Source organism: Salvia miltiorrhiza, chromosome 8 (genome assembly GCF_028751815.1).
Source record: "Salvia miltiorrhiza cultivar Shanhuang (shh) chromosome 8, IMPLAD_Smil_shh, whole genome shotgun sequence".
Lineage (NCBI taxonomy): Eukaryota > Viridiplantae > Streptophyta > Magnoliopsida > Lamiales > Lamiaceae > Salvia > Salvia miltiorrhiza.
This window is the reverse complement of record NC_080394.1, coordinates 5,624,191-5,746,086: the sequence shown is the minus strand read 5'-3', so window position 1 is coordinate 5,746,086 and position 121,896 is coordinate 5,624,191. Positions and strand designations below refer to the sequence as shown.

The window sequence follows — 121,896 nt, the reverse complement described above, 5'->3', positions numbered from 1 at the left end:
TATATCATTTCAAATTTTCACCCTTTCCTATATTATAAATAGGCCTTTTCTTTTGTATTTTGGTTTTATTACTATTATTATTGGATATGTTATATTATTATATGTGATCTTTTATTATTGCACTCATTCGGAGAGGAGAAGAGAAGAGAAAATGCTCCCTAAGAAACTATTTCGCATAATCAATATATATAATACTTACATATATTTATTGAGTTGAGACGTAAAGAGAGAGAAAATGAATGTGAAAATATCATAACTAAAAATGTAGGATAAATGATATAGAAGTAGTATCTTTAAAGAAAGATGAAGCCGTTTATATATCATTCATTATATGCATGCAGCAATGCAACATACAGGTTATGCAGAACTTCAACTAGAAAAAGGCAAACACAAAAACTAAATACCAACACCACCAAAATGGCCTATTGAGACAGGGATCCTCTGTTCCACAAGTGTCAAGTAAAAACAGCCTCAAGAAGCACATGTTTCCTCTTAGGATACCCTAAACCAACAAGGTGGTTCAAATAAACCTTACCCTCCTTCACCGTGGCTGCTGTCACCAAACGATGACCAAGAGCCTTCGACTTCCCTACAATGCGCCCACTCTCCCAATCATCCGTGCTCTCCACCATCCTCACCGATTTCCCAGCAACCGCGAGCTTTGTGGGGGATACGAGCTCCAACCCGTCTCCAAACATCAACGAATCCCCAATGATGTTAACCTCCTTCACCACGTCTCCCTTGCCTATCTCGACCTTGAAGAGCTTGCCGGATAGAGTATGGACCACCAACAAATACCCGTTTGGATGGTACACGATTCCGTTGAGGCCAATCAAGTTGAGGTACCACTCTTTTTGGATAAAGAGTGGGCTCTCGATGGTGGAAAGGAGCTCACCATTCACACCAACCTTCCAAAGCTTGCTTCCCTTTGCATCGGTTACATAAGCATTTCCTTCTGCATCAACGGCTACATCATCTGCGAATGTTTTCTTGCCCTCTGCACCACAGCATAAACACCCATCCCTTTATCCATCTTCACAAAAAAAATCGAGTATAGCATAAAAGTGCAACCACTACAAAAGTTCCATATCCAAAAATATTGAAAAACCACATTGAGATATCCTATTTGAGAAAGGACTAAATTGAAGATACGTTTAATTATAATAAAAACATGCAGCCTATAATTCAACGCTTGCATCAACATCACATGCTTGTATTTAATTCTTGAATCTTGATGGGAAACCTACCTAAACCCATATCTTGGTAGAAGTTGATGAATGCTTGTAATTAATACAGGTACAACAATATATTTAATTCGTTGAAGACCGATAAGCTAGTTAGTTGTAACCACGATTGGGCCCACGAGTTTATGAGAAATAACTTCGTTTAGCTACATAGAAAAAAGAGTAAGGTTTTAAGCTCAACCTAAAAAGGAACTTTTTTGGCCACTAAATTAGCTATACACTCAAAGATCATCAATTTTTGAGCCATTCTTCCTAAAACTTCTAAATGGACCTTTTTCCCTTTTCATATAGTATTTGATAATTTGAAAATATACATTTTATCATTTTAATATTCCATTTTTTCATGAACTTGCCACATGTAAATCATCTAGGAATGCAATAAGAGATGTCACACTAGATGGTAATAGAGGATATATATGAATTACGTATATATTTTCCTAAATGGAAGTGGAAACGTTACTCGCGGTCAATAGAGAGAGAAATTTACTATATATTGGTATATATTATGCAGATGACAACAAACAATAATGGCTAATAATTAAAATATCGAGAATTATTGTCTAACTTGATATATATAAAATGGAAACTTTTCAAATTTACTGTGGTAAATGCAATTTCCCCTAAACCCAGAAAAAATCTCTATGTTGATCTCATTTTTTACACGAAATGCAATATGTAATTGTGTGTGGTTAACTGTCAGACGGTATTCAATTGAAATACAATGTAAATCATAATTAACCTAGCTTCCAAATTTGTTTTACGTATGTTAATTTGAACTTTACCGCCACAATATGAAAAATTCAGTGCTATCTACCGCATGATTACAAGCAAATGCAGGTAGAAAAAATCATTAGCAACACAAAATTACCATTTGCCACAACTTGCTTGGGCGTATATGGTGGATTTTTCGTCAGACTCTATATGTGTTTGCACCTCAGAAATCTATAATTAGTAACTATTCGCTGTGAAACGGTTAGAGAGAGAGAGAGAGAGAACGAATCACCTGGTCCAGCGAGCTGGGTGTGAAAGAGGCGGTTCCACGTGGTCAAATCGTAAGCGGCGAGAGCGCCGTACTTGTTCCCGAGCACATCGGCGATTGCCACCAGCAACCGATTCCTGGGCCGGTCGATCACGATTCCCAGCGACGAGTTCTTCCCGAAGCCGGCGCCTTCGACAACCGTAATCTCCTCCAAAACGGCGGCGTCCGCCTTCACCGGTACCACCCCGATGCCGCCCTCGAAGAAGGAGACGATGAAGCGACGGTTGAGATCGTCCCACTTGGCGCACTCGCGGATCCACGATTTGCTGCTGTAGGCGTAGACGTGAGCGGCGGGCTCGGACGTCTCGAGGCGGATGATGTAGGCGACGGGGACGGCGGAGAGGAGGATGAGGAGGAGCAGGAATCTGGTGGAGCAGAACGCCATGAGTGATTGGGTTAAGGTTTCTCTTTCGAGTTTTTAGCTTTATATAAATAGAAATTTTTCCCTCAAAAAGAGAAAAAGAAAAATAGAAACTCCAAATTTTGAGTAGTCAATATTTTTTCCATTTATTTTTATGGGGGGAGAGAGAAAAAAGTGGTTTGAGATTTGTATTTTTGTTGGTGTTGTAAGTGAGTAGGTGGAGGCAGGAGACCGGAGTGATAATTTCCATGAGAGAGAGAGAGATGGTCCTAATTGGTGGCTTATTATTTTGGACTTTAATACTGCGGAGAGACTTTTTTTCATCTCTTTCTTTAATACTGCGGAGAGACTTTTTTTCATCTCTTTCCTTCTTTCCTATTCAGTGGGTTTCACTTCGTAGTTTGTAGTAAGGTTATTTAGATAAAAAAAATACAAAATATTTAATTTTGATAATCTCATTCGTGAGTTGATTAAAAATTCATCAAAATCCTCGTTACCATTCAAGTTCAGTCGTCGGCCGCCAGGTGGCACTCATGATCGGACTCCCTATCCTCTTTTTTTCAATTAATTAATTTTTGTTAAATTGATACATTAGTTCACATTTGGATGACCATCTGGCATGGTATCTCTCCCTTATAATTGACAACATTAAGCGATCAATACGCACGATTGAACCTGCACTCAAGTCAACATGCATATTTCCCATACTTCAAAGTATAGGAAAAATTGCAAAAAATTAATTATATATTTAATGAGTGGAGAATGAATCTCACAAAAAGTGAAGATTGTAAGAATAATAGTGAGCAAAATTATTTTCAAAAATAGGATATAAATATATTTTAGGAACGAACCAAAATAAAAATAGAGAAAGATGTTTGAGAAACGAAGGGAGTATCTATTAGTATCACTACATCAGATCTACAATAGCGTATACGGTGTTCTCTAGTCATTAAATGTAATTTAGTTAGGCAAGTGGGCGTCTGATAGGCTACGGATAATTTTCTATTGTATATAGGAGTATGGGACAACACCATAAGTGTGTGGGTGAGTAATGTGTTAATTTTATTTTATTTCTAATCCATATGGCCAAACCCTTTCAAATAGCATGACAGGCTGCCCGAGTCTTTTTTTTTTAGAGCTGGCTAAGTTTATTTTACTTATCTTTTGGCACATTGCTATAAGCCTGAACAAATGAAACCATGTTACCAACACTTCAAGTCTTCTTCCACCTAAAAAGGCGGAGAACTAAATTGGGATGTGATATGAGACACTAATGCACTAACAAATTAAAGTATTACAATTACGGCAAATACCAAAAATTAATATGGCAAATCAAGAATAGCCCGCTTATATATATAGTTGTTTTGTTGAAATTTATTAAATTACCGTACTGGTCTGGAATACAATGCTATCGACAATAGACTATTAGAGAATTGCATAAGTTTACGAGCATATAAAACCAAAACGAAGAATTATGATCCATTATTCCATTCCAATAATTTGCTTCCAGTGCAATAATCATTTGTTTATGAAACCATGCACAGTAAATTGACTGCCAATTTTCGCCCAGAATACTTTGCAAGAGAAAATGAAGCATTTTGTAAACCGAGCTATAGCTTCACTGATGCTATCGATTGTTAAATTTGATACCAGTTTACCCGCTCGTAAACTTTAACCGAGCTCGAGTTCATCCGTTCCAAGTCATGATCGATATCTGCAAAATGTACGGCATATCAGGACAATTCATGTAATTCTGTTCGAGTTGCCTACTTGAAGGGGTGAATAATTACCACAATGAAGATTTGCAGATTATGTGAATTCTATCGGGTTCTTGATCTGGCTCTGGCTGCTCTGCGACTCCTCCAGCAGCTCCAACAGCTTTAATTTCTGCATCTGATGTGTCTTTGCTAGCCTTTTCTTCAGGTGCATCAGGTGCTTCGGTAGCATTAGCCACACAGTAGCTTTGCAGCCACCTGTCAGTTTCCCAGAGAACGTGCATCACACTCTCTCGTGCTGAATAACCGTGGCTCTCAAAGGGAAGAATAACGAGGCGACAAAGTGCACCGTGCCCTTTCAATGCATTGAAGAATCGATCTGACTGCAACATTAACCCAGAATTTGTTAGATAAAAGCACACAGATACAATGTCTTCTTCATGAAGAGAAAAGGGTAGTCCCCACCTGCATTGTCAGGGTTCCTGAATTGTTATCTTCTTCTCCATGGATGAGTAAAATAGGCTTCTTAATTTTATTAGCTGATATGAATGGGCTCATTTCGACGTAGGTGCTGACAGCCTCCCATAGTGTCCTATCCTCATTCTGCGAAAGAGAGAGATTCGATAATTGACAGCCAGTAAGAAAAATGCTGACTGATGAAGATTAAACAGCAACTTAGGAACCCATCATTATAATAACCTCCTAGCACTAGAGCAAATAAGCTAAAGAGGGATTCCGGAAAGAACAAAAGAATAGTGCATAAACTCAGCTGGAGCAACTATATCTGTACCAAACTAATCTAAAGGACTACCTGAAACCCAAAGGGAGTAAGTGTTCTGTTATATGCTCCAGAGCGAGCAATTCCACAACAGAACAGATGAGGTGCATGAGCAAGGAGATTTGCAGTCATGAAAGCCCCATATGAGTGACCACCGACAGCAATTTTGTTTGGATGAGCCACCTGGTGAGAACGATATTCATATAATTGTCATTTTTCTGTAAAACTAATTTTATGGAAACTAGAAGTGGAGAAACGTACTCCCCGGCGTATAACTTCCTCAACTGCGGCCTCCGCACTTGTAACAAGTTGTTCTACATAGCTGATGAACGAAACCAGTTATTAATACCATACTTAACACAGACCCTATGGATCTCTAGATCGACCAAAAGATCTCATCCATCTGGAAGTAAAACAGATCATTCAATCATAATACCTATCATTTGCCTCTTCATTACCCTCTCCAATAATAGGAATTGTCGGTCCTGATAAGATAGCAAACCTGCAGGATTTAAAGTGATCATGAGTACAGCAAAAACTGCATAACTACAGGTCCGGTGTTAGGTCAATGAGAAGCAAATGACTATAAATGATATAGAGATACAATCTTAAGCAAGTGATAGGAGTCTGCCTTCTTGCTAGCCAGAGTAGAGGAGATGTTGAACCAATGCCGGCAAACTCATTCGGAGAACCACGCACTTGACCAGCTGCATCTTTGCTTTTAAACTCGCCAGGATAAGACCACATTAAACATGGAAGTGGTCCATCTCTTGCAGGATCATAATCAGGAGGAAGATATAATGTTGCAGTGAGTTGAACACCATCCTTCCTTTCATACCTAATCATCTCTTTCTTTAGTGAAGACAACTGAGGGTAAGGATGTGGGAAATTTGTGATCTGGCATGCTTTCTTTTCTGGCCAGCTCAGCATGTAATACTGTGTGTTTTCAGTTTTGGATTCTTTAGAGGTTAATACTTTTAACCGATTAAGAGGTATCTCCCCTTCATCCTGATCGGACATCAGAGCAACAACAGTCTCGTAATATTTTTCCTTGTCACTCTCCCATATCCGTTCTTTATTGCCTGTATTTCTGAAACTTTCCAAGTCAGATACCAGATCATTATATTGTTAATCTATGATGAATAACTAGCAACAGAAATTTGAAACCCACATGTCAAATAAATCCACAAATGGTACATTCCCTTGTGGGGTGGCACCACTTCCATTCAATAGGACATATGTCCCTTCATCGCCTTCCTTTTTTATCTTTGCAATCACATAAGTGCCTGAATGTGTTCTCCGCAGCATAGGAGAACCAGGATCTGAATAAACATCTTCGGACGACCTATCAAAGAGTATGCGTGGAGTTGCATCCTCACGCCCAGGTGAAATAACCCAGGTTCTTATCTTCCGTGTTTTATACCAAGATTCATAAACTAGTGCAAGTGAATCGTCACACCAAGAGATCCCTCTAAAAACACAAGGAATTCATGAAAAGCAAGAGGTGGTGTCAGTATGTCAAGTGATTGACAAGAAAAATAGAATCAAAAACTACAATGTGACGAAAGTGGAGATGCTGAAATCAATCATCTAGGTAGTGAAAGCAAATGAAATAAAACATACTTGAGTGACAATTATTCAAATTAAGCCAAAATTCAAGTACTTACAAATAATCATCATTCAGTTATGGTATTTGTGGTTCATCTAGAATTTGAGGGGGGGGGGGGGGTAATTATGATTTGAGTGATTTTTATGAAGTAGTATGGGGACGCATGAGCAAGGAAGAAGTAGAAGTACAACCCAAGTAAATTATGACATTATGCCATGAAAACTGTGCATGAAGCATACTGCTGGCACAGTTTAACAAATCCAAGATATACTGGACTAAAGCCATGTCACAAATCATACCCATAGCGAAAATCAAGTTTATGCAAAACAACTGGCTCATCATTTTCAAGTGGCTCAGCAGGTTCTGTGTAAACTATATCACGTGGAGAGACGTCGAGTTTTGCATCACCACCATCCTGTGTCTCAACCCTTATTCGCCATAAAAAGTATTATATTAAAACAGAAGTTAGGCACGCGGAATATCCTCAAAAGAATTACCTAAAGACAACGACATGAACAACATACATAAAAACCGGTGCATAAATACTTTTTGAGGAAAGTGGAGGATCTCAAATTTGCAAATAGCAAAGCCTGGTTCGAAGTTCATGGATCATTAAACTCCTATAGCAAAAGCCATTAAAATCAGACAAAAGCTCGTGACTGTAAGAACAACCACTGTATCCTAATTCTTAAGCTATTCTCTAAGTCCAGATAATTAACTAAATGCAAAATACGTGCACACAACCTATATGCAGTTATACCACATTTCCATTTAACAATATTGTCACGTGATTTGGTACCAATATCACTCGTATCGAAAGAGCAATTTCTTTCAACGAACTTACAGATTTGTATTGACCATTGAGCTTTCAGAAGTTCAACAGAAAAAATCCTTACAAGTTGCAAACTTATTCTTCCAGTTCAGGTTATAATAAATGCAGCCATGCAGGACTCTTTAGATTGCATACCAGACAAGTGTTGATGGCTTATCTGCTCTCCATTGGATTGAGCGCTTTCCTCTTCGAGTACTATTATGTGTAATGGGAATATCCTCCGCAAGAGGTAAATCACAAATTTCCCTTATAAATTTTCCATCAGCTGTCCATAGATCAACCTTCCGAGGGAATCTCCCACAGGGTACAATAAAAGAATATGGCCTGTGCATCGAACAAATCATAATATATTTTTCATCTGGTGATGGGTCCAATGATGTATATATAGCCGGAGGTCCTACTGCCTTTGCTGTTCCATCAAGAGATACCAGAACAAGCTGTGAAGATGCATAGTAATCAAATAATAATTCATCATATTCATCTTTGAGAAGATCTTGATGAGTTCTTGCTTGTATTATATCCTTCTGTTCATTGGATTGGATCTTAGGACCAGGAGGAACCAAAGGTTTCTTTGGAGGATCTCCCCGAGACAAAGGAATTGTACAAACCAACAGGGTCAAGTTGTTTACCCACACAAAGCTGAGCAGGAAAAATGAGAGAGATTTAAAAAGTGAAGAAAATTTGTATAACAAAAGCTCAATTCTAAGGTATGGAGCATACTTATCAAAAACTGCATTTAGAAAAATATCTGGTGTCTGGAAAAGAGGTCTAGCTTTTCCAGTTTCAATTTCAGCTACCCATAATCTCAGCTTGCTACTGCTTCCATCCTCCTGTTAAGAGATTGATTTTAAGGGCCAATAACATTCTTATAGATAAAATATAAGCAGAATGGGGAGATAAATTCTTCTCTAGAATAAATAAATATCATGTGAACATCCAGTAAGTGTGTAGAAAAAATATATAGGTAGAAGGCAAATTCACAGAGCAAGATGGGCGATGCCCAATGTCATCACAGGCTATGATGGAAGACTAAAATGGAGACAAATACCTCATCGGTTCTAACACTGAAGGCAAGATGGCTACCATCATTTGACCTTGTTGGAAAAGGAAAAGAAGTGAGTTAGGGATGACCAAATATTCACAGTATTCCTCAAGTGAAGTAATAATGTGAAGAAGAATGAGGACTAAAAAAAGTATCAGACATCAGACAAGAAAAACTAATACTACAATATAGTGCGGCGTCAATTCATCTTGTATGCCGCATAAAATATAAACAAGAAGGTGCACAGAGCACATTTCTTAAAGAAATTTGGGCTTACCACGAGATAAAGTTAATTTTAGCACCACTTGGAAGTCCATTTACTTCTTTTTCAGGACCCAGGGTACCATCATTCAGTAATTGATAGATTCCAATACCGGTATAGTATGACCTGGAATGAAAGTCATTTCATTCTTCAGTAGTCCATTAGAACAATAAAACATTAAAACATAAAACCATCCATACTGTTGGTTTATGAAACATTAACAGTGACTAATTAAGCCCAACATACGAACTGTTACCCACATTCTACTCCGAGAATTGCATTTCCCATCAATGCGGACTCCAGCCAGTTTCTCCTCAGGTCTTGCCAATTCTGCCAAGGGAGGCAATGATCTTCTCTTGAGGAATAGTATTTTATCCCTATGAGGAGAGAATGATATTGTTGGAAGGGGTGGGGCATCAACAATATTTTGTATCTCTGGTGGAGGAAGGCGATATCCATTTCCCAATGATGAGTCTGAAAAAATGTCAAAAATGAGAAATCAAAGATATTGAGCTTGACTGCAGAAAACACAGGTAGCAATGTGGTCGTACATGTATGGTGCGACCGTGCGAGCAACTTTCAGGATTCATAATTCAATCAACACATATACATGGCACTGCCAAGCATTTTGAAAGGACTAAAGAGATCATATGGAAGATCGGAAAGGATATATAGACTAAAATCATCAGTGACTGATTCAGTTTGCTTCGAGAAATCTACTTATGATCAATCAATAGGGACTGTGAGCTTTGCGAAATATACTGCTTCCATACATCATAAACATATAGCAGTAATGCAAAATGAAACAAAACGCGCTGCACAACAAGAACGCAGCTACCCGCTACTAGCAAGGACATAGTTTTAGAGTTCCAAAATTTGCAAAACCAGACGCTAAAACAGTTAAACTCGTGATGATCCTAGCATCAGAAAAACAGAAAACAAAAAAAAGGAAAGGAAATCAATAGTAGCACCAGAGAGAACAATATGAGTAACTGTTATGCTTTGCGTTCCTAGTCAGTTCATTCAGAGCTACTATCAGCTGAAACCGTCATCCAGACTCCAGAGCACATTTCAGCTTAAATCACTTACAATTTGGTTGACTTAATCAGCACTCAACAAAAACGAAAGTAAGTCTAAATCAATTCAAAAACCGGCGAACGCGCAGTTCGTCTGTTACCTTGAGAGTCAGCCGCGGCGGATGCAGCAGGAGCGGCGCCGTTGGAGCCGACGTCGCCCTCGGCGGCGTGGAGAGGGGCGATGTTGCGGAGTCTCATCGCCGTCGCTCTACCCGCAGCTGGCGAAGTTGACGAAAAAGGCTTGATCAACTGTAATGGAGGACGGTCGGGGGATTTTAGAGAGAGAGAGTGGGGGGAGTGGGAGATGATGAGGGGCTGTTTGGGGGAATGGAAGAGAGAGAAGCGGTGGTAGACTTTGTGAAGGCGCATTTTAGCGCGGACAGCCAAAGAAAATGAAGTAATAATGGCGTTAGATAAAAGCGCAGTTGCGTATTCCTTTTACTACTTAGCTTTTTGAGGGGGAATCTCTTACTGCGGCGGGGCTGTGATTGGCTGCGGGCGGCCACTGGATTAGAATTTAGATGGAAGGGAACAATTGGACATGGTTGAACTAGAGGAGGAGCTCCTAGATATTTTTTTTTTCTTCTCCTTTTTGGTGTACTATTTTATTGGAATTGTTTTTTGTTTTGTTTTTTTTACCAAAATGTGGGAGTATAGTTAGGGATATAATGGGGTTATGGATTAAGTTGGAAATTCGAATTCAGTTATACTATATTTGTTCAATATTGTACCATTTCAATTCCCAAAAGTTTAAATGAATAAAATGTAAAATATACTAGTTAGGGATATAATGGAGTCCCTAATCATTACATAATTTTGAAATCGTTAAAATTGAGTTGAGCATCCAAAGTTTGTGGACGACCTACTTACTCAATCTATTAACATGGCATTTATTTTAGATGATTAGTTTTGATAGATAAATTTAATAAAATTAATTTTTAATTTATCTTGATTGATTTTGATTCATTGAAAATATGAAATTGAAGAAATCCTTCTCTTGAAAATAAAGATACTCTATCATACATTTTATCAATCATGTAAAATAAATATTTTCTAAAATTTGTAGTAATATATGAATCTGAATTTGTTGGCTTTAACAAAAAAAAATAACCATATACAGATACTATCATCATACCTATATAAACATTAATTCAAATTAAGATATATCTTTAATTCAAATTGTCCCAACAAACAGTTCACACCCACAAATATATCACTGAATATAATCTAAATTTAAATATTACTTCTTTCGTCCCATTATAAATGACACAAAATTTTTGGACACACAAATTAAGGATAAATTATACTCCCTCTGTCCCTGAAATAAATTCCTATTTTTCCTTTTTGGGACGTCCCCCAAATAAGTTCTTCTTTCTTTCTTTCCATTTTTGGACAATTACCCCACCACTAATAATACTTTATTTATTCTTATTTTTCACTTTTTCACCACTCTCAATACTAATTATAACACTTTTTCACCTTTTCACCACTCCCAATACTAATTATAACATATTTTTCTCCACTATCAATACACTTTACCACTTTTCCTTAAAACCCGTGCCGTCTCCAAAAAGGAACTTATTTCAAAAAGGAACTTATTTAGGGGACGGAGGGAGTAAATTAGTTAAAAGTGATAGGACCTACACTTTTGTAAGAGTTAAATTTTACTATATATTTATGGAAATATGTCACTTATAATGAAACAGTTCAAAATGAAATACAAACCACTTTCAATGGAACGAATGAAATAATATTTTTCTCACGAATTTTAACTCAATAAAAAAATAATTAAATAATTAAGACATCAATATGTATAACAACCAACCAACTCAACACAAATGAACATCATTACATATACATTCTACTAGACTCGAGTTCGTAAAAACAAAGTTACGGAACCTAGCTAGTTCCCCAACGGTTGGATTGGGATAAACTATGCTCAAATTATTAAAACTTACCTAATAATCGTTTTATTTTTTTTAAGAAAAAATAAAACTCATTCTAATCTACTTGAACACGATGATGTAAACAGTTTTGTCTGGTCAAGAAAGAATCAAAGCTGATATTTTAGAGCAAGCGTTGCAACTCCGAACACGTGTGTGGAAAAACACCAATCTTAATACGCTAAGTAGCTCTTCATTTCCCACAAATCTTTGCATTATATTTTCTTCAAAAATCCTAGCTTATTCTTTCATGCACACATAAATAACGAAATTACTACCAAAATAAAAGACCACAAAAAAGATACTTTTGTGTAGAAATATCTTGCATGGGATGGAGCCACGTGGAAGGCCACGGTTGGTCATGAAAATGATAAGAATTTCTATCCACAATTCACCACACTCGCCAACTATTTATCATCACATAAACCACCGCAAAACAGCATCATTTTTTCCATCTCCAAAGAAGCAAAAAAAAAAATGGCTGCAGCCGTAGCAGGAGTGAACATCGCCGCCGTGAAGGTCTTCGGTAGGGCGTCGGAGCCGTCGCCGAAATCCGCGAGCTTCTCGCAGCTGAACAGCCCGTGGAGGCGGGCATCGAGGAGGAGGATGTGCGTGGCGGCGGCGGCACCCGACAAGCTGACGGGCAAGGTGGAGGAGAGCATCAAGGCCGCGGAGGAGGCGTGCGCGGGGGACGCGGTGAGCGGGGAGTGCGCGGCGGCGTGGGACGAGGTGGAGGAGCTGAGCGCGGCGGCGAGCCACGCCAGGGACAAGCAGAAGGACGCCGACCCCTTGGAGACCTACTGCAAGGACAACCCCGAGACCGACGAGTGCCGCACTTACGATAATTGATCATTCTTCCATTATTATCATGTGGATTTTAATTAAATGTTTTCGGATTTTTTAAGGTTTTTCTCGATGTCGACATGATATGATGTGTTGTTAGAAGGTTTAAAGTGTTAGTTAATGACATTACACTTCGTTGTATGGTCAAGAAAAATGGTTGGTTGTTGATTGGGAATTATACGATACAATATTGAAACGTGTATAAGATGTTTATGAGCGTTTAGATACAATATTGAAACGTGTATAAGATGTTTATGAGCGTTTAGGCAGTGTTTGAGGTTCAAAAACAACGTGAAGGAAAGCCAAGACTATACTTAACACAACTTTTGAATGAAAAAAATCGATCATCTATTTGTGTTCTATCTCTTGTTTCAAGTGTTAAGTTAGACGGTGATAAGATAAATCGAAAAACCTAATTAATAATTTGCTAATTCGTCCATAGTTGTGAGATATTTTAAGCACACACTACTTGTTGTATATGCCAACCAGATAAATATAGGCCTCGAGTTTATTTATTATCATAATTTTTGTTAACTCAATTTGTGTTTACCACGCTATAAAGTGGAAAAGGGGAGGAGTCCACTGTCCATACATAAGGGGGTCCCATTCTCACTATTGGAAACACTTCTTTTCTCCTTTTCTTCTATTTGAAATAGTAAAGTGAAAAGTGGATAAAATATGTAGGGCTAGAAAAAGAACAGAAAATGAGTTCCTTGGTTGAGAAGAATTGAATTAAGATCATACAACCAACGTTCAAATTTACATCGAGATGAAAGAATACAGCATCACAAGCTAGAACAATAAATATGATCAATTTCCATAGCAATCAACAAACTGAGAAAGATCCAATGCATATAATCAAACATTTGTTTTAGATAAAAGGTCTTGGGTTAGAATCACAAGTAAATCAACACAACAATCGAAACCAAGTGGTACAAATGAGATATTTATTTATTGCCACAAAACCATCAATCAAGAACAACATCATAAAACTACTAGAGACTAATCCAAACACAACCAAGACCAAAAAGGAGAACACAAACTTATAAAACCTAAATATGGGACCTTAGTGTTAAGACAATACTGCAAAATCCTGGTTAATCAAACACCATAATTGCTATAAACAAGAAAATTACCAACTAACCAATGCAAACAACCATAAGGGAATCACCAGAATCCTCCCAATCTCGCACATCAGTACTGGAACATGTCAACAGAGGCAGGGATGGGATGAACAGGGCAGGGCAGCTGCCATGGCTCGAGCAGAGTATCTGGAATGTCCGGAATGTCAAAGGCGAAACCACTCACCTCTGATGCAATCTGAAGCACAGAATTCAGTGACCGGAGGCGGTCAGTCAGCTCGGACACCTGAGCCCTCAGCACGTTGTTCTCGGATGCAAAGTTGAGGTAGAGCTGGGAGGCGCCATCGATCATCTCCCTCAGCTTCTTGTTTTCCTCGAGCATCTTCTGCTCTTGCGCGATCAGTTCGTCGAGATGCTGCTGCTTCCTGATCCGCGACCGTCGTGCAGATTCACGGTTAGACAGCTTTCTCTTCCTCTTCCTCTCGTCCCCATCGGAACCAGGACTCGCTGGCTGCTGCTGCTTCAAAGCCATTCCTCGAAGGGGATGCACAAATAATAGGGTTTTTCGGTATGTGGGTTTTCCTAATTCGCTCGAAAATTTAAAACTTCTCTAATCGACGGTAATTTCGTCGGAATGCAATGAAATTAGGGTTTCGGATGAAGGCTAGTTCATGAAAACACGTAGAACCAGTAGAGAAAAACTACTGAGAAAGAGTGGAGAATTCGAATTCTTCGCATCAAGATGGGGCACGTCATAAAAACGGAGGGATCGGAAACATGGAAGCTAGGGTTTGGAATCCAATTTATTAATTTGGTAGTCCAAAATTCACAAATAAAAGAACGAAAATGACCTAGAACCGATTTCGGAGCGGAATTCAGACGCCAAAAACAATCTGCAAGTTCAAATAAACAAAAAATAAGCACCGGTCACACAATCACACCGCAACCAACTAAAAACAAACAATTAAAGGCAACTAAGTAACAAAAAAAAAAAAACAAATAAAGCAGGAAAAGAAAAAACTCAAACTGAAAAGGAAAAGAAAATGACTGAAATAAATGGAAATGAAAAAGAAAGGAAAAAGTAGAAAACTAACCTTGCGGGGGCCTGTAGAAATCGCTGAAAAGAAGGTTTTAAAGGGTGAGAGTGGGGGTATTTATAGGAGCGAGGAAGTGATTTCGGATTGTAGAAATTATTATTTTAATATAATTAAAGATTAATTAATAGAGAGTGCAGAGATGTAATTGGTGGAGGACAGCTAAGCAAACAGCGGCGCCCATTGGTTGGGATTCTGGGAATCTTCGTTGTAATATTCGGTGTTTAAAAGTTGCCTAATTTTTTCTTATTTAGTTAATTTTATTTTTCTGCCCAATACTTCGAACAATATTTAAAAGATGAAAAATGCTAGACTGCGTTATACCTATGTAATATGATTGGATTTTTTATTTATTTATCATTTGCATAATTTTATAAATTAAATTATTAATCTTATTTTTAAGTGAATTTGTAACTTACATAATTATTCATGGTAATAATAAGGAAGAGATTACCTATGATCTTTTTAATGACGAATATTTGATTTCCTTAATGATCCGAAATATTTCTTTGATACCAAAAGAAAAAATGTTACATGTAGCACGACATATGTAAATTATTACTATTATAAACAGTTAAAGTTGGCAAAATCAATTCGATCTAATGGTCGGTCTAATTCGATTGGATTTAAGGTTGGATTGAACTTGGTAAAATAGAGGCTCAAAAAATTGGACCTAAAAAGTCCGTCCATACGGCTCACTGAGCTGATTGGGCTCCGGAACTAAAAAATACTCATACTATTTGTTATTTATATATATTCTTTTAGTTTAAACATGTACAATAGTTGTGCAATGGTTAGCTCTTATTTTATTAGTAAGAGCTCTAGAGTTTCAAACCTCTTAATAACATTTTAAAGGTTTGTTTTATTACTTTTTGAAATTGAGTTTTATTTGTTTTATTATATTTTAGGTGAATTTGGTATGATAGCCCGATAGTATAAATACAGTTGGACTAAGTTTGTTTTTTTAGTCAAGTTGACTTTCAAGCATGGTGATTTGATCCTATAAAATTGCAAAAACTCGATAAATTGGATTGACTTGCCCGTTTTGTTAACTCTACAAACGATGTTAAAAGTTTTTTTTTTTTTTGAGGTGAACGATGTTAAAAGTTGTAAAAGCCATATTACCTCGATCAAACAAAAAAGTAACAATATGGTTTAAGTTTCTACTCATTTATCTTTCGCCTCTTGTTCGTATCCACAACCACTATTATCACACCAAGTATGCAAGAGCTAGAGAAGGCCAATCCCAACATAGATTCAATCTTTATACGAGGAGAAAACCCACTAAAGGGTAAATTAGAGAAATATGAATGTAATCTCGCCTTAAATAAATTATCAAAGGGGATAGATGATATTTGTTTTCAAAGATGAATAATAAAATAATGTCAGGCATTTCCTTTATCATGCCTTTCCTTTATCATGGGTTGCCTTCGTTAATAATACGGGATACCAAACGCTTATATAAGATAAAATTATTTTGCTATCCTACCTCATAATACCTACCAAACATTATCTTAACGATTAATATTGAATAATATTTTTTAGGAATAAGAATTTTTTATTATTCTTTATCTTATTTGTATAAAGTTAAATAAAAACAGTCTCAATGATTGTCACTTCACCATACGCCTAGAGGGAGGTGATTATGAACACACAACATTCTCCGCAAAATTATTAGTTAAAAGGACAAATTATTCGAATTTATTTACTTACATACTTTTCATATAAACTAATAAAATATATTATCTTACCCTATATAGCCCTAAATTAAATTCATAACAAATATAATTTCATCAGCGTAGCCCTAGAAAAATAGTCGAGTTCAACCCCAAAAATTGTACGAATAATGAAAGAATCTGATACATTTGTTAAAGGGGCGAATCATATTAATTAATTTGCTTCCATTATCTTCAAACATCGCACATATAAATTCAAAACCCCCAAAAACACAACTCTCAAATTACTAAATTATCAATTTTTTCTAAGTTTGTATATTTGCTCATTTTTCGATCAAATTTTGAATCTAAAACGATGTTGTTTCCATCTAACTATACAATATGACATTCGTTCTATTTTTTCATACATTCATATTTATGTTACACAAGCATATTCATGCCAAGTGAATATAATTATGCTATGTCACCATGATGAAAAATGAGCGATGTGCAAAATGAAAAAAAAAAAAAGATTTCATATTAAATAAAAATTTATTGAGAGTTCATTTATATGCATGATGAGGACGGTATTCGGCATTCCCGATACTTGTATAATTTCATCCCGAATACCCCTTGAATACCCTCTGATGACATCATTTTTCCCTCCTTGAGGGACCACTTCGGGCTCCAAGACGCGAGTCTATAGACAGAGAAGATGATCACACGCAGGTCTGACTCGCCAGATCTAAAGACCCACAGAGTATCATCGAGGCGGAAATAAGCCCTGCCTGCAGAAGAGGAGATGAAAGCCCAAGAATGTCGCGAAGCCTCCTTCACTCTGCACAAAGATTGTGCCAGAAGGGTTAAATGATACTTTATGCCCGAAAGAAAGCTGTGCACCTAGGAGATAGTTGTAACTGAACGACAGGTACTGTCACCCTTTTTGCAGGGACCGCCTTCCTTCAACCACTCCATTGTCGGTTGACGTGGAAGATGCTCTAAAAAAGATGAAAAGACTATTCTATCCACGATAATAGATGAAGTAAAAGAAGGATGGGCCAAGAGGCCCATCGAAAACCTAGCAGGAGAAATGCCTGATAAAGCCCAATCCTAGGGACGACTTATATATACATGTAAAAAATGTAACTTAACACACATACGAGAGAACAGTGAAAATATTACCGTTAGAAGAGAGAAAATTTGAAAATGAGTGATGAGAGAAAATACTAAGTGAGCTAAGAGTGTTCCACGCATAAATCGAGTGTTCGAAACGAGAGTGTTGGTAAGAACTGCCTTCACCAATGCAATTAATCCTTTTCGAAATGTCCTCTTCAATCAATAAAAAGGAAAACAGATACACACAACATAAAGTTTAATAGAGAAAAACAAAATAGAATTATGGATCATACGTATTATCAATTCAAAATATAATGAATGTGCATGGCACGTGACCCGTCTGCATCAATATAATGCTACTGCCACAAATAACAATTGTTCATGTACCATATTACCAGCTATTGAAAAACATTTACAAAAAATACCACACGAAGAAGTCTACAAATATTACTCCACTTATTTTGTTCCCATTAAATCCATAAACTGAGTTTAGTCTCGAATGCTCCCTTCCGATCTAAAGAATGATGTTAACGTGTGCGTGTCTTGATCTAGTGGTAGCTAGTTAATGTCTAAAACTTGAGATACTGAATTCAAATCTACCGTAATATAATCTTTACAATTCTTTATTTAATTGGATGATTTATCAAGAACAAAAAAAAAATGGCGGTAATGCACATCCCTTATCGACGATTGCTATTAACTTCATCAGTCATGATTAGCGTGCACAAATTTTCTACCTAATTTCAATTGATTTTACCACAATTTATTAGTTGAAGTCAAGGTAATCACTTGCCACGTAGTATCCTCACTTTTTCTTTACTCTATCTATCTCTCTCTCCCCGTTTACTTTGTTTTTTTCATACTAAATCTATATTTTCTTAATTTGGATACCCCATTTTTTTGACATTATTAGGACGAGGGGAGTACTACCCAGTACATCTCGAGTATCTATGGATAGGCGGGGAGTGATAATAGGTGGCGTCGTTTGAGCTTATGGAACAAAATTGAAGAGAACCTACGGACTTGTGGTGTTGCATGGGAGATTTTACACAAGATCTTGTGATATAATGAGAAGCAAAGGAGTAACGATGTGACTAAGGTGCAAAATCAACCTAGATAAAAGACAATAAAGATTGGGTGCCACCACCCCATGGCTGGCTTAAGCTCGATATGGACATCAACGTGGTTTTCATGTCAGCCGTTGGGATGATGCATATATTGGCTAAGGGCTCGAATGGTGTTTATATTGATGTAATCCTATTGCATATAAATTGATTTATGTAAAGATGTTTATCCCCATTAAATTAAATCATCTTTTGATTCGAATGGTGTGTGTGTGTTTTTTTTTGTAACTTTATTGTGAAAAAAAGGGATTAAAAAGGGTATTGACCTATAAAGACCCCAAATTTTTCTATTTCTAATTTTGTATTTGAACTTTAAAATTTGTCTGTAAATACATAAACTTTGTATTCTTTATGCTTTTGCACCCGGCGACAAAATACTCTCAAATCGTTGCTGATATGGCAGCCAGATAAATTAACGTGGCATGATCGGCGGTGCAGCAGAACAATGTAGTTTCACACAGTTCTAAAATGTCGTTGTTCTGTATTCCAACATTTTTATTTTTGAGTTAATGGCCTGTAAAACCACAAACTTTGAGTGTATTATGGTTTTATTGTTTTAACATCTAACAAAAGATTATGCATATAAATATTTGAACTTTTAATTGTTTTTTTATTTTAAATATGGGAACAATATCCAACCACATACGTAGATTTAATTAAGGTATATTTTGCGTGATTGTAATTAGGGTAGATTTAATTTATTAATTTTCTTAAGTATGAAAACGACGTCATTTAGCATTTATTAGCCACATCGACTAGTTACAAGCCATGTAAGATTAAAATGTCGCGTATGTGGTTGGATACTGTTTTTGTAATTAAAATAAGAAACAATTAAAAGTTCACATATTTATATGTATAATCTTTTATTAGAGGCTAAAACCAAAATATACCAAAAATTTGTGATTTTATAGGCATAATCTGTTGTTATAGGTTAAACGTGAACCATTTTATTTTTTGTACTTGGGGAATTCTAGCGTGAATTAGGCATTTTTTTACACAATAGAGGAGATTAAGAATCGAGCTAATAACTTTATGGAAGAAGAGCAACAAATCGCTCGCCATGGCCAATTCTTCGACATCGTCATGGAACTCACAGATTATAATGGCCCTAAAACTCAAATTTGCTCGCACAATATATATGCTGAATTGAAAACATCACACACTGAGAAGAATCTAAAGAGATGTTATCTTTATTGTCGTCACAAAAACATAAGATTAACTCAGTGTAAAACTTAGTTTTTTTGGTTTCATTGTATGACAAAATACATCTATGGTTTTAGTTTAGTGGAATGATTTTGGATTATGATTGGTGTGGGAGTAACTGCTGGGTTGGAGACGGTGTTGGGTACTTGCTAACTCGCTCAGATTCACTAACGGGTGATGTCGATGGACCGGGGATTGAGGAGAGGTGGTGGTGCGGCTCTTCGGAATTAGGAGTTATAATTACTTAGGAATTTACAAATTATTTAGATTTTAAATTATTAGTAAATATTAAATTAAATTAATAAATAATAGTATTTAAATATGAGTTATTTCTGCCACATTTACGTATTAAATTGAGTTAGATCCACGTCAAATTTTGCCTTGTCGAAAAAATTTGTTGGGTGCAAAATCAGAAAAAATACAAATTTCATGTATTTATAGGTAAATTTTTAAGTTCAAGTGCAAAATCATAAAATAGAAAAAATTTGGAGTATTTACAGGCCAATACTCCTAAAAAGAATTATCCCTTTAAATTTCATCTTTCTTTTCTCTAATTTTCTATAAATAAGAATTTCACCATTTCTTATTTTACATTTTCACAAAAAATGAGGGATAATGAAGAAAAAAGTGAAAAGATAAAGGGTAAAATTTTATTTTTTTTTAAATGAGAAAAAAGAAATGAAATATTTAATATATATATATTCTCATAATAAATTTATAATTAAAAAGAACACTCTATATAAAAAAAATGTAAATAACTCATTTCCAAATATAATATTTTACACTTTTTAGCTACGGACTGTTTGACGCATTTCAAATAACAACAGCATAAAATTTGTCACGATTTTGCCAATTCACACTAAAATATTGTCAAAATAAATTATGGAAAAAATAATACTAACACAGTAATATATTCGAAATCAGTTGCTTAAAATTCGCAAACTCCAGAAACAATCCTTTGATATATAAATTGCCACAAAAGACTACCATATCCCGCTCCAAAATATCATGTACTTTAAAAATAAAATAAAATTATCATGTACTTTATGTAGTAATTAATAGTATTCAAAACTTAAATATCTGAATTTCATCTTCAATAATAATAATACTAACATAAAAATGGAGTATATTTTCTCGTAAATTCCACATGTTCACTTTTGGTTCGATAAAATAAAGAAAAAAGGAAAAATAATTCGGCCTTAATTCGGACAAAGCCGCCCCCTCTAACCGGCACATACCCCTACCTTTGCTCAGCATCGCGCCGCCTCCGCCCACCGCTCTCCGGCAGCCGGATCGGCCCTGCCACCTCCGTACACGAGCAATTTCGTTAGTTTTTTTTGCTCACCATAACTCCAATCCAGTCAGCCAACCTTTTTTCATTTTTTTCTACCGCAGCTCCATTCTTCACGCAGCGGTTCTAATCGATCGTTGAATGAGGACGCTCGGAGCTAATTATCGGCGCTCGTCTTCTTTGGAGGAGCTAATTTCAACCCGTGAGGCTTCTTTGTTTTCCCTCCCACTCACCGTTTGATTCCTGAAATTGCTACGATTGGTATTCATCTGCTGCGGCGAAAATCACACTGTTTAATTAAATGATTAAGTTCCGATTAATAAGTACTTTTGGTTATCAGTATTACAAAGTTTTGGTGAAGCTGCCATGGATGCTGAACTCCGGCTTTTCACGCGTTTACGCTGACCTTGCCGGGAGATTCTGCATCCTGTGCTGTGGGGAAAGAAAATGTATTCTGTGATTAGGGCTTAGAATGAGCTAGCAATCATCTCCAATTTTCTGCTTTTCTGGTTCTTCACCCCCCTTCTGTTAATTGGTTCCGTGATTAGAACTCTTTGTTGACTAATGAGCTGGCGTAAATATATAAAAACATTGTTTGATTGTGAAATGGTGTCCTTCTGCGCGAGGCTTGGAGCTCGAATTCGACCATTTTAAATTGAGCTGGAGACCTCAGACTCGAATTTTAACTGAACTGAGTTCAGGCAGGTTTAAGATAGATTTACATGCATTGGGCTCCTGCTTGTGCCTTAGCTTTCAGAATTAGTTTTGCCAAGTACAGCTCCAGCTCTATTCTTACACTCGAGCTTGAGTTTGCAATGCCTCAAACTGTGCTTGTTTACACCGCTTTATTTGATCGGCTTACGCCTTCTATGTTCAATAATTTTGCTGACAACCTATTCCAACTACTTTTTGGCTACATACATATTGGAACTGTTTTATGTCAGTTAGATGGATGCATGCATAGAATTGGTTCATTTTCATATCTTTATGCCACATAGTTTTTTACTTTTTCATATGATCTTATGCATATCATATGACTCCTTTTTTTTAAATATATTTTTGAATAAATAAATACTTTTAAATACATGATGGTGCTTTTTGATTGAAAAAAGGCTAGGAGATGTTTTAGGGATGATTTTGATTATTCGATAAATCTCACGCGCTGTTCAACAGAATATACTACGGTACCAGGGTGATTGGTAACTTCGGTCAATGGTATCACAGATGCTTCCCGTTAGTGATACCCTGAATGCTGACTAATTAGATTACAATGAATCTTACAGTTTTTAGTTGTTTAGTTTTGGAATGGAAAACACATCGTTGAAGAACAATTACACGAGAGAACCAAATAATATTGTTACGAACTTTTATTAATTTGCATCCTGTATTCCACGTAAATAAATGTTTGACTTCAATGTGCTTCTCCTTTTGCCTTTATAAAGAATTTTAGTTGGTGTGAAATAACAAATGCTCTCATTACACCGTGATTCAGTGGTATTTATTAGTTTAATGATATCTAAGTATATTGCGCATTTAATTCAGCGATAGTATCATACTAATTAAATGACATCTGATCAGGTTTAGGGTAATGTTTTCAGACTTGTTATGTTAGCGATTGTTTGGGATATTCATCTTAGAAATTAGCCTTTAACTGTTTTCAATCCACTTGTTTTCCTTGTCATTTAGCTTCAAAAGAAGTCATGTTTCTATAAAATTTCGATTCAAGTTGTTTGTTCAGCAATCATCCTATTTTCTGAACCAAAAATACTGATGTAAATTTTCTATTTATGCTTCAGGTTGTATGTAAAGCATGGATTGTAGGAAATATACATGTGTTAGCAATGCACCTTCTATGAATGTGGGTACCATAAGTTTCCCAAGTAAGGCACATGCTAAACAACAAATGATAGATCATGAGGAAGCTGCAGATTGTGCTGCTTCCATGGATGTTGATGTTGACCTCCGTGAAATTTATTTTCTGATTATGCATTTTCTATCTTCTGGGCCATGCCAAAAAACATTTCGGCAACTTCATGAGGAACTTCTGGAGCATGGGCTCTTACCTAGAAGATATCATGCTTGGTATTCAAGAAGTAATGCAGTCTGCAGGGATGAAAATGATGATGGAAAATCCTTTCCTTTAAATTATGAGAATTTGATTGGAAGGTGAGTATAGTTTACAAGTTATCCCCAGCGTACCTTTGATCCGTTGAGCGAGAGCTTCCACAAATCATCTTTTCTCAACTTCTGTTTCAATAGGGCAATTATTTCAGACTTCCTCTTATAGATGGACAGTGCAAGTCAATCTCATATTTCGGAAGAAAACTGGCTGTAGTTATACTGTTCTTTTGGGTTTTATATTTGATTGATTACTACTAGAGATACTGAGTGGAGCGATATTAAATGATACTCCTCTTTACCAGCGTAAGCTATAACATGAGGTAGTTGTCCAACATATGAGAGATGGGCCAAATATAAGGTTTTGTGTTTGAATGTGGGGTCACCCATTTATAATACATTTCCAAGTTCAATGCTTCAATACAAAGTATTTATCCTATATGTAAGAGGCTGTAGTGAAGATATTAAATATTAACAAAGCTCCTCTTTCTGTATTCATCATCTAGGAAAAAAATTTATGTATTGGATATGTTTCCAGCCTTAAAATGGAAACTAGGGACTAATACAGTTCCTGCAAAATGCTCTAATTAATGTTAATTAGGCTGTAAAAGTTCACATGGTATAAAATTAATAGCCAGTAGCCAATGGGGGAGGCTGGAGGGTCTTCTTCAACACAAATAATTAGCAGTTATTCTGTCTGTCCTCAATATATTCTTTCCTGCATAATTATTTAAGTTGCTAAATTTGTAAAATCATACATTTCCTTAGCATGCAAGTGTTTTCATTTGATTTGGGTTACTGCATTTATACCAGGTACTCTCACATAGAAAGGGATCACTTGGTTAAGCTTCTCAAACAGCTGATGCTCATGATATCTCCTCCATTGCGGTGTATGATTGGAAAAGTTACTCCAAGGGCTGCAGATGTGCCAACCCTACTTGGAAGCGAGTCCTTCTCTTTGTTGTCATGTATATGATGCTTTGACCTTTTTTTCTCTTATTTACTTTTCCCTGCTATGGGAAACTGCGCTTGGAGCTCTTTTCCTTTCATGGTCAATAACAGATAGTGTGTGCAAACTTGAAGGCTTTCTGATCCTTTTTTTGCTAGCCATTTGGCTGTTGATAAGAAAAGTAATCTACTTGTGGAATCATTAGGTGCTTAGATAGAGATTATATGCGTTTGGAATTCCTTAAAAAAGTTACTTGGAAGCCATGCTACTCATGCTGTTATGTGTAACCCCAAAGGGATGCACTCCAGAATACTGTCTGTTGTATCTTTTTTATGTCTTTTCCTTTTGAGAAGTCATATTTCTTTTCCTAAAAAGAAATAATTTAGGAATATAGTGCCATTCAATTGGTTTTCCCCAATTCCCCTTCCTAAGCTGGTTAAGGTTTCAGTCGGTCATGTACAAAATCATTTTTGTTTTTCTGTTTTCTTACTTTACCACGGAGCATGTGAAGCTTGTGGTTGTATGAATTTTCTGAAATGCCTGCCACAATTTTTTGAAATTAAGAAAGTATAATATACTAATCGCTTAAAGAAATTCATTTCTAAAGTATTTGCATGTTATGTAGGCGAGAAAAACAAATTAAATAAGCCAGTGAAGAATTTACCATCTTTCCTGCGCTGGCCTCATATGCAAGCTGATCAGGTTCGAGGGCTTAGCTTAAGAGAAATTGGAGGTGGCTTTTCAAAACATCATCGTGCTCCGTCTATACGTGTTGCATGCTATGCCATTGCTAAACCATCATCTATGGTGCCGAAGATGCAAAATATAAAGAAGTTAAGAGGACACAGGGATGCTGTGTATTGTGGTATGTACTCACTATTGAACTTAGCATGCACATATGGCATTTGCAAGATGCATTTTTCAATGGCAAATAATCTCGTGGAAGCATATAAATTGAAATTGGCTTCATATCTCCATCCATGTCTGTCCCTTGGGACAAAGCTTTCTCTCTTTTCCTGAACAGAATTTAACCCCATTCCCTGACACTTGTGGTGTCTGCGGCCCCCCTCTAATGTCTAGTGCGAGAGGTCTTGCTTTGTTACTGAACTGCTCAGTATTCTGCAGCAATATTTGATCGCTCTGGTCGCTATGTGATTACTGGATCAGATGATCGCTTAGTAAAGGTTTGGTCAATGGAGACGGCATTGTGCCTAGCAAGTTGCCGTGGACATGAAGTAAGTTTAAGTCAAGAGGACTTGTGATACTTATATATATTGAGAAAGATGATTTTATTTTCTCTATTCAACTTTTTACTTTCCTAATTAATCCCCTTATGATTATTTCCAGGGAGACATTACGGATTTGTCTGTCTGTTCCAACAATACGTTAGTGGCATCGGCGTCAAATGATTTCACTATCCGAGTTGTAAGATTTGGTTCTTGAACTGCTGCAATCTAGTCTCTTACCTTTTAAAAAGCTGAAATTATCGTGTTATGCAGTGGCGTCTCCCAGATGGCTGCCCTATTTCAGTTCTTCGTGGACATACTGGAGCTGTTACTGCAATTGCGTTTAGTCCCAGGCCTAATGCCACTTATCATCTCTTATCGTGAGCATCATTTTAACATTGCTGTCAATTTTGTCACATATTTAAGTGCATTTCATGAACTGTTGCATTATTAATGAGTACACCTAGAGTCATCATCTATTCATGATTGTGTCATATGAATTTAATAGGATCTCTTATAAATATAATATAGATCATGAAAGGAAATTGCCATATATAATTGCATATCTTTTGTTTGATATAATGCACTAAGTTGTTTTTATAGTTGGATAGAACTTTCCTTATCTATGAAATATCATGTGTTAATAGTATAATCATAATTTAGTAAGTTTATGAAACTATGAATGTTACTTATACTCCCTCCGTTCCCAAGAGCATACTGATTTGAGAATGGCACGGGTTTTAAGAAATTGGTTGAGTGTGTGAGTGGAATAAGGGTCCCACTTTTGTTGTGAGTGGGTTGTGTGGGGTATACTTACCGAAAAAGGAAATTGGTATGCATTTTGGGGGACAGACCAAAAAGAAAATATGGGTATGCACTTGCGGGATGGAGGGAGTGTTTCTTTTGAAGCCAGAGTGGATGAAGAAAATATCTCTTTTCAAAACAAATGCTAATTATTGGCAAATTGAACTTGTACCTTAGAACATCAACTCAGCTTATCTTATTTACTAATCCACTAACTTGATAGGTCATCTGATGATGGATCATGCCGGGTTTGGGATGGTAGATACTCCAATACTCGTCCTCGTGTTTACATCCCAAAGCCTGCAGATGCTCTTACCGGTTAGATGATGTACCCTTTCTTTGTAGTTTATGCTAACATTTAGTTTTACTGGGTTTACAAAATTCTACTTGGTGCAGGAGGTAGCAGTTTGCCTCCACCTAGTGCGTTGTTGAGCACTGCTTTACCGTGCCATCAAATATTGTGTTGTGCATTCAATGCCAATGGGACGGTCTTTGTTACGGGGAGCTCTGATACTTATGCAAGGGTATAATCAAATTACTCCTGTTTATACTCTGTTTAGGGTACACTACATGTATGTGAATGTGAAGAATGCCATCCTGCCAACTTTTTCCCCTTATCTTCATTCACATTTATTTATTGGTAAACGTTATCCGTGAGCAACTCTTGACTTTTTATCTGCCTCATGTTGTGCTATTGGGTATAACATTCTTTGCATGTTCATGTTAGAGCGCAGTTTTGTAACAACATTTAGATGGTGGGAAAAAGTTTAGCACCTTGTACCCATCTAGTATGGAGATATTTCTTAAGAGATTGCCAGATTTCCATGCTGTAGTGTATAAATATTGTTTATTCCTCTTTGATTATTCTTAGACTTCTACAAATGTTGTCTGAATAATATACTAATATAGGCACAATATGACAAAAAAATTCTGAAGAGTTTCTTCTTAAGCAGGTTTGGAATGCTTGTAAAACCAGTACAGATGATCCTGATCAAGTTAGTCATGAAATTGACATACTAGCTGGCCATGAGAATGATGTCAACTATGTCCAGTTCAGGTTTGTAAGTTATCACTTTACAACCCTGTAAAGTTTCATGGTCTAATTGTTGCATTTTGTTCAGTGGCTGTGCTGTGGCTTCGAGATCTTCTCCATCTGATTCCTTCATCGAGGAAAACATCCCAAAGTTTAAAAATTCCTGGTCCGTCTCTTATTTACATATCTGCAAGAACTATACCTTCACCTCTTGTGCTGGTCTTAGACATTAACTTCGTATTTGTTACTATAGCATGTCAATGACTTGTGCTTTTCGAACCTTATGTCAGGTCTAATCATGATAACATTGTCACTTGTTCACGCGATGGCAGTGCAATCATATGGGTGCCTAGATCACGGAGATCTCATGTTAGTTCTTCTAGGCCAGTAACATTTTAAAGCTTAATGCATGAATGAATTAGGTTCACATCAATGATGTTGATACTGTATCCATACATTTTATGTTTGATTTATTTCCTCCTTCAAAACATCTTTGTTTCCTTTTAGGGAAAAGCTGGACGTTGGATCCGGGCATACCATCTTAAAGTTCCTCCTCCACCTACGCCTCCCCAACCACCTCGAGGAGGTCCACGCCAGAGATTGCTTCCAACTCCACGTGGTGTAAATATGATCATGTGGAGCCTAGACAATCGTTTTGTACTTGCTGCAATAATGGGTAATCAATCTCATACTGACTATCTTTTCTTCAATTCTCTCTCTCTCTCTATATATATATGTGTGTGTGTGTGTGAATGACTACCTTTTGTGAGAACTGTGAGAACACTGCACAAACCCATAAAATCCATGAACAAGGAATGACCAGAGTGAACAACTAGAATACTATATATAATACATGAACAGCCACATTAGTTGATTTTCAATCTTGTATATGTGTTATATGTAGTTGTTCACGACCTGGTAATCTCTTGTTCATGGTTTTTATGTGTATTTTATGTGTTTGTGCATAGTTCTTAGTTCTCACCAAAAGATATGATTCTCACTAGATCCCATCCCTATATATATATTATATATATGCCTAAGATTGTATCTTGCCAATTTTGTGGGTAGGAGAGTTAATGTTACCATTTCTGTTTTTATCTATATTTTTCATCTCCTTTCCATTTTCTACTCATTTACAAGTTTAAGAAAGAGATGTTGTAGTTTCTTGGTTGAAAGTCTGTATTTATATTCTAAATTTTTTTATGCAGATAACAGAATATGTGTCTGGAATGCTAGTGATGGCAGCTTGGTGCACTCTTTGGCTGGTCATACAGCATCTGTACGTATAACTTAACATCTAAGAATGACATGTCACGTTGGTCCATCAACATGTTGATTGCTTATGTTTTAGTCTTTGAAAAAACAAACAATATACATTTGGAAACTTTATTCCTTTTCTTCATCTTATTGTTTAGCAGATCCTTCAGGAAACTCTGAGAGTCTGAGACATCTTTAATTGAAACTAATCATCTGTGGCATGACAATTATCATTAGTTATGCTTAGGCATGTTCTGTCAATTAATCAAGAAAAGATTTGGCAGAGTATAGTGCTGTCATTTAACTTTTGTGTTTATACTCATATTTATTTTTCTTTCCTTTGTGTGCTGTAATTTGACAGACTTATGTTTTGGATGTGCATCCTTTTAATCCAAGAATTGCTATGAGTGCTGGGTATGACGGCAAAACAATATTGTGGGATGTAAGTTATTAATGCATTTATTTCAGCAATTTTCTGACACTAGTTTTGTCTATCTTGATATTTTCAATATGTTGTATTCCTAGATATGGGAGGGTACTCCTATAAGAGTGTATGAGATAGGTGGACGCTTCAAGTTGGTTGATGGGAAGTTTTCACAGTAAGCCAGGCTAACTTTTTCTGTCTGCATTTCATTTTAGTAATGGAGGCTGCCTTAAATTTTATTTGCTGTCTATCTTTGAGGTATCTATGAGAATAAAAACCTCATTTTCTTACATCTCAATTTCAGTAATATGAGTTTAGCTTCTCTATGTTATCCCCAAATATTTTCTGTGCCGTCTCTATTGTTTTACATGTGGTTTTTTTATTTTATGTTGTCACTGGTTTCCCTTTATTGCCCTTCCATATTTTTTTGTGTTGTATGAATTTATTTCTTTGTCCTTGCTAATAAACTTGCTATTTCTCCAGGGATGGCACATCAATTGTGCTTTCAGATGATGTAGGTCAAATATATCTACTGAACACTGGTGAAGGAGAGTCCCAGAAAGATGCTAAATATGATCAGGTATAAAGATGATACTTGGATTCATGTTTGTTGGGTTTCGTTGACTCCTATGCATGATTCTGACTATGTAAATATATAATCGACAGTTCTTCCTTGGGGATTACCGCCCACTTGCCCAGGACACTCATGGCAATGTTGTTGATCAGGTTAAGAATATCTTCTGTGGTGCTTGTAGTCATTGGTCTTTCGGAGCTGCACCAGTATCTTTTTACACTCCAATTCTCTCTCTAATTATTTTTAGTTTTGAGTAATTAATATTTGCATTCTGAAACTCTGATATCCTGTTCTCTCCAACAACTCCATATAATACACAGGTAAAAGATTTCATTCATAACATTTCTAGGACTTGCAATGTTGCATCTATAGACTATAGGTTATAGAGTTGTTGTTCCACGTTTGTGGTTGACAAGTTTAGACTATCTAATGAATGATTCGATTTAAGAGTAGTTCAACTGAAAGGATTAGTCTCAAACATCTTATTCGTCTTGTTTATCAAAGATCTCAAATATGCTGGATCTGATGCAGGAGACACAGCTTGTACCATATATGAGGAATATTCAAGATCCCCTATGTGATTCAAGTATGTCATGATTCTGTTACTGTGCATGTTACTTTCTTTGTCTGCAATATTTTTATGTCAATGTGTTAATGGTTTGGGTTACACACCCTACAAACTGGTATCACAGGCATGCTTCCATACCCAGAACCTTACCAAAGTACATATCAGCAACGGCGGCATGGTGCACTGGGAATTGAGTGGCGTCCTTCATCCATTAAATTTGCTATCGGCACAGATATTGGGATGGGCCAGGAGTTTCAGATACTACCTTTACCAGATTTGGATGTAGTACTTGAACCACTGCCAGATTATGTGGATGCTATGTTCTGGGAACCCGAAAATGATATCATACATGATGACAATGACTCGGAATACAATGGCACTGAAGAGAATTTTAGTGATGAGCAAACTTGTCCTAGTGATGGCAACTCTAGTGATTCAGTTTGTAGTGAAGAAGACAAGATTAGACGAAACCCAAGAGATAGTATGCGCCGATCAAAAAGGAAAAAGTCTTTTCTTGAAGTAAGCTTGATTTCCCAAACTATCAATTTTAGCATGTTTTGCTTTTCTCTGAGCTCCATATTTACTTTCAGGTTGAGCATAGAACTGCTTCTGGCAGACGTGTTAAGAAGAGAGTTCCGGATGAACAAGAGGGTACTTCATCCAGAAGTAAAAGATATAAAAAATCAAAAATTTCTCTGAGGACATCCAGAAGGAAGTCTACCAAGTCAAAGTCATCGAGACCTCAGAGAGTTGCTGCCCGTAACGCTATCAACAACTTTTCACAGATACCAGAAACTACTACAGACGAAGATGGTGAAGATGGCTCGGCAGGTGAGACATCAGATAGCGAGTCATCCTTGGAAGGTTTATCCATTCAGAGAAAGGAACAAAGTGACAACATGATGAATGTGCAAAGAGAATACATGCCATCTTCAAATAAGTCTGAAGAATTAGTCAAACCTTGTCTAGACCACCCTGATAGCCAGATCAATGTCGGAAACAAGAAAAAACTGGTGCTTAAATTTTCTCTCCACCGTCGTAAGCCACCTACCTTGTCGGGGAACCATGTTGGCCAACTGGAGAGTGAAACTACTATTGCATCTTCAACTTCGAGAGCTTGTGAAAAAAATCCCAAAGAAGAAAGGGTCAATGCCATGGCAGGGAATCTAGCTTCATCTTCTGCAATTGTGGTCGATAAGGAATGGTCTGAAAACCATAAGAGGCAGCCTGAAGATAATGCAAAAGCAACAGAAGCTAGTGAGGTGAGTCATAATAGGGTGAATTTGGAAAAGTTCAAAACAGGCACATCAAACGGAACACAGTTAGGAGATCTCATGCCAGTGAATGCGCCTGCTGTCAGAACTAATGGATGCCTGCAATTTGACAATGGCTATGATGTGTTTAACGGGCAATTTGGTGCTGCAGAAACAGATTTGTCTACTTCTGATCTTCATGGTTCTAATAGCCTCACCATTGATGCAAAACACACTTCTGAACCTCAAAATAAATCCAAAAAGAAACTCACTATAATAAAGATAAAATCGAAGAAAGTTCCTGGGGACTCTCCTTCCAGACTTCCAGGTTTGAACCGCTCAGATGGTTCCACAGGTGCTGCAGTTGAGTCAACATCTAAAATTGTTGAGGAAGAACCAGCTTTACGAGTGTTAATGATGGACAATGTTTCTGAAGAACCAAACTACACTCCAAATTCCCATATAAATGGTGATGGATTTGATGAAAGTAATCCAAATATCAGCCCCTATTATGAAGAGGCAGAATATGTATCACCGGACTTGGCAACTGATTCAACTCGTAGAGCTAGATCCTTGAGGTTGAAAGCTACATCTGTGGAGAATGGTCTTGCTAACCATACTTCAGGGATTGGTGTCGACTATCTGCAACCAGGTACATCAAGAAGTGCAGAAAGATCCTCCAAGGGAATCGCTGCAAATTCCCCATTATGGGGATCCAAACATGGTGGAAGATCTAAGTCTTCCAGTAACAAGAGAGAAGGTTATCACAAGGGAGACACAAGTTCTTCTGTTGAGAAAAACAAGCACCAGATGCTCAAGAAAACTAACTGGCTGCTGTTGTCGGAGGAGGAGGAGGGATATCGCTACATCCCTCAGCTTGGGGATGAAGTTGTGTATTTACGACAGGTATAGATTAGGAGCTGAATCTGAGTCCAATTTTACTCTTCTTGTTTGTATACTGAAGTCTTTAGTCTTTGATGATTTGCAGGGCCATCAAGAGTACCTAGAGCTCAGTCAGACACAACAGCGTGGTCCTTGGCTGAAGTATAGAGAAGCAGTTAGAGCTGTCGAAATTTGTGTAGTTGAAGAGCTAAAGTATGTACCGCGTCCTGGTTCTGGAGAGAGCTGTTGTGAAATCACGCTCGGTTTTGTGGATGCATCATGCAGTGTATTTGGCCAAAAATTTAGTTTGACCCTTCCTGAACTGGACTTTCCAGATTTTATTGTTGAAAGGTCACGGTATGAAGCAGCTGTGGGTAGAAGCTGGACCGCTAGAGATAAGTGCCTGGTGTGGTGGAGAGATGATATCGGGCAAGGTGGCACTTGGTGGGAAGGTCGCATTGTTGCTATCAAGGATAAATCTAGTGATTTCCCTGGAAGCCCATGGGAAAGATATCATGTCAAGTACAAGAATGATGATGAGCCCCATCGTCACTGCCCATGGGAGCTTCACGACCCAGATAGGTTATGTGATTCGCCTAGGATTTGCTTTGAAAGCAAAGAGAAGATCCTAAGTTCTCTTACCAAGTTACTGCGGAAAGCTAGTAGAGACAAGGTCTTCCTTTTTCTCCGCTTCCAATAAATAAGTTTTCTTCTTGCTGATATTCTGTGGATGATAAACGTGCTATTTCAATCTGTTTCTGATGTTACAGGATAGGTATGGCATCATCAAATTGATCGAAGTCGCACAGAAGTCGGATTTCGTGAACAGGTACGAAATCAACATTTTGTGTTTCATCTCCAAAAACAATCATAATACTTAATGATGGAAACGTTTCAGGTTTGTTGTTCCATTATCTCCCGAGATTATCAAGTCAAGGATAGAAAACAACTATTATAGGAGCGCGAAGGCTATGGAGCACGATGTTGAGGTGATGCTAGAAAATGCTGAATCTTACTTTCAGAGAAATCCAGAAATCATGAAGAAGATGAAACGCCTATCAAATTGGTTTGCTGATATCTTTTCGGACCTGTGACGGTCTGCATTCTTTCTTAATTTCGCTTTCGCTTTCTGAAAAAACGCGCAGCTCCATTTTTTGTTGGTGAAAGATGCCATTGTTATCTGGTGCATGAGATGTTAAAAAGAATTAGTCTTAGTGGTTTATACAGAGACATCTTTGAAGGATTGCAACTGACCACATTTTCTAACATATTTGTATAATCATCAGCTAATATCGAACTTTTTATTATTGCCTCGTTGTTTAATTGCTGTTTTCTCATGTGCTTTGTATCCATCTCTGTTTCTGGTTTCTCTGTTGTAATGTAGCACCAGAAATCAAACATACAGCAACATGAAATAGTGGCTTTTTTTATTCTTTATTATTATTATTATTATTAAGTTGGTGGCAAAATCTTTGTATCCCACCAATTGCGAAAGCTTTTTTGTGATTTTGTTACTTTTTGTGTCGATGGTTTAATGAGCCGATTTCGAGAGAAATCACATCACTGAGAAATTCGTAAGATGGGTTAAGATCCATATCTATGACTAGATATAATCAAACAACAATATAATTAGAAATATGTGACTAACACTATAAGTATGGATTTGGATCTTAATTCGCTCGTTGTGAGATGGTCTCACATAATTTTTTGTGCTATACAATAATCGTTGTTTCTATGTTTACATTTCGTAAATTGTAGTTTGGTCTTGGAAATAAGCTCGATGTCAAAAACATTAATTACTAAGTATTATTTTGATCATGCAATCAAATACATGCAGCCACAAAAGTGACTTGAATTCAATTTATGTATTTAATCGTGAATTACCCTAACACAAGACATTTACTTTTTACGATTAAATATTTTTCTCTTTATTATTAAGATATTTTCAAAAGTACATAAATAGTCAAATTAACTCAAATAATAAATGTTAATAAAAGATATTAGAATATTTTAAATTTGTAATTCTTCTTATTAAATTATTTTCATTATTAAAGCTAACTAGTAGTTTATAGTATTCAAATTCAGTACTCTGTGAAAGATATTCTATTATTCAAGTATATAATATATACATATATATGGTAATAGTTGATAGTAGTATATAATATATGCTAATAGTTGAACAATTTGTGTGAAATAATAATTTTTTTCTGGGGACTTTTTCTACCATTCAGTTATGAAATTGGCATTTATCAACTCAGTTTTTGTGAAGCTTACATTCTGTTCAATTAGTGCATTCCGATGCAGCATATATTTATTGTTCGGCTTTAGAAAACTACAAAGAATGAACTCTTAACAAGTTGAAGGACGAGGATGGCCAAAGTCTCAAGCAATTACATCAATCAATCTGCAGCAATGCATCATCTATATAAAGTAAGTGGTTCTACTTTTAACTCAAACACTGTATACTTGGGAATGATTAATTCCATTAGAAATAGTGATTCCAAATTTCAACCAATCATAAGATTACGAACATAAGAATCATGATTCGATTCCCATCTCATGATCGAGATTTACTACTCCCTCCGTCCCATGAAACATGATACACTTCTTTTCGGTACGAGAATTAAGAAATTGATATTTTGTGTGTTAAGTGTGGTAGGTGAAAAAGTGAAAATGTGAATAAAGGGTAAATTTTTTGTCATTTTTAAAAAAGTGTCATACTTCGTGAGACAGACCAAAAAAGAAACTGTGTCATGCTTCGTGAGACGGAGGGAGTACATTAATAGCCAATTTCCACCTCTCTTGATAAGTAATACCCCCCAATTATAATGATTCCCACTCCCAACACTAGGATCAAGATTTCATATCCACCGCTTTGGATGGCATCTCTAACAACTTCAAACACTCCTGCTCCCACTCCTTCTGCCTCCATATTCACTTCATCCACCTCTCTCCTCCTGAACAAAACCATGAATATTTTTAGCATTGAGGAATTTCAGATACTACAAACTAACAAGACGCAAATGCCATGTTACCGTTGTTCAATTTCAAATTTGAGGGCCTCATTCCCCATGCTTTCTTGTTCTTCTTGAATTTCATTTGCAGAATCCACAACAGAGGAACGACAATGATCCAACTGGATCTTCTCGAGTGTAGAAATATCACCGATGCTAGAAGGGATCTCCTCTAGCATGACGCATGACCTTATAACCAGGTGTTGAAGTCGAGGGAAGTGGGAGTCATCAGTTTCCCACCTCGTAAAACTCAGCTCTTCCAGAAGCAGAAACACGAGTTTAGGGAACTCCTCTTCTACAGTCTCCCACGACGAGCCACAGAATGCTTCCCGTCTCAGTTTGAGTGCTTCAAGATCCGGCAGTGCACCAATGGCTCTCATGCTTGCCCATGGAATTCTACACCCACTTAGACTCAATTTTTTCAGCTTTCGAGGGAACGCAAGCGTTGGCGGATCAGCAGAAATGCCCAGCTCTAGATCATCATACTTGATAATGATCTTCAAAGCCTCAAGTTGGTGCAGATCAACAAGGGAATCAAGCTGGTATGTTGACCAATCTACAGAAGAGGGGACGTCCATCGAAATTCCCAACTTCTTCAAATTGGGAATTCTTTCGACGATGCCTTTGCTCCATTTGAAGTTTCTAATCCCCACAAGCGTTTGCAAATATCCAAGGGAGGAAGAACGCGGGAACAGTTGGTAACCGAGAGAATCGGACAAGTAGCAACCTGGCTTCACATAGATATGCCTTAGATGCAGCATCATCCATATCACCCTAGGAAGTAAGGGGTACTTGCGAAATGAAGAATGATGGACAATTGTCTCAAGATACTCAAGTTTTGCGATGGACGGAGGGAGCGAACCATCATAGTGGAGAGCAAGATATCTTAGACGAACAAGTTTAGTGATTTGATGAGGAAACTCACCAAACTGAACTTCAAGTACATCTAGTACTCGAAGATACACATAACCCAAGTAGAAAGCCGAAGGGTTTTCAATAGACTTACTAGCAATACAGAGGATCGAACGAAGATAGTCATGTTTGGCATCAACTTGTAGAGCATCAGGATGAATGCTTAGTCTACGTGGAGCTTCATCACCCCATTCTCGGGTTACATATCCTTCCGAATCCACAACATGAAGAAACTTTTCCTTGCTAGCATTTTGGACACAAACATCCCTTAATAGATCATGGATGCTGCATGTTTTCATCTTGCCATTACAACTCCTCTTAGATACCGAGATCAAGTTCTTGTCGATGAGATCTTTAAGATAGCCCTCACCCACTTCTTCCAATGTTTTAGATGCATATGGTGCCAAAAATCCCTCTGCAACCCACAAGTTGATAAGTCTTGAGACAGGGATTTCACAATCTCTCGGGAGAACCGCCATATATAAGAAGCAGGGTCTCAAATGGTGAGGTAAGTGGTTGTAGCTCAAACCTAGTATCTCCAAACACGGCTCCTCTTTGATATCTTTCAATTGTGATTTTTTTAATTTTTCTGCTACGTCTCTCCAGATTTCGATTTGAATGTCCTTATAGAGGAGACCTCCAATTACAACAATGGCAAGAGGAAGCCCTCTACAGCTCGTAGCAATCTCTCTTCCAATGGATTCCAACTCTAATGGACAATCTTCTTCTCCAAAAGCCTTTTGACCAAGTAGATTCCAACTTTCATCTTCATTGAGGCATTGCATATGATGAAGAGGACTACCAGAGTCGAGACAACTGGCCACACTTGGCAGACGAGAAGTTATGAGGATACGACTTCCATTATCATTCTCTGGGAAAAATCTACTCAAGAAATCCCAAATCTCTATGTCCCACACATCATCCATTACTATGAGATACCTCCTGTGCATGAGATATTGATAAAGATACAGAGCTAATTTGTCATCATCGTCTTGGCACTTTTTATCTTCTTCTGTGAGGATCCGTGCTGAATGTAGAAGGCATAGCAGGACATGGCGCAACGAGTACTCCTGAGAAACCGTCACCCAAGCACAGACATCAAAGTGAGTATAGATATCCGGATCTTTGAAAACTTGCCTAGCAAGAGTAGTTTTACCTATGCCTCCCATCCCATGAATGAAGGCAAGTTCGCGTTTGGAGGAATCACGAAGCAAACGCTCCTTCATCTTCAACAAGTCACCATCAAGTCCCACTACAACATCTTTTCTAGCACCTCCTAAATTCTGTCCAGATGAAGAAGCAGCAGCAGCAGGAGGAGCAAGCAAGTCACTTGTCTTTCCATAGGCATCCTTGATCTCGATCACATCTCTCACAATGATACTGAAATCATCTATTACACGAGGCAACTCTTGATTCTCTGATGCCTTAGAGTTTCTTTGGGCTGCTAAAACCACGTGTGCAACCACAATGCTGCTTAAGTAGGATGCAAGTGTAATGCTCAACTGCTTCATAATTCCAAAAGGTGTCATCTCTTTTGGGAATTCCAGTGTAATGCTCACTTTCCATGGAATTCCAGAAGGTGTCATCTCTGATGTGGATGTTCGTAGATAATACTTGCAGATTCTGATAAACACGACGGACAAGGCATGTGGAAGAAGAACCGACGAGTCACTCCTCATCAATGCAGAGAAGCGTCTCCACTCGAATTCGAGACTAAACTTTCGAGGAAGTTGGAACTCAATAAGAGCTCTTTTCGCCTTAGAAACTGCGTGTCTGATGGTTGCATCGAGATTTAAGGTCGACATGTAAGCAGTAGAAGGATTTCCCAGAAAATCCAACAAGAAAATGACCTTTTCCTGAAGGGGTCTGAGTTGCTCTTTGTCACCGGAATCAAGGATGTAATCCACAATTCGCCGGAGAGAGACAAGTGCCTCATGAGACGACATCTCGCGAGCTTCACTGATCCGATTCGCCTCCATCACGATGATCTCAAAATCATACAACACGCGATTCAGCTCTGGAGAATCATCAAGTGGCGGGAAAACATATATTTCTCGAATGCATAGATATAAAAACAGGGCATTCATCAAGCAATACATAATTTCGAGGATGAACTCGGTGCGAGCAGGTACGGCCTCTAATTTAACGTAGCTTAAGAGAAGAAAACCTGAAACGATGACGAAGATGATGTAAAGGCAGTAGAAAAACGTGATTCTCATATGACTGTAGGACATTCTGCTTTCGGAATCGAGAATTCCGAATTCGATAAGATCTTCTGCTTTGTAAGCTGCATCCCTCATCTTCGTCTCCAGAGCTGATGTTTGGGCACGAGAGGAGGCATCGAGAAATTTCAGCAGAAAAGCGGCGTTGATAATAAGGATTTGGAGTTGATTTGTGCTGTGAGTGATCCACGGTTGGAAGTAAACGATGGTTACCAGAATTTGGTGGAGAGAAATCAGCGCAGCGTAAGCCGACATTTCTTCTTGAAGAGCTGCTTAAAATCAAAATGGATCCAACCAAATCAAAAGGGAAGAGAGAGATGGAGCTGTGTAGCCAAAGTCTGCCAAAGATTGATTGAATGTGAGAGAGTGGTATACAACGGCCGACGCGACGACTTTCTCTTTATAAAAATAATTACATAAATTAAAGTCCATGTATCAAGCTATTGTCAACTAGCATTTGCCTACCGTGTCATTTTATTATATTCGAAAATAATACAAAAAATTAGAATGTACAAATACATAAATTTAAAATTATGAATGGTAGAAAATATTGTGAATGCAATTTTAAAAAATTATATTGAAACGTATACATACACGTAGTGGTATTTGAGAAAGCATAAATTTGATCAGTTCAACACTAAATTGAAAAATTCAATGGCAATCTAAAATTTTACTCCACATAAAACAACAAATGAAGTAATACAAATATTGACATGCCTATAGACAGATAAAAAATTAATACCAACATGCATGTTGAATATGAAGAAATTTGACACAACAAATACTATCACAATCTATGCTATATAGATATAGCTATTAATAAGGCTTATAAATCACTATATCCATCTAATAAAAATAATAAATTAATACATTTTTTAAAATAATAAATTATTAATTAAAATAACATTAATTACACATACAACGTATGTTCTTTCTGCTAGTGCAATAAAAAAATAAAAAACGGTGTTCCACAATCCAGATAAAAGTGTCAATCGCTCAACTTCAGTTACCATCTTAAAAGTTAATAAAACCTACTGCAACATTAGTCATGGACAATTATTTGATGCAACTAATTACTATCAGTTGGATTTGATTGAGCTCAACTTAAATCCGTGCATGTTACATTAGGCCAACATTGAAGAATTACCAATTTATTACTCCACATTTACATCTCCTTTTTATATTATATAGATATAGATTCTTAAAATTAAAGTAAAACTCCGAACGTTGAAGTGCACGCGCCGCATGGCTTCCTCCCCTACTTCCCGCCAATACTCGCCTAACTGACGCGCCTCGCCATTTTCCCGCCATCTCTCCCTCTCCGCTCTTCCGTATCCGTATCTCCACTTTCCCGCTTTTAAATCTCTCTCTCTCTCTCTCTCCCTCTCTATATGCATATAGCCGTCGCACACTGACACAAGTTTTGCATAATAAACTCGTAATCGGATGGCGCCGTCGAAGAAGGCCAGCAACGGGCGGTCGCCGTTAGTCAATCAACAGCGACAGATCACGGCATTCTTCGGCAAGAACACGTCGGGATCATCTCCGGCTCCTTCAGAATCGCCGTCGCCGGCTGTTTCGAAGCTTAACCCTAAACCTAACGCGGGCCCGAGTTTAAGCCCGAGCCCGATCACTCCTTCACCCCTTCAGTCCAAGCGTAAGAAACCCCTCCTAGTCATAAGCCCCAATTTGGGCGCCTCTTCAGCTGAGAAACCTATCTCGGAGAAGAAATCGTACGGGTCGGAGGTTGTTGACAGAAGGGTCAGGGTTTATTGGCCGCTGGATAAGTCGTGGTACGAAGGTGTCGTGAAGTCGTTTGATGAGGTATCCGGAAAGCATTTGGTTCAGTATGACGATGCTGAAGAGGAAAAGTTGAATCTTTCAGGGGAAAAGGTTGAGTGGATTGAGGAGCCGGTGAAAAAGAAGCTTCGGAGGTTAAGAAGGCTTTCGGTAGTGGAAGATGACGACGATGAGGTTGATGAGGGCAATCTCAAAGAACTAGAAGATGATTCAGATGATGAGGACTGGGAGGGAAAGGAAGGGAATGGGGTATTAGAAGATGAGGACTGTTTGGAGGATTTGGAGGTGGAGGAAGAGGAAAGTGGAAGCGCTGGTATTAGGAAGAATACGAGCTCGAGGAAACGAAAAGGGGGTGTAGGAGAAGCCGTTGCTAGTAAAAAAGGCAAGAATGGTGGGGAGCTGAAGAGTAGTGTTTCCAAGATTTCTCCTTCAGGCAAGGCTGAGAAGCTGACCGAACCTATTAGCGGAACTAGTGCTTATAGTAAGTGATGAGTCCCCCTAAATGAAAATAAAATTATGAGGTGTGTATTTGTAGAAGAGTAACTTGATTTGATAGGTGAAGGTTATTCTTTTGTGCCCTTTTTGTTTTACTTCTTCATGAGTTCATGCTACTATTATGTTTTTTTATTTGATAATCAGTATCAGTGTAGTAATACTGCAATATATGTAAACATTAGCTAATGTCAGTGATGTATAATAGAATACTATATTTGTATGATCAGCAGTAAACTCTAGATTATGTCATTGCAGGTGTAAAGGCATCCCTTCTGGATGGCCCTTCAATGGTAGACACGACGGAAAGATTTGCCAAACGTGAATCAGAGAAATTGCACTTCCTTGAGTTGTAAGTTGTTAGATAGATTTGACCTTCTTCTTCAAGGAGTATTTAAGTCGGTTTATGGAAGAGTCTTTAATTAATGCTGTTAACATTAGGTGTTCTCATGTTTGCCTGAGACATTTGCATTTGTTAGGTCTACTCTGAACAAATTTAAATTGATTCTCTCTTTTGTAGAGATCGTAGAGATGCCAACCGAAGGCGCCCTGGGGATGAGAAGTATGATCCTAGAACCTTATACTTGCCTCCAAACTTTGTGAAGAATTTAACGGGTGGCCAGGTAATTACTTTCTTCAGATAACTGTTTTTAGCCCTGTTCAGGGATATCTTTGAATAGTTGCTGATGTGTTTTGTTAATTGTAGCGGCAATGGTGGGAGTTTAAGTCGAAGCATATGGACAAAGTTCTCTTTTTCAAGGTATCAGCCAAACTCGTATTAGATAGCTAAAATTTCTAGTCTGTGCTATCAGCTTAGTTACCCATTGCTTTTCCGAGATTTGTAATGATTGTCTTTCTATTGTTGAACCAGATGGGCAAGTTTTATGAACTTTTTGAAATGGATGCACATGTTGGAGCCAAAGAACTTGGCTTGCAGTATATGAAGGTACATGACTTAGTTGGTTGTTTATTTATGTTGGCATGCTAGTATTATTAGAGAGGAGGAGAGAATCTGATCATACAATTGTACTTCTGAGACTTGTAGTATCTTTATGACACATATAGATGTGCTCTTTTGATTATTTTAGCCCTTAAATTTGAAGCTGTTAAGTGATAGTTGCTTGTGCTGCTAGGGAGACCAACCTCACTGTGGATTCCCAGAGAAGAACTTCTCAATCAATGTAGAGAAGCTGGCAAGAAAGGTTGTCTTGCATTGTAAAAGGTTCTGGTTTTAGTATACGCTAGCTCAATTTTTAGTTAGTTTAACTTTCATTTTTAAACTTTAATAGGGTTATCGAGTTCTCGTTGTGGAGCAAACAGAGACACCTGAACAGCTTGGTCTTCGTCGAAAAGAAAATGGCTCCAAGGATAAGGTCATTGAGTGAACTGTTCTTTCAATTTTACTAAATAAAATCAGTTCAGGAACTCATAGGAAAACTTCTTTATTGTATCATGATGTTTGGCAACTACTGCTGATCATTCCAGGTTGTCAAACGCGAGATATGTGCTGTTGTGACAAAAGGAACTTTAACAGAGGGAGAAAGTTTTTCAACAAACCCTGATGCTTCATATATAATTGCTGTGACGGAAAGCTGCCAAATTTCAGCAAATGAACAAGGTGTCCACATATTTGGTATCTGTGCGGTTGATGTTGCTACAAGCAAGATTATCCTTGGGCAGGTGGGATTGAAAAACTTAATTATATTGTTGCTAAGCATATAAAGAGCTTGATGTCTTGAATATGTTTGTGTTCTATCCTGAATAAAATTTTTGTGGTTTGCTCCTGTTGAGACATGTTGGTACCTCTTGATTTGTGAATTCCATGAAGTAGATAGTATATATTGTGTATTTTCTGCATGTGCTTGTAATGGCAGACTTCATCCTGTGCTTTCTTTTCTCATGTCGATGTATTTTCTCTCTGGGATTAAGTATGGTTCCTCTGACCAGTTCAGGGACGATGCTGATTGCAGCTCGCTTTGCTGTTTATTATCTGAATTAAGGCCAGTGGAAATTATAAAACCGGCTAAGTTGCTGTGTACTGAGACTGAAAAGGCTCTATTTAGGCATACAAGAAATCCCCTGGTCAACGAGCTGGTTCCTTTCTCTGAATTTTGGGATGCTGATAAAACTATTTCTGAAGTTACAAGCATTTATCAGCGCCTTGATGATCATTCTCATAGTCCATCAGAAAATGATAGTACTTTTCAGCCCAGTGATTCTTCAGTGACAAATGATGGTAGAAACTGCCTACCAGAAGTGCTATCAAACCTCATAAGTGAGGGTGAAAATGGAAGCCAAGCACTATCAGCACTTGGTGCAACTCTTTTCTATTTAAGGCAGGCTTTCCTTGATGAATCTCTCCTCAGATTTGCTAAATTTGATTTGCTCCCATGCTCTGGTCTTGGTGAAATTGCCCAAAAACCATACATGGTTCTTGACGCTGCTGCCTTGGAAAATCTTGAGATATTTGAAAATAGCAGAAATGGAGAATCTTCTGGGTAACTTGAACTCTTTCTTCTCATATTTGTTTCAAAATGCTTCTTCAATGTTATCTTATTCATCCTCTTCCCCGCCATTTTTGTCTTTTGCAGGACATTATATGCTCAATTAAACCATTGTGCCACAGCATTTGGTAAACGACTGCTTAGGACATGGCTTGCCAGACCTTTGTATCATCTTGAGTCAATTAAGGAGCGGCAGGATGCTATAGCCGAACTGAGGGTATATTTGACTATGATAACCTCTCTTTTCATAAGTTTTGTTGTCTGTAGGCCTTAGTCTTTTCGTCTGATGTGTTTGTATCTAATCAATGTGAGAGACATGAACTCATTTAACTTAAAATTCTTATTGCTCATTGTGGTAATTTGACTTCTGCTATGAAAAATGCCTTTCTTTTTAAATATTATTGTGTTTTGTATCGTAGGGAGTTAATCAACCTAACGTGCTTGGCTTCAGAAAAGAGTTATCAAAGCTACCTGACATGGAACGCTTGCTTGCACGCATCTTTGCTGGCAGGTGAAGTTACAGTGCTTTTCAGTCTCAATACTTTTCATTAATGTTTCTTTAACTATTTCCTTTCAACTGATTCTATTCTTGGTTTCTGGGTAAATACAGTGAAGCTAGTGGCAGGAATGCAAATAAAGTTGTTCTCTATGAGGATGCGGCAAAAAAGAAGCTCCAAGAGTTCATTTCAGTTCTGCGTGGATGTGAATTGATGACCAATGCATGCTCTGCACTTGGCGCTATTTTAGAGAATGTGGAGTCTAGACTACTTCGTCATCTATTAATTCCTGGTATAGCCGAAACACCTTTCACTGTAACTCTCCTTGGTTATTAAATCCTTATATTGGATGTTTCCAGGTTCAGGGATTCCTGATGTCAATTCAATTTTGAGGCATTTCAAGGATGCCTTTGATTGGGAGGAAGCATATCAATCAGGGCGCATCATACCTCGAGAAGGGGCTGATGTTTCTTATGATGCTGCGTGCCAAGTAGTGAAAGACATTAAATCCAGTCTCGGAAAACATCTAAAGGAGCAGCGGAAATTACTTGGAGATCCATCTGTAAGCATTCTAAAATTGCCTGGTTTATGATGATTGAACTTTTTGCATAATTTTATTTCATTTTGGTTGGTGCAGATTTCTTATGTAACAATTGGAAAAGATACATACCTGTTGGAAGTGCCTGAGAGTTTATCACAGGAAATTCCGAAGGAATTTGAACTACGATCATCGAAGAAGGTAAAACCACAATGTCTGGCTGTACATTTTTTCTTTGTAGTTCTTCACTTCAAATGCTGTGCTCCCAATGGGACTTGGAGAAACATCTCAGATCTATTTAAGTAGGTATATTGCTTGTCCCATAAACATGGTTTTATGTGGGAAAATTTCTTAGCTCTATATGAGCTTCAGTACTGGCCAATATTTTGTTCATAGTTAGTTAAATGTAACGTTGCTCCTTATCCCATTAATGATTTTGTAATTTTTTGAACAACTTTCATATTGTTATCTAATCTTCGTTGTGCAGGCAGCAAATCTGTTACTGCTTTCTGTAGCAGACTAGTAGGTAACAATTTTGATAGCAAAAAATGATTTATTTTATTTTATTTGAACCTGAAGACATTTTATTCATTTTGTAAATAAAATCGACCAATAATTTAAGCTTGCTTCCTGTGAAATAAAATTTGAAGGGCTTGTACTTCTTCCACAAAAGTTCCAGTAGTTGGGGAATCTGGAATGTATTTGACCGTGTTGAGAATTTACTTGCCCTTTCTTGCTTGCGCGGATCTCAATTTTCTTTCTTTACTATTCTGAATGATTAATTTCACAGGGTTTTGCCCGATACTGGTCCCCAGTGATTAAAGATTTGATAGGAGAGCTTTCACGAGCTGAATCTGAGAAGGAGTCAAAATTGAAGAGCATTCTTCAGAGGTTAATAGAACGATTTTGTGAGAATCATATTAAATGGAGGCAATACATCTCTGCTGTTGCAGGTATCAGTGTTGTTCTGAATATGAAGTTGGATTTTCTCAGTTTTTGTGTGAACTATGATCTGTCAAGATCTTTCTTTTCCATGTAAAAATTAAGAGGAAAAGAGATAGTTGTGAGCCTGCCACTTGCCTTTGTTTCACGTTGTGTCTTCATATCTCACGAAAAAAAAAGCCGAATCTGACTTTATTTTAAAAAAGAAGGGACAAAACTGTTCCTGCAAAATGTATGTCCATTTAACATTTTGTTGATAGTATTTTGATCTAGAAAGCTTCATTTAAAATCACTTCTCCTGTTATATTCCTTTATATGCAAATCCATTGATGTAGTTGCAGTTGTAGTTGTTCAAGAGATTTTGTATCTGAATATATTTCATGTTTTAGAGTTGGATGCTATTTTGCAGAGCTGGATGTCTTAATCAGCTTATCAATTGCAAATGATTATTACGAAGGGAGAAGTTGTCGCCCAGTTATAGCTTCATTGAATCCTGATGAAGTGCCATTCCTCAGGGCTAAAAGCTTAGGGCACCCTGTTTTAAGGAGTGATGCCCTCGGAGAGGGCACCTTCGTCACCAATGATGTTACACTAGGTGGTTCTGGTCACTCCAGCTTTATACTCCTTACCGGTCCTAACATGGGTGGGAAGTCTACTCTTCTCCGCCAAGTTTGCTTGGCTGTGATTTTGGCCCAGGTTTGGTGTTGGATCTCTTTTCCCAAGTAATACTCGAAATCATTCTGTTTTCTATATCAACACCTTTACTTTTGATTCTCCACAGATGGGAGCTGATGTGCCTGCAGAAAGTTTTGCTTTGAATCCTTTTGACCGTATATTTGTTCGAATGGGTGCTAAAGATCATATTATGGCTGGTCAAAGCACATTTCTGACGGAGCTTCTGGAAACTGCAGCCATGCTGGTGAGTTGATCTTGTCGATACATTAGTGGGTGTTACCGGGTACCTAACCTGTCCAAACCTAATGGGTCGTGTTTGGGAGAAAAGAATTAATCGTCATTGGGGTTCCGGTAGGGTGCTTTTAGATGGATCAGGTATCAGGTTTGCAATAGGTATGGGGACTGATTTATAGTTAGTCTTCCGGTTCTTTCCTATTAAATCTCTAAAATTCATCATATGAGTTTGCTTCACCAAATGTCATATATTTTATGAAATGCAACTTATTCTGCCACAATCCATGTAAAAGCTCTCAAATTATTCTTATAAAAATAGGCTACCTTAGTTTGAAATCTTGCCATGTTATAACTTGTTGTCAATGATGAATATAGACTTCAGCAACGCGTAGCTCACTTGTGGCACTGGACGAGCTGGGACGAGGAACTTCAACATCAGATGGGCAAGCCATCGCGTATGTGCAACTTAATCTTTTTGCAGCAAATTACTATAAACAAGTTGTCTGCTTTAATTAGCTCGGTTTTAATGAACAAGAACATTTCATTCCTTAATCTCTTATTTTGGTCTCTTTTGGCAGTGCATCGGTGCTCGAACATTTTGTTCACACAGTGCAATGCCGGGGAATGTTTTCTACACATTATCATAGATTAGCTGTTGACTACCAGAGTGATCCTAAGGTATGTCTATCAATCATATCTTCTCTTTTCCAAACAAGTAATAATAATAGTAATTGAGACTTGAGCAGACAGATTTCTTCATAATTTTTTTTAAGCTTTTCATAAACCCTTCCTGCTCGAAACCTTCATGCAGGTCTCCCTCTGTCATATGGCTTGCCAAGTCACAAAAGGAGTCGGAGGTCTCGAGGAAGTAGTCTTCCTATACAAATTGACACCCGGTGCATGCCCTAAAAGCTACGGTGTTAATGTTGCTCGTTTAGCAGGTACGTAAAATGTTGAATAGCTTCTGGAAAACATCAAGGATCACTAACTTACTTCTTGCTATTATTTCCAGGACTTCCTGATACAGTTCTACGAAAAGCTGCAGCAATGTCTCAGGAGTTTGAACGAACTTATGGCAATAGATTAGGCGCCGCTCAAAAGTGGGAAGACAAAGCATCATTGATCATCGGAAACTTGATAAAGATCGCAGCTACTACAGACTACCACACTTTCGCTGAAAGCAAGAACGATGGCTTGTTAACCAGCCTGCAGTCCAAGGCGAGGATTACTTCTACAACAATAGTAGGAACTTTGCCTGTACAGTCTACCTAGAAGCCTTTACTTCTACCTAGCGAGGTGCAATTTTTACCGGCATAATTCGAGTTCAGGCGAAAGAATCCTACATCAGAGCATTTAACAGGTACTAGTGCCATTCCGATGATATCAATTACTTGCTCTGAGCTTGAATTTTGTAATTCAATATTTGTGGGTGAAATATTGAAGCCTTATTCAAATATTGTCCAAAAAATGCTACTCCATATTTTGTGAATTGTTAGTTTTGAGCTCCAGCTGCAATTTTGACTTGTGTAGGTTGGGTATGCTCATGTAAATGACTTGCAGATAATTGTTATCAGCGGTGAAAAAACTATGAAAAGGAATCATCACATTTCTGGCTCTCTTTCAATTTTATTTAGGAATTGCAGATAAAATATAAAAAAATTCCCCCCATTTTCATAATGTTTCTGTAAGGCTTTTCTCTATATCTTCATCTGTATATGTAGAAGAAAAATGAAAAAAAGAAAAAGAAAAAAGGAGAAGAATTCACAGAAGGTACAAAGAATAGGTTTAAACTAGTGTTTCAATACTACTATGCCGCCGCTCTTCATCTTCTTCATCATCATCTTCGTCATCATCATCATCGTCGGAGTTTGAATCAGTATGAGCATTCTGAAACACAGGTAAAACGTTGTTGATTGATTAGTTTGCTGCAGTAGATAAGTAGGTAGGATAATATTGTGTGGCAAAAATACCTGATAATGATGCCTAATGTTACTCTGTAGTGTTGCTAAAATCCGAATCAGTATGTACATGGGAACTAGTATACCACTAGCCTTGGCTATCAACACCTGCCATGTTTAATGCATAAATATTTATATTTATGCATCAATGTTTAATGGTAGAAAATGTGGCTACTTACAGTAACAAGTGAAAAGGGGTAATCCCCTGCTCCACTTACAACACCAAACAAGTGCCTTGTCAGAAGCAGCGCTGTGAACTGCAAATTTTACCCACTTAGAGAGAGAGAGAGAGAGATACAATAATTGAGAAAATATGAAATAAAATAAAGTACTCACAATTAGAGCCAATGTTCTGCAAAAAGAAGCACTTCTATCAGCTGCATCGTCACACTCAAAATGCTCTGTTTCAAGTTGTTGCTCATCATTTCTTGGCACTTCCAAACTCCCCCTATCATCCAATCATCAACTATATAAATCACTGAGTTTTAAATCATATTAATACTACGTATACAGTAATGTGAAATTGAATTTTTTTTTTTTCAAATATTAATTCCAGTGGCACCAATAAAACAATGACTAAATACGACCAACTATTCAACTATTATGAATGACAGAATAATTTATGTATTTCTATATACATAATACATGATGTATGATATAGATTGATGTGATAAAATTCAACATCTATATTAAAATGTGATGTAATGCTTATCTCTCTTTTTTTTTTTCCTTCTAAAAACCAACTTAGTGGATAAGACAAATAAACATAGTACGAATCTTGAATTATTGGCCTGAATTTGAGGATAAATAAAATATTAAGGAGATGTCTGCATAAATTCTTGATGGGCAATCCATAATGAAGCCGGTGGTGTATTTAAAAATAAGAAAAATCAAACTTTAATTTAATAATAATACTTATCTTAATTTCTAAAATATAATTGGAGAGAGAGAGAGAGAGAGAGAAGTGGATACCTTATTGTCACTGTTGCATCGATTAGCTGTATTTTCTTTGGTGGAGATGTGTAACCAGGTTCAAATTTCTGCAATTAAATTTTTAAAAAAGGAAAAAAAGAAAAGGCACTTCTTGTTATAATAATCATTGTAATAATAAATTAAAAACACCCTTTTCCATTAAAATATTATAATCACCCATCTCCGAATTGACGTCACAAAAATGAATAAAAAGGAGTGGGGCTATAAAATAGTGGAATTAAATTAATTTGGAAAGAGAATTAGATAAGAACATATGTTATTGTCCCAATCTTGCAATAGAAAATAAGAAAAGCATTCAACTTGGATAAAAAAGCAGCCTTATTTATACCCCAAGAAATTCAGTTGAGACAGTGACATTAACATTTTTCTTTGCCTTTTAAAGACAGTATACCTGGAAAACCATAAACACGCACTATACATTTAATATATACATATATGTAAAATATTAAAATAAAAGTAACGAAGAAAAACTTGAAATTTCTTCTTCTTCTTCTTCTTCATTTTTTATTTCTTTAAGTTTCTGAGAAAGGGACAATCTTGAAAAATCCAAACTTCGAAGCTCAGCCAAATTAGTGGGAATATGAGAAGCTTCTCAAACAGGAAAACGACTCAAACACGAATTCTAAACTACAAAACTCGAATTATCAGCAAAAAAAACATGAAGAATTTGAAAACCATTTAGGAAAAGAAATAAAGATGAAATCAGAGTAATAATATTCTGGGTTTATTTATGCGATGATCATTAAGCTCTCTCTCTCTCTCTCTCTCTCTCTCTCACACACACACACAGAGAAACAAACCTGTAAGCAAATTTCACAAGTTGTGTTGCCCTTTTCATCGCACCATCTCTGTACGCAATCTCTGTGCGCAAACTGGAAAACAACAATATTCAATGATCAAAAAAAGGCTCCTAAAAAATACGTATATATATATATATATATATATATATATATATATATATATATTTACACAGCTATACATACATATATATAGAGAGAGAGAGAGAGATACCTTTACAGTCCCAGAACAAGCGCAAGGAGCCTCGAGAGTTTTGTAGCTCTCAAATTCTTCATCATGGCAGATTCTGCAAATATTGGAAGGCGCAGAAGAAGACGATGATGATCTCAAATCATCTATCAATAACACGATTTCGCTCATCACTTTCTCCTTTTTCTCTGTTTTCCCCTCTAAATTTATTACCAAATTTCGTTTTTTCTGTTACTCGCTCGTCTCTTATGTAAGGAGCCTTTGAGACCCAAAATTACGATATTGCCCTTAATGTGATTTTAATTTTAAATTAAATTGATTTTACGACTTAATAAAATGTAGACGCGCTGCTCATTTGACCTTGTTTTCATGTGCCGACTTGCAATTTATGTCATTTTGACTTCATTTATTACTTGCAAATTTATCAAAATATTTTGTCAAAGCTCAATAATTTTGGACTGCCAATCCTTCCTTTTGGTCAATGTGATCTTAACTACACATAATTAGGCAGGTTATAGGCTCTTATTTTCTTTACTACTTTTAAATCTAATCTTATGCTGCATGCATGTCAATATTATTCGTATTGATTATTGGTCAATATCCACTTAAGAGTTACACTATAGGCAATTTGGTGCTTCATAATGCTATTTTTGGTCCCAACCCTATGGGAAATTTAGAACACGTTTGGCTAACCTTATTTTAAAGAGTTTATAAGTTTTTCGAGCTTGTAAAATGTTTTAAGAGCTTATAAAATGTACTCCCTTCGTTCCACGAATCTTGACACGTTTTTCTTTTTGGGCCGTCCTACGAATCTTGACACATTTTCAAATAAGGTAATAATTATTACATTATCTCCTCTACTTTATCACCTTTATTACATTCTCTCTCATACTTTATCACTTTTATACTTTATTAACTACACAACACTAATCTACAACTCCTTAATTCCCGTGCCGAAACCAAACGTGTCAAGATTCGTGGGACAGAGGGAGTAATTTTTTAAGAGTTTATAAATTATCAAAGTGTTTGGGTAATTAAACTTTTAAGCTAAAGAGAGAATTAGTAGTTAGTGAGAGAAAATAAAAAAATAAAATAAAATGATATATGATGAAAATAAAAAATTATTTTTGTAAAATGAGAATTGCTTATAAGATAATGAGAAAATAAGTTGGGGTAAATGAACTTATTTTTTTGTGAATTTATAAGCTCAACCAAATACCCTCTTAATTACATGATGAACTTAGTTGTTTGCATTTATAATAACAATTTCAAATTGCTTAGAGGAATCAATACAATATACTACTACTTTCTTCGTCCCAATTTCAATGAGTAACATTTTATTATTTAGACGTTCTATTTCAATAAGTTATTTTTAAATAGAAAATCAATTAATACATAATAAATATTTCACGTAACTCATTAACTACACCACATATTATTGTGGCCACAAATAATTACTATCTTTTTTTCACTTAAAAAATATTTTTCATTTTTTTTCTATTTTTTTTATAAATACATCCTTAAAAAATATGTCCTCCCTCTTATTTTATTATAATCTATTTATCTTATTAATATTCGTGTTGAGACTTTGTTACCTATTAAATTGGTAAATTGGTACGAAGGGGATATGATATAGAAAAGTAAAATGTTGCTATGATTAGTTTCTTATAAATCACACAACAACAAATTTGACTTTTCGATGCAATTTATGAATGTGCAGTAGTTATATTGTTAAAATAAGCTGCCGTGACTCGTGAGCCTGCTAATTTGATTTGTACTTCATGAGATACCCCATTGGAATTTAGGTTTAAATTTTTAACACAATACCAAAAATACCAAACAAAAAAGCAGAATAAGAAAATAATAAAACAAAACTAAAAGAAATACAAACCGTGAGGTGGCCAACGGATGTAACCAAAAGATATAAATTTGAATATCTTCAATTACTTTTTAAGCCAATTCGATAATTATGAATTTAAACCGCAGCAAGTGCCTACAAAATTTAAGGTTGTAGATTAAAAGTTAAAACTCTCGGTTCATCATTTTGGCATTTATTTTATTTTATTTGCCTATACGATTGAATATTTGGTTTAATGAAAGTACATAATAAATAAATATGCTAGTATAAAATAAAGCATGTGGCGGTGAACAATAATGTTTTCTTCTAGATGTAATTATTAGTAGTCAATCGTAGTTGTAGAACACCAATAAAAAGAACCTCAACACATTTTATTATTATTATTATTATTATTATTATTATTATTATTATTATTATTATTATTATTATTATTATTATTATTATTATTATTATTATTTAATTAGCTACTAGTAATAGAAACGATAAAAGAAAAATAAATTTGTTTAATTATTTAATACGAAAACTTCATGCAAATCTCAGCCCTAAATGCCCCCATTGCCCGGCCTCTTTTTTTGTTGATTTTTACAGTAAAGGGTTGAAAGCTATTAGAGTTAGGCCTAATTTCAAGGGTTAAAAGTTAAACCTTTTTTGACTTTAAGATTGGTCATTTGTTTAGCACAATCATATATATATATATATATATATATATATATATATATATATATATATATATATAGGGAGAGGTTCAAATAAGAACCACTAAATAAAATTAGAACGGAGAACCATTTTAAGCCATTCGATCATCAAGATCTACGGTGGATGCATCATCTTGGTGGATGAATGCAGATCCTGGGTTCGAATCCTGAAGGGAGCAAATTTTTTATTATTTTCGGATGCATTAAATTTAATAGCGAATGCATTAATTTATATAGCAGATGCATTGATTTTAATGGTTCTTATGTTCTCACGATAAGTGTGGTTCTCATTATAACCACACCCTATATATATATATATATATATGTAACTTTATAATTTTTTGGATTGTTGGCGTCTAAATACACTAATTTTGAGGTAGTCTGATGTTACACGTCCATTTTGAGAGAATAAAAAAATACATAAATTTTAATGATGTAGTAATTTTTTCATAAATTCAATTTTAAATCACATTAAAGTTGATGTGTATTCGTCGAATGTTTTAATAAACCACATCATAAGGACATTTCTAAACGAAGTCATTTTTTAAAACATCCGATGAGTATACATCGACATTCTAACTTATCACGTCAGCTTTAATTTAGACAAAAATTGAATTTGTAGTAAAATTTGCTACAACATTTAAGTTCATGTATTTTTTTGACTTATTTCAAAGTTCATGTGCAAAATCAAACTAACCCCAAAGTTGATGTATTTCGACGCTAATAACCCCTAACTTTTTTACTGTTAAAAACCTTATCAACATATATACACATAAATGTGTTACATATCTTATACGAACATCACCCTCACTCAATTCACATTAGTATTATTTTTTTGCTTTCTATATTTATTTTGATTCTGACCCCTCAAAAATTATTATTAACGTCATTAATTTTGTAAATTACATAAAAATTAAAATTCATTTATTCATTCATAGATCATACGTACGCAACACAAGCATATTGAATATTACATAAGCAAAACAAACCTATATATCTAAAACAAAACCATATGCCATACGATGCTTTTCACATTACATATTTCAAATCGATGAAAGATAAATAATTCAAATTAATAAAGCACAATAAGGATTAGGATATAGTAATGGATCGAACAACTTCTACATGTAATTTAATGAAGTATGGTGAGACACAAAGTTTGATTTGATAAAAAAAAAATAGATGAAAATACAAAAAATAAATGCAATGATTGGACATAACTAATGAGTATAGTTGAACCAAGTAAGAAATCAATAAATGAGAAGCAATCTAATTTTCTTGTGTTTAGGCTTTTTTGGCTACTTTGAATTTTAGCTTTTTCGCGAGTTTGAATGTGAGGTGTATGATTGCTAGATCAACGGCTCCCAAAATTATATACCAGAAATTTAAATTTGTGGGCCCACCCCAACCACAACGCGCTCTCACCGCAACTGCGTCGCCCAAGATCCAGTGGGGCCCAATTTCAACCTGAATTTACATCTCTAATTTTTAGAGAAAAATAAAAATTGCAATTCGATGTAGTATTTCTTTATATTCGTCGTCGCGGAATAAAATAAATAAATAAATAAAATCTTTATTTAGTTGATAAAATCTTTATTTAGTTGTTGCTTTGTTGGAGTTCATGAATTCAAGTCGAATTTCAAATTTAGCACGGACTTCAAAATTTCAATTGATATGGATAACTTTATTTCGTATTTAATTTTAGCATCGATTTATTTTCCTGTAGAAATTTCAGAATCACGTGGCAATGACGTGAACCACGTGGCAATGGCGTGTCTTCCAAATGACACGTCATAATTTGTAATTTAAAAATGTCTAATTTAAATATGTAATTTTACTCTGTGTTCAATTTAAATACGTAACTTCACTCCGTATTCAATTTTAGCACCGAATAGAGAGAGAGAGAGAGGCGGCACGAACGTGGATTTTTTTGGGGATGGTAGAAAATCGAAGAAGAAGAAGAGGAGAGAGAGAGAGAGAGAGAGAGAGAGAGAAGAGGATGGTTCTGGGGAGGGTACGTCAGCCTATAGCAGCGGTCAGTCGGACCGCCGCCATCATCGCTGCCTTCCTTCCTCCTGACTTCAACCGACACCTGCAGTCGTCATCCTCCCTTTCTCGCCTCGACTGGAAGGCAGCAACAACGTCGTCGCTCCAGCCGACATTTCCCCTCTCTTTCCCTCCTGACTGAAGGACAGCAGAAGTCACAGGCCACCACCGGAGGGATTTGATAGTTGTGGCAGCGGAGGCGGAGAAGGGGTGGAGTGAGGAGGAAGTGATCGACAGAGAGAGAAAGAGAGTGACGAGAGAGAAAGCTTGGCGAGCAAAACGTAGTGTTTTGCTCACCGGTCGGAAGCTTGTGCCAGTAAGTCACGTCAATAAGACGTAGGATCGAAGCGTGTGCTAGTAAGCCACGTTAAAAAATGATGCTAAAATTTAACATGAAATAAAATTATTGATATAAATTGAAACTTTTGAAATTCGTGCTAAATTTGAAATTCAACTTAAATTCATGATATTACATGCATTTAACCCTTTTATCTAGTTTGACTATTTGATTGTGTTTTCTAATTATTTGGTGTTCAACTGGAGTATTGTAGTGTCAATGTTAGTTTGATGAAAGTATTGCCTAAAATTCTGAAATTCTACAAAATTTTCACTAGCTCCTTTTTATAACTTCAATATTCTATAATGTATTGTTCACGATACCTTTTTTTTTCTTCTTTGATATCCTAGATTAATATTTTCTTAAGTAGCTAAGAGATTATGAAAATTTGTGGATGATGCATGCAACGTACAACAATGTTAAGCGGACGCGTGCGCAATTGCATGATTAATAATTACAGAGATATTTTGGCATGCTGACATTTTGGTGCTTATCCTCTATCCGTTCTTATCTTGCTTCTTCCATTTCCCTCTCTAACTTCATTTTCTCTCTCTCTTCGTAATCTATTGATTAATTAGGATTGGGCAGTTCTAGATTCTAATGACGCTACACGTCTTATCTCATCACCAAATTGCGAATATGCAAAAGTTCATACAGAACCGATCACCAATCCACCGTGGCCATACATAACGTGCCCACTATGATGTAGCAATTGTAATTATAGTAAAATAATTTTAATTATAGTAAGATTTATTAGTTATCTTTTCTAATTAAAATTATCGCATCAGTGGTGAGCACGTCATGCTTGCCCACAGTGAGAAGATGATCGGTTCTGAAAGTTCATAATCATGTTCATGTTCTTCTTATTTTATTTTTGTTCTTTTCCTATTTTATCCTTTCAGCCTATTGGGCCTAACCTAATAGAAATAGCACAATATGCACCACATCAATGGCCATGGGCTCTTTCTTAAAAAAATAAAAGAGCTCCAATTATTATTATTATTATTATTATTATTATTATTATTTAGTCCGTTGATAAATAATTATTCTTAATTCTTAATAGGTACTGCAATGTTTATAAGCCCATAGTCGTGTTTGAACGCATTTAGGAACACGTTAAGGTTCCTTTAATTTTTAACAAGACATTTAATTTGAATGATAAAACATGATTGATAAAATAATAATTTGATTTAATTTACATGGTTTGACATGTGATAGACAACTCGACTCGCACTTTAATCGTTCAATTGGATGATCATTGATCACTTCACAATTGGATTTATTATTTAATCATTCTTCAATCTTACTATATTCTATTAATTTTATTTATCGCATTCATCAAACCAAAAGCTCTCTAAATCTATTTTTTTATATGTTCATAAGTATCCAAATAACGATCGATGTTAAGAAAAGTTGAAAAATATGTGCATTGGTTTGGTGGGATGATAAAGGCCAAAAAAATGGGCTTAAAGATTTCCTAACAAAGGCCCAATCTGTTTGCTAACTGAACAGTAAGATCACCAATATGTAAATTCGAACCACGTAAAAAGTAAATAAACATAAAAATATTTAATAAAGATATGACAACTAGCAATAGTTTTCAGTTTTGTCGTCTCATATTTTTTACTGCCTTTAAAATTAATATTACGCGAGACTAATTTCAATAGTTAAACTCAAATAATTATAAATATTTATCTATTTTCAGCCTATAAATTAATTAATAACATGTTTGATTAAGCCTAGCTACAAATTCTTCGAACTAAAGTTTAGTTACAAGTCATCATCATCAACAAATCAAAGCATCACAATCTTATCTTATTCACAGATGATGAGACGTTTTATCAACAAGTATAAGGTATGTTAACATCTCTCAAAACAATTTTAGAGAAACTGAAAAAAATATATATTATCTATGAAAATGTTTCCAAACTCTACCTTTTAAGCTACCAAAACCTTTCATTTAGGATTGGGTTTTGCCAATTATTGGTAAATATCAAATAAATGGATCATATATATGTTCCTTGCAAATTGCATCAAGTGTCGCAGCAATGATTGGAAATTGAAATAGACCTCAAAATTGACCCATTTTTTATTTTTATTTTTTTGTAAATAAAATTCACCCATTTTTACAAGTTGTTAATTTGCATTAAATTTAGAGTAATCGTGTTAAGGTTTTTTTTTTTTTAATTCCCCATAGACAGATAGTGAAAAATGGACCCATTGAGGTGAGTTTGGTGGTGGGCCTTGTGAACGTAACATTTCTTTGATAATTATTGAAGATATATTTATTTATGTGGAGTTTTTTTTTTTTTTTTGAAACCTATTTTTGTAGAGTTGTAAATATCTAACACAATTTTATTTAGTCACTTTCCCGTGGAATCGGTTGCACCGTGTAACTGATTTCTGAATGAATGACACGTCATTCAAAAATGTTCAAATGTTATTTTTCGAATGAAGTAGTGTTATTCTGAAAACCAATTGCAACCGATTGCACATGAATATTTGTGAGTTTTATATACCTTCCTCAAAAAAGAAAAAGAAAAAAACAGTTTTATATACCACTATACTCGATAATTTAGCCCGATAATGATTTGATTTCTGTTTTTTTTGTTGGATATTTGAACTTACGATGAGTATAAAAAAAAGAAAATTAATTTATTTAAGTTATAAACGATTGGTGGTAAGGAATTACTATAAGATTTAATATGAATTATGAAGTGAGTAGGATCCAAATCAATCGGTAATGGTGATTCGGTGGTTCCCAAATCCAATAGCTAGGGTTATGATGAGGGCCGTATATTTCGATGTGAAGAAGATGATTCGGATGAAGCTTTGGGCGTTTGTTGAGAGGCTTGATTGGGTGGACTCCTTGCATCTCTATGTTTTTGCTTCGCTTTGGTTGCTCCATTCCTTCTTCTTTCTGCTTCGGTTTTTGCTTCACAGTTTTTGTGTTCCCATTATATATATATATATATATATATATATATATATCAGATACGCACACTATATGACAATGCCAATACATCGCAATGACAATTGTAGCAGATTACGAACCTGGAACCATCGATCAATACATTGCGAAGTGGAAGCAAAAGGTAATCGCTTACATTTCATCATTAATTTCAATTTTTTAGATTCCCTGGGTTTTTTTTTTCGTAAATGATCTCGATCGTCTATGCTTCCCGATTAATATAAGGATTAAAACAATTATTTTCACCCAAATTGAATTGATCAATGTATGTGGGTAATTCCTAGAGTTTCTTCATCATCTCTATTTTATTAAGATACGCCTCTCATGCTTGATGTTTATTGGAAAATTTTGTAATACCATGATTGTACAGATTCCTTGGTGCCTGTTTGATGATTGCTCTGTTCAATTTCGTCTTTGTAGCTGGGATAGGATATTGTATACATTTTGAGATTGAGATTGAGATTGTTAGATTAGATTTTCAATCTCACTAATTGAGTATCAGTTAAATTTGGTGTTGAAACAGAATTCTATTTATTGCAATGGTTAGTGTTGCTGAAAGTCAAGTATATGTGCTGAGTTTATGTTTGATGTGTTCTTGTTGAGTTGAACCGTTTTTCTGTTTGCTGTGTCGTTATTTTGTTGAATTGATTGCAGGGTTATGATATCGATGACATTTCCATAGCCCCGGGGACTGAGGGCTGTCCTTTTCGGCTAGATATATACGCCTACAAGGAAGGCAGTCGTGACTACAATTATGTTATGTCACTGCAAGAAGGCATAGTTGACATAATGAATGCTGAGGTTGTATGCATACATATTTGTAATCTATACTCATTTCCACAAATATTTATGTTTTTTCTAATGCTTATCAAAATTCAGATACATAAGGAGAAGTACGAGGTGAAGGAACTTGTGACGAGGGTGCATTCTTGGGACGACCTGCCCTTGGACGAGGAAATTCAGGTTTTGAAATTTAATGTGAGTGAAGTTCATACGAATGAGGTGAAGACCGTTGAGGCGGCATTATATGATGACGGTTATTCTCGCTATTTTGATCTTAAAGAGTGGAGGTTTAAAGTCGGGTCCCCTGAAACTCCTCCTGAAATTCCTTACCCTAGAAGTCCTTCCCCTGAACCTCCCCGTCAGGAAGGACCCTCTATTCCAATGCACTACCATCTCTTTAAAAGAGATCCTCATGAATTCTACCCTACATGTTCAATGGTATAAAAAAGGATGATGAGATTTTCGACGATTATGGTATTGTTTTCTATTTCGGGTGATTTGCAGAATATCCTGAAGGTGATGAAGATTTCGATGATAAAATATGTATCCCAGACTTATCAGGATCAGGATTAGACATATAAGGATTCTGATTACTACTGCAACTTCTCACTTGTTTTAAAAGTTAGTATCCATGTTTTAAGTAAATACTATGAGCTTTTGCACCATTAATCGTTGTTGTATGAAGACATATCTACTATTTGTAGTTATCTGTTGGCTTCTTGATTTTGCTATGCTAATCTTGTGATTTCGTTTCTTTTATAAATTTGTCTAATTGTCTATTTCTTTTGATCTTGTAAATATTGTTGGCTTTTTTGTGAATGATTATAAAACCTTGATATATGTGAACAAGGTTGCAGTATATATACATACATACATAATATAGTTTAAATGAAGTTAGAATGGCGCTATGGCAAAGCCCTTTTCTACTGTTCAAAGGTCTAAAGTAGGTATGTTAACATCTTATCATCTCAAAACAATTTTGGAGAAACTGAAAAATATATATATCTATGAAATATGTTTCCAAACTCTTACCTTTTAAGCTACCAAAACCTTTCATTTAGGATTGGGTTTTGTCAATTATTGGTAAATACTTATCAAATAAATGGATCATATATGTGCCTTGCAAGTTGCATCTTACCAAGTGTCGCAGCAGTGATTGGAAATTGAAATATACCTCAAAATTGACCCATTTTTACAAGGTGTTAATTTGCATTAAATTTATAGTAATCGTGTTAAGGGGGGGTTTTTTTTTTCAATAGAAAAATAGTGAAAAATGGACCCATTGAGGTGAGTATGGTGATGGGCCTTGTGAATGTAACATTTCTTTGATAATAGTATATTTTATCATTCATTATTATTAGACAGATTGAAGATATTTATTTTTTGTGGAGTTGTAAATATCTAACACAATTTTATATACCAGTGCTCAATAATTTAGCAGGATAATGATTTGATTTCTATTTTTTGTCGGATATTTGTACGAATTTGATCTTTTAATTTTTTTAGAATAATAAAATTTATTTACGCACGAAAATACTATATGTGCCTATGAATCACTGATCATTTTTATATTGTTGGCATTGTTTGTTGATGACATGAATATATAGTAATAGAAAATTGAATTAAAAGTGAAAAATTCATCAAAGATTCGTAATGATGAATATGCTATGACGATTATTATAATATTTTTTTGAATAATTAAATATAATATATATTTTAGGGGAATGAATATTATAATTATGATAAAGTGGAATGTTTAGATAGGTCATTGGACTTAGATACAGAACGTTCCAAAACAAACATAAAATCATGCACTTTTATTTGTCTTTAGATAGGAGTATATATTTTATTTGTCTTTAGCTTATTCTAAATTTCTAGCACAAAATCAGTTTTTGCCGTCTAAGGTTTTTTAAAGATACTTCGTAGTTATGCAAATTATACATTTGGTTTGTGTCAGCAAATTTTCAGTTTTCTTGAAAATATATATTTCAACTTATATTTTCATTTTAAAAATTATTAATTTTTAGAAAAAAAAATCGATTTATGTTTCAATTTACATAATTCGACAATGAAATAATAAATCATGCACTTTGTTAAAATTTGCATTAATTAATGTTGGATATAAAATTATAGTTAAAATCATAAAACTTAAGAGTCCACCTAAAAATATGACGAAGTGACTCATCATTTTATCGCCAAATCCTACAAGACTATGCATCAATCAAACTTTTTTTTTTTTTATCAAAATACTATAGGTTAATTAGAGACGCAAACTATATGATTAACCCTATTTATAAATTATGTGATATACACTAATAAAATATAGAGGTATTTTTGGAAGTTCAGGGAGTGACAGTCTTCAAATATCACAATATTCGAAATGAAAATTTATTGTTCGAAAATCGATCACTCTCTAATTCAAAAAACATCTCTCTAATTATAAAACAATAAATCTATAAAAATATCTCCTTAAAATATCACTCTAATCGATCACAATAACTCCCAATCCTTTTCAAACTTTTTCCATCTATACAAATTTTATAGAACACTGAAAAAAAAATCCAAAATTTTTCATAAATCTCCAGCCAATCACCAACACATCACACATCATCCAACTCCTCATAGATTATCTAAAACAAAATTCCAAACAATCAAACAGCCATGACTACTTTGAAACCATGCATGTTGTATTTATAAAAAGATCTAGCTACAAATCCTCCAATTCTAAAATCAAGAAAAGTTAGTGAGAGAGAGGATGAGTGAGAGGAAAGTAGTGGTGGCAGTGGACGAAAGTGAAGAAAGCATGTATGCTCTATCATGGTGTCTCACCAATCTCCTATCACCAAAAAACAACAATCCAAACACCACCTTAATCCTCCTCTACGTCAAACCACCTATTCCTTCTTACTCATCTCTAGATCTCACAGGTATATATATTCTCCTTAATTTCTCGTCTCGTGATAATTTGGATAGATATAAAAATGATAAAGCTCGAGTTTTTAGGGTTTTTATTCGCGGGAGATGCGATTGCAAGCATGGAGAGATACAGCAGGGATTTGGCGAATTCGGTGATGCAAAGGGCCGAGGCAGTTTGCAACAGATGCAATACCACAGTATATATATATATATGTCTTTATTAAAAAAAAATAATAATACGACATGGATTAATTAATGTTTGAAAAATGAATAAAATTAATTGATGAGGTGCAGGTGCAAGTGGAGAAGAAGGTTGGAAGTGGAGATGCTAAGGATGTAATATGTGTTGCTGTCGACAAACTTGAGGCAGACATCCTTGTCATGGGAAGCCATGACTATGGTTTCTTCAAGAGGTCGATCTCTCTCTCATCTCTCTAAATCTAATTTTCAAATTTGATTTGGAAGATTTATTTGATTAGGTTTTATAATTTTGGCAGGGCACTTTTGGGAAGTGTGAGTGATTATTGTGCTAAGCATGTAAAGTGCCCATTAGTGGTGGTAAAGCGCCCAGACACAACCAAGGAGTATCAAATATAGTAGAGCTGTTAAGAGGTTAATGTCCAAATCTTAAAGTTCTGGGTTTAAGTCCTCCGTCATGAGGTATTTAATTTTTTTCTGTTTACTTATGTAATTTATAAAAAAATATATATAGTATAGCTCTTAATATTTTATAATTCCGGATATTTTTTATGTGTTTTATAGATAGATAGATAGCGATCGGGGATATCTCGAAAAAACCAAACTACTGTGGTATTTTGCTTTTGCTGCTCTGTATATATTTAAGTCGTTGATTAGTTAAGATAGAAATTGCAATAATGCTATTTTTTACTGATGAATTGAATAAGTAATTTTAAAAATAGCGTGCTAATGTAATTAAATATTAAGACAGGTGGTCTCATGTGAAATCGATTTTACTGAATTTTTTTTTTATATTAAGATCCGTGGCATGAGGGCCTGAGGCATTAAAACACGTGCACATGACTAATGGTGTTCTAGTGCCTATAAGACTCAGTTTGCAATAATCATTATTCATCATTAATTAGTTCAGCTAATGAATAAAATTGGTAAAGAAAGAGGCTCTATCCAAATCATTAAAGGGGAAACGCAGGCCACTAAATTGAGCCAACATATAATATAATAAATATATTTTAATATATAACAAAACAGGGGAAAGTTCAAAAAAAAAGAAAAAAGACATTGTTACATATAAGTACAATGAGCTAACAAGAATTAATGCATATATTGACCTAGCGGTAGGTGATTAATGCTCAAAGTCTTATATTCTGGGTTCGAGTTCACTCTCGTGCGGTCTTTAATTTTTTAATTTTATTATGTAATTTATAAAAAAAAATGAAAAAATAATTAAGGCGTCAGTAGAGGAAATGACATTTTATTGATGCATACTCATTGGTCAAATTATAGAATGCGCATTTTTAAGTCCAGAAAAGTATGATTCATAGTTTAAGGCTTAAGGTTTTAACCTTTGAATTAGAAATTCAAAATTTATACGTAATTTTTTTTAATATTAATCAGACTTCTAATCCATGTGACCATAAATAATGTCACGTCATCGACAAAGAATGAATGTCAAGAAAGCAAAAACAGCGATTAAGTGAAATAATGTGTGTTTTTTTTAAAGAATATGTTTCACTCAAATTGCCCAACTTGATAGCGCCTTATCCAAATTAGGTATTTCAAATTGGGTATGGAAACCTAATTCGATCTACTAATTTGTATATGCAATTAATTAGGAAACGAAAAAAACGATTTTATATTTTTGTAAAAACAAAAAATAGTTGAAGGGTGTGTTAGAAATGAATATTGGGTACATTCCTCCCTTAAAAGGCCTTATAAGGGAGATGGTTGCCTCATCATATAAAGTTGCTCATGCCACTATCTCCAATCCAATGTGGGACACTTCAATACACCCCAATACACCCCCCGCACGCGCATCGTGGACTATCCCAAACGCCATCTATTGACAACGATATTGGGGGGCCCATCATTGGATTGGGTTGACTCTGATACCATGTTAGAAATGAATATTGGGCTCATTCCTCCCTTAAAAGGCCTTATAAGGGAGAGGATTGCCTCATCCTATAAAGTTGCTCATGCCACTATCTTCAATCTAATGTGAGACACTTCAATAGGGTGCACATTTCAAATTTGTGTAGGACAAAAATATTTAATTTTGATGGGAATAATACTATGGTTTTAGTCAAACTAAATACTAGAAGTTGAGGTATTTGGATCCTGGGATAAAATTCCTTGCGTCGCAGAATTTGAACGAGTAAATGACTCAAAGTTTCAAACCAATCAAAGAGAGATCGATGATTAAATTATATAGGATTACTCAATGTAAAGACTAAAAGATGAATTTACTTTTGAAATTGGTTAGTTACATATTTATATATGAATATGTACATCTGCTTTTAGTAATGAATTCTAAATCCATATAAGATCGATCGAAATGCACAAATAATAGGTCTTTAAATCTCTTTTAGAAACCAAATTTCTCTCTTTATATGAGTAAGGCTCGAGAATCGAAATGGGCCATCGGATTTTATTTATTTTTGGATAAGTTTCTGTTACAAACATTGGGCCTATAATTTAGCCGGCCTTCACATTTGTAGGCTTTCAATTTTGTGATCTTATTGCTATTTTTTTACGAGAAGAAATTATATTTACTCTTTCCGTCCAATAAAAATTAAAACAACGCAACACTAATTCTCCCCTCGTCGGATTATACAATTCTCGAGTAAGATCTTCTTTTTCTGTTTGATTATATGCATGCACGATTAATCCTAATTAACTTCACGCTGATTTTCCTTCAATTTCTCTTTCTAGCTGTGTGCATGTATGCGTTCTTGTGTGTGTGTGGTGCATTTGAGTCACTTCCATGAAGAACTTCTCCCAAAATTTTATAGTTTTTATTGTTATTATCATTTATAATTTGGATCTGTTAGGGTGCGTTTACTTTTATAGATAAATTTATCATCGAAAAATGAAGGATAACAAAAATTTATACCTTAATGGAGGGATAATATTATTCATCCTTGAAGTGAAAATAAGAAAGGGAAAATTGTGAACTTCTCTTTTGTGTCAAATATTGGAAAAGAAATAAGATATTTAAAGGCATAAATTTTTGTCATCTCTCTTTTTCCAGTGATAAATTTATCCTTAATGAAAAATTAACAGACCTATGAGTTCCGTTAAATAAACATCCAACAAAATAAAAAATATTAATTAGCATAAGGATCTATTATAACAAAAAATTATGAAAGAATCTACTCCCTCCGTCCATCAATTAAAGGCCTATATGAAGAAACACGGGTTTTAAGAAAAAGTGTATTTTTATTAGTTGAGTAGAGAAAGTGTCCCACTTTTTAAGAAAAAAATGTATTTTTATTAGTTGAGTGGAGAAAGGGTCCCACTTTTTTGTAAAGAATCTTTGACTTTTTTGATTAAATAATAAATAAAAACTTACCAAAAATAGGTAGGCCTTGTTTTTGTGGACGGACCAAAAAAGCAAGTAGGCCTTGAATTGGTGGACGGAGGGAGTAATATATATACATATATTAATACTGATCAAATTTTATATATATATACATAGATGGATTCTATTAATACTGAACAAGTCTGCTAAAAGCACAAGAATTACAACATAGATACATAATCCTCATGCAAAATGCATGCCAAACAACCACACACTAATTAACAACATCCATATTTCAACTAATTTCATACCTTAAAAAAAAAAAAAAAAACTTCCAAATATAGTAACTAACTTGCGTTAACTCTAATTAAACACCTTATATAACATTAGACATCACAGCATCATCATCTTCTTTTTAATTAACATCTCTTGACTCGTATTTTATAACACCTTACGTCCATAAAACTCGAGACGCAAACGCAAAAAACTCAGAGAATGATCCAATGACGAACCTTCGCCTTAACCGCTTTTTCCCTAATTGGATCCAAACTCGGCTTCCACCCCTTCCCCGACATCTGCCTGCTTAAAAACTCCGGCCTTCCCTCTAAAATCTCAGCAAAGCAATCGAATCTCGCGTCTTCCGCCGCCGCCGCCTTTTCTCTCTCATTCGAATCGCCGCGGCACTTCCTCTTCTCCGGCGCGGCGCAGCTACGCCCTCCGACGGCGGGGCAGATCCGCGCGAACAGCGGCAGGAAACCGGTGTAGGACAGCAGCGCGTTGGACTTGAGCGCGGCGTTTGCGAGGATTAATCTCCGAGCTTCCTCCGACGACAGCTGGATCGGCTTGCCCTTCCTGACGCGGAGCATGAGGTAGGTTTTCCTGATCTCGAGCTTCTGATCCGCCGGAAGCGGCGCCGGCTTTCTGCCGCTCGCGATCGGCTGGAATTCCACCACCACGTGCTGCGGGTGCTCCAGCATGAGCTCCGCGGCCGTGAGCGGCTCGTCGTAGGTGAGGACGCCGCCGTCGGAGAGGATGACTCTTCCGGCGGCGTCCGGTAGGCGGTGGGGGGCGGCGTTCCCCATCTTCGGCGGCTGAGAGTGGTGGTGATGTGTGTGTTGAATTGAGTTGGGGAAGATTTTAATGGAGAAGAGTGTTGGAGTAAAAGCATGCGTTTTGTTGCATTATATATTGAGAGAGAGAGGGGTTTGTTAAACCGCTCCAACTTTGGTGTCATGGTGGACTCGGTAACAACTAATTAGAATGTCAAATGAGGTCATCGACTCCTTAATTTATACTTGATTTTAATTTTTAAAATTAGATTATAGTGTATATTACATTATGATGTAGTTATAATCTACGTAAAAATGAGTGGTTTTATTGACTTGGTGTGTAATTAGTACTCTCTCCGTCCACAAAATGTTGTCCTAAGGGAGGGAATAACGAGTTTTAATAAAATTTGTGTTGTTTATTTAGTTAGTGGAGAAATAGTCCACAAATTAAAAAAAAAAGTGAAAAAAGTTAATTAAGTTAGTGAGTAGAGAATGAGGAAATTTACGAAAACTAGATTAGGATATTTTTTTGTTAACGAACAAAAATAACAAATTATGACAATATTTTATGGACGAAGGGAGTATTCAATATACATAAGGTTAGATAGAAAGTAACATAAAGAATGTATAAGTACATACTTTATATTCTCAATTTTAAAAATGCGTAAGTATAGAAATACTAGTATCTTTGAGCGCACATACCATATATGCGCATTAAAAAATGTACAATTTGATAATACACTCTCCCTCATCCCATATATTTTGTTGAAATTTTGGAGTATCAATTACATAGTCCTATTTTCTCAAAAAAAAAAAGAAAAAAAATTACATAGTCCTATTATGCCATATAGCATCCGTCTCTAAGTTAACACTTGCTGGAAACATTTAACTAAATTTGTAAAAAGGAAATGATAATAAGTGATACCAATTAATTAAAATAGAAAGAGACATTTGTTGTGGATTTTGGGTAATATATATGTAGAATATTTGTAGGCATATTAATATATTAAGTGTACTTAGTCATACCAACCAAACCAATTCAAGTCAGCGTGTAAGAGGAACCGTTCAACGGCATTACCTTTCAACTCCATAAAAAAATGAATATAAAAGGCAAAGAACCAAGGTGAGAAAGAAATTAAGTAATCATATTTTGGCTTTGTTAGTTTAGCAGTTAGCCCCATAAATTTAGTATTGGGCCAGAGGTAAAAGGTTCGACTTTGGGTTGGGTTGGACTATGTTTTAGGAACCGAAAATTAATGGCCCATCCCATGGCCCGACCCAATTCGAAACTTTGACAATCACCCTTTCAATAAAGAATGTTTACTTTGCATTACTAATAAGATATATAATTGAATAATTCTATTTTTAAGAATATGATTTCTTCAATTCTACCGTTTCAATGAGATATGAATCAAGCAAAACTAGTTTAATGATATCAATCATCTAATATAAGGGTTTTACAATTTTTATTTATTAAGCTAATCCTAAAAAATAGACGCATGATCGAATATTTTTATGCTCGAGATTGGGTTTGAATAAACAAATGATAAAATTTATCAAGCTAATCCTAAAAAATAGACGCATGATCGAATATTTTTTTGCTCGAGATTAGGTTTGAATAAACAAATGATTAATTTTACTACTCCCTCCGTCCCGCTATTCATGGCCTGTTTCTTTTCGGCACGGGAACTAAGGAGAGTTAAAGTAGATGGATAAATAGGATGACCCACATGTTTAAGAATGTTGTTAATATTACTAATTATTGTTGACTCTAAATTAAATATTGACTTGCAATAAATAAATAAATTAATTAATTAAATAATTTATTTATTTATCTAAAATTAATTTAATTAAATAAAAAACATGTTTTTTTTTGTTTCCTAAATGTTGACACACTGCAGTGCAAAACAGTTTAAGAAAAAGAAATGATGACACAAGCATAAAAAGTGGCGGCAAAGTACAAAATTTCCATAACACTTTTACTAAAAGTTCAAATTTCCCTCTAATATGTTCCCAAGGCTTCTATAAAAGCCTTTAATCGGCTGCTGCTGACAGTAGAAGTTTGAAATCTGAAAATTTACAAAAGCTATCAAACCAAAAGATACAACTTCCAAACTCTACAAAATGAGAAGGCCCGATCTAACTACGGCCGAGAGAAACACGATTGTGCAGTTTCTTCTTCACAACTCCAACAACGGGAAGCCAAAAAGAGGGAAGATCCAAGAAGCTATCATCAAGTTTGGGTGCTCTCGACGAACCGTGAGACGACTATGGGCTGCAGCAAGAAAACAATATGACAATGGTGAGCATATGAATTCAGTAAGCACAAAAATTCAAAAACCAAGAAGAAAAAGAGTGCAAATTGACTTAGAGCTCATATCAAGCTTGGAGTTGAGCAAGAGAAGCACAATTAGAAGGCTTGCTGTTGGAATAAATTGCAGTAAAAGCACAGTCGGGAGATGGGTTAACAAAGGTTTGATCAGAGCTCACACTAGTGCAATTAAACCTGACTTAACTGCTCCTAACAAGCTGTTACGTTTGAGATTCAGCCTCGAAGCCATCGAATATGATAGAATCCTCAAGATTCTTCAATTCAAAAGCATGCACAACACAGTGCATATCGATGAGAAGTGGTTTTACATAACCAAAACTTCTCAAAGGTTTTATTTAACCCCCGAGGAGGCTGAACCGCACAGAACTTGCAAATCGAAAAAATTCATCACAAAAGTGATGTTCATCTGCGCTGTGTGCAGACCCATCTTTGCACCAGATGGGAGTGTGTTGTTTGATGGTAAAATTGGGATTTTCCCATTCACAGAGATGGTTCCAGCACAAAGGAAGAGCAAGAACAGGGAGGCAGGCACTTTAGAGCAAAAGCCGATTCAGTCCATAACAAAGGAAGTAATCAAAGACTTCATACTCAGGAAGGTATTCATTACATGTGATTTATGTAAATTATTGTGACTGAATTAACTTAATGCATTGAAATCATTTGAATGCAGATCATACCAGCCATCAAGCAAAAATGGCCAGCATTTGCTAGTAAAGTTATCTTTATTCAACAAGACAATGCACGACCACACATCAAAGACAATGATCCTCAATTTAGAGAGGCAGCAAGTGCAGATGGGTTTGATATAAGGATAGTAAATCAGCCTCCAAATTCTCCAGACACAAACATCAACGACTTAGGATGGTTTAGAGCCATTCAAAGCTTACAAAACGAAACAGCTTGCAACAATGTGGATTCATTAGTGAAGGCAGTTGAGAAATCATTTGAAGAGTTATCTCCAACAACACTCAATAACGTCTTCTTAAGCTTACAAGGATGCATGGTGGAGATAATGAAGGTAAAGGGCCAGAATTCTTACAAAATTCCTCACATGAAGAAAGGGGCTCTAATTAGGGCTAATCAACTTCCATTGAATTTGGAAGTTCCAGCCGAGTTGGTAAGGGAATGCATTTCCTACCTAATGGAACAGGGCATTGTTGATGGAATGTACCATCTAATGAATAAGTTACGCATAGCAAACTACTCATTAGATGGCATTGAATACCTAATGAATAACTTAGGTATTCAACAGCCACCAATGCTATATTAGACTAGTATGTGAAGCTTTTTGTGAACCTCTATGCTTTTGCTAGATTAGACTAGTATGTGAAGTTATTTTGTGAACCTCTATGCTTTTGCTAAGGCCAAACATGAATGAATATTTTGTTTTATCATCTCATACATGGACTAGTTTAATCATTGATGTATATTCACACACGGGCAGCAAACATGTAGCCACACAGGGCAGCAAACATGAAGCCACACAGGGCAGCAAACATGTAGCCACACAGGGCAGCAAACATGTAGCCACACAGGCAGCAAACATGAAGCCACACACGGCCACAACTTAACAAAAGCAGAAGCAACACAAGACAGCAAGCAGAAGCCACACAGGGCCATAATATAAGGCACAACTCGGCAGCAAGCAGAAGCCACACAGGGCCACAAATAGAAGCCACACAGGGCCATAACATAAGGCACAACTAGGCAGCAATTAGAAGCAACGCAAGGCAGCAATCAGAAGCCACACAGGGCCACTCAATAAGCCACACAGGGCCACAAATATAAGGCACAACTGGCAGCAAACATAAGCAACACAAGGCAGCAAGCAGATGCCACACAGGGCCACAACTACACAATAGGAGCAGCTAATTACATCTCATGCAAGAATCATAGATGTTAGAATCAATTTTCCACTAAGTGAGCATGTTTTTCATCACTTCAAAACCGAAAGTAACCCTATCTCCCTTAGTACATTCACATGCAAATATAGGTCAAAGTAAAAGGTGAGATCTCACCCGAAATAAGGCTGGCAATAGGTTCTTCAACATATTCATTTGAACTGGGGTATAACCCACCAGCTGAGAAGCCACACACGGTCCAACAGTAGCATTCCAGGCCACAACTTCATCCCACGATTCCTCACAGAGTAATTGACAAAGGGGATAGTCAGTACTATCATTCAAAATAGGAGATTCAGGGGTAATTATATCAGAGACCGATTTTCTCACAGGATTATGGGGGCGGCGATAGATCGGAGCCCGTGGTGAAACAAGACATCTCCCATCTCCACAGAGACTTTCGATCTCACTGAAGCCGAGAGAGTCTTCCGCCGTTTCTGAAAATTCAGCCGAGAACGGGAAATCTACCTCCGGCGGTGATCCCCAATCGGAGCACGAGTCCTCGCTGTCCGGCACGTACTGTCCGCTCAGGTAAGCCTCCCACTTGGACTTCATCACGGCGGCAGAGAAGCGCCGTTCTAAGGGCAGCGTGCGGTGGCAGAGATTCGCCGATCTAAGGGTGGCGAAAGGGGCAGAGATTCGCAGAGAATCGGGAGATAGAGAGAGCAGTGATGAGCAATCGAGAGATAGAGAGAGCCGCGATTTAGGGTTTCAGAGCAAAGAGAAAAGAGGGAATGTGCGGCGCAAGAGAGAGAGTGAGAGGGTGAACCGTCCGCCTTTTTCTTTTAGGGTTAGGTAGTCTTAATTAATTAGTGTAGTTAATTAGTATAGTTAATTACACCCTTATTATTTCCAAAATAAGAAACAGGCCATGAATATTGGGACAGCCCAAAAAGGAAAACAGGCCATGAATAATGGGACGGAGGGAGTACTATTTTCGTACACGGTAGCTAATTCTCAAAATATAAATGCCTCTCATGGTACCTGCATCTTGTATTCAACGTTATGTTCGGACATTTCGGGCTGCCAAGTCAGCTTCAATTTTGCCGGAAATTTTCATAGAGTGCAAAAATCGCTTCAAGGCTTAGTTGAGTTATTCTGTGACAGATTTTCTAAAATTGATGCCAAACGCGAAAATAAAAATATGATATTTAGCGGCCTTAATCCACCCCTTTAGCTAATTATGCTAAATCGGGTGCGCAAGAACAGCATTTTATAGAATGCTTAATAGAATGATGATGATGATGACGACGACGACTGATGATTAATAGAATGCTTTCCGGTCGCCAGAAAAAGAAAATTAACAAATACTCCTTGAATCAAGATCTGATCATAATTTAAATTAACCATAGCAAATTCACAAAATTGGGGAGAATTATTCACCTTAATCTATCAAAAATCATTATCGTACATAGGTCGAGGATTAAAAAAGGTAATCCAAAACCTCAGAGAGAGAAATCTTCGAATTCCATTTGAATTCGTCGACGCCTTCTAATCAGTTAAATCACTTGGAACAATAATACATCTTCAAATTCCCTCGTAAATAGGTTCCAAAGCAGGTTTCCACTGCTTCACTCGATGATTCTGACGTCCAATATCACTCTCTTCTCCTAATAATCTCGCCGGATTATCACAACCGTCGTCGGAAACCTCTGCCACGACCGGAAGAACTTTGGAACTGCGTCGTTTCGATCTCCTGTCACCGCAAAACGAGTCGAGAGCCGCCATCTCCGATTCCGAAACCTTTCCGTTCACTCTACTGACTGGAATCAGTATATAAACCCCGCCGCCGGCCAAAATCTCGTCGGCTTTCATGGCGGAGAATCGGCGATCGCGCCGGAGATCACTGACCGGCGAAACTACGCGGCCAGGCGCTTCGAGCATCAGCTCGGCGGCCGTCGTCGGGAGACCGAAGACTCGCACCGTTTCCCGGTGAAGATCGATGAGTTTCGCTGTGTTGGATTGCGCGGTGAAGCAAGAGGTGCTGTTTCCCATATTTTTTCTGAATTAATCTGAAATTCCAAAGTTTTATTTGGGATTTGATTCCGATATCTGTTTTGATGAATTAATGGGTGAAGTGGTGTGTATATATAGGTAGGGAGGGAGAGAGAAAGAGTGTAGTGTTTGTGTTGACTGGAAAAGCGTGTTGAGTCACAACGCCCTCTTTCTCTCTCTCTCTTCTGTTTTCTCCACCACGCGATATTACTGTTTCCCCTTTCTATTGTGGTTTTTCACTTGGCTGTGATTTAATCACTCTCTCTCTCCTCGCTTTCTCCATCTCCAATTATTGAATAGATAAGCATTGGAGAGTGGAGCACAGTCACATATAATAATAACTGATGTTTTGATTATTTAATTTCTTAATCGTATGTTTTATTTTAATTTGTATATTAATTATCTTTTCTTGTAGCAAAATCCAAGATATTCACAAATGAGAAGTGTATTTTGAGAAAACCTGTATGCATATCAATTATTGAAGGTTTATGTTTAAAATTATATTTTTTTTTCTTTAACTTCTTTGTTGTTACGTTTCTTTCAAAAAGTTTTAATTGTGATTTTTAATTTGATATGCATATTAAATATTTTATAATTAATCGAATTTCAAATTTTTTGAAAGAAATGTAACAAGAAGTTAAAAAAAGGGTTAATTACGCCAAAAACCATGAACTATACCCCAATTTCCAAATTTACCATGAACTTTGTTTTTTATCAAATTTTCCCTGAACTTAAGGGCGTGATCAATTTTTTCATGCTTTTTTGCTCCGGTGATGTTCCGAGCTGACGTGTCGCCTACATGGTATTACTAAGCTGACATGGCGCCTATTGGACTGTATGATTGACACTTGGAAAATAAAAATAAAAATAAGACAAAAATAAACAAAGGTGGCTGCTCCTCCACCGTGGAAGTCCATCGGAGGTCGCCGGCAGCCATGGCTCCCTCCAGCCATTACAGCCGCCACCACACAGGTGGCTGCTCCTCCACCGCCGCCGTCATCAGAAAAGGATAGCTTTCTCCACCGCGCGCCCACTGCTCGATTTCCGGCGGACTCCACCGCCCCTTCTCTCTCCACCACGCACCGCCTTCCCCTACCCTCGCAAAACCAGATCTGCCGCCACCAACCATCTCTGCGAACCACCATCGACTGCTGCTGCTCGATTTTCGGCATCCTTCGCAACCACCATCCCAACTACTGCTGCGAACCACCAGATTTGCTCGATTTTCGCCACCAACCTTCTCTCTCCACCACCCACCGCCTTCCCCCACCTTCGCAAAACCAGATCCGCCTCCACCAACCACTTCTTCTCCCTCAAAATATCTGCTTCTTCCCCAGATCTCGCGTCGCCGACCTCACACCACCCCTCGCAGATCCGTCGCCCCAAATCCCGATCTGAAAATTGGAAACTCAAACAGAAAATCCCAATCGACCACCTCCACTGCCGCCGTCCACCGCAGACCTCGCCCACCACCTCGCAGATCCGCCGTCCACCGCAGACCTCGACCACCACCTCGCAGATCCGCCGCCCCCCTCCGCAGTACCTCAAAATATGCTGTTGTTAGCCAACGCCGGAGCTCAGAGGGCAGGGTGCAATTTCTTAATTTTCAGTTTTGGGGAAATTTTTTATTATCAAACGACGTAGTATCACGAGTATAGGACGACGTCGTTTCTTCACATCGTCGCCGGTGCCAAGTCAGCTTTCAGGTGACTTAAATGGTGCCAAGTCAGCAGTCAAATTTGGGATTTTCGAAAATCATAGAAAAATTGATCACGCCCTTAAGTTCAGGGAAAATTTGATAAAAAACAAAGTTCATGGAAAATTTGGAAATAGGCCCAAAGTTCATGGTTTTTGGCATAATTAACCCTTAAAAAAAATAAAAATAAGAAGAAAAATATATAATTTAAACATAAACCTTCAATTTTATTATAACTACAAAATTGTCACTCAATTTTGAAATTGATTTGAAATTATTTGAAATTATTTCAAATTGAAAACTCTGTTTTCAATATAGTATAGATGAGTGAACTTGTATGCTGTACTAACCTTACTAATTCTACTTATATGCGTTAGTATAGCACTATTATCTAACAATTCTGGCACGTAAATTACATCTATCAAAATTCAAACTATTACTATGATTTATTCAATACTTGGAAGGAAACATGATTAGGTGAGTCATGACTCATGAGTGTAAGTTCACCCTGCTTCATTTAATTGTATTTGATTTTTATTTGGAAGCGCCTACCACCTTCATAAAAAGTCATGATTACACTTACACATCAATAAGTTTCATAACAAATTGAAGCTTAATAAAAATGACAATACCAGAGAGAGAGAGAGAGCAAAAGCATTATTTTTCTACAAAGAGTTGCAACGAAAAAGAGAGCACAAGATTTTTTGAGCTTTAACAAAAACAGCGACCATATAAAAGCTGCAAGACCTCCAAATTTATAAGATGAGAATTATACAGAGATCAATCAGGTTCGACTACTTAAACTTACAAACTCAGCAAAGCACGTCATACAAGTTTTAACAACTAACAAACTGAATCAACCTGAAACAAACGAATCTTCGCACCATTTTCTTTCCATCTTTTCCGGCTCAAGCTGTCTCTTTCCCCATCAACGAGAAAGACGAGGAGGTGTATGCGCGTACCTTTTAGGTGTTTTCTTGATGATAAACCCTAATTTATATATTGAGAGACCCACTTGAAGCCGTCACCATAGCCCATTTTGCGCACAATGCTGCACATGAACACTTCCAACGGGCGCACATTTGAATCTGCGAGGTTCACCTTCCCCTTGCCGGTGGTTACACCTGTTAGGCCAAGGTGGTAACGCAACTCCTCTTCAGAGGCAGCATAAGGTATGTCGATTTTGTTTCCCAAAATGAGAAATGGAACAGTAGCGAGTGCTTCATCAGAGAGGAGCGCGTCTAGTTCCTTTTTGGATTCTGCAAAACGCTCTTTGTCATAAGCATCTACCAGGTAAACAACAGCGTCAACCTGTGGAACCAAAACACTGTTAGTATGCAAAATCTCGATTATGAATCTTCTTGTAAAAATACGAGTTGGCTCAAATCATACTCTACATAACAATCAGTACGCATTTCTTCTTTGGAACGCTAGATGTAAATTTGGAAATAACTTTAAGTAAATGAAACTAATAGGATTAGCATTTGTAGAAACTTAGTAATGAATATCTGCCTTACCATAGAAGCCAAGAATTGATTCCAACGACTCCCAAATCACATTATCCTCAAACACGCTACACCTAGAACAATCTCACGTATCATCTTTAACCATCAATATTTTTGCCAAATATATCGCCTTGCACTCTTGGTGTGATAGAGATATAGCTTTAAAGGAGGGGAAAATAGTACATAGTATTTTCATCAGTTTAGGCTAACGAACCGTATCTTTATCATGTTGGGGAATTTCATTCCTTGTTCTTTGATCAATTGTCTCAAATTAATAAATCAATCTTCCTCTCTCTCTCTTGGCCCTTATCCTTATCAGTGAGGTTCCAATAGATGTTTCTCACTAAATAAATTACCAAAGAAGATTAAAAAGAAAGAAAAGAACCAATACATACATCTTTCTAAGATCGGAGCAAGCTGCTTCAAAAGCTAAAAACAAGAGTTCTTATCCATATTTGCAATTATGATTGTCTAAATGATTTAACAACAATTCCTTAACTGCAGTCGTAACTCAGAACATCACACTCCACTTATCTCTCAACTACTACTGAATTCGCAAAACTTCTAAAGCAAAACCACGCCACAAAATCATCCAAACCACATTGTCAAATAGTACTAATCTATAATCCAATCTCATCTCTCTTTCCTCAAATCATTCAATCAGTGAATCACAACAATAATATAGAAAAATCACAATCACCCACACATATCTACATGTAACAGTAAATTAAACGTACCTTGGCGTAATAATCCTTCCAAACTCTACGCGCGATCTGATGCCCTCCCAAATCGAACGCCTTGAACTTAATTTTTCCGATGCTCAGCTCTTCCGAGGTCGGATACTGCGTCGGCTGATGCTGCACTAATCTCTGCATCAAACAGGAAATCCCCAATTTCAATCCATTCAATTCAACCGAGATCCATCAATCCACCAAAATCCGCAACCGCAATCAATCAAATCCTCGCAGAAACGAACCAAAAAAAAAATTGAAAAAATATAAATAAATAAATAAATCACCTCGTCCTTGAGCATATGAAGAAGCGTGGTTTTTCCGGCATTATCGAGGCCGAGAAAGAGGATCTTCGCCTCCTTCTGCCACAAGCCGAGCGACGCCAACACGCCGTAAAACCAATCCAACAGAAACATTTTGTACGGAGCGGGATTCCGGTAGATCTGGAGTGGAACCTAGTGATGAATTTGTGTTTCTCTGTAGTTTTTGGTTTTTCGTTGCAGTGTGTGTGGAGAGAGAATTTTGGTGGAGTGAGAGCGATAGGGGTCGGAATATTAATTGCCTGGAATTTGTGGTTCACGTGTTCGTTTAGAGCTTAATTTTGTTAAAATTCAATAATACTTGTAAGTTTTAAAATAATATTCCCTTAAATAAAATTAAAGCACTAATATTTCGTACTATGACGTGTTTTTTGTTTTGAGGCGCCTACTATGACGTGTTAAATGAATTTTTTTCCAAAGGATTTAAACATCTATACTATATTAACAAACTAAGCTTTCCATTAAAACAAAAAACAAAAAAAAAACTAACTAACTAACTAAGATTTCAATTTCAAATTTATTTCAAAATTGAGTGATAATTTTGTAGTTACAATAATGTTGAAGGCTTATTTGTGAATTATATTTTTAAAATTTACTTCCTTTTTTCTTTATCTTCTAATTTTTTGTTTGATTTCTTTCTAAAATTAAATTCAACTAATTATAAAATATTTAATATGAAGGTCATATTAAAAGGTCATAATAAGAGCTTTAATTTTATAGATGTAAATATTTCATTTAAATATTAAAATTTATAAAATTATCTCTCATCTTTTTTTAAATACATCTATTTTTTAATTCTTTTTATTTTTATTTTAATTTTTAACTCTTTTTTGTCTTTTTGTAATATCAATTTCATTTTTGTGATTCTTTTTTTTAAATATTCAATTAAAATTATTTTTTATTATATTTATAAATATAATAATTGAATTAATATCAATTTTATATAAATATAGAAAAATAATACGTTTCTTGTGCGGTGGTGCAAATGCTAATCTCGTTGTTACTAAAAGAACAGGCATGCTATAATAGATTAATTAAGTGTCTTAATGCTATAACTAAATTTATAAAATGATGATCAATTGCCATAAAATCTAATTTACTGTATTCTACATTAAATAAATTTTTTAATAATAAGTAGTCTATTGTTATTGGACAACCAGTATGGTTGGAATTGTGCTTGAAAGTTAGAGCAACAATGCCAACTTTTAAACTTGATTTCAATGAACTACCTATAATAAAAAAAATCTATTTAATGTATAATACATTAAGTTTTAGTTTCGTAGTGACTGATCATGTTTTATGTGTAATTTCAGTAAAGAACAACTATTGCCATGATTTTAGCATGATTATAACCATAACTAAAGAATTTTATAAAATTAAGACTATAAAAAATTAAAATTTGCTGAAATTTTATGCTATAAATTATAATTAACTTTAAAAAAACTAGTGCAATGATTATATGGATCACCCAGGAATTCTACGGTTTGGGACGACAATGAACTTTACTACATCATTTGTAAGATCCATCAACTCCACAGCAAAATACAAAGCCCATCAAATAACTTTAGATGAAAATGTTTCAACACATGAAATTATTAAACTATAAGTTTTTTTTCTATATATAAATATCTATATTAAATTTATAATTTTTTTTACTGGAGCAGGAATCTATACCCCACACTCGATCTAAAATAATACTCTCTTCGTTCCATTGGCCCATTTCTTTTGAACATGATTATTAATGAGAGTATAATTAGTGTAGTAAAAGTGTGTAAAAGTGTAAAGTCATATTATTTATAGTATAAAATTATTACTAAATCTATATAATATATAAAGGAATAGTTTTTTCCCTCCAATTTTTCTCTCCCTTCTTCCATCAATTATTTTACATTTTTTTATTTTATTTAAACATCATCAAATTTGATTCATAGAAAAAATACTTATTCAATATACATCTTAAATTTAAGTTCGTGAAAATATCTTTAATATTATATAAAAATCATCAAAAATGAATTTAAAATAAATAAATCATGAAAAAACTAAAATATTTTATTTTCTCTCTTTTCATTAAAATTTTATATATATATATTTTATATTCGTGTATGAAAATATTTTTTTATTTATTATGACATGTATGTGTAATTTTAATTATCAAATAATTTATTTTTTTTAATAACTATATCTATAATTACATTTATACAAAGTTCAATATATACGTTTTCAAATCTGGGTTTTATGGAGTAATTATTGTGGATTATTTTATTTTATTCTTAGAACATATTTTGTATTTGTTTATATTTTGATTCTGTTTAATATTTATATTTATTTATTTTAAAATATCATTTAATTTCGATCTTCATCGTGCATCGCACGAATGGAAGTACTAGTATAAAATTAAGATAAAATTAATGAGACAATCCAAAACGAAAAATCGAACAAAATCAATGGGACGGAGGGAGTATTTGAATCCGCGGGTAAAACTATCATCCCCGAGCTAATTAAATTATCGTCAATTCTTGAGTGCAACCGTCGCACAGGTGTGCGACGGGTCGACCCGGCTCCAAACCCGCCCTCCTGACCCGGAACCCTGACCCGCGTGGGTTTGACCCATACTCCTGATTATTACATTTGTTTATAATAATTGTTACTTTTAATAAACATAATATATACATTTGTTCATATAAATGTATATTGATATGTATAATGTTTTATATTGAATGAAGGTAAATATTTATATTAATATAAGTATATATTTGTGCGACCAAATGTATATCTTATGCTTATTAAAAGTAAATACTCCTATTAGGGTTTAGTGTTCAGGCTTAAGGTTTAGTTTACAGGGTTTAGGGTTTAGTGTTCAGGCTTAGGGTTTAGTTTACATGGTTTAGGGTTTAGTTCATACAATTTAGGGTTTAGAAAATATAATATTTTATATTAAATGAAGGTAAATACCTATATTTATATAAGTATACATTTATGCGAACAAATGTATATTTCATGCTTATTAAAAGTAATACTTATTATAAATAAATGTAATAATTTATGATTCAGAATTTCGGATCTGGGCACGGGTCGGGTCGGGCGCGGATCAGGGCGGACCCGTCGCACTGGAGTGCAACCGCCGCATGCAAGACCGGCCCTTAAATTATAATGTCGCCCGCAATGGCTTATATAAAGAAACAAGCACTGACGATGTAACATTAAAATATGAATATGTCTCCATAAAGATAATACTACGTACATATAAATACAAATAAAAACATAAGATATGTAAATACTTTGCCACCCTATGACCAATGATCAACTGCCACCTGTACTCGTGAAATTAAATTAATACAACTTGCAAAGAGGGCAAGCATATCGGGAGCATTATCACATACAAGAATAATATTAGTATGTAGTTATGAGTTATGATAGGGTGATGTGGCTAGGAGTTGCTTGCAAGCATTGTTTTGCACAATCTATGTGATTTCACTTTTTTCATCTTATCAAACTATATTATAAGCCAAAATACTGCCTAACTCACTTCACTTTATGATTTAAATGATTATTTTCGTTGATAAGATAACGTAGAAATTGTAAATCACATTTACATTGAGATATCATTCCACTAGATAACTCTTTCATCTTTCATCTTTTTTCAAAATTTTATCTTATTCATCATTTCAAGTTCAAGGTTTTATCTTTACATTTTGGCAAGTTAGAAGAAAGGGGGCTAATGTTTTAGTTTTTCAATAAATTATTGTGTTGTCTTTAGCTTATTATTGAATCTATCTTTGAATTTTGAATTTATGAGATGAACTTTCATAACTAGAAGAAGAGACTTTCACTTGAAAAAGAATGAAATTAAAATACTTTCTTAAGAAGGAAAAAACATCATATAAATCAAAAGGCCAATGTGTGTGTGAGAGATAGGAATTAACACGAAAATTAATGCCCCAACCCTCACTAGGGGATATGGGCATAGTGGTTTTGTGGTTCTTTCGCATTGAGAGAGTACAAAACAACTACTAAAGTAACTACATGATAGTATGCCTATTTGAACTCGTGATGTTCCTAAAATTGCAAGATTGAATTTGCTACATAGGACTTGGTTTGTTACGTGGGATAAATGTGTTATAAATATTTAATTTGTTATTGGATTAAATTATCATAAATTCACCCCCTTACCCATGTATATTACGATTAACAGATCATTATATAATATATATACGCACACATAAGGTGCATTCAATGACTCATATTATATTTCGCTGGAGATTATTCAATGTAGGCCCAAAATTATCCAAGATAAATTTTATCATAGGTAAAAAGACAAGACTCATAAGTCATGATTAATCTTACGTGACATTTTCCCGAGATTAAGTCACAAGCTGAGTCTATCCAACCAAACAGCTTAAGATATCCTGAGACAAAATTTATCTAATCCATCAAACCGAACATCACCATATAAGATTATATTGATATCTTATGAGATAAAAGATCTCATATAATTTTTTTTTTCATATTCTCAAGCAAATATAGTTAAGTATATCTAAAGGGCTTTTTAAATTTCAATTCATATAACATACTAACGCTCATACATTTACTCAATCAAATTAAATCAGTGTGCAAAGAGGAAGATCGTTAGTATATTCTAAGATGAATTTAATAAAACTCTAGATACATTAAAAACAAATCCAGAAAATAAGAAAAATAAATATAATAAATAGCATTAAATGACACGAATTGCTCATTTGTTGATCACATTTTTGTTGTTGACGACTCCACCTAATGAATTGAAACAACAAAAAATACATGACTCCATATAATCAAGAGCTTCCTTAAAAAGAAAGCTCGTGTTATTTGCAACTTGCATCTTTTACCTCCAAAATAGTAAATTTGAAAATTGCGCTTTCCACTTTTCATCCTCGCAACTTGCAACCTCTCTCTCTCCTCTGTTTCTCTCTCAACATATTCATGGGCATCCATCCATCAAAACTGCCGTCAACATCATCATTCACCACTGCCATAACCCCCACATTATCGTCTATATAAACTCACTCCACTTTCTCCACATCCACACCACCCCAAATCCATTTCCATTCAAGTAATCAGCCATGAAAACATCCCTCGCCATTCTCTTCCTACTGTTGGCTGCGGTCGGAGCGCGGGAGCCATTCGCCTGCGATCCGAGCGACGCCGCGACCAAAACGCTGCCGTTCTGCCGCGCGGATTTGCGCACGGAGGAGAGAGTCAGGGATTTGATCGGGAGGCTGACGCTGCAGGAGAAGGTGAAGCTGCTGGGGAACAATGCCGCCGCCGTGCCGCGGATGGGGATCAAGGGGTACGAGTGGTGGTCGGAGGCGCTCCACGGCGTGTCCAACGTCGGTCCGGGGACGAGATTCGGCGGCGACTTCCCCGGCGCCACCAGTTTCCCGCAGGTCATCAACTCCGCCGCCTCTTTCAATGCGTCGCTGTGGGAAGAGATCGGGAAAGTAAGATTACTCTTCGTCAAATTCAAATCCTAAAATTTGATTCGATTACTTTAATTTGTTTCATTTTGAGTGGATCACTTTCTAGTGTTGCTTTTTGGTTTCTGCAACTCTGTGAATATTAGATAGTATTCGCATTCTACATATTCCATTTCTTTTGGATTTATCAATATAAACAAACATATAGTATAACAATTATAGCAGTCCTATTCATAATATTTTTGGTAATAGTTGGTGAGAGATTTAATTTTTGAACCATATTTCATAAAGTTGTTCTCATAAATCATTCACAGTGTCTAAGTATAATTTCTCAAATAGCTGCATCAGAAGCCATTATTATCATTATATATTACCAAATCTCATATTCAATTATTGCGATCCATTGCGCCAATCGAAAATGTCTATCTTATCACCATTAATAATAATATCTTCTTGGAACTTTGTGTGCGATCAAAATTAATTAACCTCAAAAAAAGTAATTACAAAAAGTATAGTACTATATATGATTAAAATAATAATGACTAATTAAACCTCAAAGTCGGAAACAGCTTTGTTGCCATGCATCAAGTTGCAACCAATTAGAAGGTAGAATAGAATATGTTTTGATTCTGTAAGTCGGGCCCACGAAAGTTTCGGGCCGAGCTAATACGGCCCGATTATGGACAGGTTGTGTCAGACGAGGCCCGAGCGATGTACAACGGCGGGGCGGCGGGCTTGACGTACTGGAGCCCGAACGTGAACATATTGCGGGACCCGAGGTGGGGGCGGGGGCAGGAGACTCCCGGTGAGGACCCGCTCGTCGCCGGTGAATACGCGGCGAGGTATGTGAGGGGTTTGCAGGGGACGGAGGGCGGCGACCGGCTGAAGGTGGCGGCGTGCTGCAAGCATTACACGGCCTACGATCTGGATAACTGGAGCGGGGTCGATAGGTTCCATTTTAATGCTAAGGTATTCAATTTCAAACAATGAAACGTCTTGTCATTCGCTGCTTCGCTCTGCACTGCACCTCACACTCATCATTTATTTTTTGACCGTTGATTTCTGTCACAGCAGCCCGCACTTATGTGCTATTCCAAATCTAGTATGCGTCGGAAGGAATAAATAATTACGAAATTGTGAAAAGTTTTTTATGTTCTTTTAGATTTCAAGATTTGGTTTTGTTTAGTTGAGTTAAACTTGTTTAATTTAGGCCAACAAGTATGGTCATATAGTTCAAATGCACATACAAAGAGTAATCAATCAACTGTTTTATTATATGAATGTAATATGTATATTTGCCATGAGTCTTGATGAACTTTTCACGCTATTATAAGTAGAATAGTTTTAAATGGAAAGAGTGTCCCAAACTTTGCAGGTAAGCAAACAGGACATGGTGGACACATTTGATATTCCTTTCAGAAGTTGTGTGAAGCAAGGCAATGTTGCAAGCGTGATGTGTTCTTACAATCAAGTTAATGGCATTCCGACCTGTGCTGACCCGAAACTTCTCCGAGGAACGGTACGAGGTGCTTGGCGTCTCAACGGGTGGGTACACGTTCATAACTCATTCAACCAAAACCATAAATCTAACTATATATCTGAGTTCTTGAATTGCTGATCATGTCACTAGGTACATTGTCTCGGATTGTGACTCTGTCGGCGTATTCTATGATAATCAGCATTACACATCAACTCCAGAGGAAGCTGCTGCTGATGCAATAAAAGCAGGTAAGTATATTACATTATCCAGCAACATCAATTCCATGATCATGGATTCTAGTAGTTTGTCTGATATGTGTTTGAAACTTTGATGATCTCAAGGTTTGGATTTGGATTGTGGGCCTTTCTTGGGAGTTCACACAGAGAATGCAGTTCAAAAGGGGCTGCTTAAAGAAGCAGAAGTCGATCTTGCACTGTTCAATACTATCACAGTTCAAATGAGGCTAGGAATGTTTGATGGAGAACCATCATCTCATTCATACGGCAACCTTGGCCCAAAAGACGTCTGCACCCCTCCCCACCAAGAACTAGCACTTGAAGCTGCTAGGCAAGGCATAGTTCTGCTCAAAAACCAAGGACCCGTGCTGCCTCTCTCTCTGCGGAAGCACCACCCCATTGCTGTCATTGGGCCTAATTCTGATGTTACTCTCACTATGATAGGCAATTATGCTGGTAAGAAAATCAAAAAACTACACACACTATGTGTGTTCTGGATTTTGTCTTACATTCCCCACCCCCACCCCCTTTTCTCTTGCAGGTGTGGCGTGTGGATACACGACTCCATTACAAGGTATAAGGAAGTATGCTAGGGCAATTCATCAGCCCGGTTGTGCAGACGTCGCCTGTGCCAGCGACGCGTTGTTTGGTGGAGCTATTGAGGCTGCCCGGATAGCAGATGCAACTATCATGGTGATGGGGTTGGACCAGTCTGTTGAGGCAGAGTTCAAAGACCGGACAGGGCTCCTGCTGCCCGGGCACCAACGAGAGCTCATCTCTAAGGTTGCTGCAGCCTCAAAGGGCCCAACCATTCTTGTGTTGATGACTGGTGGTCCAGTTGATGTTTCCTTCGCCAAGCATGATCCGAAAATCGAAGCCATTGTGTGGGCAGGCTATCCCGGCCAAGCTGGTGGTGCTGCCATTGCTGATATTCTATTTGGAGCTCATAATCCAGGTAAAGTTATTGTGATTTAGGTGATTTGATCATGTTGAAGCTTTACTAGTTTGATTTGAATGTTGATTGTATTGATATATTTTTGTAGGTGGGAAGCTTCCAATGACATGGTATCCTCAAGAATACCTCAACAACTTGCCTATGACAGCAATGGACATGAGGCCAAATCCTTCAAGAAACTACCCTGGAAGGACTTACAGATTCTACAAAGGACCGGTTGTGTATCCGTTTGGTCACGGGCTCACGTACTCCAGCTTCGTGCACACGATAGCTGACGCGCCTAAGATGGTCTCCGTCCCAGTAGACGGACGCCACCACTCAAACACCACGGCCGTGACATGCCAATTGGTCAGGGTGAACCATGCCAGGTGCAGCAGGCTGTCGCTTAGCTTCAGTGTCGATGTGAGGAACGTTGGGTCGAGGGACGGATCCCACACGCTGCTCGTGTTCTCCAGCCCGCCTGGGGGCCGTTGGGCGCCCCACAAGCAGCTCATTGCGTTCGAGAAGGTGAGGGTGAGTGCAGGTGGGCAGCAGAGAGTCCCCATCAGGATTCATGTTTGCAAGCATCTGAGTGTGGTGGATGCAGCCGGGATTCGGAGGATTCCGATGGGAGACCACGCGCTGAGCATCGGAGATTTGAGGCATTCTGTTTCACTTCAGGCGGAGCCACTTGGTGTGATCAAATCATAGAGGTTGAAAAACTCATCAGCTGCTGTTCTTGCTTCATGGCTCATTTAGTGTTAGGCGTATTCATTCAACTAGTGTTTGAAATTGGGTTATTATAAGGAATCTCGAAGAGATTCCAAAACAAAGAAGGATTAGGATTGATGATTCTTATTATTATGTGGGGGAAAATGAACAAGACTCTGATTATTTTGGCCCAGATTTTTGTTGGGATTGTATTTCAAGAACAGGTTATGATCAACCTAATGGAATGAAGGCCTTGGGAAAATCATTTAAGTTTAATTGACTTAATCTTTGGATTGCACCAAGATAACATGGGGTCTTTATTTTATGTATGTGTTGAGAGCTTTTGATTGCTCGATGAGTATATATAAATATGGGTTAATTCCATAAATGTTACTACTTTCTAAATTATGATAGTTGTATGAAATTGGTTACCAAACTTTAATTTGTTTCAAAATGAATACTAAACTTATATTTTACTATATCATTTAAGTTTCAATTCATTTTTTTATAATTTAATTCCACGTAACAATTAAAATGTGACATAATCTTCTCTATTTAAGTAAACTTCTGGTCTTGCTTTGAATTTATAGACCTATTTAAAATTAGCCCGGATTTTCTTTCTAGAAAAATGGGCTGGATCTGTGTTGGGAGATACTAATGGCTAATTAGTCTTTATGTTGTGCAAAGTGGGCCTCCCCATAACATATCTAAATATCTCATTATTTTTCTCAAAAAAAATACTCTCATTATTGATTTGCATTTTTCGGTATATGTTCAACAATTTAACTCCCACAAATAAATTATGGATACGAAGGATGATATGTTGGTACTTATGGGCCATAGATTTTTTTTGCTTTTTTGAAAATTACAAGAGGTATCGAATATATAATTAAATCAAATAGGAGAGTTTTTGAATGCCTCAATTTTGACACTTAAGTTAAGCCTCATTGGCATGACCCATAATTGAAAGAGTGTTGAAAGACCTTTATATTATGCTCCATTTATAGTGTAAAATATAAGTACATTCAAATAACAAAAGTTATAAAGTGCCGATTCCATAGGTTGTTTAATAAAATCCATTTCTTGAAAATCGGACTACTAGTATTTAATTTACGAAATCCAAGCCCACTGCATGATGCATTTACTTAAAAAACAATCCAACTTTACCCCGCAGTAAATTTGATGTATTATTTTTTAACTTTTTTCTATACTGAAACTGTACTGAATAGGTAGAAAAAGCTGTTGGGGTAGTATTGAAAAGCTTCATTTTGGAGTGGGGCTCAATGATATCCCTGCAAATTAAGCTTTTTAATTTTTGTTTTTTTAATAAAAAACATTCTTTTGATACGAACTGCAGATATTTGATGCTTTAATTTTTATTAAAAACCTTACAAATGAGTATACGGATTTGTCAAAATTAGGTGTCTGATTTAAAGAATAACAACTTTTCCTGCCGCAAAAGCATTGCTTTAATTTAACATCTCAAAATACTTCTAAAATAAATAAAAAATAACATCTGAATTTGATGGATTGGACCCGGCCATTAAAGCTAGGCTAAGGTATATTGTGTGTGAGAAGACATTTTTAAAGCTTTCAAAATTCAAGTTTTAATAAAAAATTTATATATTCGGATTCAATATATCACATTAGCCAATTTTGCCTAACGTATGCATGAATACTACTATAGCATTTTAGAGAATCCCCTTTTAAAGGTTCTAAGGGAGTGGTCCCCACTTAAGAGCATTCGCTCGACCACTCAACAATAAAGGGCTCTAATTGACACTCTGGAAATTTCATTTTCATTTCTTCAATTTAAATGCATTTTAAAGTTAAAGTAAATAGTTAGATGTATTGTGGTGAAAAAAATGATGTAGGACTAAGAGATTGTAATATTTATAGATAAATAAAAGAAATAAAAAATTGAAAAATCGGCAAATAGCAATTAAAATAAGAATTTTTAATATATATTTATTTTTTAATGTAGGCACGTGCTATGCATGCACCATATATAAACACACTAGAGTCGAGAGCGAAGCTTAGAGTCATCTCTTGAGCCGCACGGCTTGGCAACAAGTTGAAGGCTTGAAGGGCGGGGCTCGAGCTGGGCGCAAAAGCCCCACTGGAGATGCTCTTAGTTGTAGTTTGTATGGATAAAGAAAATATTAAATACCAAATAACATACGAATTTTCACTCATTTTAGAACTTTAATACGATATTTGAAATATTGTAATACGGTTACTACTTTTTAATTTATTGTAAAATTAATAATTCAATTATTTTTAATGTTCACGAAAGAGTTTACATGTCAAGGTTGATAAGGTATACTACGTAAAATATACTATGTCAATAATAATTTGGACATAGTAAAATTGCAACTATCCATCGATTAATCCAACAAAAAAAAAATGAGCAAAAGAAGAGATATTCGATCCAAGGGAGAGATATTGAAAAAAAAAGTAGCATTAATAGCTAAGTTTCTCTTGGTTATTGGGGTAAAGAAATTTTAATCCCCAAATAATGAACTAATTTTCATTTTACAATTTTAATACAATGTTTAAAACGTTGCAATAATATCATTACCTTTTAATTTGTTACAAATCAACAATGCAATCTTTTCAGTCAGTTCACCAAAGAGTTGACATATCAAGTGTGAAACTAACCGAGAGGTCGTGTAATTGTATTTTGGTGATACCGATTTCGGCGAGGCATGTCACGTCAACTCTCCGATAACAATAAAAATCTGAATATAGAATTACCAAAGAAAAGAACAACCGAAGGTCCGTTGATTAATTGAAAAACAAACCTTAAAGTGAACAAATATGGAAGATTAATATATAGATCGATCGATTAATTTTCGAATAGGTTGTCGAATGAAGCATTCTATTTATTTTAATTGGTTTATGATTTTAATTAAATGTTGAAGGCTATATATGCAGTACAATACGTTCATATACATATGCACATGCACCTACACAAATACATATAGTTTTTTTTTAGTATTATACAAAAATATATGAATGCTCTATTTGACTACAGATCACATTTTCCTTGCAGTCAAAGGGATTGAATATTTGCATGTTTCCAAAAAACAAATGAACAAATACTACTTGTTTAATTGTCAACGATTTCAAAAATATAGTTGACTTTGTATTTCTGATCAGTCTAAATTCGCTGCTTCTCTTTCCCTCCATACTTCTCCCACTTTTTTTAACCGGCTGAAAATAAAAATAATACTAGTAAAATGACATATATAAAAATTATGAATTTAAATAATACTATATATATATATATATATATATATATACACGCACACACAATAGTTGAATTTTATTGAAAATTTGAAGAATTTTTTATATAAAAGATTTTTTTCATAGTATTAAAGTAATTGAAGTAATTGTTTGATCTTAAATGAGAGCATATAAAAATTTGAAGAATTTTTTATATCTTAAAGTAAAGTAATTGTTTATCTATTTTTATGAGTTAATTAGGTTTATTCTGAAACTGTGGTGACTTGCACATTATATTTATTAACATTGGTGGACTATAGAATTATATACTATATATTTATTGTCTTATCGCGATCAAAACATTATACTCAAAGTTTATAAGTAGAAAGATAATTTAATAAACTTTGGGTGCATCTAGTACTGTGTCATAAAAATTGAATAGTGGCCCTAATGAAAGATTTTAATTGTCAAATATAGTAGCTTAAGAAAAAAGGATTTTAATTAAAGTCGAATTGGCATATTTTGCAGTTTTCAGATATATTGACATATTTATAACTTTAACACGCATTAACAAATTATCAAGAAAAACGGATTTTAATTAACGTCGAATTGGCAAAATGGTTTAAAAAAAATTGCAAATTCAAGAATTTACAAGTACATTTTTCCCTCGAAAAAAAGAAAAGAAAAAAAAATCCACAAATACATTTAACAACCAAATACCAAGGTCTCAAATTAGAGGTGCAATAGCAACACAACTAATTTCACTAAACTGCATTCCTATATACAGTGTGTAATTTGCCACTTTGTAAGAATAAATATATCTAATTATTTATAAAACTCTACAACTTCTAAAAAAATTTAAAAAATATATTCCAGCAAGCAACCCAAAGGAAATTAAATAGTATTTTTTTTATTAAAAACGAATGGATAATCTCTTTTTGAAAAAAATTCCAGCAAAAAAGAGCAAGACAAATGAGGCTGTCACTGCTGCTTTTCAAAGTGAGTGGTTCGCACGATTTGGGCACATGGGCGGCACGTGCGAGATCACATTGGTTGATACGCCCACGCATTTCATTGGTTAATCCAAATACAAATATTATGCATTTTAATCATGCCGCCAAAAAATATAAATTTGTGTTGATTGTAATTAAATGCTTAAGAGCGATAGGATAAGAGAATCTTTAGGAATTCACACCACACATTGCCCCCTCTTACACCAACATGTCTTGAGAATGGGGGTTTATTTCTTTTTTTTATTTAAGTTTAGTATTTCATTAATTAATTGATTGGTTGGAATTAAGATTAGTTCCCCTTGTATCGATGTGTCTTGTAAGGGGATTTGTTACCTTTCCATTTTTCATATTTAAATGGTGTTGGTATATGGTTTCCAATGTTCTTGATTCTCTTCTTGTAACTTAATGAATATGTAATACTAATAAATAATGTTATTTCTCACAATATGATACTACAAAACTATATATTATATCGGGTGATGTTTTTTGGATCAATTTGATTCGAATTAAATACAATATATATTCGATTTTTAATATAGAAAGACAATTTTATCCTTTTGCATTCCATAACTTTAATGTAATAATTAAATATACATTAAATGTTTTTATTTGCAATAAGAACTTTGACTGATTCATGGTGTGAATTGTATTGAATGTTTATTTATATCTATATAAATATATTAATTGAATAATAATTCATCATTAAATTTTCTTAAAATCATCATTAAGTGAATATTTATATTTTAAAAATTGGTAATTTATTTTAATTAAAAAATTTAATTTTCCATTCCATTTTTAGAAATATGTTATATTATTTAAATAAAATTGTAAGATATATAATTCCAATTTTGAACATAATTTAATACATATATTAACATCACATTGAAAATGAGCAAAATAATTTATTTTAAATTTATTATTTTTAAAATCCTAAACTTTTACTAGGGATATTTAAGGTAAATATATTTTAATTTCACAAAATCTCCTGAACACCCGGGTGTACGGTACACCCGAATCGTACCCGACCCGAATCCTGACCCAACTGGACTATCCTACCTGAATGTCAAGTGTTAGTGTTATTTAGATATAGTGTTAATGTCATTTACATGTAGTGTTAGTGTCATTTTACACGTAGTGTTAGTGTCATTTCAGTATAGTGTTAGTGTCATTTTTGAAATAGTGTCATTGTAAAACAAAATAGTCTTAGTATCATTACATGATCGTGGTAGTGTTAGTGTCATTTCAAGAAAAAATGGGTCAGAATAGTCCAACTAGGTCAGGATCCGAGTCGGGTACAACCCGAGTGTACTGTACACCCGGATGTACAGGAGACCACCTCTTTTAATTTTTGAAAAAGTGAATGTTTTGCTTTTATTGATTCGGATCAATTTGATTAAAATAGATTCACCCATATCATAATTAGATATTAATGGTTGATTTTTCAAGAATAAACTCATTAGGTTTAGTTTCCTTAAGCCCATCCGATGCTTCGATTGCTTGATTGGGCCCTTTTGTAAATATGGAGTAAAAAATTGAACTAAACAATTTAATATACGAATTATATCCTTACCCATCAACTCAATCATATGCAATAATACTATATATTTATAAGTCGGTATTTAATAATATGCTTAGGGAGATCAATAAAAGAGACAACTCATATACCCATTTCGGATCCAATTCCATAGTTTCGAATTTTAAATGAAATTATTGGAGCACCCAAAGACTAATTAAATCAATTTTGTTTTCCTTCAGTTTTCCAATTATATTAATAAGTTTGTCTTTCTATTTTAGTTTTTGTGGGACATTGACAATTTTCGAGTTGTTGATATATTATTGGCACATATGTCTAAGGCCTCAACCTTAATCAAAAGAATATAATATGGATGTTAGTTATAACAACATAATAAAAGGCGGCTGATCACTATAATCAATTAAATTTACAAAAATAAGCCCCTTAATTAGATAGAGATGATCATGAGAGGAGTGGAATATCGTAAATTTTAATTTCATTATTACCCTTTTTAGTTCATGAGATGTGCTGAAATGGTTTTAATAAATATGGCTCGGCAGTAATTTCTTCATTATAACAACAACAATAATAATTAATTGTTTTTTTTTTGGGGGGGGGGGGGGGGTTTAAATAAGTGGATATATTAATAGAAAGAATAATGTACAATATTGCAAAATCCATTATAGGCCAATACCTATTTCAAGGTCGTCAATGGAAATTGAGATTGGAATTGTCATATTTCAAATACTATTGATTACAGAGACGAACATGGTATGTGTTGTTTTGTACTTTAACTTTAATATGTTCATGATATTTCTTCTGCTTTTATTAAAAGTTATATCAAACATAGTATTTTCACAAAATAGTGGGGGGCAAATGTACAACCAATAGAACAAAAATGCATTTGTACCATCATTTTTCACTCTGGACATGTTTTGAATATTAATATAAGAAAAGAAAACAAAACTGTTTCCTCATATATATATATATATATATATATATATAGAGAGAGAAGGGTTCAAATAAAAACCATTCTTATCGTAAGAACGTAGAACCAATCTTATCCATTTATTTTGGTATATTTAATGATTGATATTAATTGTATTTTTTGTATTATTATTTTTTTCTTATAATTAACGTGGGGCAAAATATGTAAATGACTAATTAACTGTCATCTTAGTGCCGTTTTTTATGATACTCAACATGGCTTTGCATTTTTAATTTAAATTTCCATATTAGTGCAAATGAAATCAATGGGACGTGCATATACGATATATGGACTAGTGCAAATTAAATGTTTCTAGTGCAAATGTATTTGTGAAATTAAATGTTTCTGGTGCAGATATTTCTGACGTTAATGTACAGTCTTTTTTTACATGTTTTGTATTTTTAAATTTATAAACAAAATCATTTGTGCTCAAACAAGTTTATATTGATGCATAATACTGAACACGCATTTCATCTTCTTTTTTTTTATTCATATTATTGTGTTGGTGCAAATGAAATTCAATTGAGGTGCATATATATATCTATATTATGCATAATCTATATGGAAAGTTCTGTCACTTCTTATTTTAATGATGTATCATAGGTACTTGTCTGTTTTTCTTTTTGTGCAAATGAAATTCAATTGAGGTGCATATAGAAAATTATACAATGAAGTGAAAAAGACTCTACGGAGTTTAATTTATGGTTGAAGAATGAAGTAGTTTTAACTCCGCCTACATTTTCGCCACTTTCTTTTTATGTTATCACTTTTTACCCGTTTTTATTTATTTAATGTTTTATTTAATAATTAATCACATATTTAAAGCAATTAATCCCAACCATTAAATTATACTTGATTAAGGGTGTAGATTAGTTCTACATTCTTATCTTAAGGGTGGTTTTTATTTTAACCCAACCCTATATATATATATATTATCTTGATAGCACATTTTATAAATTTTTGAAAAAATTATTTCCAGTAAAAACATATTGATCTAATGAGATTTTCTATTTTCACACATAAAATCCCTATAGCTCGATCGAAGCATAACCTATGTGTTTTCCATATGTCCCATGACAAAAAGAAAAAAGCAGAGTAATGTTAATTACATTTTGACATTCGACGAGCCTCGTCAAATTTTACGGAGCTGAAAAATAGACGAATTTTACAATATTTGTGATAGTTTAAAGTGGTATTTATTCTTTAGGATTAATATTATATTAAATCTCAAATTATACTCGCTTTAATAAAATATCCCAAACTATATGAAATATTTTTAAAAACCTCAAACTATTAGATTTGTATCAAAAATGCAGTGCATCCATTTTTCATATCCCGAAATCATGATGTGGCTCGTTGAATGCCACCGTATAATTTACATTTTACTGACATGACACAAAGCCACATCATTTTATATCATATCGTTTTTAAAAAATTAAGTCGATGTTAGATAAACTGACCTTTTAACGCGATTTGAATGAAGTGACTGACACAAAACGATGTCACTTTTCTAAATTATACAACACAAAACGATGTTGTTTTTATTCCACGAGAGCTTAGATAGTAGTATTGCGGAATGCGAAATTAAATATATAAACGTTAGGGATGATTTAATGATTAGAGGAAAATAATAAATGTGAAATAGTGAAATTGGTGGAGCCTAGAGCCCATACAATTGCTAGCTGCAAAATACAGGTGATGATTAGATAGAATTAAAAATTGGATTATTCAAATGAAAAAAGGGGGCCCTATTTTCCTTACGAGCTGGAAAATATTAGCTGTAATAATAAGGAATGGTTGTAATGCAAGAAAAACCTATGCCATCTATGGTCCCCTCTCCCTCTCCCTATTTGTCTTTTTTATTTCCCCCCCGATGTTGGAGAGGCGACACCAAATTCAACTAGTATATGGCATTATTGGGAAATTTTTATATCATAAATATAATCATTTCTTTTTATTTTGTGTGTGGCAATAATGGGAAAAAAAAAAAAAAAGTTGTAGGTTGGGACCATTCTAGTTCAAAACTAGTGGAGAATGGGAGTCTTTATTTTTATAAGAATGGCCAAGTTATGCTTGTGCCTATCAGAAATGAGTCGATTTTATGGCAGATCGGTCTCATCCATTAGATCGATTCTCACTAAGCTTTCATGCCTTTCTTTGTTCATACATGGTTAGATATTGTGGTGTCGTAGGCGTAGAGGAACCACATCAATCCATCTCGAACTTGCTGATTAAACTCTACTTCGCTTATCATTTTTAATGCACGGTCCGATTCCCATTAACTTTTTATTTGGTCCTCTACACATAAGATTCACTAGTCTAGTGGTACGCTTTTTCGTCTACTATAAGTTCTCGTGTGTTAAAATAATAATTGTTGTTGACAAATTTTATATTTTTAGACTAACTTATGAAGTAACATTACTCGTGAGTAAAAAAATAATTATAGTAAAAAAGAATAAGAATATTATTATTATTTATTATAATACTAATTACTTTGAATTATCCGTATTTTTCGACTAACCTATGCCCCGCGTCAGCCCTGCCCCAACCCGTCTCACCCAAATTTTTGCCATCAGAAATATGGAGTATTATTTATAATCATCTAAATGGACTCACAATTCATTAAGTTGAAAATAAATTATGGGACAAGAAAGAGATAGACACGTGGCAACTGACCACAATCCAACCATCATAATCGGAGATGGAATACAACTTTTAAATTTTGGATATAAGCGTGGTTTAGTAGTTTCTTATAAATATACAAATAAATTAACACACTTATAAACAAAAGTGTAGCGATTATAGAATTTGTAATATCGATCATAAGTCAAAGACACACACATTTATACTGAAAAATGAATAGTAATCGATTAAGACATTGGAAATGCTCTTCTTCACACGTTAATGTTTCCACATGACGATGTTTAAGTTCATATTATCTACCATGTGGCTACAATTCAATCCCAACTTTACAATCATTATTTTGGAGTAAATATATCTAACTTTAAACTTTAAATTATTTTTTCATTATTAATAATAATTTTTATTATAAAAAATACTATTTTAAAACTATGAACTATCGATATTGTACCAATTATAACTTCCATCTATCTTTTGATTTTAAAAAATTGATTTGGCTCATAGGCTGACGCAGGTATATTTAGAATTATTATTTCTCTAGCATAAACTATATATAACGACGTTGTTCTGTGCAATGTAAGTTAAAAAAAAATGAATAGTCAATGAGGCCTAGCGAGCTACGTTAATTTTCCGATGCTGAAAAATGAACGGATGGTATAATTGATACAAAATTGATAATTCAAAAATATATATTTGATAATTCAAAATATAATTGACAGTATGAAACTAATTTGAAGTTCTAATACCCTTAATTTTTTTAATGTAAATATTGTACACGCGGCTACTTATGCAGTACTACCACATTATCTCTTTTAAATTTCGGTTCATTTTTTTTATGCTATCAAATTTAATAAATTGGTGGTTAAACCACTTAATTATATTATTGGTGTAACAAGACAAACTGAATTTTGAACTAATAAAATGTGCAAGTTAATGTAAATGAATGACAAGTCACAAGGCCAAACTTCGGATACTCAATTTCTTAATTCAAATATAGCATTGAATGAAGTTTCTTAAATTAAAGAAGCATTTATTGAACTTAAACATGGACAACACACCATCCAACAATTAAATTATAGACGTCGAATGTATAAAGGCAAAAGACTTTAGCACTACTTAAATTATGAGCTAACTTTACAAATCAATTTAGTTGCAAAATAGTCAACTTCCACTACGTATTCATTTTCTTCTTCTTCTTTCAATATGCAACATTTAAAGAATTTAAATTGTTGAAATCAATTTTTTTTATAGAAAAAAAAAAGTTGTGAGAAGCAATATAGCACATACCCCCTTATATATATTAGGTAATGCACATGATTGATCCTCTTGCGACAGATTATTCATTTGAAATGTAAACCAATAATGAAATGAGTTGAAATATTGGCACATTATATCATCATTTGCTTCTTTATATATCATCATCAACTCAATAATAAGATGTTTCTCCAAGTAATAATTATAGATAATATATTTATGCATGCTTAGCCTTTGGGTAAATTTGATTGGTGCAAAATGCAACCTCAAATAGTGAGAATATGCAGATAAATAGATAATAGTAAAAGTGTTAATTGATGTTATCATTGTTATGTCGTCGATGTCCATTATATTTAACTGTTAAGTAACTGCTAACAGATTTTTTTTATATATCATAAAGTCTAATTTAGAACCTGAAAAATATGTTATCTATCAATACCGCAATACAAGAGCTAATAGAAAACATATTGTCAATTTAGGGATCGAATTATAAAAAAGGTACAAAACTAAACCTGGAAAAATTATATAATCAGATTCCTGCTTGGTTCTATAGTTATTCATATATTTACTTGAAATAAAATTACGATGTTTTTTATTTGTTTAAATTTATTTAAGAAAAACATAGATAAAAAAGATAAGTTGTTAAAGAAAATGGAAGGGAACTATTTGATACTATTATCTAAATGTGTAAAACATTTAAAAATAATATTGTAAAAAATTATTTGTAACATATATGGCATTAGTGTCTAGATAATTCATATAAAATATCACGGTGCACATTTTACGATCTCAATAAATCGATATATCATGTAAAAAGGTGATATTTTTACATACTTCTAATTCATTCAATTTCATGTCGCGCACAAGTGTGACATGCTAATTTTCCAAAATCAAAATATATGATTAGAGATATTTTCATGATATTACGTAAATATTATATATAAAATTATTACACAAAATCTCATGTACACCTGGGTGTACCGTATACCTGAATTGACCCGCACCCAGATCCTGACCCGTATGCTAATCCAAATCTGCATCCTGATCCAAATTATGTAAATGACATTATTCAGTTATTCAAATGATACTACTTATAATTGACACTATTCAATTATATAAATGTCACTGTAACATTTTAAAATGTTATAGTGTCATTTTTCAATCTTATAGTGTTATTTAAAATATTATAGTGTCATTTACAATATTATAGTGTCAATTACATGAAGTGTCATATATATATTTCTGAATAATGTCAATTAATACAATGTCATTGTAAATGTTATAGTGTCATTTATACACAGTGTCATTGTATAGCATAATAGTGTCAATTACATGGCAATGTCATTTGTATAACTGAATAATGTCATTTATACAATTTGAGTCAAAATGTGGGTTTAAATCAGAATATGGGTCAGAATTTGAATACGAATCAATATGAGTGTATGGTACACCCGAGTGTACCAAAGACCACCTCAAATTATTATGATCTAAATATTGAGATAATTTGTAAGAGTATATTAAATAATGAGATAGTACCACAGGAGTATATTTTTTCCAAGAAAGGATTAAGCAAAGAATACTAATGAGCATGTAGTGGATCCAATAATGGCTATACCCCTCCAATGGTAGCGAAGTGCGTGGGACCACTTATCAGGTCATGCCACGTGGAAGTTTGCTTGGTGCATTTAGTGATGTGGCAAGTGGGGCCGTGTGGTGGGACCCATACCCACGAGATTGTAAATTTTAGGAACCTCCTTTATTTGTAAAGCAAGAATAATAAATAGGTGTCCTCTTTGTGTGTGCGTCTCCTATCACATTTTTTTTTGTTAATTATATTCCAATTTGGATCATATTTTAAATTATTTGTTTGGAATATCCCACATATATATATATATATATATATATATATATATTCTAAATTAAAATTCATATAATTCAAATAATATGCAGAAAAGAAAATATGATAAAATGTGATCTCTCTTGAGTCTCTCTCCCTCTCACACACACACGCACACGCGCACACACACACAATTCAATTCAATATAAAATTTTATTTATTTTTTTGTTGTCTTTTTTTTCCCAAAATTATAAGAAGTATCTATTATATAATGAAATAAATACGCAGACGAGATCTCTACACCATGCGAAGGTGAAAAAATAACAGCATGCGGGCGATACCAATACAACACATAAAGGTGGAAAAACTACACCATACGCAAACGAAATTGAACACAAGACTTCTCTGAATCTTTAGCTACTTCAACTTTATCAACTTGAATTAGGTCTCATCGGTAGTTTTTTAAAATTTTTATGTACAACGTAAACATAAAATGCGTCGTAATCAAATATCAATGTCACACCATTGATAAATAAAATGGAGGAAATATTTAAGAGAGAGAGAGAGACAAGGCCATATGGCTTTCTATCCATCCATATCTATATCCACTACAATTCATGTGCACTCATTAATCAATTTGGGTGAAATCTAAAGCAAAGGATGAAAAAGAGAACCCATCGTAAAGGAAAGGAGCTTATAAAAATAGGGATTAAAAAAAGAAGAAAAAAGAAAAAGGGCATGATTCTTGTGGTTTACGACTTGGGGAATACTTTCTTTTCTTCAATCCTCACTAATATGCAATTTTATATAATATATATGGTCAATAATTTTTAATAGATTTTACTATATGGCTAGTGTATTTTGCTTGTTATGTGATTATAGAGCATTATAGAAAAATATCAATATTGAATTTTATGATACTTATAGTTTGGATATTCTATTATAAAAAGACGTAACTTCTTCAATTTTTTCGTTGCCATGTGAGATATGTGGCACCTCCACATTTTTAATATTGTTTATAGTATATGCCGATTTCTTAAAATTATATGATATCGATTCAACTTTTGGAAAAGTAAAGAGAAGATGTTTCTTTTCTTTTCTCACGACTACTAACCACTATCACTAGTATCGTAATTCTATGATATTTCTTATATTTCCTATTTCCTTGTATAATTTATTAGATTAATTGCTAAATTGGGGAATATTTTATTTATGTAAATTGTAACTTCAACGCAATTGTTGAGACGTTTTAGTAATATACTGATGAGTGTGATGACACTTTTTTTTTGCGACCACCAAATATTTACATTTTTGTTTGGCTATGAATAAATCTATACCTATTATAAAATAGTCTTATTTTACAAATTTTGATTTACCTATTATATCCCTAGTATATATTTAATTTAATTTCAATTGTGTAATTTAATATATCTTATATATAATAAATCTACAAATATATTATGATTTATAGTTTAATAGTTATTCAAATAGTAGTATCCAGTAGGACTCTTTATCCACATAAATTACTATTCTTTATTATATAAATTTAATAATTTAAACTTAAGTTTAATTTTGCTAGAATCTTTCATATCAAAATTAGTGTATGTGAAGATGAAACCTAGAAAATAAACACGATGACAAAATTAGATGATGCAATTAATTAAAACTATTTTTTTATACTAAGTGTTTTTAAATTTTGCGAATAATTAGTTCAAAAAATATACTAAAATGATAAATAAAATAAAATATATATTTACACTTGCAAAAAATTATTTATTAAAATATTTTCTTTTTACGTGCGAATGCACGTCATCTCTGTTGAACAAAATAGAGAGTATCTCATTTATTACAAATGAAAAAACAAAATATTAGGGGTATAAAGATATTTTAAAGTCAGATCAAAACTACAAATTTACTAAGGTTCGTGCATTATTTATGCATTAACCCTTTTTTTCTGCTGAAAGTAATACCAATGTTTTTTTTTTTTTTTGGCAATACCAATGTTTTTTTTTTTTTTTTAAAGAACCTTTCTGATATCAACCACAAATTGCGTCAGAAAAAGGAAGTGAAACTAAAATAAATATCATTAATTGTGTTTAGAAAATATTTGCAATAGATATTGTGATACGTGGCGAATTATACAGTAGTTGTTGGGAATTGGGATACTACCCAAAGAAATGTTTAGAAAGTCGAATTTAATGTTACCCGTCAATGCCAACTGCAATAATTACAATATTTTGGTGCTATTTTATTTACTTTTGCTACTACTTATATATTTACTTCTCTCTCTTTTCCCCTTATTGAAAATTTGGTAGTAGGTTTTTAAAATAAAATAATTAAATTTGGTAGTACATTTATTTGAATTTGCTGGTATTGACCAATAGACACACACAATCTCAGCAAATTAATACATATAGTCAATTCAAGGCTTTTCAAAATATGGGGAAGCACAATACGCTTGTGTAAACTAATAAATCAGATTATATATCAAATTTTAGTAGTATTTTTGTAAAAACATAAATCATATTCATTAAACAACTCGAATCAAGGTTAACAAACTCAACAAAGCCATGCATGATGCCAACTATAATACCAAAATACAGGTATTATCAAGGGATTTATTTAAAAAATATTATACATATTAATTTGCGTGTGTCCCATTACGCCATCTCTTCATCACATTCTGCAAAAAATGAATAAATTATAGGCTGGTGATGGTCATAATTTATCCAATTTGTCATAAAATAAGATTATATTCCGACCTCTTATAGCAGAAGTCAAATTCAAAATTATTAGTATTGATTTGGAGTTCATATTTCAAAATTACTATTTGCAAGATCCATGCCATGTTATCACGCGTTGGGATGAAAAAAAAAAACAATTATATATATAGTTTTGTACTTGGGCACGAGATTTAATAAAATTGGTGATGATTTTGATGTAGTGGAGAAAGGGTCCCACCACTTTATGAGATGTGTGGTTGAGATTGAATTTTGAGTGTGTTTTTTTGTACCACTTTATGAGATGTGTGGTTGAGATTGAATTTTGAGTGTGTTTTTTTTGTAAATAAAGAGTGTTAGTAAGGATAAAATATTAAAAAGGATGATGGGACCATTGCCATAAAAGGAAAGTGACATAATCTTGGCGGACGCCAAATATAGTAATTTTTACATAATCTTGGCGGACGGAGGGAGTAATAAAGAGACTTATTACCGCTAGTTGTGTTAGGATAATTATTGCAATTTGATTTTCGATTAGAAAAGTCAGCCATTTTACTTTTAATTAAGAGTAGGCTGTTATCTTGTAGTACAGACTAAATAGCAAAGTGTGCACATTTTTTTATAAGATATAGTGTATCAAATTATTAAAAATCATATAAAATGTAATTCTAATACTTTTTTTTAGAATTGTAATTAACAGTAATTTACTGTTTAATTAATTTTTGTAGTGAACCAGTAACCGGAAAAAGCCGGTCTAAAATCTTCAACTAACCTCCATTAGTCAGTCAAAATATTACTCCACGTTTCCATTATTTACTATTTAGTGGTGGAAATGTCAAATGTCAATGGATCGATTTTTATGAATAGAGTTTGACCGCACAAAATTTATTTTCATACCAAATTCGAAAAGTGTAATTAATTTTTATTTTCATTGAGTCCAAAGATTGGATTTTTTTTTTTTTTGTAAGGGAGTCTAGATAGAATTATTGAACTATCTTAAAAGTTATCAATACTTTTACTTCACATTGAATTTATAGTATTATATTATTGTAAAAATAAAGTATATGTTGTCACTGTACTAGGTAGTATGTACGTAATTTCATTCTTGCTTCTTTTTTAGTATAAATCTAAAAGAGTCAAACTATTCAAAGCTAGATTGAATAAAACTTTGTTCAATTAAGAATATAGTATAATAATATATACAAAATTCAATAAAAATACTTGATTCAAATCAAATAACTTAACTTGATTCAAATTGGGAATATTAAAATATATAGTTCAATTGATTAATTTGGTTTGATTTAAAAATAAATAAAATTTTCAAGTTTTGTTTGATTTCATATTTTTAAAGTCGAACGAAACAGAAAACCAAATTATATTATTTAATAACATATATTGAATTATTGTGATGAACGATTCGTTACTTATGTAGATCATGATATGCTTATTTGTTGTTGATTTGTAATGAATTATTTGGTTTTGGTTTATGGTACTTTATTGTTGATTCGGTGGATATTTGCATGGTCTTGAATTTCTTAATTGCTTTTGAATTTTTTTTCTTTCAAATTTTCAAAATTTTCGGATTTTTATTAGGTTATGTTGTTTGCGAACGGTTATAATACTATAAACTTCGATTAATTTGGTTCAATTATTTACAAAAAGTTAAATATAAATTTAATTTTGATTTAATTTTAGGCTTCTTAGTTAGATCTAAAAAATACTCATTATTAGGCCTCTTAGTTGGATCTAAAAAAAAATAATGATAAAGAATGAAATTTATATACTTCTAAAAATTCATAATTACAACACATATTTACAAACTAAATAAATTAAATTTGAACGAATCTAACTTATACACGAATTAAACTCAAACTTCCGAATATTCACATCCAACGAGTCAATGCGTTGCAAGTATATCGTTACATTAGTTAGAAAGTAGGAATGTTTATTTAATTAAATTAGAGAATGATTTGATACGAAAATGGAAAATAATTAAATTAGAAGAAAAGTGAAAAATAAGAAAATGAAAATAAATAGGTAGAGCGGAAGCAAGCAATATAGGTCTCTCACTCTAAAAGTTGGGAGAGAGAGAATCTGGTCGCCAGCGATGAAGTAGAGGGATCAAAGCTTTCCCTCAGGTCAAAGCTGGCATTTCTTGTTTAAAGCCCTTCTTCTCCTCTCCCACTCCTCTTCACTCATCTCTCTCTCTCTCTCTCTCTCTCTCTCTCATTCAAATCGCCTCTCCTCGCCGTGAGTGAGAGGGAAGATTTTCGGATTGAGATATAACATGTTTTTCGCCCACATTTGAAGGACACAGCTTTTAATGGTTGATTATTGCAATCCATCCATGGCTGTCGCATCTCCGTCTTTCGCCGGCGGAGAGAGGAAACACTGGTGGCTCACCAACAAAAAGGTACCGCGAATTTGATTCCTCTCTCGATTCTTCGTCTTATTGTTGATTTTGTGTTGAGATATTGATGAATCGCTGGGGGAATGTATTGCAGATGGTGGATAGATACGTGAGGGAGGCCAGAATGTTGATTGCGACGCAGGAGCAGAGCGAGATTGCGGCGGCGTTGGGGCTCCTGGAGGCGGCGGTCGCGTTGGCGCCTCGCATGGAGGTTGCGCTCGAGCTGAAGGCGCGGTGTTTGATGCACCTCCGGCGCTTCAAGGAGGTGGCGGATATGCTGCAGGATTATATCCCGAGCTTGAAAATGGTCGCCTCCGACGATTCATCGTCGAGCGCGTCGTCGGACAACTCGTCGACTCAGCTGTCGAGAGAGCGAGTCAAGCTCCTCTCCTCCGGTGGCGACTCACTGAGTGGGGACGAGCCGGCGTTCAAGTGTTTCTCCGTCTCCGATTTGAAGAAGAAGGTGATGGCTGGGCTCTGTAAAAACGTCGAGAAGGAAGGGCAATGGAGGTAAATTCCTCAAAATCCTTCATCTCTCTCTCTCTCTGTGTCAAATATAATTGTTTAATGTTGAATAATTATGCTTGTGATGGATGCTTGAATTTTACGCGAAGCAAACTGTTTACAATTAATAAAACTTCACCTAATCCACTCGTTATTAATTCGTGATGTTCCTATTGTAAAAGTCAAATTCGTCGATTTCTATGTCTAACTGTCATCACCAGATTTAAATAATCATCTTCATCAATCAATCAGATTTCGACTCGTTTGATCGAGTTGAACCGACTCAGTTTTCTGACGCATTTCGTCGAACAGGTACTCGGTTTTGGGGCAAGCATGCTGCCACCTCGGCTTGATGGAGGAGGCGATGGTGCTCCTCCAGACAGGGAAGCGCCTCGCCACCGCCGCATTCCGCCGCGAGAGCATCTCACTATCCGACGACATCTTCTCCTTCAACAAGTTCCCGCGCTCCGGCGAGAATCTGATCGGCAACCAGCCCCAGACCCCGCCGAAGACCGAGTCCGAGAGCATCTCCCACCTCCTCTGCCACATCAAGCTCCTCATCCGCCGCAAGACCGCCGCGATCGCCGCCCTCGACGCCGGCCTCTACGCCGAGGCCATCCGGCACTTCTCCAAGATCCTCGACGGCCGCCGCGGCGCACCCCAGGGGTTCCTCTCGGAGTGCTACGTCCACCGCGCCGCCGCCTTCCGCTCCGCCGGCCGGATCGCCGAGGCGATCGCGGACTGCAACCGCGCCCTCGCGCTCGACACCTCGTGCATCGACGCCCTCACCATTAGAGCCGGCCTGTTCGAGACCATTCGATGCTTGCCCGACAGCCTCCATGATTTGGAGCATTTGAAACTGCTCTACAACTCGATTCTTCGAGATAGGAAACTGCCCGGCCCCATTTGGAAGCGGCAGAGCGTTCAATACAGAGAAATTCCGGGCAAATTGTGCTCTTTAGCAACCAAAATTCAGCAGCTGAAGCAGAGGGTTGCCGCCGGAGAAACAGGCAACGTTGATTACTACGCATTGATCGGATTGAGAAGAGGCTGTTCGAGATCAGAGCTTGAAAGAGCTCATCTCCTGCTCACGCTTAAACACAAGCCAGATAAGTCCTCGAGTTTCATCGAGAGGTGCGAGTTTGCCGATGAGAAAGACGTGGATTCCGTCCGTGATCGGGCGAAAATGTCGTCGTTGTTGCTGTATAGATTGGTGCAGAGGGGATACACTAGTGTAATGTCGACAATTTTGGATGAGGAGGCAGCTGAGAAGCAGAGGAAGAAGGCCGTTCAGCAGCCGGCCCCGGCCCCGGCCCCGGCAATGCCGGTGGCTGTGGCGGTGGCGGAGGAGAGCAAGGCCATCAAAACTCCACCAGCATCAGTTTTTCAAGGAGTTTTCTGCAGGGATCTTGCGGTGGTGGGTAATCTGCTGGCGCAGGCTGGTTTCAACCGTCCGATTCCGGTGAAATACGAAGCTTTGAGCTGTTGATTATAGTGGTAATTATTTATTATCCATCGCCGTAAAAGAAGTTGAATAATGTTGGTGGTTTTGAAATGTTAATAGACCGGCGGGAGAATCTGATTCTGGTGGCAATGTACAAATCGTTAAACCTCTAGTACTACCCTCCCAGGATAAAAATTTTGTTACTAGTTCAATCTTTTTTCTTTTTCATTTTCTATTATGCTATCTTTGTGTATGTACAGATTTAATTTCAATATTTCAGTACTTGTTGACCATTTGCGGATGGCATGGGATTAGCTGTGTGTCATTTTCTATCATAATTTGAAATGGGAGGTTGTAAATTAATGAGGTGTGATAAAGATGCATTGCATTTGCATATGGCGTTATTATTATTATTATTACAAGAGCATTTCATTTTGTGATAGGAGAAGCTAAAGTGTTTTTGCCTTTGCAATTTGGGTTTTTGGCTTATATCTCATGTCTTGTGTGAATGCACTATTCACTTTTTAAAATTATTGTCAGCCTTATCCAACACACAACTCCCCAAAACCCTGACATTCCACGAGGTTTTTCATTGCATATCAAACCTCTTCGCAACAATCTCTAGATCTTGGTTTTTTTTGCTTCATTTAATTCGAATTAATTGTCCCTCATTCATAAACTATTATTGATTTTCAAATGCTTTTGTTGGTTGCTTCAATGTTGCTTATTAGTTGTTGCCATATACATTAGAAATAGTGTATATTACTATATATGTTGCTAGTGATGGGTTCTTTGTCTTGCCATTAGACTTGTACTATCTTCGTCTCGATTAACTTGAGACATTTTTTTTGGGCACGAGAATTAAGAAATTAGTATTTTGTGTGTAAGTAAAAAAGTAAAAAAATAAATAAAGAATAAAATTTTTACCAAATAAGGAAATGTCTCAAGATAAATGAGACGCCCTAAAAGAATAGTGTCTTAAGATATAGGTGGGACGAATGAAGTATTTGTGAGGGGATCTTTATTTTGGGAGTTTGGTTTGATGATTTGAGGATCTTATATGAGATGAATATTAATTGACTAAAAATTAAAATCCATCATAATCACACATTTGTGAAACACAACAAAATCCACTTCAAATTCAGAAATTATTATAACCTTGTTTTGTTTTGACTGATGATCCGATAATCAACCTGTCTATATATCGATAATAATCAACGCCCACAAAGTTTTGAATAAGTTAAAAATGAAGAAAAATACCATGCATCATTACATCTACTCCTAAAATAAAAAATCAAAATCTGTGACCATGGACGTACACTTACAGGGGGCATATAATTTGAATCCAACAAAATAAATTAATCAAACTTCAACATCATCAAGCATTGTACCATTATTATTTGTGCCAGAAATGTAAGACAAGTAAAGTCTCGAAGCAAGAAAAATAAAAATAATAAAAAAAATAGATGATTCCAATTGTACAAGCACATAATGCAGCAGTTTGACAGTGTTGGTGAGACCTTTGGCTATGGATAATGTACTATGGAAAGGGGCTTATCAGCACTCAATACAAGAAGATGCAAATATTTAATTTATTTATACCACAAAATATTTAATATTAATATTAATATTAATATAGTGTTTACTATTCCAACTTTTACTCGTCATAATTAGTCACCCCACCTACCCATTTCAAAGGTAAATTATGACACACTGCCATTGTACGGCCTTTCTCGTCTTTTTCGTGCTTTTGGGTAAATTTTTTTACAGTGGCATCATAAAAAGAGAACTTTACTACAATCAAGGTAAAAACTTTCTTGATTGAAGCATGCGTCACAAATTTCTCATAATTTTTTTACACCACGGAAGAAATATAACAAATAATCATCAAAAAGGTTTATTGGACTTATTATTGTGTTTGGTCAGCCATGTGACACCTCCTCTTTATATGCAGCCAACAAAAAACGACTCCAAATTCGTGATCTAGTTAGTGGATGTATTTTGAATAATAATTTGTTAATTTATGGTATAGTATTCATCTATTACGAGTTTTCATTTGTTATGAGGTGCATGTAGCATTCATATTCAATATTAATATTAATCTAGTCGTGTATACTTCAAGAATGCCACTCGTGAAAATGGTACTCTTTTAAGTACTCCCTCCCTCCGTCCTAACTATCATGAGACTTTTTCTTTAGCACGAGAATTAAAAAAATATAGATTTTATGTATAGGTGAAAAAGTGAAAAAATGAATAAAGGGTAAATATTTTGCCAAATAAAAAAATGTCTCAAAATAGATGGAACGTGCAAAAAGAAAAATATCTCAAGATAGATGGAACGAAGGAAGTAAAATTAACTCGCCTATGATATCTAAATCAATTGCACCTAACGTTTGCAAAAGCATAAGTATTATAAAAAGATAAAAAGTTATCTTACTCACCATAAAAACTCAAAATCCTTTCATATAGTATAATACTTCAATTCACACGCCATTTCATCAACAAGTGATAAGAAGTTACTTAATGATCAATTTATACATCGGGGCGAGCTATAATAAAAACACATCTTAAAATATAAAATAGAAACTATTTTCAGCCCTTAAATCATCAAAATCTACGGTTGATAGTTAGATGAATTCATGGTCCTGAATTCAAATTTTATAGGTAACGAAAATTTTAGTTTTTGTAATTTAAACATTTACATAGCGAATTCATACGTGTTCTATATAGAATCCATACATTTACGTATAATTTCTCTAAGATTAAATCTCAACCGTTAAATTATGACTAGATCAATGGTGTAAATCTATTCCTATTTTATACTTTAAGGGGACGTTTACTTTGTATGATTGATAAAATTGATGATTGAATATTTTTATCCTCAAGAGTAGGATTACTCCAATCTCACCCTTTTGATGGGATAAGAATCAAGCAAAACTAGCTTAAATGATAAAAATAATTAAGGGCTTTGGGATATTCTAAAATTTCAATCCAACAAAGTAAACAAGGGATTAGCCTTACTATTTTTATCTATTAAGGCTAATCTTTTAAAGCAAGCGCCTCTTAAGGGGACATTTACATTGAAATAGATAGATATAGTAAGATTAATCTCTTATTTATTTTGATGGATTGAAACTTTTGGATATCTAAGGTCATTGATTATTTTTATCATTTGAGCTAGTTTTGTTTGATTTTTATCCAAATTATAAGGGGAGATTGGAGAAATTCTATTATTTAGGATAAAAATACTCAAGCATTCATCTTATCAATCATGTAAAGTAAACACTATTAAGAGCAGTTTTTAGCATAGTACTCCCCTATATATACATAATTAAGTCCGTATATCATTTCATCAGCATATATACATGCAATATATATATATAAGGTGCGGTTATAGTGAGAACCACAATTATCGTGAGAACATAAGAACCAATAAAATTACTGCATCTGCTATACAAATTAATGCATCCGCTATTAAATTTAATGCATCCGAAAAAAATAATTTTTTTGCTCCCTTCAGGATTCGAACCCAGCACCTGCATCCATCCACCAAGATGATGCATCCACCGTAGATCTTGATGATCGAATGGCTTAAAATGGTTCTCCGTTCTTATTTTATTAGTGGTTCTTATTTGAACCTCTCCTTATATATATATATATATATATATATATATATATATATATATATATATATATATAGACACATTAAAAATTGATATAGTAGTAGATTAATTGGCTTGTGGCATGGTCAATATCTCAAAAGTAATGAATGCTCATAGCCTTCCTTGGGTTTATTTCCAAGCAAAGTTGCAAATTGCAATTTTTCATAAACACAAAAAATTTAATTAACTAAAGAAATTAAGTCAAAAGCACAAGTGACATTGGAAGCTACAAATCTCAAAATCAATGGCGTACAAATATTCTCACAATCTCTGGCTTTTTGTGGGTTTTTCGTATAGAGTGTGATGACTTTGAAATGCTAAAGCTCAAGTTTTTTCCACCTCTATTTTAGCAATACACTTCCACTTCTACCCCAAAATATACTAATATATATAATTGTGGCTTTACTTGGAAGTGAAATTTCATTTTATTTTTTCCAAGTTGTTGTATTTCATTTTATTTAAGGAATTGGGTTCTTCACTTCCACACTAATCAACAAAACAATGATTCCCCACTGCCCAACAATGTGGTGTTAGTGAGAATAATCCAAAGATACCCATCTTACCCTGTCCCCATTTCTAAACCATGTGAAGAAAAGTTTTGAGTATTTATTTATATTTATTTATTTTTTTATTTGAATAATTTAGGTGTTCGAAATTTTTGAGTTCGACTAGTTACGGGAGATGACGCTTTTGGTTTGTGCGCGATAAATTTGGATACGATCATAGTTTTATAATATTACTCATTCAAATTTTGGATTTATTTATACGTGATTGTTTCTTTTATTTTGTTCGTACATCGTACATGTGAGACACTCTTTCAGTGTGAATGCAATGTAACATTTATATAAATATTATTCCGGAATTTATTTTAATGTTAATATGAGATCCATTTGATGACATGTGAAATCAATATATGGTTTATGTTAATTAGTGATAGTAATAATTCTTGAGAAATTGATAAATCACTTTTTCTTCGCCCACGGGAACCCAAAATCACCTAAAAAATATTGGAAGCTGAGCTCTATGAAAAAGAAACAAAAGAAGAGAAAATTAAATGAAAGGATGACATTTTTTGTTTGTAAATATGTAAAATATTATCATGAGATGTATTGCCAAATTACTCATTTTATTATTTCTTTAATGTTGGAACTAATAAAAATATAGCACCAATTATGTTCTGCTTTACCTGCGATCAATAATTAAGACATAAAGGGTTTCAAAAAATAAAATAAAATAAAATTAAGACATAAAGTAGAAATGCAAAAAAAAAAGAGTAAAAAATAAGATGATCCAATAATGAGAGAATATATTGATGCTTGCTGCGTAGAGTTTGGAATGCAAAAAAGAAAATAAAAGTGTGAAAAAAGAGTCACGTGCAGTCCAAAAGGTGCATCTGCAAATATGAGTGACCTGTAAGGAATCAAATGTACCCATCAATTCCACACTCAAAAACACACAAAAAGATAAATTCAATTCCTTCAATACCAAAAATACTTGCACACTTATTGCAAGCAATATATATATCCTTCTTCTATAACATTAAACTTAATTTCATAAGATTATATTGAGATGATCACTTATAAGTAGACACATAATCAGAGACGGATCTAGAGGCCGGGCAGCCTCAGCGGTCGCCCGGTCAATTTTTTTTTATTACCTATATATATATATATATATATGTATATATTTTGTTGAAATCTCGGCGGTCGCCCGATCTGTTTTCTTTACTAAAAATTCATTAAAAATATCCGATGAAATCTCGTCCGGTCCTAATTAAATTCTTAGATCAGTCCCTGCACATAATGTGAATTAGTAGAATGAAGTTTAAAATTTAATCTCAAGATACAATAGAAGAAGTTAAGCGTAGTTTAATTTGTATATACTCTTTATTTTATGTGTACTCGAATAATACTAAATCGCACTAACGTCATAGTTATTGCAATTCTCCAACATTTTCTGACAAATTTTTGAATTTATTTGAGACGCTAGATTTCATTTGAGCAAATATACCAGTGATGATGTGATAATATTGGAAGAATATATATTAATTTCAATTTCATATACTATTATATTTTATAAATGTGTGCGCAATAATGATACACGTCATAGTTTATGCGAATGTGGAAGAAAATCACGCCACTTCATTTTTCTAGTCATATCAATTATTCGATTTATAAAATATGGGTACAATTAAAATTCTGTTAAAGGTGATTAGTAGTATTTGTTTAGCAATTAATATATTAATTTTAAATTAGTAAAGCGATTAGCCAAGCAGGATGGGCATATGGATCGGAACAAATTAGTAGGTTCACATTAGACAAATTATAAATTTGGCATTAACCTCTCAAAAAAAAAATGGCATTAAATGTTTAATTAAACCGTACGAATAATAGCTGTATTATGTGATGAAATTAATGAATACAGCTGCCCCTTACTCTAACTCTTAACCCTACAACTCTATCAACCGTAGGTGTGGGTTTTAAGGCAATTCAGTGTGTGTTGTGCGTGTTTTTAATTCTCATATAAATATCATTACTGTGCAGACAGATAGTGGAAGAAATATGCTTTCACATCTAAGTTTCTTGAATTTAATTAAATACATAGTACTACTATTTTCTAAGAGGTTTTGAAAGTCTCCAATTTGAAGGATTCAATGGATTTTCTGACACGCTGATTTTATATTCTTATTCTTGGAGTTTTTCACTACATTGGATTTGGGCTTCAAAAACAACGACATTGAATTTGATGGAATATATATATTTGATTAAACATATATGTATATATGGAATATACAATTGATTAAAATCTGATTTCATAATTACGGTACCTACAGTTTAAGGTTTGTTTAATTGGATTAGCCTCGTAGAAACATGGGCAACCTTATAATTATTCGTTATAGATTCGTATTTGCAATTGATAATTTTTCAAAAAAAAAAAAACGACAATGTGTTATACGACAAGCTCGGTAATATGATTATGAATTAACTTATAATATATTAAAATTAATTCAAATTATTCCTATTAATGATCAGTGTATAATTTTTTTAAGTAACCTTTGCGCTAAATGGGCTTGCGTAATGTGTTATACGATCTGTTACTTATTTGAAAAATTATTTAAGCTTGAGCTTGAAGTGAGCCAGGCCAATTACACCTCTATCTAGAAAATATATTCTACAATTAATTTTTTCTATAATAATTGAGTTGGAAATGAAATATCATTAATTCTTTCTATACCTTTACTTTATGAACATTGGATATGGACACAATGAGTAAATATAAAAAGTTACTGATCGATATTTTCAAAATCACGCAGAAGTGTGTTTCAACAATTTATCTGTAGTCTATACTAATTTATAAAAACAAAATAGTTGCAAAAATTAACTTTCGTATTTCGAATCGTCGAAAGTAATTTTCACAAATAACCTTTTTTTTTTCCTGCATTTTCTTGGGAGAAAATTCTGCTGATTTCGGCGAAACCTTGCCAGACTTCTGCAGCACAGTTAGAAATTTCAAGGAGCCATTTTTCAATGTCAAATGCATCATTTCATCTATAAATAGTTAGACATTTCAAGCACGGTTCGCTCGAGAAATTCCTACCTCTCTCTCTATCTCTGAGATGTTTGGATTTTTCAAGAAATTCCTACCTTTCTCTCTGTCTCTGAGATGCTTGGATTTTTCAAAACTCCATGAACATGTCTCATCATTTCAAACAATCCCAAGAAAAGGAAAAGAGTAGGTAATGATAAATAAGAAAGAGATGATCAATGCCTGAAGTGCCTGACATTGGTGAAGGCAAGTGCAACTCCATACTTGTTGCAGCAATCGATCGCGTCGACGTCCCTGATGCTCCCCCCAGGCTCAGCAATAAAGCCAATCCCACTTTTACACGCTTCTTCAACAGCATCATTCCACGCTGTTACCGCCCAAAAACTCAACTTTAGCTATTGATTGATGCATCCTGATTTTACCCTAAATCCGACTCTATATTGCTTTTTCTATGTAGTATCTTAGAAGATGACAACAACTTACCGAATGGGAAGAAAGCATCGCTTGCCAATGCAGCTCCCTTGAGTTCGTCCCCTGCTTTCCTCATTGCTATTCTCAAACTCTCGAGACGGTTTGGCTGCCCACTCCCCATACCTAGCATACAATTATTCTGCAGAAAAAAATGAAACATTTTGGGTATTCAACACTTCAAGCACCACTGCACCAGTTTGTAACAGAAACTAAGAGTGCAAGAAGATAACCTTGGCGATAACAATAGCATTGCTCTTCACATGCTTGACACAAAGCCAGGCAAATTGCGCATCAAGAAGCTCGTTTTCAAGTGGAGCCTTTTCAGAAACAACATTGAAGTCGATATCTTCTGGAGTCAGATCATCTGCGTCCTGTGCTAACCACCCACCACCGACTTGTCTAAGGGACAGCTTTCCTTTGATATTTTTACTTGCCTCAAGGATTCTCAATGTTTTGGACTTCCCACGAAGTACTTCGAGCCCCTTCTTAGTATATTTAGGAGCAACGACAATCTCATAAAACATACGAGTTTCACCATCTGTTGGACTCCTAAACTCTCTAATATCTTTTGCAAGAGCCTGTCAAATACAGTGTGACACGTGAAAGTTGTTGGCTTCTCGTTCAAGAAGGCTTCAAATGAATAATGCAATTACAGAATTACGTATACTAAATTTAATTGCAGACAAGAAGACTTGAGAAATACTAGAGTTAGAGCTCTCGGCTCTAAAAAGTCAGTTAAAAAAAACAAGATGATAGAAAGAAAGCGATAGAAGATCTGGAAATAGATCATACCTCGTCAACTTCAACATTGAAGGCAACAATGCCACCAAAAGCACTAACGGGATCAGCTTTGACAGCCAGCCTATAAGCTTCAATGATATCATCACGAGATGCTACTCCACAGGGATTTGTGTGCTTCACAACCACACAGGTCGGCTTACTAAACTCACACACACAATTCCATGCTGCATCTGCGTCTAAATAGTTATTATATGACATTTCCTGCATGAAAGAGATACGCCAAAATTTTAAAAGCAATAACAGTTTTATTATAGTATCAAAAGCAGACTAAACAAAATGGCCTTTTGCATGCAGCTCCCACTGTCATAAATAATCACATTATTAAAGAATTCTTCTTTCTAATAGTTAAAGCTTTTAGATGACGCCATTTAACATTTGTACATATACAACACACGGAGTTACTATGGTCTATGGAGTTAACTTATACCTTACCATGGTGTTGAATAGAAGTTGCGATGCCACCAGCATTGACCTCTGCAAGAGACTTATCAATATAAAATGCAGCCTCCTGATGAGGGTTTTCACCATACCGAAGCGAACTCTTGAGGGACAAAGGTACAGTCAGGCTGGGAGGAAATTTATCTACAAAGAATTGAAGAAATTTATGGTCACAAAAGCACAAACTCGGACATCATCTAACCTTTTATATGCTTTGTTTTGGAGGAAAAGAAAATTATATTTGAAAAATGACAAATTTAGTGTATTTCAATAGAAGTTTATTTGGTGTATCAGATTTGAATATTGTTCCTTAGGAACTGGTAAATCCGATTTTAGTATCTATTGAAGAGTAGTTAGTACCTCCCCCAGTCTGCTTCCACAACCATTCTGAAACAGCAGCATCATACGAAGCAACATGCTGAAAAGCCTTCCAGGCTAGCCTTCTTCGGAATTGCTCGTCGTTCTGCCCTTCTTTGAGATACCCTAGGAGTTCAGGGTAATCACTGGAGTCAACTACAACCAAAACATCCTGATGATTCTGTCAATAAGAAAAAGGGAATTAGAAACAGGTATAAGAAACATGACCATGATTGTAAGACTAATGTGCTAATAACAAACATCGGTTTCTATTTTTCCTGTCAATTGGTCAGAGCACGACATGTTGAAGCATATTGCACTAGATCTTGAAATGGGCTAAAGTTATGCTGTGAACAAGAATAGTTAAGCCCGGAGAACCTTTGCGGCTGCTCTTATCATGGCAGGTCCACCAATATCAATGTTCTCAATTCCATCTTCAAAAGAAATCCCAGTAGAAGCGGAAACTTTGTCATAGAAGGGATATAAGTTCACAACTACTACATCAAATGTACCTACAGAGAAACGAGAAACAACTTATGAATATATGGTGAAAAGTTGAAATTACACAGCTTTTCAATAAAGACTTGACCACATAGAAAACTGCCAACTCACCGATTCCATGATTATTCAAGGCTTCCATGTGAGACTCTTGATCTCTTCTTGCAAGAATACCTCCATGAACATTAGGATGTAAAGTTTTTACACGGCCATCAAGCTGTAATGGATGAAGAAAAGTATAAGAGACAACAATGTTAGAACATATCAACATGACTGTCATGTTTCTGGGAATAGACAGCAGAAATGAGTTAACTAGTCAATTAAGCTCATCAAAGACAAGCTGGAAAACCAACATTGATATCTCTCTGAATAACCAGTTGATAATCGGCATGTTATAAATCACACATGAATTAAGGTGCTAAAACAAAGAGTACCCCGATAGCTATAGACACTGCATCAAGCTTTAGTACAGTCCCAAAAACAGTCAATGTATTAAGCACTTCACAACAGATAGGGAAAAACATGTATTGCATTCATCAATTATTGATTTATCTTCACCAGAAAATTGGATTTAGTTTGGCTTCCAGTTTTAAATGACAGGGGAAAGGCCTAATCTCTCTAATTATATGAGTTGCTTGAAGAACCTTGCAACGAAATGGAATCAATGTCTAATGAAGTAGGACAAAAACCCTTACCATTTCAGGGAATCGAGTTAGCTCCTCCACCTTGGTAACAGCCACACCAGCACCTTCTAAAGCCGATGTTGTTCCTCCCGTTGAAACAATTGTGAATCTTCATAAAATAAACAATTTAATTATTTATTTTCAAAAGTAGGTATGCATTAAAGCAAACCATTTGCATACAGTCAGGAGCCATATAATCTATAAATAGATGTCTTAATATTCCGACATAACTTTATACTCCCAGTTGTCCAACACTCGAAAATGAAACTTATAAATTGGACAAAACCATCAACACCTCACCCCAGTTCCTGTAGCCCAACACCAAGCAAAGATAAATCCTTCTTGTCTGACAGTGATATCAACGCCTGCTTCTTTCCTAAAACAGCAAAGTGGAATAAAATATGCTCATAAGTCAGAGAGAAAATATAACAAATAATTAAACAGATGGTGGTCAAATACTCTCTCTGTGTGTGGGGTGTGTATGTGTGTGCGCATAGATTACCAGAAAGTGTGGGCTTGGATTCCATCTTCGGAGTTGAAAGAGTTTCTGCCATCCCCTTAACTCGAAACGAATTTAAGTTATGTGAAGTGGTCGCAGACTACAACAACATTTCAACAAGGAAATGTTACGAAAAACCACCACAAATCCAAAAGAAAATACATTGATCGTAAACTCGTATGTAACTGAAAATAAAATAAGTAGGTACCAATTGGTGCGACGGAAAGGCAGCGATGGGGTGAAAAACCGAGGAGGATGTGCAGGCGACACTTTGCAGCTGGTGGCCTGCGCTGACAAGTGAGGAGGTGACGGTGGCGCTGGTAGAAACTGCGGAAGCGGTGCCTAAAGCCAGCATTTCTCTATGTTTATAATCTGTTGCACTACACTAATCATAAAACGTCACATGCTTTAACCATATGGATGGTGCCCCAATATGAGCTTTGATTCATGCATTGCCACTTTACAATCAATTTTGACAGCAAACTCAACTCTAACAATGAATCTCGCACAAACAGGTTTGGAATATTTTTAACCCTTTGATTTTTCACTAACGTAAATTCTCATTTACACTCATCAAAACTTTTCTAAACAGCAAAAACCTGAAACAAATTAGAGCAGTAAACGTTTGTATGTTTCTCTTCCTCCAAGAAAAAAAAGTTCGCAAATGGAGCTCGAGCTATAGCCAACTCCGAAACTAAATTTCCTTAGTAGAAAATTTCAAAAATGCAATACTTCGCATCCAAATTGGCTGCATAACGCGTGCAAATGAAATTCGATAATCGAGCAACTGAACTCAGTATAAACTAAAACATCAAAACTGCAGCATAACTCATCAATATTCCCCCAAAATAAAATAAAAAAGCTAAAAAAATATCAGCGTACTTACGTGAAATTTCTAGGCGAGGGCGGCGGCGCGGCGCAGTCGCGCACCACTGCTTGCAGCGCTAGGACGGAGGCTCCAAGGCGGGTCGTGCCCACGCGCGACCGTAGGAGGCGGGAAGCGGCGGTGCCGGTAATATCTCGCCGGACGGCCGAGTTAGTGAGAGAGAGCAAGGGGGAGAGAAATTGGATAGAGAGATGAGGGGGGTCGACGGCGAAGAGTTGCCGGATCTTAGGAAGGGAGAGGCGGCGGCGAAGAGGCCTGATTTTTGTTTTAGAGAGAGAACCGGTGACTGATAACTGAGAAGCGGGAGAGGGAAGAAGAGAAAAAAGAAAATTATAAAGAAAAAGAAAATAGAAAAAGATTTAATGGGTTGATACTTGATACATTGAGCTTGGTTATTTAATTAATTGGGCTTATTTATTTTTTATTGGTCCTCTTTTTTTCTTTTTTATCTCTTCAAATCAATTGAGGTTATTGAGCCCACTAATCCATTGACATATAAAAATAACGAGTCGTGTTAATTCAAATTTTTTGGCACGTATATATATCCATTAACGACTCACCGATAGCACTATTGCTCGTATAAGTTTTTTTTAATTAAAATCAAAATTTAACTAAAATAATCCAACATTATTTTTCAATGTTATAAAATTAAATTTAAAACTTTGAGAAATTTTATTTATGAAAACAAAATTTCATCTTTTTTGCAGCTTTTACACTCCATTCATTCCCTAAATAACTTCCATTGAGGGACGTGCACAAATTTAAAACAAAGTTGTTGAGTGTATTAGAAGTGATGAAAAAAAATGTTATAATTAATATTGAAGTTGTGAAAATATGAATAGTAAGACTATTGTATATTATTTGTGGTGGAATAGTGTCCCGAAATAGATATTATATAGCCCAACACAAACCCAATTTAGGGGATGGTCTATTTCCTAAAATACTATGTTGGTCGACTTGCAAGCAAGAGTATACTCCCTCCGTCCCATGAATCATGAGTCATTTCTTTATATAGCAAAAAAATTCATTTTATTCACTATTTCACCTTTCACACTTAACACACTAAATACTACTCTTTAATTCTCATGCCGAAAAGAATTGTCTTAAGATTCACGGGACGAAGAGAGTATCTTATTTAAGTGTTTTTATTTTTGTTCTTAGTAACATAGCTTTCTCGAATGTGATTACGAGGAAAATAAATACCATGGCGTGTTCGATAATAATTCTTTAAAGATTGCCACGATGAATGCATATTCCAACTAAGCTTCTATAAAATTATTTTACTTCTTTTATTTGCTTTGAAGTTTGAACGACGTTTAGAGCTCAAATTTACCAAAAAACTAACATAACAAACTTCAATAATTTAAGGGCTTTGCATCTTCACTATCTGTACATTACAACAACTAATACATGCTAAGACTTTTTAGCAATATTCAGTAATCTTTATAGTCTTTTGCTACTTCAGAATGTTCCAAAGCTTATGCCAAACATAAATGGGGCCTAAGCCTAACCTTCCAAGAATTTCAAGAATCACTGGACAGATCACTTCTTCGATTTCTTGGCTCGTTTCTTTGAACTCCGGCTGCCAGTTTTCCGGCAGCAGTCGAGGCAGAACCAGTCTTCCTCTGGCACGGCCTCAAGCGGAGGATCAAGGCAGTCAATGTGGGTACCAACACCACATCCGCGAGTACCACTTTCATCACCGCATATAAGCATTTCGGCTCCCCTGCCACGGGACCCACACACTTCACACGCTGCATCATCAACGCGGTGCTGTTCCGGTGTCTTAGGGTCCTCGACAGCCTCCTCCACACGGTTAACCAGATTCTCGAGTGATCTCTTCGCCCAAGCATGACTGTTGTATTGCACATGCTTATCGAGGGAGTAACCGGGCTTGCACACGTACTCTACCAAATAGTCGACTAGAATGCAGGGTATCTCGTGTCTGAGAAACTCCTGCACCCACATGTCAACACGGGGCATGCCCGGGCTAACAATGGCAAAATCAATCTTCGTATTTAGAAACCGTGTGTATGGGGGCGAGGTTGCTAGTATGGTCCCATCTCCGGCCTTCACTACACGCTTCAATGTATCCTGATTTATCAACAATTACAAGCAAACATTTGATGATTGATACACATCATTCAAAAATCACTAAGATAAGAACAAAGGCAAATTTAACAAGTGAACAGCATACCAGTGGCGGAGCAATGCACTCTCCGTATATGACTATACGCATTCCATAAAACGCACCATGACCAGTTCTCTCTCTCAGAAGACGCCATTTCCTTGGAGCTTCCAAGTTGATTGCTCCATCTTCAGTCAAGCATTTCTTATGCCATTCATATGGTTCTTCAGACAAAAATCTCCCAGCCTCGGTGCTAGCAGTTAAATAATCAGTTTTGAGAATCCAGCTGCAAAAATCAAGTTATGTAGATGCATCTAGTCAGGCATTGCCTCAGTCACACAAGGCCTCAGTCACAGAAAATTTGATACGAATGAGTTAACTAGGAATACCTTCCAGATGCAGCAGCTGCAAAGAACTTTTCAGTTCTTCGAATAGGATCTGGGACAATAAAATGTGTTGCTTGATATGACCAATTATGAGAGTCCCTGCATACTTTGCCTTTTAATCGCCTTATAACCTGCTGAAACTCCTTCCTTTGAAGCTTATGCCCGCTCAATATGAACCATGGAGCTTCAGTCTTCGTGGTTAGATCCTCTGTATTGACCTTGTCGACTTTACTGGCACTTTTAAGAGGCTTTTTGAGTTTATGAGGAGTAGACTTTCCAGTTGCTCCCGTATCACAGCTTACAAGTGGTTGCTCATTTGTAACAGGTTCATTTTCCTTCTCCACATCATGTGAACCTTTTAGTTTCTTAGATGGTCTTTTATTGGTTTTACCAGCCAACACAACCATTTCTTCGTTGCTTGAGGCAGTCTTCTTCTCATCTTCTTTGGTCTCCTCTGCAGGATCCTTCAACTTATTCATCTTAGATTTAGCCAAAGGACGTTTCTTGCCCTCAGATATTTTTTTCTCTGCAACATCACCTGTTGATTTTGATTCTGGCAACTCTGCCAATTTTTTAGCTTCAGTGCTCTTCTTAACCTTCGATTTTGCCTCCTTCCTTTGTGTGGTTTTCTTGCTGGGTTGCTTTCTTGTATGAGGTTCTTCGACTTCCACAAAATTCTTACTCCCCATATCAAACTCATTCGGCCCTTCGCATACTGGAGCTTCAGTCTCATCACCTACAGGTACATCTTCATTGGGGTTTGAAGAGACAGTGACAAATTTCTCAGCAAGAGAAGCATTGTTCGTGTCCTCAATAGCTACTGCTCCATTCGAATGACCTGCGACCATATTCTGCAATACAGCAGACAGCAGCCCTTTATGTTTTGTAGTTTTTCCTTTACAGATAGTTGGTTTGGAACCCAATGTCTTCCTGGCAAGCATATTTTTCTTTGGGGATTTTGATTTGATGCCACTACGATCTACCTTTGAAGAGTTCTCCACAGTAGAGCTTGTACTCGGAAATGGGGGTCTGAAATCTGGTGGATCACTTTGATGTATTTGTTCTCCCACAGTGCAAGATTTGTTCCTGCTCTGAGAAAGGTCCTTGACATCAGAATCGGGCAAACTCCGCTTTCTGGGTCTTCCTCGAGAAGATTTAACAGTTTGATCATTGCACTCTTGTTTTTCCTCTAGTGAGGTAGTAATTGCTAAAGCTTCTTTGGATGCCAGTGAAACTTCCTCTCTCAAATGGCTGGTAATATTTTTGGGAGGAGATGTATCAATAGCTGATTGACGTGAACCATGGATCGAAGATCCAGACACTGGAGTTACCGTCGCTTTTGTATCCAATACACTTCCCGCTAATGTCTTACGAGAACGGCTTAGTTTCGTTGATTTGGAGTTCCTACGTGAAACAGACATTTTCTTCCTACCAGGCAAACTGCTGGTTTGTTCCTCGTCATGGTGCAACGAGGCTCCCTCTGAAGGAGTTTTTACTCCACCAGATTTAATTCCATCTTCATCCCTCTCAGACGGCATGTTAAGAACATCGCCAACTTCTTCCCGCAAAGAACTATTAACATTTGTGGGGGGAACAGCAGCAGCTAATTGATGTGTACCATGAACTGAAGATCCAGAAACCGGCATTTCCATTGGATTTGTATCCAATCCGCTTCCCATTAATATATTTGGAGATCGGCTTAGCTTTGTTGATTTCGAACCACTTCGTGGAACGGTCATTTTCTTCGTACCACGCAAACTGCTTGGTTGTTCCTCATCAAGGTACAACAAGGCTCCCTGTAAAGGAGTCATTATTCCAGTAGATTCAGTTCCATCTTGAATGGTCTCTGATGGCAGGACAAAACCGCCACCAACTTCTTCCCTCAAACAGCTAGCTCCTGTAGTTGGAGAACGACTTAGCCTTCTTGATTTTGAACCACTACGTGAAACAGTCATCTTCTTCGTACCAGGCAAACTGCTTGTTTGTTCCTCATCAAGGTGCAAAACGGTTCCCTTTACAGGAGTCTTTATTCCAGCAGATCCAGTTCCATCTTGAATTTTCTCTGATGGCATGATAAAACCACCAGTAACTTCTTGCCTCAAAAAGCTACTACCTTTAATCGGAGATATATCACAGGCTAACCGGCATGAACCATCAACTGAAGATCTAGAAACTGGTATTTCCATCGGCTTTGTAGCCAATCCACTTCTGATTAATGTTTTTGCGGAATGGCTTAAAACTGGTGATCTCGAACTACCACGGGGAACAGTTGGTTTCTTCTTACTGGCAGAGCCAACGGTTTGCCCCTCATTAGGGAGCAACAAGCTTCCCTTCAATGGTGATCTGATGCCATGACAATCAGTCCCATCCAGATCTCTCT

The 121,896-nt window shown here is 35.4% G+C and overlaps 19 protein-coding genes across 25 annotated transcripts in view; 8 read left to right on the top strand and 11 right to left on the bottom strand.

Moving 5' to 3' along the window:
- Nucleotides 1-292: 292 nt before the first annotated feature.
- Nucleotides 293-2,794, bottom strand: LOC131000361 (uncharacterized). The gene is made up of 2 exons (XM_057926234.1): nucleotides 2,248-2,794; nucleotides 293-997 (listed from the first exon to the last, which is right to left on the bottom strand). The coding sequence occupies exons 1-2, from the start codon at nucleotides 2,666-2,668 to the stop codon at nucleotides 456-458; spliced, it is 963 nt and encodes a 320-aa protein (XP_057782217.1). The 5' UTR covers nucleotides 2,669-2,794; the 3' UTR covers nucleotides 293-455.
- Nucleotides 2,795-3,963: 1,169 nt separating this feature from the next.
- LOC131000360 (probable glutamyl endopeptidase, chloroplastic) lies at nucleotides 3,964-10,552 on the bottom strand. Its single transcript, XM_057926233.1, has 15 exons — nucleotides 10,060-10,552; nucleotides 9,143-9,356; nucleotides 8,898-9,008; nucleotides 8,627-8,672; nucleotides 8,299-8,408; nucleotides 7,714-8,217; nucleotides 7,046-7,174; nucleotides 6,309-6,608; nucleotides 5,769-6,227; nucleotides 5,574-5,639; nucleotides 5,399-5,459; nucleotides 5,171-5,320; nucleotides 4,825-4,962; nucleotides 4,435-4,742; nucleotides 3,964-4,358 (listed from the first exon to the last, which is right to left on the bottom strand). Coding segments are annotated over exons 1-15 (2,865 nt in total). The 5' UTR covers nucleotides 10,328-10,552; the 3' UTR covers nucleotides 3,964-4,357.
- A 1,826-nt stretch (nucleotides 10,553-12,378) lies between these two features.
- Nucleotides 12,379-12,974, top strand: LOC131000359 (calvin cycle protein CP12-1, chloroplastic). The gene has a single exon (XM_057926231.1). The coding sequence runs from the start codon at nucleotides 12,379-12,381 to the stop codon at nucleotides 12,748-12,750; it is 372 nt and encodes a 123-aa protein (XP_057782214.1). The 3' UTR covers nucleotides 12,751-12,974.
- A 702-nt stretch (nucleotides 12,975-13,676) lies between these two features.
- LOC131000358 (bZIP transcription factor 53-like) lies at nucleotides 13,677-15,018 on the bottom strand. Its single transcript, XM_057926230.1, has 2 exons — nucleotides 14,921-15,018; nucleotides 13,677-14,719 (listed from the first exon to the last, which is right to left on the bottom strand). The coding sequence occupies exon 2, from the start codon at nucleotides 14,356-14,358 to the stop codon at nucleotides 13,939-13,941; it is 420 nt and encodes a 139-aa protein (XP_057782213.1). The 5' UTR covers nucleotides 14,359-14,719; nucleotides 14,921-15,018; the 3' UTR covers nucleotides 13,677-13,938.
- Nucleotides 15,019-21,172: 6,154 nt separating this feature from the next.
- Nucleotides 21,173-33,720, top strand: LOC131000357 (uncharacterized). Of its 2 annotated transcripts, none has more exons than XM_057926229.1 (25): nucleotides 21,173-21,328; nucleotides 21,414-21,511; nucleotides 23,106-23,475; nucleotides 24,241-24,395; nucleotides 25,002-25,241; nucleotides 25,502-25,611; nucleotides 25,724-25,801; nucleotides 25,876-25,982; nucleotides 26,630-26,724; nucleotides 26,803-26,930; nucleotides 27,360-27,463; nucleotides 27,528-27,605; nucleotides 27,730-27,808; nucleotides 27,947-28,115; nucleotides 28,648-28,718; nucleotides 29,058-29,138; nucleotides 29,222-29,295; nucleotides 29,604-29,700; nucleotides 29,787-29,846; nucleotides 30,226-30,280; nucleotides 30,387-30,781; nucleotides 30,853-32,421; nucleotides 32,504-33,070; nucleotides 33,168-33,226; nucleotides 33,296-33,720. In XM_057926229.1, exons 3-25 carry the CDS (start codon nucleotides 23,120-23,122, stop codon nucleotides 33,489-33,491), a joined length of 4,923 nt encoding a protein of 1,640 aa, XP_057782212.1. In that variant the 5' UTR covers nucleotides 21,173-21,328; nucleotides 21,414-21,511; nucleotides 23,106-23,119; the 3' UTR covers nucleotides 33,492-33,720. The 2 variants fall into 2 exon arrangements, with proteins under 2 accessions (XP_057782212.1, XP_057782211.1); XM_057926228.1 differs by having other exon boundaries at nucleotides 21,186-21,344.
- Nucleotides 33,721-34,768: 1,048 nt separating this feature from the next.
- LOC131000356 (putative late blight resistance protein homolog R1A-10) lies at nucleotides 34,769-38,939 on the bottom strand. Its single transcript, XM_057926227.1, has 2 exons — nucleotides 35,433-38,939; nucleotides 34,769-35,354 (listed from the first exon to the last, which is right to left on the bottom strand). The coding sequence occupies exons 1-2, from the start codon at nucleotides 38,798-38,800 to the stop codon at nucleotides 35,177-35,179; spliced, it is 3,546 nt and encodes a 1,181-aa protein (XP_057782210.1). The 5' UTR covers nucleotides 38,801-38,939; the 3' UTR covers nucleotides 34,769-35,176.
- An 816-nt stretch (nucleotides 38,940-39,755) lies between these two features.
- On the top strand, nucleotides 39,756-47,854 carry LOC131000354 (DNA mismatch repair protein MSH6). 2 transcript variants are annotated; one of them, XR_009093714.1, is made up of 22 exons: nucleotides 39,756-40,826; nucleotides 41,096-41,189; nucleotides 41,358-41,460; nucleotides 41,544-41,597; nucleotides 41,709-41,783; nucleotides 41,971-42,039; nucleotides 42,127-42,210; nucleotides 42,323-42,517; nucleotides 42,785-43,335; nucleotides 43,429-43,558; nucleotides 43,761-43,852; nucleotides 43,952-44,130; nucleotides 44,198-44,400; nucleotides 44,476-44,577; nucleotides 45,167-45,329; nucleotides 45,728-46,014; nucleotides 46,100-46,237; nucleotides 46,603-46,682; nucleotides 46,806-46,905; nucleotides 47,039-47,168; nucleotides 47,240-47,587; nucleotides 47,758-47,854. XR_009093714.1 is itself a non-coding variant. In XM_057926224.1 (21 exons), the coding sequence occupies exons 1-21, from the start codon at nucleotides 39,992-39,994 to the stop codon at nucleotides 47,497-47,499; spliced, it is 3,924 nt and encodes a 1,307-aa protein (XP_057782207.1). In that variant the 5' UTR covers nucleotides 39,756-39,991; the 3' UTR covers nucleotides 47,500-47,742. The 2 variants fall into 2 exon arrangements, 1 of the variants encoding a protein (XP_057782207.1); XM_057926224.1 differs by lacking the exon at nucleotides 47,758-47,854 and having other exon boundaries at nucleotides 47,240-47,742.
- Nucleotides 47,834-50,513, bottom strand: LOC131000355 (uncharacterized). Its single transcript, XM_057926226.1, has 7 exons — nucleotides 50,190-50,513; nucleotides 49,979-50,050; nucleotides 49,158-49,225; nucleotides 48,522-48,633; nucleotides 48,365-48,442; nucleotides 48,198-48,293; nucleotides 47,834-48,114 (listed from the first exon to the last, which is right to left on the bottom strand). The coding sequence occupies exons 1-7, from the start codon at nucleotides 50,334-50,336 to the stop codon at nucleotides 48,013-48,015; spliced, it is 675 nt and encodes a 224-aa protein (XP_057782209.1). The 5' UTR covers nucleotides 50,337-50,513; the 3' UTR covers nucleotides 47,834-48,012.
- Nucleotides 50,514-54,688: 4,175 nt separating this feature from the next.
- On the top strand, nucleotides 54,689-62,647 carry LOC131000353 (universal stress protein A-like protein). The gene is made up of 5 exons (XM_057926223.1): nucleotides 54,689-54,715; nucleotides 61,612-61,782; nucleotides 61,859-61,968; nucleotides 62,066-62,184; nucleotides 62,269-62,647. Coding segments are annotated over exons 1-5 (501 nt in total). The 5' UTR covers nucleotides 54,689-54,714; the 3' UTR covers nucleotides 62,369-62,647.
- LOC131000352 (uncharacterized) lies at nucleotides 58,087-59,618 on the top strand. Of its 2 annotated transcripts, XM_057926222.1 has the most exons (3): nucleotides 58,087-58,196; nucleotides 58,727-58,873; nucleotides 58,952-59,618. In XM_057926222.1, exons 1-3 carry the CDS (start codon nucleotides 58,131-58,133, stop codon nucleotides 59,297-59,299), a joined length of 561 nt encoding a protein of 186 aa, XP_057782205.1. In that variant the 5' UTR covers nucleotides 58,087-58,130; the 3' UTR covers nucleotides 59,300-59,618. The 2 variants fall into 2 exon arrangements, with proteins under 2 accessions (XP_057782205.1, XP_057782204.1); XM_057926221.1 differs by having other exon boundaries at nucleotides 58,727-59,618.
- A 2,777-nt stretch (nucleotides 62,648-65,424) lies between the features above and the next one.
- On the bottom strand, nucleotides 65,425-66,737 carry LOC131000349 (uncharacterized). The gene has a single exon (XM_057926219.1). It carries the CDS (start codon nucleotides 66,347-66,349, stop codon nucleotides 65,756-65,758), a length of 594 nt encoding a protein of 197 aa, XP_057782202.1. The 5' UTR covers nucleotides 66,350-66,737; the 3' UTR covers nucleotides 65,425-65,755.
- Nucleotides 66,738-68,424: 1,687 nt separating this feature from the next.
- On the top strand, nucleotides 68,425-70,042 carry LOC131000348 (uncharacterized). Its single transcript, XM_057926218.1, has 2 exons — nucleotides 68,425-69,244; nucleotides 69,319-70,042. Exons 1-2 carry the CDS (start codon nucleotides 68,441-68,443, stop codon nucleotides 69,916-69,918), a joined length of 1,404 nt encoding a protein of 467 aa, XP_057782201.1. The 5' UTR covers nucleotides 68,425-68,440; the 3' UTR covers nucleotides 69,919-70,042.
- On the bottom strand, nucleotides 68,425-71,376 carry LOC131000350 (uncharacterized). The gene is made up of 2 exons (XM_057926220.1): nucleotides 70,667-71,376; nucleotides 68,425-68,591 (listed from the first exon to the last, which is right to left on the bottom strand). The coding sequence occupies exons 1-2, from the start codon at nucleotides 71,102-71,104 to the stop codon at nucleotides 68,550-68,552; spliced, it is 480 nt and encodes a 159-aa protein (XP_057782203.1). The 5' UTR covers nucleotides 71,105-71,376; the 3' UTR covers nucleotides 68,425-68,549.
- A 700-nt stretch (nucleotides 71,377-72,076) lies between these two features.
- LOC130997984 (uncharacterized) lies at nucleotides 72,077-72,544 on the bottom strand. Its single transcript, XM_057923422.1, has one exon. The coding sequence runs from the start codon at nucleotides 72,542-72,544 to the stop codon at nucleotides 72,077-72,079; it is 468 nt and encodes a 155-aa protein (XP_057779405.1).
- A 2,428-nt stretch (nucleotides 72,545-74,972) lies between these two features.
- LOC131000347 (GTP-binding protein SAR1A-like) lies at nucleotides 74,973-77,094 on the bottom strand. The gene is made up of 3 exons (XM_057926217.1): nucleotides 76,764-77,094; nucleotides 76,483-76,614; nucleotides 74,973-75,551 (listed from the first exon to the last, which is right to left on the bottom strand). Exons 1-3 carry the CDS (start codon nucleotides 76,890-76,892, stop codon nucleotides 75,231-75,233), a joined length of 582 nt encoding a protein of 193 aa, XP_057782200.1. The 5' UTR covers nucleotides 76,893-77,094; the 3' UTR covers nucleotides 74,973-75,230.
- Nucleotides 77,095-81,488: 4,394 nt separating this feature from the next.
- LOC131000346 (probable beta-D-xylosidase 2) lies at nucleotides 81,489-85,886 on the top strand. The gene is made up of 7 exons (XM_057926216.1): nucleotides 81,489-82,273; nucleotides 82,937-83,218; nucleotides 83,625-83,794; nucleotides 83,880-83,977; nucleotides 84,071-84,421; nucleotides 84,507-84,920; nucleotides 85,009-85,886. The coding sequence occupies exons 1-7, from the start codon at nucleotides 81,896-81,898 to the stop codon at nucleotides 85,608-85,610; spliced, it is 2,295 nt and encodes a 764-aa protein (XP_057782199.1). The 5' UTR covers nucleotides 81,489-81,895; the 3' UTR covers nucleotides 85,611-85,886.
- Nucleotides 85,887-102,802: 16,916 nt separating this feature from the next.
- LOC131000345 (uncharacterized) lies at nucleotides 102,803-105,524 on the top strand. Its single transcript, XM_057926215.1, has 3 exons — nucleotides 102,803-103,216; nucleotides 103,308-103,723; nucleotides 104,030-105,524. The coding sequence occupies exons 1-3, from the start codon at nucleotides 103,127-103,129 to the stop codon at nucleotides 105,204-105,206; spliced, it is 1,683 nt and encodes a 560-aa protein (XP_057782198.1). The 5' UTR covers nucleotides 102,803-103,126; the 3' UTR covers nucleotides 105,207-105,524.
- Nucleotides 105,525-112,343: 6,819 nt separating this feature from the next.
- LOC131000344 (uncharacterized) lies at nucleotides 112,344-117,357 on the bottom strand. Of its 4 annotated transcripts, none has more exons than XM_057926211.1 (13): nucleotides 117,003-117,357; nucleotides 116,325-116,496; nucleotides 116,120-116,216; nucleotides 115,918-115,993; nucleotides 115,630-115,726; nucleotides 115,049-115,151; nucleotides 114,815-114,948; nucleotides 114,440-114,617; nucleotides 114,069-114,223; nucleotides 113,633-113,842; nucleotides 113,071-113,418; nucleotides 112,853-112,979; nucleotides 112,344-112,736 (listed from the first exon to the last, which is right to left on the bottom strand). In XM_057926211.1, the coding sequence occupies exons 2-13, from the start codon at nucleotides 116,469-116,471 to the stop codon at nucleotides 112,585-112,587; spliced, it is 1,824 nt and encodes a 607-aa protein (XP_057782194.1). In that variant the 5' UTR covers nucleotides 116,472-116,496; nucleotides 117,003-117,357; the 3' UTR covers nucleotides 112,344-112,584. The 4 variants fall into 4 exon arrangements, with proteins under 4 accessions (XP_057782194.1, XP_057782195.1, XP_057782193.1 ...); XM_057926212.1 differs by having other exon boundaries at nucleotides 116,325-116,501; nucleotides 117,003-117,350; XM_057926210.1 differs by having other exon boundaries at nucleotides 116,325-116,488; nucleotides 117,003-117,331.
- Nucleotides 117,358-118,356: 999 nt separating this feature from the next.
- The window catches only part of LOC131000343 (BRCT domain-containing protein At4g02110), a 6,513-nt gene continuing 2,973 nt past the window's right edge, over nucleotides 118,357-121,896 (bottom strand). Inside the window, exons 8-10 of the mRNA XM_057926209.1 lie at nucleotides 119,520-121,896; nucleotides 119,200-119,416; nucleotides 118,357-119,096 (exon numbers count right to left, since the gene is read on the bottom strand). The exon at nucleotides 119,520-121,896 is cut by the window's right edge and continues 593 nt beyond it. Of these exons, the coding sequence (XP_057782192.1) occupies nucleotides 118,545-119,096; nucleotides 119,200-119,416; nucleotides 119,520-121,896 (3,146 nt within the window). The 3' untranslated portion in view covers nucleotides 118,357-118,544. The remainder of the gene's footprint in view (nucleotides 119,097-119,199; nucleotides 119,417-119,519) is intronic.

Coding starts and splice junctions, on each gene's coding strand:
- LOC131000361 (XM_057926234.1), bottom strand. CDS start 2,668: ATGGCGTTCTGCTCCACCAGATTCCTGCTCCTCCTCATCCTCCTCTCC. Junction 998..2,247: donor CACCCAGCTCGCTGGACCAG/GTGATTCGTTCT, acceptor GCTGTGGTGCAG/AGGGCAAGAAAACATTCGCA.
- LOC131000360 (XM_057926233.1), bottom strand. CDS start 10,327: ATGCGCCTTCACAAAGTCTACCACCGCTTCTCTCTCTTCCATTCCCCC. Junction 9,357..10,059: donor CGCCGCGGCTGACTCTCAAG/GTAACAGACGAA, acceptor ACATTTTTTCAG/ACTCATCATTGGGAAATGGA. Junction 5,460..5,573: donor AATGAAGAGGCAAATGATAG/GTATTATGATTG, acceptor TTCGTTCATCAG/CTATGTAGAACAACTTGTTA.
- LOC131000359 (XM_057926231.1), top strand. CDS start 12,379: ATGGCTGCAGCCGTAGCAGGAGTGAACATCGCCGCCGTGAAGGTCTTC.
- LOC131000358 (XM_057926230.1), bottom strand. CDS start 14,358: ATGGCTTTGAAGCAGCAGCAGCCAGCGAGTCCTGGTTCCGATGGGGAC.
- LOC131000357 (XM_057926229.1), top strand. CDS start 23,120: ATGGATTGTAGGAAATATACATGTGTTAGCAATGCACCTTCTATGAAT. Junction 27,606..27,729: donor CCAAAGTTTAAAAATTCCTG/GTCCGTCTCTTA, acceptor ACCTTATGTCAG/GTCTAATCATGATAACATTG. Junction 33,227..33,295: donor AAGTCGGATTTCGTGAACAG/GTACGAAATCAA, acceptor GAAACGTTTCAG/GTTTGTTGTTCCATTATCTC.
- LOC131000356 (XM_057926227.1), bottom strand. CDS start 38,800: ATGTCGGCTTACGCTGCGCTGATTTCTCTCCACCAAATTCTGGTAACC. Junction 35,355..35,432: donor AAATTTGAAATTGAACAACG/GTAACATGGCAT, acceptor GGTTTTGTTCAG/GAGGAGAGAGGTGGATGAAG.
- LOC131000354 (XM_057926224.1), top strand. CDS start 39,992: ATGGCGCCGTCGAAGAAGGCCAGCAACGGGCGGTCGCCGTTAGTCAAT. Junction 42,518..42,784: donor GCAAGATTATCCTTGGGCAG/GTGGGATTGAAA, acceptor TCCTCTGACCAG/TTCAGGGACGATGCTGATTG. Junction 47,169..47,239: donor TAATGTTGCTCGTTTAGCAG/GTACGTAAAATG, acceptor TATTATTTCCAG/GACTTCCTGATACAGTTCTA.
- LOC131000355 (XM_057926226.1), bottom strand. CDS start 50,336: ATGAGCGAAATCGTGTTATTGATAGATGATTTGAGATCATCATCGTCT. Junction 50,051..50,189: donor CTTGTTCTGGGACTGTAAAG/GTATCTCTCTCT, acceptor GTTGTTTTCCAG/TTTGCGCACAGAGATTGCGT. Junction 48,443..48,521: donor GCAGAACATTGGCTCTAATT/GTGAGTACTTTA, acceptor TAAAATTTGCAG/TTCACAGCGCTGCTTCTGAC.
- LOC131000353 (XM_057926223.1), top strand. Junction 61,783..61,858: donor CTCATCTCTAGATCTCACAG/GTATATATATTC, acceptor TCGAGTTTTTAG/GGTTTTTATTCGCGGGAGAT. Junction 62,185..62,268: donor GACTATGGTTTCTTCAAGAG/GTCGATCTCTCT, acceptor TAATTTTGGCAG/GGCACTTTTGGGAAGTGTGA.
- LOC131000352 (XM_057926221.1), top strand. CDS start 58,131: ATGACAATTGTAGCAGATTACGAACCTGGAACCATCGATCAATACATT. Junction 58,197..58,726: donor TTGCGAAGTGGAAGCAAAAG/GTAATCGCTTAC, acceptor AATTGATTGCAG/GGTTATGATATCGATGACAT.
- LOC131000349 (XM_057926219.1), bottom strand. CDS start 66,349: ATGGGGAACGCCGCCCCCCACCGCCTACCGGACGCCGCCGGAAGAGTC.
- LOC131000348 (XM_057926218.1), top strand. CDS start 68,441: ATGAGAAGGCCCGATCTAACTACGGCCGAGAGAAACACGATTGTGCAG. Junction 69,245..69,318: donor AAGACTTCATACTCAGGAAG/GTATTCATTACA, acceptor ATTTGAATGCAG/ATCATACCAGCCATCAAGCA.
- LOC131000350 (XM_057926220.1), bottom strand. CDS start 71,104: ATGAAGTCCAAGTGGGAGGCTTACCTGAGCGGACAGTACGTGCCGGAC. Junction 68,592..70,666: donor TATTGCCAGCCTTATTTCGG/GTGAGATCTCAC, acceptor TTCTTGCTGCAG/CCCATAGTCGTCTCACGGTT.
- LOC130997984 (XM_057923422.1), bottom strand. CDS start 72,544: ATGGGAAACAGCACCTCTTGCTTCACCGCGCAATCCAACACAGCGAAA.
- LOC131000347 (XM_057926217.1), bottom strand. CDS start 76,892: ATGTTTCTGTTGGATTGGTTTTACGGCGTGTTGGCGTCGCTCGGCTTG. Junction 76,615..76,763: donor TTCATATGCTCAAGGACGAG/GTGATTTATTTA, acceptor TGTTTGATGCAG/AGATTAGTGCAGCATCAGCC. Junction 75,552..76,482: donor GGAAGGATTATTACGCCAAG/GTACGTTTAATT, acceptor TTGGTTCCACAG/GTTGACGCTGTTGTTTACCT.
- LOC131000346 (XM_057926216.1), top strand. CDS start 81,896: ATGAAAACATCCCTCGCCATTCTCTTCCTACTGTTGGCTGCGGTCGGA. Junction 83,219..83,624: donor GGTTCCATTTTAATGCTAAG/GTATTCAATTTC, acceptor CAAACTTTGCAG/GTAAGCAAACAGGACATGGT. Junction 83,795..83,879: donor GGTGCTTGGCGTCTCAACGG/GTGGGTACACGT, acceptor TCATGTCACTAG/GTACATTGTCTCGGATTGTG.
- LOC131000345 (XM_057926215.1), top strand. CDS start 103,127: ATGGTTGATTATTGCAATCCATCCATGGCTGTCGCATCTCCGTCTTTC. Junction 103,217..103,307: donor GGTGGCTCACCAACAAAAAG/GTACCGCGAATT, acceptor AATGTATTGCAG/ATGGTGGATAGATACGTGAG. Junction 103,724..104,029: donor GAGAAGGAAGGGCAATGGAG/GTAAATTCCTCA, acceptor TTCGTCGAACAG/GTACTCGGTTTTGGGGCAAG.
- LOC131000344 (XM_057926211.1), bottom strand. CDS start 116,471: ATGCTGGCTTTAGGCACCGCTTCCGCAGTTTCTACCAGCGCCACCGTC. Junction 115,994..116,119: donor ATCCAAGCCCACACTTTCTG/GTAATCTATGCG, acceptor TTGCTGTTTTAG/GAAAGAAGCAGGCGTTGATA. Junction 112,737..112,852: donor CGATGCTTTCTTCCCATTCG/GTAAGTTGTTGT, acceptor GGGCGGTAACAG/CGTGGAATGATGCTGTTGAA.